At 48.3% G+C, this 125,536-nt stretch overlaps 4 protein-coding genes, 1 long non-coding RNA gene and 1 pseudogene across 5 annotated transcripts; 3 read left to right on the top strand and 3 right to left on the bottom strand.

Moving 5' to 3' along the window:
- Positions 1-6,397: 6,397 nt before the first annotated feature.
- Positions 6,398-56,452, bottom strand: LOC149328687 (transmembrane protease serine 11D-like). Its single transcript, XM_089559632.1, has 9 exons — positions 56,357-56,452; positions 45,480-45,513; positions 43,548-43,621; positions 42,871-42,965; positions 42,535-42,676; positions 39,470-39,584; positions 15,551-15,706; positions 9,750-9,889; positions 6,398-6,589 (listed from the first exon to the last, which is right to left on the bottom strand). Exons 1-9 carry the CDS (start codon positions 56,450-56,452, stop codon positions 6,398-6,400), a joined length of 1,044 nt encoding a protein of 347 aa, XP_089415758.1.
- LOC149328688 (uncharacterized) lies at positions 17,043-18,097 on the top strand. The gene is made up of 4 exons (XM_089561137.1): positions 17,043-17,303; positions 17,365-17,544; positions 17,705-17,927; positions 18,089-18,097. Exons 1-4 carry the CDS (start codon positions 17,110-17,112, stop codon positions 18,095-18,097), a joined length of 606 nt encoding a protein of 201 aa, XP_089417263.1. The 5' UTR covers positions 17,043-17,109.
- On the top strand, positions 17,933-19,859 carry LOC149328689 (uncharacterized). Its single transcript, XM_089559631.1, has one exon. It carries the CDS (start codon positions 18,249-18,251, stop codon positions 19,344-19,346), a length of 1,098 nt encoding a protein of 365 aa, XP_089415757.1. The 5' UTR covers positions 17,933-18,248; the 3' UTR covers positions 19,347-19,859.
- Positions 20,217-21,889, bottom strand: LOC149328690 (uncharacterized; annotated as a pseudogene).
- Positions 56,453-66,628: 10,176 nt separating the features above from the next.
- LOC149328691 (uncharacterized) lies at positions 66,629-78,157 on the top strand. The gene is made up of 2 exons (XR_016285750.1): positions 66,629-66,765; positions 77,933-78,157. It is a non-coding gene; the product is annotated as an uncharacterized LOC149328691 (long non-coding RNA).
- A 21,519-nt stretch (positions 78,158-99,676) lies between these two features.
- Positions 99,677-115,563, bottom strand: LOC149328692 (uncharacterized). The gene is made up of 3 exons (XM_089559069.1): positions 114,051-115,563; positions 99,842-99,900; positions 99,677-99,779 (listed from the first exon to the last, which is right to left on the bottom strand). The coding sequence occupies exons 1-3, from the start codon at positions 114,954-114,956 to the stop codon at positions 99,677-99,679; spliced, it is 1,068 nt and encodes a 355-aa protein (XP_089415195.1). The 5' UTR covers positions 114,957-115,563.
- Positions 115,564-125,536: the final 9,973 nt, after the last annotated feature.

The following is a 125,536-nucleotide window of genomic DNA, read 5'->3' on the forward strand; positions in this document are numbered from 1 at the left end:
CCTTTTTGGATCTACCGGATTGAATTATAGATTTTGGATAAGGATTGGCCATTATGAACTGTTTAGCCAGTTTAGCCAATGTATGGATTGAGATGTGACTAGTGTTGCATTGGCTGTGGATCTGTCTAGTCGGACGAACGCGACTGATGAGCCACGAAATGCTTTCGCACTAAAACTCAGTCAAAGAACACAATCGCACAGAGCAGCAAGCCACTACTACTGCAACTGCCGGGCGCAGTTGCGGCCATGTCCGGAACAGTAGCTAGTGAGCAACTCACTCATTCACTAATTAATGTTTTTTCGTCAATCTCCACATTAGTGTTGAATACAAATACATTATATTCGGCACATAAATACTTCATAAGGACGTCCCGTAGCACAAGACTGTCGGGGGATCTGACAGAACAAAGTGATGCAAAAAAGCACAAATCTTAAGCAGTGTATCACGTAAATAAAGAAAAATAAAACCTGCAAAAAACAAACAAGGGTAGCAATAAAACTGCAACGATCAAATATGTAGAGTCCGCCGAATGGTGGTGCCCAATAGCTAGAAGAATAAGAATCGCGAGGAGCACATATGGCAGGTTCCCTCAGATAATGAATGGCAGTTTACCAATATCCCTCAAGAGAAAAGTATACAACAGCTATATCTTACCGGTACTCACCTATGGGGCAGACACGTGGAGGCTAACGAAAAGGGTTCAGCTTATGTTGAGGACAACGGAGCGAACTATGGAAAGAAAAATGGCAGGTGTAACGTTAGGGAACTGGAAGCGCGCAGGGTGGGTGAGGGAACAAACGCGGGTTGATGATATCCTAGTGGAAATCAAGAGAAAGAAATTGGCTTGGGCGGGGCATGTAATGCGGAGGCAGGATAACAGCTGGTCCTTATGGGTAACGGAGTGGATTTCAAGAGAAGGCAAGCCTAGCAAGGGGCGGCAGAAAGCTAGATGTACTGATGAGATTAAGAAGTTTTCGGGGATATCGTGAGAGCAACTGACTAAGGACAGGGTTAATTCGTGAGATATGAGGGAGGCCTCAGCTCTGCAGTGGGCGTAGTCAACCTGATGATGATGATTAGAAAATTCCCTGTGCAGGGAGCAGGGCAGTGAGGATGGGAGGTATGGGACCAGCCACTGAAAATGAATAGTCGGTGAGGTGAAATACGGGTATTCCTTCGGATCCGGTTATGACAAGTTTTTGGATGATGCGACGAATCGAATTAGGCGACGAGTAAAAATCAGATAAGGTTGTGTGGTGCAAACATATTTTTTCCTGATTGTGTTTTTATGGTTTGGCGTTATATGGCGCTTTGTGTCTATCACTGCCGCAGCCTCTTTGCGGTCCCTGTTCAAAAGCAAGCGGCGTGGTTACCAGGCAGAAAAGATGAAAATCCAACCCAAGAGCGGCCAGAAGTCGGTCGGCGTGTACACCGGAAAATGGCGCTACTTCCGGTCGATGTCCTTTTTGGAGCCCGTCCTGAAGAAGCGGGGTCCCAGCAGGACGGCTGTCGAGGAGGTCCCGCAAAGGAAAATGGTAATCATTTGTGCATGTCTGCGCATCCATCGTTCCACACGCTTGGGTACGGCTGTCAACGCACCCATCTTTCCTTGAAAGCCAGTTTGCGCACTCCAGCGTGAACGATGGATGGATGGATGGATGCATGGATGGATGATAAGGATGGATGGATGATAATGGATGGAGGGATGGTAATGGATGGTAATGGATTAATGGATGGATAAGGCTGAACCCTTTAAATCGGCTGTGGCTCAAGCCACCTAGCCATGACTCGCAAAATTTAACTCCTGTCTTTGGTTTTAGCCGCCAATCAGATAACCTTGGCCTGGTAACATCTACCCGCTTAAAATCCATTGTTCGTTCAATGTCCTTAAATCCTGATGCTTTGAATAAATAAGCCCCGCTGCTTTCAGCTGCAAGGTGAAAAGTCCGTTTCTTTAACGTTAAGGTGCAAATTACCAGCGCAGAACTAATTTATACGCTCTTTTGGGTGTTTCTTTTCTTAACCCCTGGGCTGCTTATCGTATCGGCCTGCATTGCCAGTGGATACGATAGTGGGCCTTTGGGGCTTAACCGTCTGCAGTTAGGGATACGCCCTTGGCGTGAACTCGGCTGGTGGCGAAGGCACGCAAAGCGACGGGATACATAAAACAAGTTGACTCTATCATAAGAGAACGCAGATATGGCGTGTGACCGGAGAGTACCAACTAACGAGATTAGAATGAGTAACTGGCGTGGATAGCGGGGAACAGCGGGCCCAGGACAGGGCTACTGACACGTTGGACACGCCTCATATTTGAGTGCGATAGCTCTGAAACTCCGAATCCGACATTTCGCCGATGTTTGTCTGTCCCAAGACTCTTCCCGTGACCTTGAGGTTGCTCGGGAAGTGCAATCTCGGTCTCAAAAGGCTCACCAGTGGCAGCACCTGCCATTGCAGGGCAGTGGCGCGTCGCTTAACCGCGGCACCGCTGCGCCACGAGTGGTACGAAGACTTCCAGCAATATGTGAATGCAAAGTGGAGAACAAGTAATTCGGCATACATGGGCATTAACCATTTACTATTTCGCATCACACCGTTAAGGCCATGCCTATCTCCGAATTCGTCGATCGTTGTCTTGAGCCTGCGCGACCCTGAAAACAGGGCCTGGAACTGAAACTGAACTGCTAGCGCCCCTAATTCTCATTAGGCCTAACCACGCTAAATCATCGGGCATTTTTGTTTTTAAGGAGAGGTACCCCCGCTGAAGGTGATGATCAACTCTGCCTAACTTTCACTATCAGCTCCATACATAGAGCACCCACTTATTTGAGGGCCTTTCTGATCATATCGACGATATCGGCACGTCAGTCGCTTGCGTTCAGTGCTTTGACAACTGCACATGCTTTTTTTCTACGTTTCATTTGCACGACGTTATGCGTTTTTGTTATCTCTATTCCGCAGCCATCTCCGGAATCCTTCAATGAGGTCCCGCTGCCTAAAGATCGGCGCGAGGGGAACCTACAGTTACGAATGATCAGCACCAGCTCAATGGCAGGCGAAACTTGGTCTTCCCCTGATATGTGCCAGACCCCGCTTGACTTCAGCTTGAAACGTCCGAGAGAGCCCGATGCCGCCTCGGCGGAACCATTCGAGTTGGACACGCGAAGCGAGCCTGCCCCTAAAGCACTGGGAAGTGTCGTGGAAACTGCCGACTGCAACTATGCTGCGATGCACTTCGGGAAGACTGTGGCGGCGTTGCTTCGGCCACTCAGCCCCAGAAAACTAGTCAGGTGCCAGGCCGAGATACTTGGTGTGATTGAGCGACACCTTGAGGAGTGAGTGAATAAAGTTCTGTAACTCTCTTCATTTTGTAGCACCGAAACCGGAGTGCATGAAACACTTTTCTTCTACTTGCTTGCGTACGTAACATTTTCTGCCGAAACTACTGCAGCGAATCAATGATAACTTTAGTGTAAGTCATTCTACGATATATTTACGTCACCGGTCCGCCTACGCTACGCTAGAACGTGCGCACTACATAACGCGTGTGAGGGCACGGTCTTGATGGCAGGAATAGGCGGCTAATTTTTCTTAGCGCGTTTTTTTATTTGAAATGACGCATAAGACATCACTAAATATTAATGACCAAATGGAACTCGTCTTCGGTTGGTGATTTGTTCATTAATTTATTTTGCTTTCCTTTGTCGTGGTCTCGGCTCAGCAGTCAAATATAACAGTGATGTCATAACTAGGTACGGGATCTTTTGAGTTTACCCGCCATCTGCCCATACTTCTGCGTATCTTTTTTCATTCTTCGTCCAGACTGCAAAAGACTGGAATGATCTTCCCGTTGACGCCATGCACCATTCCAAGCCACAATACTTCAAGCCATCTATTGAAAAATTATTTTGTTCATGTAATAACCCTTAACGAAACCTAATACGTTTAGAATATACGGTGGGCTATTTATGTTATATATTAAACATATTTTATATTCGTGAATTCACTAAAAATATGTAGTAGATACGTTCCTGAAATTTCATGCTAGGTATTCGAAATGTATTCTTAGAATATGCCTAAAATACCTCACATAAAGCATACTTCGAGCACTTTTCAAATACGTGAAAAAATATGTATGCAGTTTTAGCACCTTGTCAGTGCATTAAAAGTGCACTTTCGTAAATATGAAATTAATACATCCGAAGTATACTTCAATTCCAACAAACGGGCAGTCCTTTAAACGCATTTGCAGCACACTTCTAGCTGTCGTTGAAGAGTCGAGAGCTCGAAATCGTGTTTCGGTAAATGGCATTTGCATGTTGTCAATGGATTTTAGATGTACATCCGTAAATACGCAATTAATGCGTATTTACGGCGCTCGTCCGGTGCTTCTTCTACTGCGGTCTTCGTCTTTGCGCTGTCTTTTTACCTTTCGGTATGTGCCACCAGCTCGCCCGTTTGACTGTTTTAAAATTAATCCGTGCAAAGATTGCTTCAATTCTAGCAAATTGGCTGTCCGCATTAGCATATTCGCAACAAACTTCAAGGTACAGGTGAACAATTTAATGCTCGAAATAGAGTTTCGGGAAACCGCATTTTGGAGTTGGCACTGTATGTAAAATGTACTTTCGTAAATACTCAGTCAATCCGTCTAAACTATAGTTAAATTCTAACAAATGGGCAGTCCGCGTAAACATATCTGCATTACACTTCAAGCTACCGTGGAACAATCTAGGCCTCGAAATGACATTTCAGGGAACAGTGAAAACTCTCCCTTTCCTGTCGTCCTTTCCTTTATGGTAACTTCTAGCAGGAAGGTAATCACCACTTATTTACACTAGGTGCGGAGAACGTGATCGCGTTATACCGACAATGGCGCATCGGGTAGTTACGGGCCCGAATATGCCAGCGATAAGGACCCGACTGGCAAGGCCGACCGGCTCCCTTAGACGCCCGTGTATCTGTTGGTTGAAAGTTCGACTCCTGACCTATGCCTAAAGCAAGTTTCAACTAGCAATTCGGTTACATGTTTCCCCTAGATTCCAAAGCAACCATAATGGCACTTCTGCGATAATTTGGGCGCCCACAGTCTTTGCGCAAAAAAACGCCTCACCGGGCAACATAGTGTGTCGCTCTCAGGGGATATATATAAGCCAAGGCAAGTATGACGCTTGCGAAGCACTTCTTGTGTGCTGCGTCGCTTTGGTCATGATTTGCTTTGTAGTTATGATTTGCAGTGTACACCTCATACACCTCTTGATTGATGATGATTACGCGTGTACAGTTTCTTCTGCAGTTGAAGAATTCTGTGAGGCCGTCCCCTTGACCTTTTTAAGCCCAAGTGAATATTTTTTAATGTATTAAATGTATATTTATGGTGTATTTATACTGTACTCTAATGCGTTTAATGTATATATTTAGTATATTTTTAATCTATTATAAATATGCAAAGCGGGAAAATTGTACTTTTCGCGTATTTTTAAGAACGTTCAAATTATTATTCGTAGTATACCTATAAAGCATACGTATCGGAGTTTAAGGCTAGGCACAAAAAAAAAACGCTAAATAAATATGCAATTTATACAATATGTTTGGAATGCATTTTTAGCACATCCATTTTTTCGCTAAGGGATGTTCTATCTCTATTTTTTTTGTTTTAGTCATGTAAGAACTTTACCCCTCCCCGTACTTGGGGCCTTTGAGGTGCATTTTAAATTAAAAAAATAAAATAAAGAAAAAAACGAAATATAAAAGCTGTGTCTTCACGGCATGCCGTTCCGACTTCTGCAGCAGACTAACACAAAAGCGGGTCAAAGTAAGACGATAACACAATGATAGTACTATTTGCGTGTCGCTCACTGACCTATCTCATAGATTTTTGTGAAGTGTAAACGACTGTTCGCCCCCTGAAACCGAAATTGTAACTGTATAAAACCGGAAATCAAATTATAGCCTATTTACTGGGCGGACTGGATTCCGAACAACAAGCACGCAACAAAAATTGGCTTTCTTCACACCTTTAACCATGTGACTACGCACTATTCGACGCATACACCTAAATACACTCTATACTCCTGCCTGTTCTTATCTCTACACTATCCGACACTACCATACTTGCCCGAATTGTCCTGGACTATGCCAGTTTTTATCATTGCCTTTTGTTGTGCCCCATTGCCATTCAGGCCCCTGATTTTCCATACCCTTGTCCCCCAACGTGGCGGGCTTGCCTAGCCTCGGGCCAGCTGACGGACCAGTTGGCTTTGGTGACTCTTGCCGAAGACATCCTCGTCGCTTCACGTTCCGTGGAAATAACGTTATATATCTCTCTCTCTCTCTCATATCACTGACACTAACATGAAGAACAGGAACTGGGGTGTTGATTTTTAATCTTGCTACTCAAGGCGTGGGAATGACTGCGTACTCGGCGAACCTGTTGAGCTTGTGGAACAGCCACGGCACGAAGGCTTCGATACGGACAAACACGCTGGGCACGTCGCTGCTCCCGCAAGAGTATCCGTACGAAGCCATGCCAAGCAGGTAAGTTAGGCCGTCTGTGCCCGTAACCATTGCTGGAGCAGCCGTGTCCCCCTGAAAAAAGAAGGCCGCATGTGAGCTAATAGATAATTCAGCGTCCCTTGTATTAGCCATCGAGTTAATCCCTTCAACTTTGAAACCTATGCAAAAAAGAAGCACCTGATCTTTGACGATATTGTTACGGGGCAGAAGGCGGTCGCAGCAGGTACAACCACTCAACAAGGCACACGTGTAACACTAGGAACAGGCCACCGCGATGGTTTCGGCCAGCAAGCACGCGCCAAGCACACAAAACTTCGTCCGCGTCGTTACCGTTCGCTGGGTTGATAGCTATATTATAGCGTTCATCTGATAACACTGCAATGAGATTGCGTAAGAAAACCCTGACAGACTCAGGATAATATACACCACATAAATAAAGAAAGAAAATTTTTCCATTGTCAGGAAAGGGTATTTGGTTTATGTGGTTTAACGTCCCAAAGCGACTCAGGCTATAAGGGACGCCGCAGTGAAGGGCTCCGGAAATTTCGACCACCCGGGGGTCTTTAAGCACTGACATCGCACAGCACGCGGGCCTCTGGAATTTCGCCTTCATGGAAATTCGACCGCCGCGGCCGGGATCGACCCGCGTCTTTCGGTCAGGAAAGAGAGTGGATTGCAGTTAGACTCAGCATGATTACTGTCAGGTCCACGTTTTAGCTACGTGCACAAATACGCTAACTGTACAAAAACTTCTTCTACGAGACGTACCAAAATACTTAAATCGTCGCTAATGTGTTGTGGAAGCACTTTTTTATTCCGTAAAATGAAGCAGGTTACGCTCTAAAGAAACGAAGCGGTGAATCACTGCAGGCGGCTCTAATTAAAGGCAGCGAGGAAAAAATCCACAGAAGCGTAGAAGAGCAAACACGGATGTCTAGCAAGCGTTCAGCCGTGGTTCGATTCTGCGGTGCCTGCGAACTACAGCTTTTTAGGATATCGGAAGGTGCTCATTGACGCTCGTAGTGCCTATATAGGTATACGCCGAGCTCGAAGCCAATGACGCCATTTTCAATCTTCCTTTAGCGCATACTCTGTCACGTTTGGCTGTGCCAGCACAACACAACAGAATCGTGGTTTTGGCGCAACAGAGTAGAGGGGGCCGAGATAGGATTGAGCAACTTCCTCCGAGAGCTGACATCAAGGCAGAATTTGCTGAACCTTCCTGAGCCCTGTAGTGTCCCTCAGTATTCAAGCCCGTGTATGATCATGATCAATTACAATGATCAATTAATCATTATGATCAATTCATGTCGACTCGTACCGAACTCATGAGCCCGAGAAGGCCAGCCGCTCCCATTTTAAGTCAAGGTTCCTTTGTTATCCCACTGAGGGGGTATTGTATAGCCACCACCGGGAGGAAGACGGGGCCAGCCGATCCGAACTTTAGTGCAGCCTGTTTTGATAGCCGATTGATGGGGGTACCTTATAGCCACGACCGCGAGGAAGAGGGGCCCAGCCGGTCCCAACTTGAGTTCAGCCTGTTTTGTTAGCCGACTGATGGGGGTATTGTATAGCCACGACCACGAGGAACAGGTGGCCAGCCGATCCCAACTTGAGCCCAGCCTGTTTTGTTAGCCGACTGATGGGGGTATTGTATAGCCACGACCGCGAGGAAGCCCTGCTGAAAAAAAGTTCTATGATGCAATAGCCTCATAAAGGCTTCATCATAGAATATCATACAATTTGTATGATATATCATACAAGTTCTGTGACATCTCTATGATGAGTGGGTGACATTTGTATGATAATTTTCTATGATTTGTATGATAAGTCTATGATATTTGTATGACAAACCGTATGAGTTAATTGCATCATACAACTTTTTTCAGCAGGGCTAGCTTGGGCCAGCCGATCCCAACTTGAGTCCAGCCTGTTTTGTTAGCCGACTGATGGGGGTATTGTATAGCCACGACCGCGAGGAAGAGGGGGCCAGCCGATCCCAACTTGAGCCCAGCCTGTTTTGTTAGCCGACTGATGGGGGTAATGTATAGCCACGACCGCGAGGAAGAGGGGGCCAGCCGATCCCAACTTGAGTCCATCTGTTTTGTTATCCTACTGATGGGGGTATTGTATAGCCACGACCGCGAGGAAGAGGGGCCCAGCCGATCCCAACTTGAGTCCATCCTGTTTTGTTATCCTAGTTATGGGGGTATTGTATAGCCACAACCGCGAGGAAGAGGGGCCCAGCCGATCCCAACTTGAGTGCAGCCTGTTTTGTTAGCCGACTGAGGGGGGTATTGTATAGCCACGACCGCGAGGAAGAGGGGGCCAGCCGATCCCAACTTGAGTCCATTCTGTTTTGTTATCCTACTGATGGGGGTATTGTATTGCGATGACCGCGATGAAGAGGGTGCCAGCCGATCCCAACTTGAGCCCAGCCTGTTTTGTTATCCCACTGATGGGGGTATTGTTTTTCCATGACAACGAGGAATGGGGGCCCAGCTCATCCCAACTTGAGTCCAGCCTGTTTTGTAATCAGACTGATGGGGGTATTGTATTGCCAGGAATGCGAGGAAGAAGGGGCCAGCCGATCCCAACTTGAGTGCAGCATGTTTTGTTATCCCACTGATGGGGGTATTGTACAGCCACGACCGCGAGGAAGAGGGGGCCAGCCGATGCCAACTTGAGCCCAGCTTGTTTTGTTATCCCACTTATGGGGGTATTGTTTTTCCATGACAAAGAGGAATGGGGGCCCAGCTCATCCCAACTTGAGTCCAGCCTGTTTTGTAATCAGACTGATGGGGATATTGTATTGCCAGGAACGCGAGAAAGAAGGGGCCAGCCGATCCCAACTTGAGTGCAGCATGTTTTGTTATCCCACTGATGGGGGTATTGTATAGCCACGGCCACGAGGAAGAGGGGGCCAGCCGATCCCAACTTTAGTCCAGCCTGTTTTGTTAACCATCTGAAGGGGGTATTGTATAGCTGTGATGTGCACACTTGACTGTCAAGGGATCCACATGTCGACGGTGCGATTAGAACCTACGGCTTCCGAATAGAGCTGGGTGCGTTGTCCACCACCCTGCGGGCATATGGACAGTCTGGCACGAAGGTAAAATTGGCTTCAGACATCGGTGTTTCACGACAGAGCGGGTAGTAGTGTTAACACACCAAAAATTACAGCAAAATGATAGACACCTTACCATGGCTCGTACAGCGTACACACCATTACCTCGCAAAGTGCTGTGGAGTCTTTCGCAGCGCAAAACATGATCAGGTCGTCGTATCCGTAGGCCTTGAACCTGCTGTAGCACTCTTCTCCGTCCAGTCCCCGCATGGTACCTCGATACAGGGACGTCTGCTCAGGATCAACTGTCAGCAGAAGAGAGTAATTTTCACATGAGCCTAGTTTGGCTGGCTTTACTATTGCAGATTAGAAATTTGCAAGCAAATCTTTATTGCAAGGCCGCCGCGGTGGCTCAGTGGTTACGGCGCACGGCTGCTGACCCGAAAGACGCGGGTTCCATCCCTGTTGCGGCGGCTGAATTTCGATGAAGGCTAAATTCTAGAGGCCCGTGTACTGTGCGCTGTCGATGCATGTGAATTTCGACCACGCAGGTGGTCGAAATTTCCGGAGGTCTTCACTACGACGTCCCTCATAGCCTTAGTCGCTTTGGGACGTTAAACCTATACCTTTATTGCAAGGAAAATCTACCCGCCAAGATGAAGAAATAGCCAGATTTTATATTTGCGTGTTTACAAAGACACCACGTGAGGAATCTTTCCTTCTACACAAAGCTCTCAGTTTTTCAAATCCGATCGCAAATTTTTCCGCTGTGAATGGACTTCATGAGGCAAAAAGTGGTTTTGGTATTGAGGTTTAGGTTTATAAGTGTTTAAAGTCCCAAAGCGACCCAGGCTATGAGGGATACCGTAGTGAAGAGCTCCGGAAATTCCGACCACCTGGGATTCTTTAGAGTGCACTGACATCGCACAGTACACGGGCTTCTAGAATTTTGTCGCCATCGAAATACGAATTCCGCGGCCGGGATCGAACCCGCGTCTTTCGAGTCAGCAGCCGAGCGTCATAAGCAATGAGCCACCGCGGTGGCTTTTTGATATTGAGTGGCAAGCAAGGAATGAGCCATCACTCTTTGGTTATCGACTTTATCAAGCCTCATAACACCCAGAGTATTTTTGAGGGAGATGCACAGATAAAAATTTCAAAGCGCGATGAATGATAAGCATAAGGTGCTGATAAGCATAAGATAAGGTGCTGAGAAGATCCAAATTGCAGAATGAGAAGAGAAAGGGGCGTAGTAAAAAAAAAAAAAATTGGCTAGAAATCATGAACTGTTATCTCCGCTCTTCCATCCTTTTAGAGGAATGGGGGCGTGGTTGAGATAGAGGTGGGAGGTCGACTTTCGTGTCATAGCAACACTGCCGATATGGGAGATAGCTGAGCTTTTATCTCAATGCTACATTCGAGTACTTTTTCCCATACTCTTTAGTGAAGCAGTGTCTAAGTCGTCTAACTTTTCCGCACAGTTTTATGGAAAAGTGACAAGGGCCAACCGAGGTGTGAGTGGTGTTGTTTTCATTAGAAATTTCTTCCCAGTGACCAATTTAATGTACTGCACAACCCTAGAACATTAGTGGCACATGACCGGATTATGAGCGGGGCTCAGTTAAATGAATGACGTAAAACCAATCTTGGTAGTTCACTCCAATTTTTTTCGCGATTTTCACATTTGCAGAAGTCATGTTCATAAATTCATTATTGTTATTATTATTTATTTCTGACGCAAAATTTCCGACACGGCATAAAACGTATTGTCAGTAAGGAACGTCATGAAACATTACAAAAAAGCATGCAGTCTGGTTATGTGTAAAGAGTCACAGGTGTGCGGGTAAAAGTTATATGTATTGATACATGATTGATTGCGCTTTAAGAGACGCAAACGTAAAAAGAAGATGCAGCGCGAACTATAGACGAGACACTGGTAATTGTTAACGCGTTTAGTTGGTCGAAGTTGTGATGGCTTCCTAAAGCTATGATTTCTAGCGCATTAATCACGAGCAGTAATGAATTTAGAAAGCCAGTACCAACTAGCGCAAACAAGCGAATATAACGTTTGAAAATATTCTTTCTAGTGGAAAGTTTTCATTGCCTCTTTTTGTCATCTCTACGTCCGTTAATACTCTAGCGATCATGAAGTGTTGCCTTCTCTCAATGTTTGCTGTATGCATGTATGAAACGTAACTGCGAAATAAGTTTCTTTTCTTATTGAAGGCTGAACGTGCGACCACTCACTTGTCTTTCGGATCAGTTCAGCCACGCAACTTTCATTCCTCTTTCTGCCGCATCAGACGATTCTGCAGCCGTTCACTGAAAGCGACTTAGCAAAAAGTAATCTGCTGACTTCGCTTTAATGATAAGGAAAAGAAAAAGCTTCGTCTACAATTTCACTGATTTTCTAGAATAAAACAACCTTTAGAGCAGTTTTAGTCTCTAGCTTCTCAACTGTTTTTCCAGACTTGTCTTGAATGCTACTTTCGAAACTCTTCTTAAAAGTTGTAAGCTGCTGTGCAGATGCGGTAACAGGCGTCTCTTCTCTCTAATTCTCATCGCTCTCCCCTGGTGATAGTTGGCAGTTTCTTGTGAAATGAATATATCGTAACCGATTCCTGCTCCTGAGCATCAGCTGAAGTGATTTAGTTAAAATGCAGTTATTGTGCTTGAAGAACGACATATTTGCGACCGTTTAAAGTGGAATGTAACTGTGGTATCACTGCCAGTATTTCCCATTTTTCTTTTTTCCAGGGGGACCACAAAAGTGATGCAATTTTCTGTCAGAGAGGGGTGCCATTTCATCAGACGCAGTACTGCATAAAGCACTCGTGCTCTATCTGTGAAGCCCAAAAAATGCGGATATCATGCATCGCTTTAACTTATAATAACTGCACGGGATATGTTTTGATCCAATGGCGATATTATGAATTCATCCGGAGATCGGGCACCGTGTTAGGTGGGCTAGGCTTGAACCACCACTTTTCACTTTTTGCATGATGCAGTGATGTATATTATTTCAAATTTTCAAAGAACCTATATGAAACCTGTGAGCAAATGCTTATTTAACAGTCTTCTATTCGGAGTTGGTAGATCACCGGACGCGAAATTCGGAGGTCGTGTGTTCAGATCACGCAGGTGAAATGTGGTTATTTTTTGTTCTGCTTTTATTAATCTCCCTTTGATAAAAACTGCGAAAAATAAAAAAACACACACTTCCCCTACGCTCCTTGGTTTTGAAAAATGTTGACTTCCGCTATTCATATCATAACGATCGCATATTTCCATTCCCTTGTCTACTGAATATTCTATTCGGAGTGTGAGTCAAAGGCCAAAACTAACAGTAATGTCTCTTCAACAGAATTACGTGCGACTAGCAGTGCAGTGTCGTCGATACCATTAGATTAATTTTTTTTAACTCACATCATATTCGTCCGAAACTCCTTCGAGGCCAGCAAATACAGCCGCTACAAAACATTTAGGACACTTAACTGCCATAGAGGCGGATATTGTAAGACACTGTTAACCAGAAATTTTCGCGACGTGCGCTCACGAAAGGAATTCTGTAGTGAAACCTTCTGAGCGTTAGTAAACCCACGTTTTAAAGACATTTTCCTCTGGCACATCGAACGTGAAAATGAGTACAGTTACAAACTGTAACGTTAGTGTGCGCTACTGATCCATTGTATCAAATAGTGCAATGGCTTTTTGTAGCCTAAAAGGCGAAGAAGAGGGAAACGCGAGGAGAGGAGGAACAGGTTTGCTACAGTTCACTTGGGAAAGGGTGACGTAGAAAAGAGAGCTAGGAGGAAAATGAAGTCAGCAATTAGCTTGCGGCAAAGTCATAACGTATCGTGCAGGCACGATGCCTTCAAAAAATTGATCAGCGTCCGGAAGGCCTTTGCCAACGATCGCCGTGTGCCCATTGTCCAAGAATCATCTTCGTCAGCAGGCATGAATCAGTACTTTCCAGCTTTCGGCACAGAGACTGCCTTTCGGCGCTATTAGCAGGGAATGCGGAGGAAATGCATGCTATGGCCTTGTTGCACCGGCAGATAGTGCATGCACATATGTCAGCCATACCGGTAACAAATAACAGTGATTCGTCATTGCAACATCAAGCCACAGAGGACGCAGAAAAGTTGCTTCACGGCGTGGTAGGGCCACGTAAAAGACGGAGCTGCAGGTCAGGGTCTAAGGACTATAGGCGTAGGTTCGAAAACTAGGCAAGCGCCATCTCCAGTGCCTGCGCTCGAAGCCTACCCAGTGGTGTGCTATTGAAATTTGCATCGACACACAATATCTGCCGGGGAGGGCAGTTCGCGTTGCGATTTCCTTTGATACCGCTGTGAAGTGGTAGACATTTTTAGACTATATCATGTCCTGTATTGATAACATGTAGCTTTCTGATTTTGGTGACCAGATATTTGTTAATGGGATCCAGGGGTAGAGCAGCTGGTGGGCAAGTCTTAGAGGGCCGATTTTAAGTCAGTGAAAATAGACCACATTTTGGGGCTTTCTTTACTGACAAACTCAATGGTGACACGATGAGTAGTAAGTTTTGTACCCGCAGATGAAGTGTGACAAGATGACTTCACTCTTAATGCCGTGATCCTTACGAGGATGACTACGTATCCCGAAGAATTAACGAGATTCAGTGGGTCGTCCGCGTAGACGCGTAGCTGGTGTCCGTGGTTTCATGCACATATTCAAGAGAGACCTGTTCTAATGCTATCGGCTATAAATCTGCCTTCTTTCTTATGCCTGGTACGGAATGAAGCACATGAAGTTGACGCAGGTTCCATAATGACGACACGGTCTAGAGGCGGGTGTACACTGGGATGATAGAATGGCGCAGTGGGTACGAGCATAGCATTTCCAGTGTTGGCGACACGATAAAACCGGTGAATAGTCTTAAATTGTAAACTTGTTAACAAAGTTTTAGTAATTGACTCTTAATGAGTAGAGTTAGACGCCTAGTTGCAATTAGAGATTTGTTGCCGGTCACTAGTAATAGCCATATCAGTTTTCAGAATTTTGAAAACGCGATACCCATGACGCTGTAGCGCGGCAGAATTTGACTGTTTTGACTAGTTATGTGCACTGTAAATGTTGTTTTGTCTGCATGCGTTTCGAAAGTCATGTATTTGGGCACGACGCAGCCACATGCTGTCAATTCACAGCGCAGAGGATAATCACGTTTTAGAAATTAAAAAAAAAAACTGATATGGCTATTACTACCGACCAGCTACAAATCTCTAATTGCAACCAGTTGTCTAGCTGTGATAGTAAGAAGCTTACTACTCACTTCAGACAATTCACCGGCTTTGAAATTTCCGTCAACACTGGTAATATTATGCCGCAAAAGCCGTATTTTTACCTGGGAAAACCTTTTTTTGAAAGTTATTTAAAGTCTTCCCTCGGACACCTGGTATACAGAGGCTATGCATGATGAATAAGTGGGCCCAAATGACACAGAGACACAGAATAAAGACTACAGGACCGACGCCGTTTTCACAACCGGTTTATTGGGAAGATATTTACTGGGAGAGCCTTCGCTCTCTCTATATAAAAGGAAAATAGGCTATCTACGCAGCTTCTGACTTTTTTCTTGTTTTTTAACCTAAACCTGTTAACTTGATGTTTTTGTTGCTGCCTTTGGTATCTATTCTTATTTAAGAGAACGTTTCCTCCCCAATAAACCATTAGTGAAAACGGCGCCTGTCCTGTGTTCTTCTTTCGGCGTCTTCGTAACACTTGCGCCCACTTAATTATCATGAAAAGCATCCAGCTAGCCTAACTCATTCTCCTTCGTTTTCCAGCACAGCGGTAGAGGAGTCGATGTGGAGGCTGGAATTCATACGTCAGTAATTCAGAGTGCAATCTGGGGACGATCGTATTGGCTGTCTTTTCTTTCTGGCGGGGTTGCATATCCAGCGTGCAAAGCCTAGAGGGATACTAACCCGGAACTTTCGACGACGGTGAGTCCGACTGAGGTGCCGACGCCGATACACCAGATGGGTTAGTGGATGTCTCGCCCAGTGCGGGCAAGGGCGACCTGCCCTCCGTCTTGTCTACAGCTTCCTCTCCCGATCTCCCAGTCAACTGATGCGGCGTGCCTACAAGACGTATGCACGTTGCTTTTCGGAATTGTTTCAACGGCTGCCACAGAATATTGTCTAATAATGCACTCCCTCCAGCACATGGACTACCGTACCGCGGTGCTCACTGATATCGACTAAACAGCTCCTATTTGCTGCTCACGGCGGGGTAGGGGTTCTGACTGAAGCCCTTCGATCGGGACTAGTCATAGCAAAATGGACAATGCGCCGACTCGAACCTTGAGTGTGACTAACATTCTTCCCCCATTTCCCCTCACAGCGGCCTTGTGCCTTCCTATAAAAACAAAGAACTTTAAATCAATCAATCAATCAATCAATCAATCAATCAATCAATCAATCAATCAATCAATCAATCAATCAATCAATCCTGAAAACAAGTGCCTGAATGGGGCCGAGTCAGGACCTTGCTTTTCCGAAGTCGGCGCCAAACTAAGTTTCTCTGAAAAAATGTATTTTTTGGGCCTCGCTCCTCTGAAATGTGTAACGTGCAGCACCTTCAGAAGCTTCTGAAGGGGGTGTGTGTTAAACAAAATAAAATTGCTAGAAACTATTTAGAAAAAAAGCGGTTTCGGCTGGCATTAGGAGTCTGATGCGGCATTTAGGCAGTGCAGTGATGCTGCAAATCTCGCTATTTGTGAAAGCTTTGCCCAGAGCTCATCAAAGCAAAGTCCATTGTAACAAAAAAAAAATGTCACCAAAGCAAAAAACGCATAAGAAGGTGTTGCAGCATATTTTGTTTGGTGTGCAACGTTCTCTGGCCTTTCGGTGTAGTTTTCGCAACTGGTGTCGTGAAAGAAATTTCTAAAAGTTTCTTTTGACTCTTTCTGCCTGCTATGTAAAACGTGGTTCGTATGAATTAAACCGTGTGTTTCACTTTCAGCTAATCACGCTACCTGCATCCTAGCATGGTCGCAGTTGCTGCTTTGTTTCGTGCTGTGTACTGTGACTGCGTGGAAAAAAAAGGAAGCTAAACAGTCATGATTCTTTCGTGATTGATGATTCATGATTGCACAATTTCATTATTCTCTCATGGTGTCGTGAATACATCATTTTGTTGCAGCATTTACTGAGAATGATACTTCCATTAAGTGCTCTCAGACGGCATAAAATATTACAATGCACTTTTATGACGGCGAGGATCGAACACCTGCTTTTACATGCATGAATGCATCCGTCGGGTGTGTTGAAATGGGCGCCTCAGTAAATAACGCGCAGCCCTCAGCGATGCATTGCATGTTTCTTGGCGCCTTTTCATATCCAAAGCAAAACATGGAAAGGAACTCGATTACGCCTCGCTATAGGCCTCGTGCGCTGCAGCTTTGACCGTACATGTGGCGCCACCTCTCGTTCGCGACGTGCGTTATGCGTAAGTCCAAGGTGCAGCCGCCGCAGTTGACACCATGGCGGCCAGCGGCAGCACGCAGTGTAAGCAATCTAAAAGCAGGAGTTCTATTTACTGTTGTGTGTACGGCTGCCACAACAGTTATAAGAACACCGCCGGAAAGTTGCCGAAGATTAAATTTTATAGGTTTCCCTGGAGGCCGTACGAAGAGGAAAGAAGGCAGCGCTGGGTTAGAGCGGTACGCCGTGCAAGGTAAGCATACACGCCTCGTCAGCGTTGTCAACGGCTTATTGTATTTAATTGTTTTCACTAGCCCGGACGGAGGTCCATGGCAACCGAACCGCTACTCGACCCGGATCTGCAGTGCACATTTTGTAGGGAACGAGAAAAGCACGATTGCCGGACACCCTGCATACGTCCCTACGCTGTTTCCGGCAAGCTATGGGAGATGCGACGGCGTCTGCAGCGGCACAAAGATTGGGAGATACGAGCGGTAAGCAGCGCTGTTCACGGGAGAGATTTTGCTGGTTCGTAAATACTGCCGGCGCGGCTTATAAGTGCTCTGGAGCAGATATTCCTGTGTGATATTTCTGTTATTGACATCCGGTTTAGAGCTACACATCAGAATTTAACCATGGGCATATCTTTTCAAGAGCTCAGCGCAGAGGCTTGGCTACCGAAGCGTCGACTCCCGGAAAGCTGCGAACCGCAGCCGAGGCTTTGTGCTCCCGGTCTGCAGTTTCTGGTGCGGACGCTGAAGCGCCGACATACGACGAGCCAGAGACCATGGCAGAAGTTTCACGCCCCAACGCTCCAGCTTCTTGTGCGGGCGGTGCACCAAGTTCGTCCGAAATCGTTACTGCCGTGTTATCTGTGGTATGTTGTTTTCTGCATAGTCTTTATCGATAACCTTTTTTTACACGCCGTTCGTTGTTCCAAGTTCTGCTTGCAATCGATGCTATTAGATATAGAGCACATGTTAGTAATTGAGTTGTTCCTCTGATAATTTTTAGTTTGTGCTATTTAATTCATTTTAGCATTGCTGAAAAGACAACTTACTGGGCTCTCTAGTCTGCAAATGAAGTAACTTTTAGGAGAGAAGCTGTCATCAGCAACACGCAACTTTTGCAACCAAAGAAAGCTAAAAAGAGGGCTGCTTGCACTATCTCTTCAAAATACAGGAGATGACTAAAACTAATGCAAACTTTTAACGTTTTCCAGGCTACGCAGACTGAAGGGAGTGTTCATCAAGGACAGTGTACCCTCTTTTTGTCTATGGCTTCTCAAGGCTGCGCATCGACTCAAGTCTGCCACAACGACACTGTAGATACCAGTGTTCAAGTCCAGGTGGCTACAAAGTCAACGTTCGCTGGTCCGGAAGATCGCAGCTGTGTTTTCTTGGGCTATGAGTCCATGTATCGCAAAGAGGAAGCATTCCGGGAACTGTGTGGCGTCAGCGCAAATGTATTTGCGCTCCTTTTATCTGTCATTTCTCCTATACCTGTCCGGCAAATCGACGTGCCCATAGCTCAAAAGCTGGCAATTTTTTTGATGAGACTGAAACTGGGAACTTCATTTGCCAGCATTGCAGTTCTTTTTGGTCTCCACCGTACAGCTGTAAGCAGAATATTCTACTTTGTTCTAAGCAATATGTTGGCTGTACTGCAGAATTTCATTCCAAACCCGTCACGCGCGACTGTTGATGCATTAATGCCTGCTTGCTTCATGCGCCACTACCCACGCTGCCGTTTTATTATAGACTGCACTGAGGTTAAGACAGAGGAACCACCAACACTGGAACAGAGACGTGCTCTATTTTCCCACTACAAGGGTGGTTACACCTTAAAGTTCTTGGTGGGAATTTTGCCAAATGGTTGCATTACATTTGTGTCGGATGCCTATGGGGGTCGAACGTCAGACACCCACATCACGCTGGAGTCAGGATTTCTAGACCGAATAGAGCCAGGAGATGTAGTACTTGCTGGCAAGGGATTTCCTGGAATTAGGGCACCAGCCGAAGGCAAAGAAGGAATTGTTGTCCTGCCCCCATTCTCGAAAGGGAATGTCCAGTTCACCTGTGAGGAACTGCAGGAAACCTATCATGTTGCACAGGTACGAATACACGTTGAAAGGGTGATCCAGCGTTTGAAGCTCTTTAATGTCTTGAACACAAGGGTCTCCGTGGACATGATACCTCATATGAGTTCAATAATGCGCATGTGCTGCATTCTGGTTAACCTTCAAAAGCCACTTATCAACACGAAAGGGCCTGAGGTTAACGAAAATGGTGACTGAAAGCCTGACTGCATCACATTTCTTTCATTGGTTTGGTTCGGTTTTACTGTGTTGACATCCCTTGTTACAGTTTTGGGTTGCACCTTTCTGTGTCTATTTAAAAAACTTGACAGTCCTTGCTCGTTGTCTTCGTGACAGTTTGAGTAATGCTTTCATATGCCTGTCCTTGCAAACTTATACTCATGACAGTTCATGGCTGTTTCAGGAAGGTCACAAGCAGAACCCGAAAAGCAATATTGAAACGTTGCTGATTTTTTTTTAAAGGAAACTTCAGTCATATTTTCAAGTGATGAATATGCCACTATCAATACCACTCCTAGTTGTGCTCACTTTTCTTCCTGCATATACAAGTTATGCCTGCTGTTAGTGCTGCCAGAAGAGTTCGAACATAATCACAAGATGTTTATGAACTTTTTCTTTTACAAGAGACGAATAAAAATATGGAGTGTTTTAAGAAACAATTGACTCGAGCATGTTTCTGCTTTAAAGTGATCAGTGTGCAGAGTGCCAGGACTCGTGATCACATTTTACTGAAATATGGAGGTTACACCTCTCCTAATAGTAAGCTGTGCCTGTAAACATGCAAAAGATAATAATACCTTGAGGGAAGGCTGCAAGCTTGACTCCAACTTGGGTTTTTCCCCCACAAAACACTGCAGCCACACTATGAGACTCCACTGTGGGTCTTAGTGCAGATATTGCAAAGCATACTATCATGTTCTCCAGTTGCACATGGAGAGACTAAATGTTACTCACACATCACTCATTCCACTTGCAGCCCTTTATTTTGACAATCCGTAGCCTGATATACGAGGCTGTAAGGAGACTAGATTAACCAGCACAGTTATTTGTCAGTGTCAGGTCTTTCAGTCAATGCGTGAGAACGCTCAAAAGATGCTTGAAATAAAAGACTTCTAGCTTCGGTATATACTCTGCTAGGAAGCTATCATCTCTCTTCACAGTGACTGTTATGCTGTGCTGTGGAGAGTAAACAAAAAAAAGGGCATGCTCTAGATTTAAAATGTACAGCATCACCATCACTTGCGTGTAGTAGGCATGCCCTTTTTTAAGCCTCAAATGCCCATTGTCATATTCAATATATGGGACAAAGCTGAGCTCATTCTCATAATCAATCAAACGATGGTTTTCTTTCAGCGAGAAAGGGCATTTGATTTCAACTAGGCATTTGTTTCCATTGGCTACATGGATTCCATCAGGGCTGCAACATAGCCACGGCTGCTCCGGGTGTATTATAAGCCCGACCTGTAAAAAAAAGTAAAATATATAGCCTAAAACAAGTTCAATGAAAAACACCTGTACATTACCTCATAGATTGGACTTCCAAGAGCAATTGACAATTCTCTTCTAGCTTCAGCTTCTGTCATTTTGCCTTGAATACAACAGAACCACGCAATATATTAGTATAAAAACTAACGCTTTGCTTTATAAAATCATTCCAGCATTAAAATTTAAACCGTACAAAATATAGTTTAACACAAACTGGGAAACGACACCATGCATGTACAATTTTCTTGTATGCAGTTCATGCTGGTTAGCACCCAGTGCAAATAATTCTACCGTATGAGGTGGCTGCTGTTGAGAAGAACCTTGGTCTTGCCAGAGATTCCGCCAGGTCTTCAAAGTTTGCTGTGCGGGTTTTAATTCTGTGCGCACTGCTACTTGTCCCACGAACCCGTCGTTCTTGATGCCACCTGTGGTGAAATGTGAATCGATCATTAATAAAAAAAACGAGAAAACTGGCCGGAAAAAAGTGGGGAAAACTCCGCTCGCAAACCTTGCCGATGCTGCCTGACCTCTCGTCATTAGAGCGATTTCAGTGATTTCGTCAGCATTTTTCCTGACTGACTTATCAAAAAAGGCTTTATCCTTTTCGGAAAGGGGCATTTCGCACCTTTTCAATCTCAGCGGCAACACATCAACGACTTCCATCGCAGTGAAAAGCTTCCTTTTACCGCCCAAGCTACCGCCCAAGCATTCTCTGATGAGCTCAGCTTCAACAGCTGTGCTTTCAAAAGGGAGCGCAACAGCGCACTTCTCTTCCTTTGAGCGCGCCTCTTTTTCCTGCAGGGCAGGCACAAGAGTGCAGTTCAGCTTCGAAAACTTCGCGAGTGCGCTAATTGGGTGCAAAGCCCCAAGAACTGGAACCGGCAGGGGACGACCTGCAGGAATAATGAAAATGAAAACATACTGTCTTACGAAAGCAAGTAGTCGCGCCAGAAGTAATCTTACTTGCGAATAGTTCCCGCACAGATTTTTTTGTGTCTAGCGTAGGGCGAGCGGTAGGCTTCCGCCAAGTACACGGCAGGTCTGTGCACGACACGTGCTTGTAGTTGTTGACAAACACAGCTAACGCGGCTCCGTGCTTACACCAGCCCCGGCGACCAGCCTTGCAGCTGCAGCTGGCATCCGTGATAAATCTGGGGTTTGCGGACAACTGAAGAAAAAACTTGCGTGTTAATAAAAATAACAGATATAAAAATTAAGCTTACCTGAAGCCGGACTTCGTACACCGCTGTCTTCATTTGCGCCGCACATTTCCCGATGACTTCGGATGGTGCCGCTGAGGCCACGATCTCTTCCCTCACAGCATATACGTGATTGCTGTCATAAAGGTGGCGACCACGAAACAAACTGGTTCTTTTGAAGTATGCGTCGATATTTTCAATTCTTTTAAATCCGCAGTACAAAACGCGCGCCTCGCCTTTCGCAGCCATCGTGTATCTGGCTGGGAGAGCTGGACTAGCTGGACTTACGCGTAACGCCTGCTGCGCCCGTTGGTGGCGCTCGTTGTACCGGACAGTGGCGCCACCATACCAGCGCACGAGGACTATAGTCATGTGATGCATTCATTCGTGTTCACTGGTGAAATTCAGAAATGGAGAGACGAGTATTCAGGTATCTTTATTACAGTGCCCTGTTGAACTCCAAATGCCCACATTTTATCTACACTTTCCAAAGAGAGCTGTTACTCCAGCACCACCCAACAATCAAAGCGTCATAGAACACCGCAACTAGCGTAATAGGCATGTGACGCCTCTGATTATAAGCGGCTACTGCGCCTCAGTGTCAGTGGGCTGAGCGACGACGCAAAGCGGAATCCACGTAATTATTTGCGAACTAAAAATCATGTCAGCGGCGGCCCTCAGTCGACTAGCGCCTCCATGAGGCACGCAAACAATGGGCTTCTTCGATTAACCGCGCTCGGGCAGCCCGCTGGCCATGGAGGAAAAAAAACTAAGGAGGGAGCGTGACGTCACGCGGCCAGCGTTCGCAAGCCGAGTTGTTTTGAAGTCGTTTTCTCCCTCAGTTTTTCGCTCTCCGAGGCAGTCCTTTATGTTTTGATTCAGGTATGTTTTAGTGCGCGCGTATGCGCGACCCGCGGCGCGGGCGTATACAGCAAGGAAGTTGATCTACAGTTAGTCTGCCGCGCTAATCGGCGCATGCGCGCGTTCAGCGGGGCTAGACTTTACCGTACGTTATCACGTGGTGTGATCACGGGGGGACACACTCTCTTTTTTTTGCTATATCTTTACTTGTTTAGACTAGGCTTCAAGGCTGTCGCCGGACGCTCCCTCCTTAGTTTTTTTTCCTCCATGCCGCTGGCGGCCCGCAAGTTCGCCTCTGACAGGAAAACACATCATGATCACGTGGGCTGGCGGCCACCGGAACCAGCCCACCGGCAATCACGGCGGCAAGCAAGTCGCGGATCACGGAGGGCAGATGCTCTCTCTAGCTTCGCGTTCTGCGTCTCACGCGCGAAAGGTAGGAATCGGCTGCTTGGTATCGAAAACAACGATTCGCAGTTATTGAGGGCTGCGTGCCGCAGTCTGCAGAACATGCAGCTGATCATGCTCGCACTCGTATACATCGGCAACGACAACGCGAGCGTGTGCCTTCGGTGCACTGTGTAGCTTCAAGCATAGGACGGAAAAACTGCCCGTGCGTTGTTTATCAAACGACAAGCCGTACTCTCGGATTATTGCGTGTTTGCTTACTACGCAGTAAGTATATATGACTGGTATGACCGCCGACGATCGACCCTGGTGGACTCTGCTGTGGTCGTTCTACGCTGGTAACCTGCTTCCTGTAAGCTGTAAGCAGAAAAGAATCGGGATACGTTCGTTCAACTGTAGTCTGTCGGCCGCCGGCTTTTGCTGCGGGCAAGGAACGCATAATCTCGGCAAAAGCGCATATCAGCTTGTTGAACGTCCACCCAGAACAAGCGGGTGCACTGTATAAATTTAGCTGGCGCGTCGTTTCTGTAATAATACAGCTTTACAGCAGAGAACTGGCACTGGAATGAAAGGCGCTACAATAAAGCCCTGCGTGTCGGCGCCTCACGTTCTGCGTGTGTTTGCATGACGATCAGCGCTAGAGCTCATTTTTATCTCTTTTTAAATGAGCCAAACGCGAGGAGGTGCATGCCTAGGGTAATCCTCAGATATTTTTAGCATATGTGGCAGAAGGCCCGAGCATGAAGCTGTACAACAGTTTTTTTTTTTTATTCGTGAAGTCTGCCTGTACAACAGTACAACAGTTGGCGACGACAGAATCAGCACTTCGTCGGCGCGACAATTATTGCCCGCAGAGATGTCTCGAGCAATGTGCTCGTGAGGGCTTTTAATAAAGGACATGTTTCAGTCAAGCGTTTTTCAAAGCATATCCACTTTAGCACTGCGCCAAACGCAACGAAGACCATACGCTCCCGTATCGCGCTCAACCAACACTTCGTGAAACACGTTCAGCACATGCATATATGCGCGCGTCTGAACGCGTACTCGGAACTGGAATCCGGTTGCTCTCGTGAAAGGCCTCGAACACCATCGCAATATCCGCCGGGCGCACGAAATTAACAGCCGAAATATTTTGTGAATCAGCTGGTATGCGATCGTAATATGAAGCGAGCAATTGTGCTTGCGAGGTGGTGAGACGATCGAAATATGATCGCGCATACGCACGCAAAACATATCAATAAACACCGAGAACTACCGCAAAAGGTGCCATTGCAGGCGACACAGTCGATATGCACCGTGGCCTAGTCGAAGCAAGCGCCTGCATCGCGCAAAACATCGCATGAAGAACCGCGGTCCTTCTAGTCCTTATCAAAATGGCCGCGCGAGCTTCTCGCTACCGTACACCTCTCTGTCGTCTGCTAGCTGCCCGAGCGCTGCCAGCACAAAATCGTCCTGGCGAGTCTGGCCGTCGGCTGGCAGCCCGAAACCGCCCAGCCAGAGAAAAACGAACGCGTTCCGGGCAGCCACCGGAAGTGGGCGGAGCAACCCGAGAAAATCGAGCGCGCTCGGGCAGCCCGCAAGCAACCCGCGGGCTGCCAGAGGCGGATAATCGAAGAAGCACAATGTCGACATGTGCTTGGGCCGAATAAGACTGCCACGCTACTTGTTCACCCAGTTATGTCGCCTTATACACGATGTATGGTGGTCGACGTACTGTCATAGGCAAAAGTAACAGGCACCTCTCTCGTGTTTCGACGGCTTGCCGCTCTCCATGAGGGCCGCCACCTGACGCAACCCTTCTAGTCTAGAGACCGGCGCACTAGGCCTGTCTCGACAGTAGGAAGGCTTCGTCACGTGGCGGCCCTCATGCAGAGTGGCAAGTCGTCGAAACACGGCGGAAGTGACCTTTTCTGCCCTTGACTGCACATGTTGAGGCTGGCACGACATTCTTGGAGGTCACCCAGAACGCCAACGAAGACCACACCATAAAGGTACACTTGTGTCGTCATTCCATCTAGTTGAATACGTCGTGTGTAAGGGGAAAATTGTCAACAAATCGCTTAAAAACGTCCGTGGCGTGCTTATGAGCACGCCATGGAGGGTGCATTTTAGCGATCATAAGCCACTGGTCGCCATCACTCCTTAAAACCCGAATTAATACATGCTCGTCTTTTACCTTCAATGGCGATTCCCTTAAGCAATTTCTCTTGTAGGAATGATCGTTCATGCTCCGTCGCAGCCGTTCTCAATACTTGATTCAGGAGATGATGGCTTCTAACCTCGCACATAGCGTCACATCACACTGTCCGCCACCCCAGACCCCAACGACACATTGCAGATGTTGATATCTTACACATGGTGTAAAGTGAATGTTAAATGTAATATCACCTTCGAGAAACTGGTATAGCATATCTTGCATATGAACATCAGCTCCTTTGCGTAAAGAAAAAGCTCACATACCGCAGCATTTTTGCTTATTGACCTTATAGATACGGACGATTTATATGACAGCGCGTTGTTCTTCACTGCAGCTAATTGATGGAAGTGTTGCAATGCTATTTTTCCGTTACGAATCCGCAGAAAATGCATTATCTAAAGTGAAGAAATTTAGCTTTTCACTTAACGTGCCAAAAAAAATTAAATTTACTTTTTGTTGCATGTTTTCCTGAAAGAAAAAAAAAAGTCGCTGCGACAAAAAATGAAAGGAAATGGTGGCAGCCGCTCATACGCGTATGTGCAGGTAGAAAAGCCTTCGGAGCACCTCGAACAAAACAGTTGTTAAAAAGTCTATTAAGTAATTGTGTGCTGTTCCACTTATTGAATGGACTGTGCGAAGACATTGTTTTAATCATAGTTTACCTTTTCCGAGACACATTATCACAAAGAGGCACATCTTGCTCAAGCCACTGAGAGCATGCGCTACCTAACTTGGTCACTCTAAACACAGAGCCCACCCAAAGCATCGCGCAATGTACAGAAATGCATTACCACACCTTTATGTTGTGCAGAGTACGTCAAGAACAACTATCTCCTCGCAGGTCAGTAATTCGTAATATCTCGAAGTAGATCATGTCACAAAAGCAGTAATGATTCACTCGTAAAGCTTGAGGACAATACCATGCAACTATGCAGCCCACCCGCAATCACTGGCTTGAAACTGAACAGCGTCATGTTGACCGGTAGTTTCCTGGAGAAGGAATGCAGTTCGGAATGGGAGCATGTCCAGAGCACACTTCGTTTCCCTCGGTGTAACTGTCGTCTGCACTGCCGCGTCTGAGTGAACCGCCTTCGATCCTTAGGCTCGGCACCGCACTGTTGCATCCGCCGCACCGACCGTGTTCTGCGCACACTCGTGACACGACGCGAATGGGTCCGCGCATGTCGACGAGCAGCGGTATCCTGCCGACGGTGAAGAAGGACAGGCGATGTCTTCGCGGCAGCGGTTGAATTCCATGCCGCGCGGGAAGTGTACACCAGGACGCGCTGGAGTGCACCTGAGCACGCTTCTTGCACTGGGGTAAGCAGGACATATTCTGTCCCATTGTCTTGATTTCCCTGCGAAGGCTTCACTCGCGAGACCTTGCACGTTTACAGCCTTCGTCTCCGATGAAGACCACGTCTCTTCCTTTGTAAAATTATTCAGGCAGTACTGAGAGGTATTCACTGTTTGGATGAGTTGCCTAGCGGAGTTATCTACAAAGATGTCTTGCACCTGTAGTAAGAAATCTGCGAAGCTAATATTCTTTCATTTCAGAGTGCGTTGCAGCAGTAAATCTTCGTCGGATCTTGCATGGTGTGAGGGACTACATTTGGCCTGTGCGGATAATAGAAGTATTTCGCTTGTTTCAAGGTTCCTTTAGGGGAAGCTACCAAAGTGCAAGCCAGATGTATGCTCGTCGACAGTGTTACCCAAGACGGCGGAGGGATTTGCATTATCAGAATGCACACCCAGCTTGTCATCGCTTGGAATCAGCATACATCAATAAACCTAATGAGCCCGCATTTCAACACCACTTGCTATGTCACGACACATCACAGTACGCTCGCAGTCTATGCCCCAGAAAAGCACAGTCACGAGTGCTCTCTCTCTCGCATTATTTTTCAAAATTTGTATTGCAAAATAATACGACTGTAGCGCGCTCAATCACACCTTTGATTTCACTTGCGTTCCACGGGAACAGGTCGCAAGCCAAATCACTGAAAGTACCTTCTGCACGTTGTTGATTTCTCAGAACCGTCAAGGGGCACTACATTGTTAGATTTCACAACACTCTGATGAAACGAAGTTGATGGGAACGCTGCACAGGATCCATTGTTCCACGCTGAAGCCTCACAACCTGTGGACGCCACTCTCGACAGCGGACAGCATTCAGCGGCATCAAAGTCAGCACAGTTTCAACGGAGAGCAAAAACCCACAGTCCTCTTGAAATTAAGCGACGTGCACAACGAAGGGTCATCCGGTGAATTGCTCATTCTCCATCTCCTGGTCATTAGCGGCGAGAGTTCCACTGCAGCACCATACTCGACAGAAAAGCATCTTCCAATGCGTCTACGCCTAGATGACTAGATCGTCGTAATTGCTCACCACTAAAAGGCGGCACGCACATTCATAAGCCCGTGGGCTCTCACAAACATACATTTCATCACACTCTTCGTTAACCGCAGCGCATCCCGACGGTTCTTTCAGGACATACGTGCGAGACCAGGAGCGATGTTGTTTTCCGCACCTCGCTGAACCTGCCTTCGCGTGCGAGCAACTTTCGGCACTGATGCAGTTCGGCTCACGCTACAACATTTCTGTTTACGTGCAGGACCTTCCACCCCCGCGAGACCACACACTGGCCAATCGATGCACTTTTTTCTCCATCTCCCACGCAGGCGTTTGTTGCCTTGGACACGGTGCGTCACAGTACGGTCACTCATTTCGGAAAAGGCGTGTGTGCAAACTTTTCCAATCAATTTGTGGCACTTGGGCGCGGTGTTGCTTTGCCGCTAGTCGCTTCTACGAGAGTGGCAAGACGTGTTTTCGCTATCGTGATCATGGGAAGATATAGGGCGCAGTCATATGTTATGCATGCCGCTTATTCTACCTCTCGGCTCCTTTGCGACTACCCGACGGGTTCGTCTCACGTCGTGGATGGAGCTGACGGCTTGCGTCTGTGCTTTTTACCTGCGAGGGTCTGCTCGAATCAGGCTTTTCGACCAGACCTTTGGCCGTTCATAGCAAGCGTATGCGACCTTAAAATGTGACACACCCTTTCTTGTGCACAGGCTTGCCGTCAGGCCACTTAGAGTGACAACAAAAACAGGCTGAAAGTGATTACTTTAGGGCTCCATTTCTTAAGGTAAACTCAAGAAGAACTCTAGTTTGGGCTAGTTGGTTAATGATTCAACAGGAAAATGGCGCAAAAGACGTGGACAAAAGAGACAAACACGACAGGACCAGCGCCAACTTACAACTGAATTTTATTTCGCACCAAACCCGCCTTTATGTAGGCCAACACGCCCTAACATCCGTGTAATCACGCACAGGCAGTAGAAAAGATCACAGTAAGATATCTAGCACATGAAGCGCAATAGCAACCACGTAACATACTATCATTTCTAAAAAAACCCCCCCACAAAAAACAACCAACAAAAGAATAGCAAACAACACTAAAACGGTCATGGCCAAGCAACTCTTCAACACCAAAAACGATACACACTCATGAGTGATACCAGATGACCAACAAGAAACGTGGAAAAAAAGGTGAAGAATGAAGCGTTAAGACCAAAGCAGTGTCAAAGGTAAAAAAAGGTTGAAATGGATGAAGAGTGCAAACCTTAAAAATTGGAAACCAAAAACCTGCAGCCACATGAATGATAACCGATGACCAACCAGAAAAAAGATGGACGCGAAGCTGAGACCAAAGTCGGCGTCAAAGGTATAAAAACGAGAAAAAAATTGGAAACGAACAACCAGCAGCCATATGAATGATAACCGATGACCAACAAGAAACATGAAAAAGGATGAATGCGGAGCTCAGACCAAGGTCAGCGTCAAAGGTGTAAAAAACGAGAACAAAAACCGCGCAAAAACCGCACATCGTCAAAAAAATCGTCAAAAATTGCAACCAATGCCAAAGGAAAGAGCGTGCACAACAAAACAAAACGAAGAGCCTACAGAAAACTTTCTAGAAAAGTGTACTCCTCGTTGCTAAGCGTAATGGATGGCTTGCTGATGCATCTGCTCCCTTCTTTCCTGATGTAAAAGGCTTCGACCACCTCTCTCTCAAATCTGTCCTTCCCACTCCTCAAAAAAATAGTTTTCTCGAACTCCGGACGGCAACCCCTGCAGGCTTTGCAATGATCCACTAGAAAGCTTCCTTCGTTATTCCGCAGATTCCGGCAGTGCTCGCTGGCTCGCTCATTAAAACATCGACCAGTTTGGCCAATGTAGCTGAGCCCGCAACTTAAGGGAATCTGGTAAACAACCCGCGTCCTGCACCGTGTGAACTTGTTTTGATGTTTCACAGTACAAGCCGGTTGTTTTTTCCCGTTAGTCATTGCGCAAAGCTTAGAAAGTTTGCAGGGGGCTGAGAATGCGACCTGAACATTATGTCTGCCTGCTACTTTTTTAAGGTTGTGTGAAACCTTGTGGATATACGGTATTACTGCCACACGGTTGCGTGAAACCGGATCTTTGCTTTTAGGACCTTGCTTCAGCTTCTGCAGTATGGCTTCACACACGGAAGTAACCATACAAGAGGGGTATCCTGCTACTTTTAACCGCTGAACTTGAGCACTGAAACTGGACGAGACCATATGGGGGCATGATTTGTTCAAAGACGCTTGCAAGGAGTTCGAAACAATTGCCCGCTTCACAAGCTTCGAATGAGCACTGTCAAAGGGGAGCAAACCTTTCTTTGAACGCGGATTGTACATCCAACACAAGCCATCTTTGCAAAACCGTACCCTAAGGTCCAGGAACTGGAGTTCGCCATTTGTCGGGACCTCCTTAGTAAAACTGAGGCCTTGGCTGTGTTCTGAAAACACGGACATAGTCCTTGCGACCGCAGCGTCTAGCTCATGCTCAGAAGTGTCTTTAAGGATAACTAAGAAATCGTCAACATACCTATGTACAGAGACTACGTGCGGATCAACAAGGTGGCATCTGATGTCAGCTCCTACAATGGAGAGAAAAATATCACAAAGGGCGGGAGCTACAGAGGAGCCAATGCAGATTCCTTTCTTCTGAACAAAGAATTTTCCATCAAACAAAACAGCAGTCGAACTTAGGTAAAATTCTAACAAAGAAATGAAATTGTCAACGCTTACTCCTGCTGCATTTTGAAAAGGGACTTCGCCGGTGGACTGGATGGTTTCCCTGACAGCCTTTAAAAGTCCTTGATGGGGAACGGAATAAAACAGCTCTTCAATGTCGATGGAAAACCCTGTGTAGTGCTTGGGGGGCAAAGACTCCAGGTGGTTTTGCACCTCGCACGAACTGCGCACAAGAAACGGGTCCTTGCCTACCAGGCGTCCAAGGTGGGTTTGAAGGTAGCTACTGACAAGACGTTGCCACGTCCCCCTTTCCGAAACGATGGTGCGTAGCGGTAAACCAGGCTTGTGGGTCTTCACGGTGAAGAAAACTTCCAGAGACCTTCCTTTTTCTTCCTGGGCCAGCTTTTTTATGCCCTCTAGGTGCATGTCTTCTAGGATCTGAAGAGCCTTAGTTTTTTGCTTCCGCACTTTGAACGGTACCTGCTTGAAGTTCTTATGTATTGCAGCTAAAGCCTTGTCACGAAATAAACCGGACGGCATAACTGCAAAGCCACCCTCCTTGTCAGCCTGCAGCACAATGAGGTCCTTGTCTTTGAGAATGCTTGATATCTTCTGTAGATGCAGTTTTTCTTTTGGAAGACTGCGATTAACGCTCGTCTTCAAGGAGGCAACACCGTCGCTTATGATCCTGTCTTTTTCTTGGTCCGCAGCATGGCTAGCCACCCGTCTAACGAGGCCTAAAAGTTCCTGACGCTGTGCAGAAGGTGCGAGGCTGAACTTTGGTCCTTTTTCTAAAACCCGCTCGACCTCTTCTGGCAGCTCTGCTCCTCCTAGCACCGTCAACGGGTGACGGTGCTAGGAGGAGCAGAGCTGCCAGAAGAGGTCGAGCGGGTTTTAGAAAAAGGACCAAAGTTCAGCCTCGCACCTTCTGCACAGCGTCAGGAACTTTTAGGCCTCGTTAGACGGGTGGCTAGCCATGCTGCGGACCAAGAAAAAGACAGGATCATAAGCGACGGTGTTGCCTCCTTGAAGACGAGCGTTAATCGCAGTCTTCCAAAAGAAAAACTGCATCTACAGAAGATATCAAGCATTCTCAAAGACAAGGACCTCATTGTGCTGCAGGCTGACAAGGAGGGTGGCTTTGCAGTTATGCCGTCCGGTTTATTTCGTGACAAGGCTTTAGCTGCAATACATAAGAACTTCAAGCAGGTACCGTTCAAAGTGCGGAAGCAAAAAACTAAGGCTCTTCAGATCCTAGAAGACATGCACCTAGAGGGCATAAAAAAGCTGGCCCAGGAAGAAAAAGGAAGGTCTCTGGAAGTTTTCTTCACCGTGAAGACCCACAAGCCTGGTTTACCGCTACGCACCATCGTTTCGGAAAGGGGGACGTGGCAACGTCTTGTCAGTAGCTACCTTCAAACCCACCTTGGACGCCTGGTAGGCAAGGACCCGTTTCTTGTGCGCAGTTAGTGCGAGGTGCAAAACCACCTGGAGTCTTTGCCCCCCAAGCACTACACAGGGTTTTCCATCGACATTGAAGAGCTGTTTTATTCCGTTCCCCATCAAGGACTTTTAAAGGCTGTCAGGGAAACCATCCAGTCCACCGGCGAAGTCCCTTTTCAAAATGCAGCAGGAGTAAGCGTTGACAATTTCATTTCTTTGTTAGAATTTTACCTAAGTTCGACTGCTGTTTTGTTTGATGGAAAATTCTTTGTTCAGAAGAAAGGAATCTGCATTGGCTCCTCTGTAGCTCCCGCCCTTTGTGATATTTTTCTCTCCATTGTAGGAGCTGACATCAGATGCCACCTTGTTGATCCGCACGTAGTCTCTGTACATAGGTATGTTGACGATTTCTTAGTTATCCTTAAAGACACTTCTGAGCATGAGCTAGACGCTGCGGTCGCAAGGACTATGTCCGTGTTTTCAGAACACAGCCAAGGCCTCAGTTTTACTAAGGAGGTCCCGACAAATGGCGAACTCCAGTTCTTGGACCTTAGGGTACGGTTTTGCAAAGATGGCTTGTGTTGGATGTACAATCCGCGTTCAAAGAAAGGTTTGCTCCCCTTTGACAGTGCTCATTCGAAGCTTGTGAAGCGGGCAATTGTTTCGAACTCCTTGCAAGCGTCTTTGAACAAATCATGCCCCCATATGGTCTCGTCCAGTTTCAGTGCTCAAGTTCAGCGGTTAAAAGTAGCAGGATACCCCTCTTGTATGGTTACTTCCGTGTGTGAAGCCATACTGCAGAAGCTGAAGCAAGGTCCTAAAAGCAAAGATCCGGTTTCACGCAACCGTGTGGCAGTAATACCGTATATCCACAAGGTTTCACACAACCTTAAAAAAGTAGCAGGCAGACATAATGTTCAGGTCGCATTCTCAGCCCCCTGCAAACTTTCTAAGCTTTGCGCAATGACTAACGGGAAAAAACAACCGGCTTGTACTGTGAAACATCAAAACAAGTTCACACGGTGCAGGACGCGGGTTGTTTACCAGATTCCCTTAAGTTGCGGGCTCAGCTACATTGGCCAAACTGGTCGATGTTTTAATGAGCGAGCCAGCGAGCACTGCCGGAATCTGCGGAATAACGAAGGAAGCTTTCTAGTGGATCATTGCAAAGCCTGCAGGGGTTGCCGTCCGGAGTTCGAGAAAACTATTTTTTTGAGGAGTGGGAAGGACAGATTTGAGAGAGAGGTGGTCGAAGCCTTTTACATCAGGAAAGAAGGGAGCAGACGCGTCAGCAAGCCATCCATTACGCTTAGCAACGAGGAGTACACTTTTCTAGAAAGTTTTCTGTAGGCTCTTCGTTTTGTTTTGTTGTGCACGCTCTTTCCTTTGGCATTGGTTGCAATTTTTGACGATTTTTTTGACGATGTGCGGTTTTTGTGCGGTTTTTGTTCTCGTTTTTTACACCTTTGACGCTGACCTTGGTCTGAGCTCCGCATTCATCCTTTTTCATGTTTCTTGTTGGTCATCGGTTATCATTCATATGGCTGCTGGTTGTTCGTTTCCAATTTTTTTCTCGTTTTTATACCTTTGACGCCGACTTTGGTCTCAGCTTCGCGTCCATCTTTTTTCTGGTTGGTCATCGGTTATCATTCATGTGGCTGCAGGTTTTTGGTTTCCAATTTTTAAGGTTTGCACTCTTCATCCATTTCAACCTTTTTTTACCTTTGACACTGCTTTGGTCTTAACGCTTCATTCTTCACCTTTTTTTCCACGTTTCTTGTTGGTCATCTGGTATCACTCATGAGTGTGTATCGTTTTTGGTGTTGAAGAGTTGCTTGGCCATGACCGTTTTAGTGTTGTTTGCTATTCTTTTGTTGGTTGTTTTTTGTGGGGGGGTTTTTTTAGAAATGATAGTATGTTACGTGGTTGCTATTGCGCTTCATGTGCTAGATATCTTACTGTGATCTTTTCTACTGCCTGTGCGTGATTACACGGATGTTAGGGCGTGTTGGCCTACATAAAGGCGGGTTTGGTGCGAAATAAAATTCAGTTGTAAGTTGGCGCTGGTCCTGTCGTGTTTGTCTCTTTTGTCCACGTCTTTTGCGCCATTTTCCTGTTGAGACTTAAGGTAAACGACTGCCAACCAAAGATATGGTTGAGCCTTACACAGAATATACGCCCTTGTTACATGCAAAGGTTTTACCAGAACTGTAGTCGAGTTAAGCACTGGTCGACTTAAATTATTGTGTATGAAGGAGAGATAAAATAAGGGATGCGAAATTTGTAGGACATGAAACTCATTATGGGGAGCTAAAAGGATGTAGAGGAATGTATAACAAACTTTGTGACAACTCCAGCCATGCTGAGCATGTTGATCAAGGCACCTACACTGGAAACACGAATATGCCTATAGGGGAGTACAAAAAGAGTAGGCTCTCCCTAGGGCGCTCCCTTCTGTAAAAGGGAAGGCGCGCTAGAGTAGAGCCAACTCCCTTTTAACTCTTTTCTATTCAGAGTGTAGTTGCACGTTACATCCCATTGTGAGCTTCAGGGAAATCGCAGCACGGAAAATTGCAGCACATTGCAACATCGATGAAGTGTTCAATGTCAGTATTGTCGCTTATGACAAACTGCTCCTGCAGTCGAATAATTATTAATTAGTAACGAAACCGAAAATACCCGAAATCGTGGTTTGTTTTCGAAAACTACGAATTACATTCCACAGTTCGGAAGAACTTTTACCTCTTTGGAGAAGACAATAATCAACTTTTTCGGTTAGGCTTAGTTGGTCCATTGCGGAAGTGTCCAGAAATGAAGTAACGCAAAATATGCAAGTACAGAAAAGGAGCCCACATAAAACAGAAAGGGCGCTGCCTACCAGCTCCCAAGGAGTTTGCGAATCAGCACGACATATACTACAACCAGTGTCTTTGCTTTCTAGCATGTCTTGACTAATAAAATTTAGCATATGTTCTTTTCTTGTTGGCCTAATTTGTTAGCACATGCTGTCGCACCCCCCCCCCCCCCCCCCTTATTTTTATTTTTCCTGTCCGACAGAAACTTATTACCTCCATTTCTTTCCCTTGCCTCAACTAGGTCTCGGTTGACCATGATGCTAGTGTTGCATATATCGTGCTGGTTCGCAGATCAGTAGATAGGTGGTAGTCAGAGCTATACTATCATGTGTGTATTTGTTTCTTGTCTTTGATTAACTGCGCTCTTTTCCGCTACACAGCAATAGACTCCGATAGCGTTCAAAGACCAGAGGCTCTGTTGCGAGGGCTGTAAAAGGACGTAGGGTGCAGATAATAGTTATGTCTGATAGGGCCCTCTCAAGCTAGTAGCAAGGTACCAGAACCTCCCCAAAGTGCCTCAGCAAGTTGGCAGCTGTTCTTGGATAGGCAGAAACCGTGTACTCGGTTATGCAAAAAGAAAAGAAGAAATGACATTCGGAGTGCAACACCCCCAACGGCTTGCGTCGGAATGTGCTCGAAAAACTTAGTTGGACTCCTCATTCATTCATCTCATGCAAAGACCAGTATGTCGACTGAGAAATCATTGGACAACAACGGCTAAGATGTTAGCTACCGGGATTCAAACAGCGCTCTCTTCCTTGACCCTGTAAGTTCGCGACTGCTTCTGAGGCAGGCATTGGCTGTCTTTTTTGCATCACACTGCTCGTGAACCTCCATAGTCTTCTATACTTCGGTTTGTGCGCTGACACCCTGCAGCGCCCAGATCCACCATTACTTTTCGGGAGATCTCTCTCCTGTATCAAACCGCTCACGGCCGATACCCACCCCTCTGTAAAGGCCTCAAGAAAGCGGAGGAGCGTTGGTTCTTCGCCTCTACATCAACACGGTACTGTGCCCGGCAGTGCTTAAATATTTCAATTCGGCCTTTTCGGACGAGTGTCCACACTGTGGGGAAGTGTTTGCGGACACGTATCACATGGTTTGAGCATGCCCTGCCAATCGTGCTCTCTTCCACCCGACCCGAGAGGACAGGGAGGCTGCCCTGCTCGGCTGCTGAGCTCTCCCGGACCAACGAGCCCTGGTGAGAAGAGTCCGGGCCGCCGCGGAGGCCACAGGGGTCCCGGACTAGGGATCCCTCCTAGTGATTGTGAGGGCCGGGCCGTTCAGGCACGGTCCATGCAATACGTTCCTTGTACATAGTACAAATAAATGTTTTTACACCAGCCAGATCCACCATTACGGAAGACACAATTAGCTGCAATGCAACCAAAGACATCCTCTGGCAACAAATTCCACTTTCATGACGTTGGGGCAAGGAAATATGTTTTAGGAGATACGTAAGCTCTTTTTCTTTTTTTTTTCTTGAGGAGGGGGGAGTGAAGGGGATAGAAAGAGGAGATGACAGCGTTTTGCATACGTGGTCTTTACGGGCGCGCAAGTAAGAGGTTGCAGCAAATTATAGATCGCATGCGACAGCTTTCAATGAACATGTTTCCGCTGTTCGCTAAGAGGCTCCGAGCGAAATTCCTTTTTATTGCTGTAGTTATCCTGAGAACTGTTTACACAGCCACATCAGTCAGAAGCACTTGCAGCGATTAACGTAAAGTACTAAGCGCCATGACATGGTAGAGAGAGGGTGCGGTAGATGGTCCTTGGCGATCACAACATGAACAAGGGAGGGGAAAACCTCAGGTTGCTAGAGCCAACGTTTCGACAAGGGGACTTGTCTTCGTCTGGGCGAAGACAAGTCCCCTTGTCGAAACGTTGGCTCTAGCAACCTGAGGTTTTCCCCTCCCTTGTTCATGTTGTAAGCGCCATGACGTTACTGACGTTACGTTACTGAAGTTAAGTTACGTTACGTTACTGAGTGGACGGGTCTCACGCTGGATGTACAAACTGTGATATTAGCCTAATGCAAGCTCTATAATCTCCGCTGTTAACGTGGTTACGATACTCAGAAAGAAACTATGAGAACTACTCGCCCTGCAAACAACATTGTAATTATTATCTGACCGTTAGCCCGTAATAGTAACCTGGGGCACTATTACATTTTTTCAGCACATAGATTTCGCTAGTAAAGATAATATCCGCACAAATACCTGTGCATAACCATTAACCTTGACCGCAAGTTTCTACGCGTTTTGCATGGTCCTGTAGCTCCATACCCAGCAATTCTGGAGCAAAGCATTTTTAAGCGGAAAACCTTTTATGTACGCAATTTTTTTCATATAATGGAATATTTCATTATAACAATCAATATATCTGCAGATCACCCGACCGCAATCTTGAATTTTTTTTTCCTATTCACGTTTTTGCTATCGTCAAAAGCTTTCCCCGTTAGTTTTCTATGGCAGTCTTAACTCTTCAAACCGATCGATGGAAACACTTTAAAGCGATTGGATTGGATTGGAACAAACTTTATTTGTGCCTGATTTTTCTACATACGAAAAGAATGTACCGTCACTCTCAACATTTGAATAACACTTTCTTACAATTCTCATATCTTCAAAATTTTTGTCTAAGTTGGACATTTGAAGATTCATCCCTATCGCTACATTCGACAAAACAGCGTCCCCATCTGTGGATATCCAAGCATTCGACTTATTTCACACATACTAGGTCAGCATAAGGGAGTAATTACTCATTGGCATCCACCCGAGCGCAGCCATACGGCCACAAAGGAAAGCTGTACAGCTTTCTCAGAAACCTCGTAGTTAAAGAAAAATTCGTCCTGGTCCGGGGTTCGAACCCGGGACCACCGCTACACCGGAGCAGTCGCTCTACCAATTGAGCTAACCAGGACGGCAAGCTTACAGTAGGGCGAGAGCGAATTGATCAATAACTCGAAGTGGGAACAGTGTTGGTCAAATGTTTAGGGGACCAACACTGTTCCCACTTCGAGTTATTGATCAATTCGCTCTCGCCCTACTATAAGCTTCGGGCCTGGAGAGTGTGCTTTTCGGTAACCCGTTAGGAAATTCGTCAGTGCGTTATTAAGCTATATTTTCAGTTACTTGATATTCACTGGACGAACGCGTTTCATGAAACAGTTCTGTGGAGTGGTTTCGCCATGAAAAGGTGAAGTGTTTGTGACAGCCGTGAAGTTTTAAGCTTCGACAATTGAATCAATTCCGAAGCCTCTACGTGAGTTATGCGCACCATTTAGTGAGCCTATTAATCATAATCATAGAATTCTGTGAAGATTGCAGCACGCTCCATCAGAAAAGTTTGATGTAGAGGGTTCGAGTTTGAGCGGTGTAATAGGATATCTATGAAGCTCCGAAGCTGCATCGCTCCACAGGGGTAAGGATGAGAAGTCTGATCCCCTTCCAGAGGTTCTGCAAGGCCCCTACATCTCGGCTCGACACCATATACCATGAGCTGATGCAGCGTAAGCGTACGTTTGATGGTTCAAGACTTAACTAGCAAATACCCCTCATCATATAGTAACAAAACCAATCCATAGCAGCCTAAAATAGAGGTCAATAACTACGCGGTAAAAATTAATAGGAACGCTCCACTACGATTTACCTCAAGATACAGAGTGTAACTCCGGCAGATTAACCACTGAAAAAACATTACTCGCAACACGTTCCGCTTACACTCGTGAATCGTTAATACGACCAGCGTTAATATGGACGACTCCATTTATGGAGAATTTCTGGGGGCAACCAAACATTTTCGACGTATTTACGCCTCGCTAATATGGAACATTACTGTCCGGACGAAGACAGGGAGAACACGAACCGTTCCCATTAGGGCCGATGTATTTTTGTTTCGTTTGTATGGCTAGTATGACAAAACCTCCACTGCCCAGCATTTTGAGCGCAGGATACTAGAAGAATGTATTGAAACAGTGCAAATGGCGGAATGGCGAACCTTTCTTTTGTGATTTCATGCTTCATAGTACATTGTGCCTTTAGCCTCAGCCCCTTCTTAGGCAAGTGTCTAAGCAACAAATAAAAAGAAAGAAAGAAAGAAAGAAGGAAAGAAAGAGAGAAAGAAAGAAAGAAAGAAAGAAGGAAAGAAAGAAAGAAAGAAAGAAAGAAAGAAAGAAAGAAAGAAAGAAAGGAAGAAAGAAAGAAAGAAAGAAAGAAAGAAAGAAAGAAAGAAAGAAAGAAAGAAAGAAAGAAAGAAAGAAAGAAAGAAAGAAAGAAAGAAAGAAAGAAAGAAAGAAAGTTGTCTAAGTGACGCGCCTCACAGTTTTGATATCGTAAGAACGACGTATGCAAACTCCCTCTGCGGCTTGTGCCACGAAGGAAACCGCATTCAGCAGCTGTCGGCCGACTTAGTGCTGACATATAGTAGCGTGCTGTTGGTGAGATGCGAACAGTCGTAGTAGCAGTTTGGTCATTTAGCCAAGAGGTGCCATATGTCATTGACCGTTAGGCGTGTTAAGTGGAACCACATTACTTCAAGCTCAATGGCGACCTCCCAAAAATATGTATCAGTTCAACTTCGCTGGCCACCAGTATGTACGGAAGGAGACCTTAATCACAGCATGTTTTTAGTTTTTTTTTCTTGGCGATTTGTTATTAGGGACCACTCACTTCATGGACACTTACACTCGGGAACCAAGGTGTCCATATTAACGAGGTACCACTGTATCTGTTTTTGATAACGAAACGCGCAAGTTCGGTTTGCACCTCTACACTTTGGTTTACTATGTTCAAGAATGTAGCTTACTGTCATTTAGGCGTCCCCAGCCGGCCACGGTGACTCTCACGTCTGTGACGTTCATGTGGTTGGTTGGTATGCAGATGGGCTTCGTGTAGCGAGTGAACACCAACGGTCTCTGTACCTGCACAGTGGCCAAACTTTTGTTAGGGCATTTACAGGGCGTGTGAATTTCCCCTGCTGTCTTTACGAACGCATTTGCATGCATCGTTGCACATCAACCACTTGACAATGGCCACTGAAATTGATAAATGAAAATGTCTCTCTTAACACCGCTCTTGCGAAGTTCAGTGCAAGAAAATGTGAAGGTATAACCAACAAACTACGCAACATCGACCCGGCACGCCTTGCATTCAACACTTTAATAGCATGCCAAAGTGCTCAACTCATCACATCATGCTGTCTTGCAAACTCTAGCCATCCTCGTTCAGTACCTCGTTTCAAGCCCTGTAAGCTGCGGTGCCTTGCCACAAGCTTTCAAAGGTAACTGCAAGCGTTCCCTGCCCCACCATGAATATAAGCACTACTAAAGAGTGGAGCTAGTTTATACTCACTGAACAGCTACGGCATGGTAACTCACGAAAAAGACAGCAGAGAAGAAGACTGACTTCTCACAGAAGACCCGCCTAGTTACCACGTCCAAGCTATTCAACAAGCAGCAAATAGTGCAACTCTTCTTTGCTGATCAGCAATACTGACTCTATTTACTCATAAAAGCGAACGCTCGGCGCACATTAACCTCGCGGAGTCCTGTTCAGCGCGCACAGACGGGAAGAAGCAAGCTCAAAAATCAAACGAATTTGTACTTACGTCTTTTAGGGTATTGATTTGTGCCCCACTGTGTCGTCAGTGAGCGATGGATGCTGATAGTTACCTGATCTCTGCTGCCTCGCCGGCCCCTTCACGGATTATGGGTGTGCTTTAGAGCCGCTAATCTCCCTTTAAAATTGAGGATTTGCTACGTGGCGCTCAAGGGCCTTAGGAATGATAGCTACATGCCATGCCATAAACTCCATCCACAGTTATAAGAAAATCCTCCCGCCAAGAAATCCCCACTTAAGATTAAAGATTTGCTACGTGGCGCTCAGGGGTCCCATGAATGATAGCTACATGCCATGCCATAAATGCATCCACAATTATGAGCAAATGCTCTCACCAAGATGACATATGCGAAATATCATAAAGCGGGCCAACCGAAGAAATAAGCGACAGAAAACTGCTCAGCACAGTGTCACTTCAAGTAGATAGGAGCACGTACAGTGGAGAAGCCACGAGTTCAACATTCCTTCAATCGTTGGCCGCATGACATTTCTATATTAAGCTTCTTGCTGCTACAAACACAACTATTCTGTTCGAAAAGGAATCGACTGCGCATTCAGGCAGTAAGAACTGACGGCATCTTTCAAGCGATTTAAAAAAAAAATAGTCGGCTTCACAGTATAGCAAAGCAGTGAAAAATGTTTTCGAGGTGTACAGTGACCAATAAACCTTTTCACTAAACTACTCACTGCGTAACGGTGCCAGTATAGAGCACATTGCGAATATCTCAATTGTGAGAAATTCTGAAATTATGCTGTTCTTCCGTGAGAACGCCGTCCCATTGACTTATTGAGCTGCGAGTACTGAACAAACTAAGCACTCATATATATATCCGGTGTTACTAAGTCCAACACTCAAAAACATCAACTGCAGGCAAGGTTCAGTTTATTCTAGAGCACGCATTTCTGAGCATTTAGACCATCTTTACAGCATTATTATCTCCTAAACCCGCTTTTTATTTAGGAAAAATTCTTAAAATGTGTTCATGGCATTTGCATCAATTTAGACGCGATGGACCTCATCAGTGACGTTGCTGTAAAACCCCTTAATGGCAAGTTCTAAGCGGTATTTACAGTGTCCGCTGTTCAGCTCTACTTGGTCGCGTTGGCTCAACAGCAGGGGCAGCTTCTTCGGCCAACATGATGGAAATTAAAGGCGCACTGAAGAGGAATCTGAACTCGTATTTTTACCCTTGGAACTCGATCTACACGTTCCGAGCGTTCTTGGAAACCTCGAATTATTTCCCTGTGCGGCCGATTTCCCTAATTTAAATCAGATTAACGTCTTTTTTTTTTAAATCCCCGCAAAAGTTGTCAGGAGTCGACCAACCTTTCACCTACTTCCGTGGCGGCTTGCTGCTCTGCCATCGGCGGAGTGATACGTAGCCATCGGCGAAAGCAAAGAGTCCACACGTATTTTTACTTCCATGGGCCTAATTTGCAGCTGTGTAGACTCTGACTACACCTATTTATTCACGGGAACCTAAAATAAACTAAAAAAACCGAAAGCAATGTCGCCACACGATTGCATGTAAAGCACTTCATGTGTTGGTCGACTCCTCCCACCGTATGCGGGGAATAAAAAAAAAAGCCGGGAGCCGGACGTTAATCCGATTTAATTTCAGAAATCGGCCGCACAGGGCAATAAATCGCAGTTTCTAAGAATGCTGGGAACGTGTAGATCGAGTTCCAGCGGTAAAAGACGAGTTCAGATTCCTGTTCAGTGAACCTTTAATGCACACGAGTAGCTTAGTCATGCCAAAACTTCTATCAATGTACTCTATCAGTTCCCGCGTTTCGTAACCAAAGAAGCTCTGAAGAACGCACAAGTGGTTAATTGTGCTCTACGCACCTTATTCTACAGCCTGAGGCCATAAAGGTATTTCATGTTAATGTACCATTATTAACCTAAACCGCTCAACTTAAGAACGCAGCGACGTTTCCCCGTCAAAGGACCCCCTTCCAGCTATGACGGCGGCTGTTTCTCGTGGCCCTGCTATCGTGTCAATGCAGGGAGCAGCGCCACAATGTAGAGAGGGGTCTGTCCCGGACCACAGAGGGAAGGGATTATCCCCTTTCATCTACCACTCCCTTTTTTGCCACACTAGCAGGGTCATGAGAATCAGCCTACGTCACTGGCTAGAAGGCGCTCCTTTAATGGAGAAAAGTCTCTGCGCATGAGTTGTATCCTACTATAGAAAGAATACCCCCCCCCCTTTCTCTAAACAACGAAAAGCCATTGCGGACTTTACATACTGTTATGATGGCGATGTCATTCCTCTGCGTCGTGCTGTTGTAGTCGGTGTGTATTCGCACTTTGTCTATGTACAGGAAGTCACCCTTCAGTCGCTCAGTGCTCAAATAGTATGCCTTGATCCAATCAGGGTATGTGCGGTTCCTGCACCAATGGTGGGATGTCCGTTGCAGTAGGTTCTCATACAGTATCCACCGTTTTACAGATGAGAAATAACATCCATGGCGCTCTTTAGAAGACTTTTCCAGGCTTCAAATTTTAACAGCTTCACTATTTCACAAGTCAGTCTCTTGGGAAAGCCGTTCTCATTTTGCAGCTCAAGATATGTTTATTCTTACCGGTAAACGCAGCTCGCCGCTGTAAGGAGGTGTACCTCTGTTAGTAGAGTGGCGGCGCAGTACGACATCGTGGTAAAGTTTATCGCCAAAAACACCTGGTCGGTAGAATGGGGCAAGAAAGACGAGCCATTTCAGCGACAGTCATGGCATGTCAGTGCTGCACTCACGCTGCATCGTGAGAGTGATATAAAATGCGTTCCCCGTGACGCTTGATACATACTCTTTCTTGATGAAAGAGCACCGCGTAAACTTGGCCGCGTAAAGCGGACTTTGAGATGCGCACGGTACAAATCCAAGATGATCACACGTCAGGGTTCACTACTTTAATGCGCCTGCAGAGTTTTGTCAGTGTAGAACGTACCCAAAGCTAGAAAATTTTATTTCAGTAAAAATATTCAACAAGGTTTCTTAAGACTAGCTTTAACGGCCAGTACCTGACAACTTCCCGAAGTGAACAAGGGTTGCAGGGGAGCTTAATCCTGCTAGGCAACGTTTCGACAAGACAACTTGTCTGCCTGGGCTAAGTCCTCTGGTCGAAACTTGGCCTGCAGATTGAGGCTCCGACTCGTTTTTCGCGCATGTTGAGGGCTGTCGAAATTCCTAACAACTTTTCGTGTTTTTTTTTCATTTCACATGTTTCTATCCAGTCACACGTATAGTCAGGCTCGTCCACTTACCATCCAAGGATTTTCATCTCTCTGTCCAAGCTTGCCGTTCAGTAGCCTCGCCATAGGAAGTGTTTGTCCGCATACTATGAGAAAAATACAGAAGTAGCCCAAATACGAGCTTGGTTACCATACAATACTTGTCTTGCTGCTACATAAGGCTACATATTCGCGTCCTTGGTGGTGAATGTTTGTCAGAGGAACATGTTTTATGCAGTTGAGTTGTGACAAACAACCCGCTTGTGTGCTTTTTTTTGTGGGCGCTCATTTGATTTAACAGGTTAATTGCGCATAGAGGGAAACGTCTAAGTAACAAACGAACAACAAATTGATGTTTAAGCTAGCTCTAAGACTTCTCAGATTATTGCTCAATTTATAGGCGGCAAACGATCGTGTCGCACAACCCATATACGCAAAACAACAGCATGAACTTCCGCTCTGAGCACTGACTTCGGTGCTCCATCCAGGCATTGCTCGTCCTGTACATCGGGGAGCCAAGGCGTCATTAACATTGTCTGCACTGAGTCGGTATTGACTGTATTTCAGTTTGCCCTTTGTAGTGCTTTAATTCCAGTAATACACAAAACAAAAAATACCTATTAGAATGCTGTCAATTAATTTTTTGTTGGTAATATTAAGAGGTAACTTTTGAGCACATCTACATCCTCATTTCTTTGTGAAGCAATATCTTGCTTTGAAATTAAAAGCTAGCCTCACAGTGCACTGACGATATCCGAGATTTCCTTTATAAATAAATTACACTAAAACATCTCATGAGGTGAGACATGAGCAGTTAAAGCCCTGTTCTTTATTAAAAGCATTTGATTGGCTGCAAGTGAAGGCAGCGCCTGATCAGGTGGCCCGGTGTGCAGCAGAATGGAAGAGCAAACTAGCTGCTGACATTCATTTTGAGTCGTCCAGGTTGCGCTCTGTCTGCTAATTTATTGTATTCTGTGCCCCTTTAGAGCTTTTTTTACCCTTCAAGAGTTTCCAGCGCTCTACATTTTCCGGACTTATTCATGTGCAAATTATACTTAGCGTTATAATTTCAGTCGAACGGTAGTTGGGATCTTTATGAATCAGTAGAGGCTTATATCGTAACCGTTGCACTTGAGCCTAATTCGCCTGCGAAACTATTATGTCATCTGGCTGGCCTAAAAACGAGCTGGTCTCATGATTTTAAAACGTGCCATGACACGGAATAAAGAAAGGGACTTTAAGGAGAGCGAGGACGAGGCTTACACCACCTGTAATCCCTTTATCACTAAAGTAAATCCTCTCGACTGAAACTCGAGTTAGGCATGATTATTCGTTTTTCACGCATTGTATAGAGAAAAAAAATGGCTGTGGCTTATCTAAGGTTAAACCTGGATAAGCGGAAAGCTCCCGCTGCTTTACAGCCAACTCGCAAGCTACCACTTCTGGATCGGTGTTTCTGCGCCTTCCGACTGTTGCTTCTTCTACTCCTTCCATGGCGAGTGTCTGAGCCTGTTTTTGGGCAAGCGCGCCTTATATACCCCTCCTTTCAAATGTGCACTGCGCACGGCTGCGGCGAAAGGTCAAACGGTGGCGAGGATGGCCGCCTCTTCAATGGCCGTCGCCGCCGCTCACGCGTTGTCGCAACGCCTTGCGAAAGAACCTTCTCCTCTTGGGACTTGGGACGGCAGCGGCGACAGCGCGGCAGCGCGGCAGCGGCGAAGGGTAAAAGGTGGCGAGGAGGAGAAGCGGCGACGCTCAGACGACGGAGTCAGCGCGCGGCGGCGACGACGGCTGCGGTAGCTGCGGCCACCTGCGCTCCGCATGACGTCGCTCGGTTTCGCGCATGCGCATCTGTGGCTAAAATTGATCACGGTGCACGCCAGAACCGGTGTTGACGAGCCTAGTGAAGCTTTTCGCTTCAAAAGAGACGCCAGCCATTCTTGACGGCAGAGGGAATTTACTTACTCTTGGGGTTTATGGTGCACGCGTCGCCGTGAACCTGTAAGCAGAGAGTAGGCGCATACGCTGTTAACCTCCCGAGTGCCACTGTCTACGTTCTTGTTTGCAGATATGAAGTGTTGTGCGTGAACCAGAGCGTTTAGGAAAGCTATTGTACGGAAGAGGTTTTAGGGCTACTCTACGGCACTGAAAGGGGCAGTCGTCATTCATACAGTCTAGGGCGCTCGGGAGGTGCACTTCCTTGCAAACAAATACAGATTTTGTGGCAGCCTCTAGGGTCCAGCTGCAACGCTTGCACAGAAGTAGCGCCAGATAGCCTCGTAAACAAAGAAGGCACGAAAACTTTGCCCTGTAATGAGGGGCTGCTCTCTAATTTCGGTTTTTGTTACCAAGTGCGCACTGCTCAAGCGCTCTAGACAAGGCTGCTCACCACTGTACGTGCAGTCGGCAACAATACGTTTAGGGATGCGGCTGCATGCGAAGAAAAAAGTGGAAGGGTTTTAACGTATTTAAACCGAGTAGACGTGCGAAAGCATGCGTTCAGCCTGGTTGGCTCATGGTTTTGCTTTGCTTGGTCGTCGGCACGTCTGGCGACGATATTAGTTCGATAGTAGTATTAGTTGATGAAGACGACGATGTGCAGTGCACAACGCGAGAGTGTGTTGCAGTTTAACACGAGGAGCAATCGGCGGCGGCGATAGCATAGCATTTATTCTACATAGTTAGGTACCGAAAGGATGTGTGTGTGTGTGCGTGTGTGTGTGTGCGCGTGTGCGTGTGTGTGTGTGTGCGTGCGTGCGTGCGTGTGTGTGTGCGTGCGTGTGTGTGTGCGTGCGTCCGTGCGTGTGTGTGTGCGTGCGTGTGTGTGTGTGTGTGTGTGTGTGTGTGTGCGTGCGTCCGTGCGTGTGTGTGCGTGCGTGCGTGTGTGTGTGCGTGTGTGTGTGCGCGCGTGTGTGTGTGTGCGTATGTGTGTGTGCGCGTGTGCGTGTGTGTGTGTGTGCGTGCGTGTGTGTGTGTGCGTGTGTGCGTGTGCGTGCGTGCGTGTGTGCGTGCGTCCGTGCGTGTGTGTATGTGCGTGTGTGTGTGTGTGCGTGCGTGTGTGTGTGCGTGTGTGTGTGTGCGTGCGTGCGTGTGCGTGCGTGTGTGTGTGTGTGCGTGTGCGTGCGTCCGTGCGTGCGTGTGTGTGTGTGCGTGCGTCCGTGCGTGCGTGTGTGTGTGTGTGTGTGTGTGTACACAAAAATGTTTACAGAGCACCAAGGTAGGCGCTACGTAGCACAAACTTAATAGAAAACATAGCAGAACTAAAAGGCTGGCAAGGATATAGGACAGGAAACCAATCGCTCTCGCGCACTGGCCAGCGAAGCTGATTTGTTCCCGCCACCGCGGTTTCGAATCCGAGTAGCAGCAATATTTGTATTATTTATTTATGGTTTGGGCAAGGCTACCCTCACAGTCAAGCTTGACACAAATTTCGGGGAGCCAGTTAGACCTCGTGATGTAGTGCTTTCGAACTAAAACTCAATTCTGTACAGCCAGTCAAACCAGTTCACAGAAAATTCTGGAAGCCTGTGGACGTGTGCATGGTGCGTCGGCTAAGAACGAATACCAGTATAACGAGTAGCCAGGCAACGTGCCCTAAAGGTTATTTTTTTTCTACGAAATTTTCGACCTGGCTTCGCATTTGAAGTTGCATTCCAAGCTGATGCGGGCAACATTAAGTCTCTCAGTATGAGATATGGAGCTCAGGTTTTTGAGGAGTTTCAGCGAGTCCCAAGAAGGTGTCATCAAATTCCAACCGCATTGGCTCAAAAGAAGAAATTATTGAGCCATGAGTGGTAAATTTTTTTCTGCACACTGCACCATGCCCACGATGTATAAAACCGGCCCACTTTGATAATTCATGCTTTGTTCTTTCATTCTTGTTTTTCCTATATTTGTATTATGTATGAAGTGAACCCTTGAGTAATTTTGTTATTTGCTCCCCTCCCCTATGTAATGCCGAGCCGGGCCCTTAGGGTGCTTAAATATATAAATAAATAAATTGTTTGTATCGTTACGAGGAACTCGAGCTTTTTGGCATAGAGAACGTGCGCTGCACAGGTGGCACTGAGGTTAGCAGACTGTACACCTGAAACTTTAAACGATGAGAGCTGCGTTCACAGAAATTTCACAGCATTCACAGCAAAAAGCAATTTGCACTGCGCAAACAGTGCTCATGAACGGTTAGACATCTTGCCCTTAGTCTGTCGACATGGCTCAATAATACTAAAGCGCATGAAAGTATGGTTTGCATTTGACATTGCAGAAGCAGGTTGCTAGCATAAAAAAAGAAGCTGTGTAAATGAAAAATGAGCTTTTTAATTATTACCACTAACTTGTTCATTCTAACTAAGGTACATGATCACTGATTTTACTCGCTGATTCAGCATTCGACACAAATGCACTGCCTACACCAGTCAAGCATAGGCGCCGTCATCTCTGTGAACACCATCTCGCTCTTAGTACTTTCAAGGCGAAAAAAAAGTTTGCCATTAAAGACATAATTTCGCTGCAGAAATTCGGGAAAGCATCTGAACACTCAACACCGTCATAAAATAGCACCATGTTATACCTAAATTTTGGTGTCGCTTTTCCGATAGTGTATTTGCAATAACGCTCATTACATATTGAATAAATTACTCCTGTTAATGTACGATATTGTCACGTTGTAGTGACGGCAGTCCAGCGGTCAGGAAGACAGCAACAAATACTTGCAAACGCAGCTCTTTATTTGGGCTTACTTGCGCCCTCAAAAGAACTGAATCACTCTGCGGCGGCGTAAGCAACAGGCGTGCTCGGCGGTCGTCGAACCATAGAGGTCGAACTACGAATGTCCGCCGCTCGCGGCATCGCTCACTTTAAAGCCGGCAAGGAAACTTCCAGATAACAGGTCAAGATCATCTACAGTAATCTGGAAAAACCTAGATGCAGCCTTTCATGGCTGCGATCAATCGAGATTAGTCTGGTCGCTTCTCGCGTCACGAACAAAAGTGATAACAGCCCTTTCCTGCAGCCTTGAGCGTGAACGAACAAACTAATGATACGTGGCATTACCCCCCTTCCAAAGAAGCATCGTCTCGATGCTTTAAAATGCAAATAAACACGGAGAATGCAAAATTCGAGTCCTTTAGCGTTCATAACATGGCTTCAGGCGTACGACATGTACGACTTCCGGGCGGGAGCGGCGTCGCTGAGATGCTGTCGTGCCGTCGGGGATGACTTCATAGTCGAGGTCACCGATGCGACGGAGAACCCTGTACGGGCCAAAGTAGCGTCGCAGCAACTTTTCACTCAATCCACGGCGGCGAACTGGCGTCCATATCCAAACACGATCACCTGTCTTGTAATGCGTGTCTCGTCGGCGCAAATTGTAGCGTCGGGCGTCGGTGTGCTGCTGGTCTTGAATGCGAAGCCGCGGAAGTCTTCGGGCTTCTTCGGCGCGATGAAGGTAGGCGGCGACGTCGAGGTTGTCTTCGTCAGAAACGTGCGGGAGCATTGCGTCGAGTGTTGTCGTGGACTTCCTGCCGTATACCAGCTGGAATGGTGTAAACCTGGTTGTCTCCTGGACGGTAGTATTATAAGTAGGGCCCGGAAATTTAGGCATTTGCCTAAACATGCCTATGAATGCCTAAACGGGGGATTTTTGCACTTGCCTGCCTTTTTGTCATTTTTTAGGAAATACTACATATTTAACCGCACTTTTTGCCTATAAATGCCTAAATGCGGCACTTCGGTCCTCGGTGCCGTTTTTCACTTTTGAGACATCTGTCTATGTATGGTGAGAGACGCGCGCCGATGCACGCACAAAAGGCGCGGGTCTCACCGAACATTTTTCTCGAATTGTAACGAGAACGTAGTGTAACGAAGTGTTCATCTCAAAGTGTAGCAAGAGGCGTGTTTAGAAAGAGACCTGAAATACATTAGTGGAAACTTCTCAACATTGACGGAAAGGATGAAGAAGTTGGAAAAGGCTGGACTCTCAATAGATGAATCGTTTAAGGTAGTGGCAGAAGTACCAGCAGCACTTCGGGGCCTGGAAGGAAAGGGCTCTGCTGCTGCTACGAAGATGCAGCAATTGATAGAAAAAATAAATGCCTAGAAACAATTTCCCAAATTAGAGACTTTCTACGCAGAGACGATACGGCCACATCACCTGAAGGTCTAAGCCTTTATCAACACTCATGTTTTAGGTTCGCGCCACTAAGTTCATGTAATGTCAAAATGATCTTTTAAAGTACAGAGTTATGCTTAGCGAAAACCGAAGCAGCTTCAAGTTCGAAAACCTGAGAATGCGCTTTATTGCTCGAGTTGAGGGCTGCGCATGCTCCGTGCTTGACTTACAAATCTTGTACTTATGAATAAAGAGTATTATTCAAAGCGCCCATGTTGTGCTTTAGAAAGCCTATTTCAATATTTTTTAGAGCCTAGATGCCTGGCTATTTCAGGGGTCTTTAGGGCCTAAATTTCCGGGCCCTAATTATAAGCGAAGATCACGTAGGGCAGAATGGAGTCCCACGTCTTGTGTTCGGCGTCGATGTACATGGAGAGCATGTCTGCGATGGTCTTGTTCAGACGCTCTGTGAGTCCGTTGGTTTGTGGATGATAGGCAGTGGTCCTCCGATGGCTTGTCTGGCTGTAGTTTAAAATGGCTTGCGTCAGCTCCGCTGTAAATGCCGTCCCTCTGTCTGTGATGAGCACTTCGGGGGCGCCGTGTCGCAGGAGAATTTGTTCGACAAAAAATTTTGCGACTTCTGTTGCGGTACCATTAGGCAACGCTTTTGCTTCGGCGTATCGGGTCATGTAGTCGGTGGCCACGATGATCCACTTGTTACCTGATGATGAAGTCGGAAAGGGGCCGAGGAGGTACATTCATATTTGCTGAAAGGGCTTAGTTGGAGGTGTTATGGGGTTCAGGAGTCCGGCTGGTCTAATCGGAGCCGTTTTGCGTCGCTGACACTCACGGCACGTTTTCACATAATGGGAAACGTCGGCAGCTAGCCGCGGCCTATAGTACTTCTCCTGGATGCGGTGCAACGTGCGAGCAATCCCGAGATGCCCCGCAGTCGGCTCATCATGACATGCCTGCATAATTTCTTGCCTAAGATTCTTGGGCACGACAAGAAGATGTGCTGTCCTGTTGGGCGTGAAGTTCTTCAGGAGGACATTATTGTGAAGGACGAAGGACGACAGTTGGCGCTTGAACCCTCGGGGAGGCGATGCGGTCTTGCCTTTCAAATAATCAACTAGGCTTTGCAACTCAGGATCCGAGCGCTGCTGCTGCGCGAAACTGCTGGCGCTTACCGGTCCTAGGAAAGCGTCGTCGTCTTCCTCTTCCGGTGCTTCGTCTACGGGGGCTCGAGATAGGCAGTCTGCATCGGAATGTTTGCGGCCAGATTTGTAGACTATAGTTATGTCGAATCCTTGAAGACGCAGGCTCCAACGAGCAAGGTGGCCGGAGGGATCTTTCAAATTGGCCAGCCAGCACAGAGCATGGTGATCGCTCACAACCTTGAATGGTCGTCCGTATAGATAGGGGCGAAATTTGGACGTGGCCCAAATAATGGCGAGACATTCTTTTTCTGTCGTCGAATAGTTGGCTTCGGCTCTCGACAGTGAACGGCTAGCGTACGCGATAACTTTCTCCTGTCTGCCATTTTTCTGAACGAGGACCGCTCCTAAGCCCACACTGCTTGCATCGGTATGAACTTCGGTTTCGGCGTTTTCATCAAAGTGCCCGAGCACAGGAGGGGACTGTAAGGGGCGCTTCAGCTCGTTGAAAGCTTCCTCTTGCGGCCTTTCCCATTTAAAAGGCACGTCAGCCTTGGTAAGTTGGGTCAAAGTTTCAGCGATCCGCGAAAGGTTCTTGACGAATCGCCGGTAATAAGCGCACAATCCAAGGAATCTGCGTATAGCTTGCTTGTCATTAGGCTGTGGAAACTCTGCGATCGCAGCCGTCTTCTGGGGGTCTGGGCGAACTCCATCCTTGCTTACGACGTGACCAAGGAACAGCAGCTCCTCGTAGGCGAAGTGGCACTTCTCTGGTTTCAGTGTCAGGCCTGAAGACTTGATCGTTTCCAGCACTATCCGAAGCCTTCTGAGTTGATCTTCAAAGATTGAGGAGAAGACAACAACGTCATCTAAGTAGACGAGGCAAATCTGCCACTTCAAGCCTGCGAGCACCGTATCCATTACTCGCTGGAACGTCGCTGGGGCAGAGCAGAGGCCGAATGCATCACCTTGAACTCGAAGAGTCCGTCTGGCGTGATGAACGCAGTCTTCTCGCGATCTCATTCGTCGACTTCAATTTGCCAGTAGCCGCTCTTCAGGTCCATCGATGAGAAGTGCTTAGCGTTGCATAGCCGATCCAGTGGGTCGTCGATGCGGAGGAGGGGGTAGACATCCTTCTTCGTAATGCTGTTCAGGCGGCGGTAATCGACGCAGAAGCGAAGGGTGCCGTCTTTCTTTTTCACTAGGACAACTGGTGCTGCCCAGGGGCTCCTTGACGGCTGGATGACGTCGTCACGTAGCATTTCCTCTACTTTCTCGCGGATAGCTTTGCGTTCTATCGGCGATACGCGGTAGGGGCTCTGCCGCAGTGGTCGGGCGTGCTCGTCTGTGACAATGCGGTGCTTGGCAAGCCGGGTTCGTCGCAAATTCAATGCTGATGAGAAGCAATCGCTGTACCTTTGAAAAAGACTGCGTATTTGGTCTTGTCTGCTCCGGGGTAATGCTGGGTTGATGTCGAACGTGGGTTGATGGCCTTGGTCTGATGGTTCTGCGGGTTGGTCGGGTAGGGCAAATACGTCTCTGATGTCTGCCAGCTCGTCGAGGAAAGCGATAGTCGTACCTTTGTTTAGATGCCGGTATTCTTCGGTGAAGTTGGTTAGCAACACCTGGGCTTGGCCATTTCGGATTTGGGCGACTCCCCTTGCGACGCCCAGTCCTCGATCAAAGAGTAACTGGGTGTTCCCTTCGACGACGCCTTCGGCAGTGTCAATGTCTCCAGTGCCTATGGAGGCGACGACACTTTATCGGGGCGGCACGCTCAATGCTTCGTCGAGGACGTTTAAGGCAATGTGATGAGTCGCTGTTGTCGCGGCATATATGGCTTTGTCCGTGGAAAGCTTGACCGACTTGGATCGAAGGTCGATGATCACCCGATCTTCATTCAGGAAGTCGATTCCCAAAATCACGTCTCTCGAGCATTTCTGTAGTACTAGGAAGGTTGTAGCATAGGTTCGCCCATTTACTGTAACTCTCGCGGTGCAGCGTCCTGACGGCGTAATAAGGTTACTACCTGCGGTGCGGATCAGCGGGACATCCCAAGTTGTCACTTTCCTGAGTCGGACAGCGAGTGGCCCGCTCATGACTGAGTAGTCAGCTCCCGTGTCGACCAAGGCAGTAACCGCGTGACCGTCGACCGTAACTTCAAGGTCACTTGTTCGCGTTCTCGTATTGTACGTTGTCTTCGGTGTCCGATCTCGGCTTCGTCGGGCAGTGAGACTGCGGTGGGCGTATTCCGACGTTATTTCTCTGAGCGGTGGTATAAGGTTCAAGTCTGGCCGCGTCGTCGTCGTCGTCGTCGTCGTCGGTGTTGTCGTCGTAGTTGAGGCATGGTCTTGAGTACTCGTCGATGGAGGATCTTTGTCATTGCGCTTAGAAGCAACCTCACCTCCAGAGGCTGCTTTATTCAGTTTAACCTTCGGGGGCTGGGGGAGCGTCCACGCACGGCGTAACTTCGGTTATGAGACACAAAGCGTGGTGACGATGGCGACGGGGAACGTGATAGGCGGCTCGGCGATGAGCATTCTTCCCGACGCAAAAACTCTTCGATTTCGGCTGGTCGCTGGCGGGGTCGGGGTCGTGGGGTGTCGTAAGAGAACGCTCGGATGCCCAGTCTTCTGTATGGGCAGTGCCGGAGGACGTGACCGGCCTCGCCACAGTGGAAGCATAGTGGGCGGCGCTGGTCTGGAGTTCTCCACTCGTCGCATTTCCTCGGCTGTGTGCGATGCTCGTAGGACGGGCGGGTTGGGGCGAGAGGGCGGCGGTCCAACGCAGCTGGCTGAGGGCGTAGGGGCTTGGGTCCCGTCGTCGAGGTGCAGGACGGCGCACAGCTGCGGCGTAAGTTATGGCTGTGGGCTGCAGAGGCTGCGTGGTTGTCGGCGTCACTCCCAAGGACTGTTGAACCTCATCCCGGATGACGTCTGTGAGCGATGAAAGCTGCGGACGCGTTCCGGTTGGCAGCAATCGTCGGAGCTCTTCTCGCACAATTTCACGTATAACCTCCCGCAGGTTATCGATATTAGCGGTGTCCATGCAGCTTGTTGACAAAAAGCGCTGCTGGCGGTCGTACTGGCGGCCTCTGGCATCAAGAGTTTTTTCCATGGTGGATGCCTCTTAGACGAAATCCGCAACGGTTTTGGGTGGGTTCCGTACGAGGCCCGCAAATATTTGCTCTTTGACTCCTCGCATAAGAAGCTTTACTTTTTCTTCTTCTTTCATATCTGCGTCGGCACGCCGGAAGAGACGCTTCATCTCCTCAGTGTACATCGCAACGGTCTCGTTTGGATGTTGTATGCAAGACTGTAGCAGCTGCTGGGCTCTCTCCTTTCGCACGACGTTCGTGAAGATCTTCAGAAGCTGCTCCTTGAAGGTTTCCCAGTGCGTGAGGCTAGCTTCCTCATTCTCAAACCAGATTCTTGCAGGTCCCTCCAAGGCGAAGAAGACGTACCTAAGTTTCGTAGCATCATCCCAGTTGTTGAAGATAGCCACACGGTCGAACTGTTCCAGCCATTCTTCGGGGTCGGCGCCAGGCGAAGCGTCGAATGTTGGTGGTACCCGGGGCTGGTGAAGAATGATTGGAGTCGTCGTCTGGGGCAAGCTCATGGTGGACGTTGCTACTGGCTTTCGCTTCCGGGTAGGGTCCGGCAGAATCCCGAACTCAGGTGCGTCTCCTAGCAGACGTCGGCTTGTGCGGTGGACTGGACTCAGGTCCTGCGGTAAGTGACTCAAAGGGCTGCGTCACGACTTGTAGGGGGGTGTCCGGAACATGAAAGGCTACCCAGCACCTCCACCAGATGTCACGTTGTAGTGACGGCAGTCCAGCGGTCAGGAAGACAGCAACAAATACTTGCAAACGCAGCTCTTTATTTGGGCTGACTTCCGCCCTCAAAAGAACTGAATCACTCGGCGGCGGCGTAAGCAACAGGCGTGCTCGGCGGTCGTCGAACTACGAATGTCCGCCGCTCGCGGCATCGCTGGCATTGCTCAATTTAAAGCCGGTAAGGAAACTTCCAGATAACAGGTCAAGATCATCTACAGTAATCTGGAAAAACCTAGATGCAGCCTTTCATGGCTGCGATCAATCGAGATTAGTCTAGTCGCTTCTCGCGTCACGAAAAAAAGTGATAACTACCCTTTCCTGCAGCCTTGAGCGTGAACGAACAAACACTACAATGACACGTGGCAATATTAATGACGTTTAGGATGGTTAGGTTGTCTGCTAAACGTTGACAGAACAAAGAGAAGGCGATTTCATTTCGAATCTCCTCTCGTGTTATAAAGGAGTAACTACTCACTGACATCCACCTGAGCGCAGCCAAACGGCTACAAAGGAAACCTATACAGCTTTCTCATATCCTGCATATTGTGTATTTACGATGTTTGCATTGGGAGCCAACGACGCTGTTGCAGGTGACGCATTTCTCACGGCGCCGTTGGATCAGCAATACGGGATACCCTGTGCTAGGCAGGTTTATTTATTAATTTATTCAGTTATTGATATCTACAATGGCGCTGCTGGGTTAATACATGAGGGGTGGCTCCTTACAGAATGTCGATGATTTTTCAATAAACGCTTTGAAGCGAGTTGCATAGTGAGGTGAACTGCGTCGGCAGGAAGGCGATTCCGGTCCTTGGCTGTCAGGGGAATGAAAGCGTTAAGATGCGCAGTAATCTTGAGAAAAAACAGCGCAGGAACAGGGACGCAAGAAAAGAAAACGACGGGACAGGCGCTGTTTTTTTCTCAAGATGTACCAACTAGCTCAACTCGCCGTTTAACTGAATGCGCAGTAATGCATGCGGATGGTGGGGACTTTGTCGTGATTAATGCAATCGGAAACGCGGTGAGCCAGTTGCTGCTTCCGAATTTGGGCGTCCAATGTTAAAAGGCATCTATCTGCTTGGAAGTAAACACTGCAATGATGTTGAGCTGCACGCGTATGAGGAACGAGTTTATAAGCAAAAGTCATGTACGAGATAGGAGTTCATGCCACTCATTTTTATGCTTATTTCGTTTCGTTCCGTTAACAAGCGATATTTACCGAATAAAGCTTGAAACTGGTTTGTTGAGAACTTTTTCGTTTACCACATAGCCTTAGTGATGATGGAGGTAAAGCTTTATCACGGGTCGCCTGTGATTTAAATATTGGGCTGAAAGCGGAAAAAAACGCAAGCAATCACACCAAATAGTGCTTGAAACATTCTTTCCTTTTAGCCTTCAGTAATCCCGGCAAAGATCAGACAATAATGTAAAAATGCTATAAAAAACTGCAGGGACATGTCAGAATTTACAAAGTGGTGCAGGTAAAAAGTGCGCAAGGAATATTGTTTTCTTTTTCTAAATAAGGGATTCATCAGTCAATGCATGAACCATTATACTGTCTTTCATGTGTTTCAAACATAGCTGCAGATTTCTTTTCAAATCGCAGTGAATAAAATCGTAATTTTTTAAGAACCAGCAAAAAAAAATGTCTTTCGGTGATTCTTTAGTCGACACTGAGTTGTTAGCATAATAATTTTTGCACAGCCGTTCCGCGAACATTTGTCTAGAAACGAGAACTTACCCCCTTTACGGTAAGGCCCGCTAGAAGAAAGACCAAAAGCAAAAGTGTCGTCGAAAGCGCCTGGAACCCGGAGTTCCCTCTGCAGACGGGTCTCATATCGTTGCAAACGTACAGACTCTACGGATATAGAAACACAATCACTCCACCCTACGATTTGTCCCTAGATCATACCAGGCTGCGCTTCGTCGATTAGGTCTCACAAATTTTTCCACATATTTGCTGGCCTGGACAGCTTTTGTCTAGCTCCTCGCCAGACGTGCACAATAAAAGCTTGGAAGCGGCGTATAAGTTCGGCATGCCTGCGGCTAACAGAAATCGGAATACGACGTGGACGCGCATGCGTGCTTTATATGTTGGGTTTGTATGGAAAAATGTTCATTTGTAAGTCACGTCTACAGCTGCGATCAAACTAATAAAGCTCCTAAAAACTCTGTTCTTGGGCAATGGACAATTAAAGCACGGGACGTGGCTAACATAAATTGCAGGGAATCAGCAAGCAAGCCGAGCGTTTAATTTTACGCGCGTGGTATAAAGGACATATGTGCTGGTTATTTATCAGAGGTTACAAAATATTTTTTGTTGTTTTCTTGATATCACATACGTGTGTGTACAGTTCTTTTACAACGTTCAATGCACTCCGCCACGCAGTTCTTTCCGATGTTTCTTCAAGCAGGACATCTCGTGTTGTTTCTCCTCTTTTACACGCCTCCGTGTTAAATTCAACTCGACTTTGCGACTACATGGTCTCCTGCGTTGGTCTGGCAGAGACAGCGTGAAAATTAATAGACTGTTTTGGCTAGAGCAAATCGGCGTGGCTGGCAGTGAGCCCCTTTGAAATATTTCTAGCATCGCATGCAGAAGTGCGCAATAAAATGTCGCCAAAAATCCAATAACTGCATTAAAAATTCTGGTATCGCATTTTCTCCCAAAGTAACCCTAGGGAGCAGCAGGCTCCAAGGGCCCATGTTCTGCAAGACATTAGCAAAAGGCTAAAGTGAGACGATCGGTGCCTGCATTTCCAGAAGACGATGTCCCCAGGTTCTGTCACGTTTGATCTCGCGTACGTCGAGCTATTAATGCAGAATGGTCGAGATTCGATCAAGATGAGTCATGGCTGTCTACCTTTTGCGTCAGCAGCTGGAAGAGTTGCAGCGGAAAAGCAAAATTATCGATAGAAAGGGAATACAAATATCACAAACATTTGAGGCACATTCTTGCAGTGTATGTTACTGCACGCCACTACGAACCAGAGGATACCGGGGTTCATCGCTTCAAACTTTTCCTTCTCCACCTGCTTGTCACTCACAGTCTGTTCTGATAACCATGTCGGGGCGAAGTGGAACAGGGTCTCTGTGGGCGCCGCATGGCCGTGGAGACACAGTCAGTGGGAGACAGGTGGTGGAAGACCCCCGAAATGTTGGTTGAGAGCGCGAAGGGCCGGTGTTCCTCATCAGGACGAGTGAATCGTCGCTCCGTACCTGCTGTTATCGAGCCAGCGCCGCGATGACGACCACCTCCTCCAAAGCCGGCACTTCGATTCCGCATGTGGTGGCTGTCAACGGGACATTTATTTTTGCTCTTTATTTATACTGTTGTAAACTTCACCCCATGGATATGTGCTTTGTCTAATCGTCTACAAAGCACATATCCATGGGGTGAAGTTTACAACAGTATAAATAAAGAGCAAAAATAAATGTCCCGTTGACAGCCACCACATGCGGATATGTGCTTTGTCTAATCGTCTACATGCCGCCGCGGTGGCTCAGTGGTTATGGTGCTCGGCTGCTGACCCAAAAGATGCGGGTTTGATCCCGGCCGCGGCGGCTAGAATTTCTTTGGGGGAGAAATTCTAGAGGCCCGTGTACTGCGCGATGTCAGTGCACGTTAAAGAACCCCAGGTGGGAGAAATTTCCGGAGCCCTCCACTACGGCGTCTCTCATAGCCTGAGTCGCTTTGGGACCTTAAACCCCATAAACCAAACTAATCGTCTACATGGTAAAGAGATAGACTTAAGGCTCGTCGTCATCGTCGGCGGCGTCGGCATTGTGAGCAAAAAATCCCCGGAGAAGCATCCTGCTGCGCCACTGCCGCGATCAGACGCGGGAGGCTATTGCAGGCAGGTTCGTGTAACAAAAACCAGACAGGATGAACAAAACACAGAAGCGTAATTTTAATTAAATAAAAGAATTAAAGACAAATACAGACGAAAGGGAAAACAATAAAAGAATTGAACCCCAACTATCGAACAGCACTAAAAAATAATAGCAAAGCGTTCACAAAATCAGTAACCGTTCCCGGCGAGACGGAGCTGTTGCTGCGGCCGGGAAAGACGAGGCCTTTAATAAAAATTTAGAGCCCAGACGGAGGAGTTACTGCTAAGCCGTAGTGGTCCTCATGTAGGTTCTGCGGGAGCCGGAGGTGTGGGTGACAAGCATTCTTCAGAGCCGGGCCTTCAGGCTCAGCTCGTCCAACGGGCTCACTGAGTCGCCGAGGCGCATAACCTCTTGGCTATCCGGCGAGGTTGACCTGCAGCGTTAAGAGCGGTTCCGCCCCTCCCACTCAATAAAGTTTGTCTGTCTGTCCCATGTAAAAAAGATTTGGAACGCTGCCGATAAAGACCTAGTCACATAGTCACACAGTCACACAGCACGGTCGAATGTAGAGTCGGAGGATGGCAAGCGCCTCGGCACAGCGACGTAGGACCCTGGCGGCAGGCGGAGGGGAACTCGAAAGCAGGGCACTACTGGACGGCCGCAAAGACGCGGGAGGTCGCGCACCAACGGTCACAGGAGGTCGGCGGGAAGTGGTGGCGTTGAACGGCCCAGGTACACCATCAGGGGTGGAGGCACAGGACGCAGGAGGTCTTGCGTAGGCGATTCAAGGGAGATCTACGGCTTCTCGGACACGCCGTCCGACAGCTGCCACCTCCACGCTTGATGACACGACCTCTGCTGGCCTGCTTACCTCCACAGATCGTATTGCCAGCACGCCAGCTCTCCTCTCCTCGTGCCATTCCGCACTTCCTTGTCTTCTCTTGCCGGCGACGCGACTCGGCCAGCAGGCGGGATGCTCGGACGTCGACGCCCCACGCACTTCATATTAAATCCGAAATCCCTGGCATCAAACACACATTGCCTGCGGATGGTTTCACTGTCTGGTGCAACTCGAGGAGTGACGGCGAGATTGAGGAGCGTCTTCAAGCAGCAGCGGACACAGTGGACCGGTACGCGAGGAAGAGAGGCCTCCAGTGTGCACCGGAAAAAATCCGAACAACTCATCCTGACGAACCCGAGGACACCCCTAGTGCAGAATATCACGGTGTATATAGAGGACCACCCAGTACAGAAACCCACGGAGATCAAGATCCTAGGGCAGTATATCCCGCAGGGGCGACAGAACACAGGCACTATAAAGAAGCTTACAATATCCACCGAGCATATCCTCCGGATGATACATCGTATCCGAAATCAGCACCATGGCATCAAGGAAAGGGACACCACCCGCTTAGTGCAAGCTTTCGTGACCTCTCAGATAATGTACAGGACAGCATTCCTTAACCTCTCCAGGTCAGAAATTGAAAAGTTGGAGACACTGCTCAGGAAAGCCTACAAGGCGGCACTGGGGCTACCAAACTCCACGCCAAAGACAACGCTCATGGCTCGAGGAGTACATAATACCCTCAAAGTGATGTGGGAAGCACAATGGCTCTCACAACTCAATCGGCTCGCACTCACAATACCCGGCAGAGAACTGCTTGAGAAGATCCATGTTAATCTGTCCTATACAATAGACGAAAGGGAACAGGTTCCACGCGATGTGAGGAGACGCATCAACGTGTACCCACCCAATTCCGTGGAATATGCATCCCACATATAAAATGGAAAGGAGAAAAGCAAGAGGAGAAGCCCTGCAGAAAGAATGGGATGAGCAACCTAACACCCTTTACGAGGACGCAGCAGGACCGAAGAATGGAGTGATGACAATTGTGGTCTCAACGCCTTCAGGATTGATGGTGAACTGCGCCTCGATGAAAACATTCAACCCCACTCACGCAGAGGAGGCAGCTATTGCATTAGCTGTAGCATCTAACCCCAATGTTGTTGGGCTCACTCATTCTCAGAACGCCTGTCGCAACTTCAATAAGGGATTAATTCACAGGTCAGGGTTGTCATTGCTGATTAAGCATCTACCCAGCCAAGCCTCAGTCAGCTGGTTTCCCGGTCACCTGGAACTACCAGGAAGAAACGAAGCCGCTCACAGGCATGCCCGAGCTCTTCTATACCGGACGTCTCCCCCTGATGAACATGAAGGGTGCTGCGACCTAAAAGCTTTAGCAGTGTATGCTGATAACCTCGCGCCATACAGAACAGCCAGGGAGGAGTACCCAACACCACATAAATCCCTCAATAATTTAGAAGAGAACACCCTTGGGAGACTACAAACCATCACATGCCCAACGCCAGCTAAGTTACACAAGTGGTACCCTACATTATACCCTCCGCAGGGCCCACACTGCGGAGAGTTTACCCCATTCCCATAGTTGACCCCAATCCATACCCCTCAGAGGAGCAGTGGGAGGCTATTCTACTCAGCGATGGAACTGACCGTCAGCACTGGCTGGTGGGGAGGGCCAGCGCAGCAGCAATAACCAGTGGACTACCGGACTAGGCGGCCCACCCACATGTTTTTAGAATATTCCACAAATAAAGATGTGTTCAATCAATCAATCAATCAACCAATCAATCATATTACAGCCACCTAAGTCACGTGACCTTGCGACGTCATCACAACCTGCCCACTGAATTGTGAGCAAAGTGACCAACGTGGCAGGTGAAAGTGAAATTAATGATCGGTCGCGAGAGGTAGCTAAGAAAGAGCAATATGTTCTCACATGACTCACCGGCGGCAACGCTTGCCATCGCTGGACAGTGGTGCATCGCTTAACCGCTGCCCCACTTCACCAGAGGTAGCATACAACAACTGAGCTTAACTAGTAAGACGTCTCCCAGGGATCTATGAATGCAAAGTCGAGGATGACCAATTCCTCATATATGGGTATTAACCCATTAACTATATCCCGCCATACACTAATGATGGATCTGAAGTGTAGCCTCCAATTTTTATGCGCCCTCTTGTACTTCTCCTTTTACTTTCAATTTTAACTATGTGTGTTTATTTTGCTTCGCTATGTACATTACCTGGTTTTTTTTTTGTTTAGTCGCTGTAAAGAGTGAAGTGTATTTTGCTCACCTTCCCCGAGTTTACTTGGCCGTAGCACAAGCATCAGCACACGTGCTCCCATCACTGGCTAACCAGCATTCAGAAATTCAGCGTTGTCTTTTAGAACAACAGGGAAACGCGCATTTGCTTACGGCACCTGTTAGCCGATCAGTTTGTAACAACAAAGCACCTTGAGAAACCAGTTTTACTCTACGTGGCATCTTGCGTCATTTTCACCGAGACATTCCTGCAGTGTGCAGTGCAGTATCGGACGCAAGTGAAACATAGCCAGCGCAAGTAAAAGCACAGGACAGTAATCTTTTGGAATTCAGGCACTACAAAAGCGTTCTAAGTTAGTCGCCGAGATCGAGCATCATATTTTAAAGGTGTTTATGATTCCTGCGTCTGAAGCCACTTCTTTTTCTGCGCTAATCATTTATACGACGTTGCGAACTGTCGTCTTGCAACGCCACACAAATGTTGCGGGCAGTAAAAATGATGTCCAGCATCTGATTTCTCCAGTGTGCACAGGCCATCATCACCCCCTAGGGTCCGAATTCTGAAAAGTCTGAATTCTTTGTCACTGGAACCAAGGGTGCAATCGCCAATAATTGGTCAAATACTGAGTGCACGCGTGCCTATAGACGACGGAAAGCAGGCTGGAAGAAACTTCTCATAAATCAAAGCCCAAAAAATTGGTTGGATTAATCCTTGGAGTAGCAAAGACTGCCGCTCGCGCAGACTGAAGGTCTCTTTCACGCGTTTGCGATGCCGGGTTCCTGTGCTAAATTTCTACCTTCACAGATCTGGTTTGGCGGTTTCTCCGCTGTGCCCATTTTGTGCCGAACCTGAGACAGTGGGTCTCTACCTGCGGTGATGCCGCCGCTTCTCTTCTTTGAGCAGGCGAAATAAAAGATTGGTAAATTGGTTTATCTAGAAAGGAAATGGCGCAGTATCTGTCTCACAAATCTCGGCGAACACCTGAACCGCACCTTAAGGAAGGGAGTTACTGCAGTTTACAGTCCCTCCCATCCTCATATCAACTCCCGCGCTACATATAGCGCGGATACTTCTCCCCCCTTGCCTTGGAGCTTCCACTCGTACCTACTTTCGATATTGTTCACATTTACACCGACTCTCTCGCCGCCCTTAAGCAGCTTAAGGCTGTCCGGCGCACATTCCAAGTTACACAATCCATTCACCAACTTTGCACAAAATACCCCTGTCCTGTGCGTATACATTGGATTCGCGGGCATGCCCAGGATCCGCATAATATTCATATGGATTCAATGACAGACCTTGACACATCCGATATCCCGCCACCTTCCCCTCTTCCCTCAGATCCGTACCTGTCTCATGTTTCCGAGAAACAGTCTTTGCGTCAGCGAACACGCGCTCTAATTCCTCGGTGTTCGTACCCTCTCCCCCGGAGTCTCACTCGGGAGGAGGAGGTATCTGTGCACCGGATTCGGGCAGGAGCGGCTCTGACTCCTTCTGTGCGTGATCGGTGGCGTGACAAACGTTACGAAGTGACAGACAAGTGTCCCCATTGTGGTGCTGCGCCCGACCAGTGTGATTAAAAACACTTGCTGTGGACTTGCCCGGCTACAGCTTCCGTGAGACGACGTTTCCTAAGAAAGGTTGGCCTGCGATGGGACGTTGGAGACGACTATCGCAAGTGGACTCAAGATAATCGCTTTATCGCGAACTTTTGCCGCTTTTTAAGCGAGGCTTGTTTGCACTCCTTTTTATAACTTTCTTTCCTTTTTCATTATGCCTAATGGCAAACAGCTCGAATAAAAAAAAAAAGAAGGGAGGAGGGTAGGAGTGAAAGAAGAGAGAGAGAAAGAGGTGCCGTAGTGGAGGTCTCCGGAATAATTTCGACCACTTGGGGATCTTTAACGTGCACTGACATCGCACAGCACACGGGCGCCTCTTGCGTCTCGCCTCCATCGAAACGTGGCAGCCGCGGGTTCGAACCCGGGTACTCCGGCTCGGTAGGCGAGCGCCTCGCGGCCATCGCGACGGGCGCCTATTAGAAATTCCGTTTCACCAGCTGGGTCTGCTTGTGTCCACTGCGGTTGTTCTTTCCTTTGACGCTTCTTCGCTTGGACGAAGAACAGGAGTGCGCGCTGTGCTGTTCAAAATTTTCTTCTAGAAACACAGCGACTACGAAGATAATTTTATTTTAATTGTTTATATTTTTTTATTTTTCTGATTGTAATTTTTTATTTCATTTTTTTCTCCTTCAGTCAGTGAAAAATTGAACCATTACATGCGTTGCATTCGAATTTGCACATAAAGCCATTGTCCCGTCTTCGATCTCCCATCTAACAGGTCCCCTGTCGTTGCGTCGTCCAATCTGTCGGTCAGATCTCAGTGATTTTTATGGCCTTTGGGAAACCTGTGGGAAATAGCCACAAATTTCCAATGCATGGAGTGGTGGCTGACCCGGTGGCCAGATCAAGGCATTGAGCTTTCCAAGGAGCGACAATCTCCTGTATTCTTCCTGCTCTTTGCGTACGCTTTGCTGGTGAGCATTCTCAGACTCACTAATTTTCATTTCTTGGAGCACTTCTGTAAATGGGCACTCAATTCCCTTAAAATGCCCAAGGACATAAAATAGTGAGAACTGTTTGGGTTCTTTTCTGCCGACGAAAGGACTGGTGTTCTCTAAAGGCAGGAAGGTGATGATAACCACACATCATAACAATAGTGGACAATTTAATAAAATTCACGTGCACTCTCTCACGAGCACATCCCTTAAGAAGGAATAATTTCCTGGGCAGTCCGGGCGAAAACTGCATTAGTAGTGCTGTTAGAAAGACGCCTACCCACGACTGGTTGACACATTTTAAATTTTCATTTATACAAACGATTGGGCAAGCACGCTTACTGCAACAAAAATCCCATGCGCAATACATGAGTGGTGACAAGGCAAAAAAAAGTATTCCATCAACAGACAAGCGGTGCAAAAAAAAGTTCGTCAGAGTGCTTTCGTGTACGTTAGTGCCAAGGTGACAAACGCATGAGTTAATTGTCGGTTTGGTTTATTGGGATTTAACGTCCCAAAGCGACTCAGGCTATGATGGATGCCGTAATGAAGGGCTCCGCAAAGTGTTGCAGTCGGTAGTGGGTTCCATGATTAGTGATAACAAGCAAGAACGTCGTACATCAACGGAGCTCACTGATAGATGCTTTGTCGTTGAGCACAGGCTTAGCCGCCGGCTTTCCCCACGCTTGCGCAACGCTTGTGCAAGAGTGCAAGAGACATGCTCGTGCTCATTAATGAAGCATGCTACAGCCTCACAGTGCTTGCAGTCGCCAAGGCTGCCGTACCGACAACGGCAACTGCCTACCTCTAACCTCCGTGGCCCCGCGACAAGCTGCGAGTGACAAACTAAAATTTGTGGCTTGATGTGAAATTGCGCATCGAAATCGCGAGGAAAATGTGCCATTGTTAGCAAGCAAGAACACCCGATTAACAACAACAACAACCCGATTAACCTCTTTCAAACTTCGTTCTCTCCTTCAGTGTTTTGGGCAACAAGCATGCGCGTGGGCAAGAATAAGCAAAAAGCTTTGTTTACATAAGTGAAGTTAGAAGTCGTGTACATGCCTATTCCGTTGCGAGAAACACTTCGCGGTTATGTCCTCCCGGTCGACCTCTTTCACGTTGTAGACGCGACCATTTTCGAGCACGCGGCGTCCTTTCGCGAGTATCGGTGGCCGGAAATAGAAGTAGCTGTCAAGGTCCTTGTCACGGGTTCGGAGATTACGCGACGTCATCACCGAGTCCTGACAATGAGGGGGTGGCCGTTTGATGCCCGGCGTAGCCGTTAAGCAAACGCAGCGAATGAGACAGAGGCGTGTTACGAGGTAACAACAACAAAACAACGTTTATAGTTTCGATTGAGGAATGTGGCAGCTTACACAGACGCGTAATGTACATTCTACAAAACAATTGCGGAAAACGCACTGAATTAAGTTTTACATTGAATATGTCTACACAGTTCAGAACACAAGTGAGAGTCCAATTAGCTACAGTCGATAAATTTTTGGAAGGGGAACGAACATACAGTTAAACGGGGAGCGCGGCGGCAGTCCATCCACAAACACGCAGTCAGTGCGGCCCCCGAAGGCGACGGTCCTTCTAGAGCAGCTTGTGGTTTCGAGGATGCGGTGCGGCGGCTCCGAGTCCCGGGAGTTCGCGGCGGCAGCGTCTCCACCGACGAGCGGGCTGAAATTCGTTCCCATACGGCCCCCTTTTAAGGTCCACGGGCGCTAGCGGGCGAGGCACTCGCGGCGCGCATAGAGTCGGTGTCGGAAAAGCAAACACACAAAAGCACACAAAGTAGTTCACACACAAAAAGCAGCAGCACGTAGGCGCCTACACTTTGACACTGCATGGCCGCCATCTTGGAGGAGGAAAAATTAACGCACAACTAAAAAGAAGCCCTAGGCTTCGACTCTGGAATCGGTGAGCTTGGAAGAGCAAAAAGTAAAACACAACCAAAAAGGGAGTCACGTACGCACGCAACTTCTTTCCTGCTAATGGTCAGCTCAAGACTTCGGCAGTATCGGGGGTGACCTTGAACCGGGAAAAAGTAAGAGATACACAAAACAAGCAGCAAGTACGCCTCCGCTTGCTCTTGCAGCGTGCAAGTATTCGTGCTCTTCCCGAAAGACATACAGGCTACACGGCCACACTATGTTAAAGAAACGCGGACGGGTCAGTTTCACGCAAACCAAAGTAATTTACAGGCTGCCGCCACTTCTGTGACAGTCTTCGATGGCCTTAAAGTCGAAAAACGTAACGACCGACATGGCTCCCGCCGTACGACTCGAGAGAACCTGGCTGCGTCGGCCGTCTCAAATTACTTGGCGCCGGCGTTGGTGGCGCTGTACGCAGCGCTCCAGTGGCGCCGCCTGGCCATTGCAGGTTGTCTGTGCCCTATTACTACTTTTCGTGCACCTCTCTGTAAACGCTCCTCTTTCCAGCAGTTCACTGCCATCCCCGGCGAGCCGCGCTGTCATCCCACAACGGTCATCCCAGACGGGCGCCATTTTGTTCGGCACAGCTACGCGAGTGGCAGAGCTGCAACCCGCCTCCACTCTTCGATCTCGGGCAACGGACATGGAGTCTCGATTGAGAGACATGCTTCCGCATCTCACCTTCATTTTCGTGGGTAAGTCAAAGCGCCTCGGGCCGCTCTTATTCAGATGCTGATGATTAGAAACGCATGCTAACGCCACTCTACGGCGACACCAAGGAGGATATATAAAACTTGCTGGAGTGGAAGCCGCCTATACTCAAGGGTGAAGCCGCGCCGAACTGGCGGCGGCCATCTTACCAGAGGCAAAAAGGAGCGTAGCGCGCAGCCGCGCCTGGCCGCGCTTCTGCTTTTTCGCGCTGCTTATGAAGTTGCGGTCATTCAGAAAGCAGTGAAAACGAGTGGTTCTAGTTGTAAGCGCTTATTTCCCATCAAGGAGCACCAAACAGCCGTGATGAAGGCAGTTTAACTGCAGAAGTATTAAGGAGAAAGGCATAGCGCAGCCTGCAGATCCAAAAGCAGCGGATCGCAGCCGTGCTTCTAGTTTTTCGCGCTACTCATGAAGTTGCTAGCATTTAGAAATCAACGCAAACGAGTGGTTCTAGTTGTAAACGTCCATTTTTCGTCAACCAGCGGCAAACTGGCATGCGGAAGGCAGTTTGCCAGCTCATATATTAAGTAGAAAAACTTAGCGCTGCGTCGCTCGTGCTTTTCCGCGCCGCGGATGAAGTTGCTTGCATTTGCGGAGCAACGAATACGAGTAATTCCAGTTATAAACGTTTCGTTTCCATCAACTAGCAGCCAACTGGCATGTAAAAGCCAGTTTAAGTGCACAAATTTTATGGAGAAAAGCGTGGTGCAGCCGCGCTCGAAGCCTTTTCGCTTTGCTGGTGCAGCTGCTCGCATTTCGAAAGGAATCCACATGCACGGTTCTAGTTTTGGACTTTTATTTTCAATCAACCAGCAGCCAACAGATGTGCAGAGGACAGCTCTACTGCGCAGATATTAAGGAAAAATCTTACACGCGGTCAAAAACATCATGACAAATACCCTACTGGTGATTGAAAATAATCACCCTCGACAAAAGTGGGTCTCACTTTGTTTTTGATCAGTTCACGGTTTCGTTTTTTTGTCATGTGATGTATTTTCACTTTCACATATTCTTCAGCGATCTTTTTTGCACAAACTACAAATATGGTTGTCAAGTGGGTCAAGGTCAAGGATGTGGTCCTCGAGTTTCTGAAACCACTTTTTATCTGTGGAGGTTCCCAGGACTTCAAGGATGAGGTGTTTCAGTCTTAGCGTCACCATTTTAATTGTATCGTATTCTGCCTGTAGCCGTCGAAGCCCCTTTCAACTGCTTCACAAAGACTAACAACGTGTTGCGCCAGACCGAAATAAGTCCACCTCGGCTCTTTTGCCTAATTAAAGGTGGCAGCTCACCCGAATGCAGGGCTGCGATGCACTGTTCACATGGTATCGTTGAACAAACTTTCCGTTTTTTCAGTTTCTATGTGCTGGTCATGCACACCAAAAATCCAACAAACCCAGTTTTCTTCAGTCCCTGTATAACTGGACGTCCTGCCGGATCTCTTAGCCCATGTATGTTGGTACGGGCCTCGGAAAAGAATAACTTCCAGCAGCCTTCATTCTCCTTCCGAAGAGGTGTCTTGTATGATCATGCAAATGGATTTTGAGAGTTCATGATGTCGAACAAGTGATCAAAAAGCCTAATGAACTTAGACATTGCACTGGCACCCTTCAACTGTGGCAGTTTGAGCACTTGTTCGCAGAAGTCCAAGGCGTCAGCAACTCAAGCACTCGGGGCTTGTACTGCATACCGTACTTTCATTTTTTTGTTTTTCCCATTGGACGTGCACATTTGTGAGCTTGTTTCCAAGCCGCAACCCTTCGCCACGTTGTAATGCCTCCAATGCCAATATATAAGCCCACTTCACGTGATTTCCTTCCATCTCAATAAGGTGGCTTACAGTTGCCAACGAGTTCCGCACGAGCTTTATCATGTGACAAGCACCTAAGACAAACTGAATGTTTTTGGTGGAATCAGCAGGTGGAATCTGCAAAACAACTCCGGAAAACAGCGGCGCGAGCCGGCGCCAAGCGCGATTTTTGCCTCTGGTAAGATGGCGGCAGGTGGCTTTGGTCGGAGCGCGCCCTCTCCACTCCATCAAATTCTATATATCCTCCTTGGGCGACACCAATGTCTCGATTTCTATTAAGGCGGGAGCCTTTAATGCCTCATCGTTGCAAGCAGGAGCCGTCGACAGAAATGTCACGCGTTTGAATTGGTCGAAATGGTCGTGACGTCACAGTGCGCGAATTTCAAACAGGGCCAATTGTACACCGTATTCAATAGACGCGCCTTTGTTCGCTGCAAACCATCGAGCCGGCATGGCGGAGTGGTCAGCGTGATCGTCTCGCTCTCCGGAGACCCAGGTTCGAATCCCCAACTCGACCAATTTCCTGCCCGGTTTTATTTATTTATCTGGTCCTACTAGAAAGGTTAATTGACTAATTAACTAAACTGAGTCCCACTTACTTCGAGCATCACTATACAATTACTTTAATTGGTCGCATCGTTACCAGCCAAAGTACAATTGGCCCCGTTTGAAATTCGCGCTCAGTGATGTCACAACCATTTCGACCATTCTGAAACGCGGACACATTTGCTAACACCTCTTGGTCTTAAGAGAAGTTTATTTGACCCTCGAGCAAAAAAGGGACATCCGTCCCTCTACAAAAACAAAGATACATTACGGCGACCGATGTCTCCTGGTGCTCACACACTCACTGGGAACGCGTCACCTCTTGGTCACGACAGCATGAGGTATTAAAGGCTTTCCCCTTAAAAATACCGAAGACACGTTGGAAATTAGACCTAAAGAGTGCTTGGCGAAAGAACCCCAGGTGGTCGAAATTTCCGGAGCCCTTCACTACGGCGTGCCTCATAGCCTGAGTTGCTTCGGGACGTTAAACCCCAATAAACTTAACCAGCCAAACCTTGTGGTCAACCGAGTGCCACTTGCCCGAACCGCTTGGCGCATGGCGGGCTTCCCGTATGAGCGCTTTTTATTGTCTTTGGCGCCGCCGCGGTGGCTCAGTGGCTATGGTGCTCGGCTGCTGGCCCGAAAGACGCGGGTTCGATCCCGGTCGCGGCGGCTGAATTTCTTTGGAGGAGAAATTCGAGGCCCGTGTACTGTGCGATGTCAGTGCACGTTAAAGAACCCCAGGAGGTCGAAATTTCCGGAGCCCTCCACTGCGGCGTCTCTCATAGCCTTAGTCGCTTTGGGACGTTAAACCCCATAAACCATAAACCAACCTATTGTCTTTGGCGACTGCGGTCGCTTTTTTTTATTGTAGCGTTTGAAAGCGCAGCCCTTTTGCGCTCGTTTCGCGGCGTCGCCGTCGCCCGTTCGGCATTCACTGTGCTCATTGGCGTTAGCGTTTTACACTCCGATCATTTTAAGGAAAGAAGTGGAAAAACTAGCTCCCTGGGTCAGTGGACGCCTGAATCGCGCTGTTGTGTTGTTGATGCGGCCGTATGAGCTGCTGCCTAGCAACCGTCGTGGTGGACACCCGAACCGCACCATACAATAGGGGAGGAAGTGGGAGTGAAAGAAGAAAGACCAAGAGGGGCCGTAGTGTAGGATATTCAAGGAAAGGAAATTACGCAATAATTCGAGGAAAGGACATTACGCAATAACTGTCTCGCATATCTCGGTGAACACCCGTGATCGGTTTGGACAGGAAGGGAAGAAGTGGGAGTGAAAGAAGAAACAGAAACAGAACCCAGGACCCAAAAGGGACATCGGTCCCTCTACAAAAACAAACAAACATTGCGGCGACTGATGTCGCCCGGTGCACACACACACACGCAGGGAACTTAAAGAGTCCAAAACCACGAGATGTCCAAGAAAGTTCAGGGGTCCATACGCGCGGGGGAAGCACGCCGGATGGAAATACCGCGCACAAATACCCGCGCACAAATATAACGCGCGAACAACGCACACACACCTCGCGCACAAACTCCGGGCGCGAACATAGCGCGCACAAACATAACGCGCGAACAACGCACACAAACCTCGCGCACAAACTTCGGGCACGAACATAACGAGCGAACATCGTGTACGAAACACGCGTACCACACTGGCGCGCCACACTTGATATGGTAGGAGCCGCACCGACACACGGCCCCTGCCCGCGACGATGAAGCGGGTGGACCAGCGCTGAAGGAACTGGTGCTCCTCCAGCGACACGAGGTCCACGCACGCCTGGGCGAACATGCGCGCACGTACCCGCTGTAACATAGGGTACATGGCTCTCTGTGGTCGTCCCTGCAGAGCCGCCACACCTCTCTGGCGCCACAGCACGAATGCCCCGACGCAAACAAGCATGCGCACGAAAGGGTCGCGAAACCTGGAGTTGGGGCCCAGGGTCGCTACAAACATTCTAGACATGAGAACCCAAAATGTCCTGTCGACAGAACACTCAAATAGTGCGTGCGGCAAGGTTTCAACAAGGCCACACTGCGGACATCGGTCGGAGGGGGCCACGCCCCAAGCCGCCAGGCGATCTGCCGTAGGCAGGGCCCGCCAGCCCCGCAGCCAGCCAAAGTCTCGCACGTCTGCGGGAAGGGATGACGACGTCAGGTCCCGCCATCTCACCTCTCTGCTTAGCGCCAATTTCTCCTGTGGGGCTTCTTTTACGGCCAGGAGCTCGCATACCCGAGAGGCGGGAGTTGAAAAACGCTCCACCTCTGGCAGCGCTGCGGTGAGGGACCTGAGCGTCTGGCAGACTCGCTGGAAAAACCGAGGCTGCTGGAAGGCTGTCGGGCCGACACTCTGCTCGGGAAAGAAAGGAAATTACGGAGGAGGTTGCGCCGCTGCGCGGAGGAGAGGCCGCAGTTGGCACGATTCCAGCGAACGGATGGACGGACACCGCAAGCATGGACGGACAACGCGAGCGTGAGCCATTAAAGGCTTTCGCCTTAATAAAGACCCAATAGACGATATGCGAAATTGCTTGGCGGTCTGGCAACACCGCGCCCACAACTTCCGGTTTCCATCTTGGCTCGGTCGAGCGCGTCGAGCTGGTGCATCGTTTGCTATGCCTACTTTCTTCTTGCGAGTGGAATTTCAACAGGCAAGCTTCAGCTGCTGCGTTTTTTTCACAGCTGATATTTGACGAAATGTAGGTGCTTTCAATAGGCGGCAGCTTACTCCTACCGCGTCCTCAGATTCGCTTGAAGTCTGGCGCTGATGATCGCAATAATCGGCACTCGAAAGTGGGTTCGAAAGTCGAACCGTGACCGTGTGCTGTTGTCGTTTTAATGCTCGCATTAAAGCGCCAGTTCAAGCATAACGCATTATCATGGCTATTTTATTCCCAGGTGGACGCGAATTCATCTGGTAGAGTAGCGAGCGGTTATTTTGCGCTCAGTGCGCACGTGTGTTGACAAACCCGTGACAGTGCGAACTGTCGTTCGCGCCGACGCCAGGAGCTTCGTGCATTGAAGTATAATCACACAAGACCCTCGACCAGCTGCGTAATTCGATTCCTCTTCTGTAATGTGCAATGCGCATCCGTGGTTTTCAACGTCACCGTTTCAGAGCCCGGCGTCGGTTGATTTTCGCCACAATTCGTTGAAACCGCGTCCTGCTTAAGACGCAGTCAGTCAGTCGACATTAACAAGAGGAAAGTAGGCATGCACATATAATTCAAAATATTGTTAGCAAAGACGCAGCTTTTTTTTTTTTTCAGATAAGCACTGAGCCACCGCGGCGGCTTGCTTAGAGAAAGATGCTACAGCTGTAGGTGCATATGCACGGACCCGATACGCTGGTCAATCTGTGTGTGCAGGGGCGAAATTAGCATGTTCGGTTGCTTCCGAAACTTAATTAGCTTACTCCCAAACTTGGACAAATGGCTTTGTTGCGGAGCAAGCTGTTGGAGCTTGCCACAACGATGATAAAATCTGATGACCTGAAGCGTTTTCAGAACATTGTTGCACGTGCTTGATAGCTTCGAAATGCGTCCCTCCTTCGCAATAAAGTAGCTATACTATTCGCTTCTTTTTTAGAGCGCAGCTCTTTGGCGTCCGTTCCTGGGTTTCGCGTCGTCGTCGGCCTCGTAACCAGCTCCGCCCCCAATGTCACGCTTTTCAATTGGTCGAAATGCTCGTGACGTCACAGTGCGCGAATTTCAAATGGGGCCAATTGTACTTTGGCTAGTAACCATGCAACCAATCAAAGGGATCGTATAGTGATGCTGCAACTAAGTTGGACTGAGTTTAGTTAATTGCTTAATTAATCAATTAGCCTAATTAATATAGAGGAGAATGAAGAGCTCAGAAGAAAAGAAAAAGAAAGACGCGTACAGCGTCCGCGGAAGGAGACGCTGCTGAAAAAAACAGATAAGTACGAAGCCGCGTTCCCTCCACCACCACGCACTTCCCCACTCAGTAAGACGTTGCTCGTTTCATATACGTTGTGTCGAACATCCTAGACCGTTCCAACAATTGACAGGTTAATGACAGAACACGATGGATAGAAATACAATAATATAAATATGAAATAGCCTAATTAACCTTTCTAGTTAGACCGCATAAATCAATAAAACCGAGAACGAAATTGGTCGAGTTGGGGAATCGAACCAGGGTCTCCGGAGTGCGATACGAGCACGCTAGCCACTCCGTAATGCCAGCTGAATGGTTTGGAATGAACAAAGGCGCGTCTAGCTAATACGGCGTCTTCGTTCACTCCCATCTTCCCCCTTTCCCTTACGGCGAGGTGCAGGTGTCCACCCAGATATGCGAGAGAGATACACTTCCTTTCCTCAAAAAATAAATTTACCGTCCAGCAAGGCGTACAGCCGAATTGGCGATGGCGTTCTGTGGACTCCCTGGCAGCGTTGCAAGACGCTGTCGCGTTCCATTCTTACAGGCGAAGCTTAACATGTTAACCACACATCAGTAACACACGCAGACAGCCAATGGACGCGTCATTCGCTGGCAGCACTTGATTCATCATTCACAACCACATTCTTAACGTACGCTCCCTTGCCGCACATGCCAAGGACGTACACCACGATCACATTCTGCGCCATTCCTCTGTACTTTGCTTTGCTGAAACCTGGATGGATCCCGAAGAGCCTCTCGAAATCATAGGTTTCCTATACTGCTGTGGTGCTCGCAGAGACCACAACAGAGCGGCGGGAGTCGCTATCTACTTGCGCACAGGTCTCTCTGCAATACCAGTCGAAATGTTTGGCACGTCACATGAAGTTGGCGAACTGTGCGCCGCAAAGTTGCCCAACGGCTTGCTGGTAGTAGCTGCCTACTTCGCCCCTACCGCACTCACGAAAGACGTCGTGCACTTCCTGCAACTCGCATTAACCGTCCATCGATCCACACCGATGTTAGTAGTGGGGGACTTTAATGTTGACATAAAGACAAACAGCAATTTCCTAACACTTATGCGGGAGAACATCCCGTTCATCTCGCTCGTAACGCGTCCCACGGCTGTGACAACCTCGCGAGGCACTTGTATAGATCTCGTCTTTGAGAATTAAGCATTGGTGTACCAAGTCGAACATATATCAGTCTATTTCTCCGACCACAAAGCTTCCTTCATGACTGTCAAGAACTGTTAGTGGAGTCTTTGTTAAAGGAATACGTGTGAAAAATAAAAAAAAAATTCTGTGATAGCGCATACATGTGTTGCTCGATTTTTTTGCCTCAATCTATCGAAAAGGTGAAACAGCTTATTTGCTGCGCTCAAATTTCGCATTAGGAAGTAACGTAATCGTCGGTAATTTTTTTTTAGACTTTCGTCGCCGCAGATATCGAAGGTATAGGAATCCTCAAGAAATAAAGCATTCTCACCTCAGTTTTTATACGTAGGGTGTATTGCTTCACAAAGACTCCTTAAGGCATATAACATATCCGTATGGTCCAGAGAGATTGCTCGCCCTTCTAAAACTAATTGGACACGGGAAAAACTTAACTGAACACGTAGCAAACTAAGCAGTAATCGGCATATGGTTCTTCGAGTGAACTTAATTCGCCACGGCACGAGCGATTGGCCACCCGCTCAAAAAAATTACCTTCTGTATTACGTTGTTCAAGTATGCATCTATATATATTCACGCCCGACCGGAGAGTTGATAAATGCACGAAATCGGCTTCTAATTTTGATCAGAGGCAACAAAGGCTGTGGTCCCTATCTTAATTTAAACGCAAATCACCTCGAAAGCTTTGTCAAAAATCAGCGCATAAAGCGAAAGCTGCACACTGATCCGCGTGCTGACACATGATACCTCGCATGGCGTTTTGTGTTACTAAAACGTTGGGACGGAGTAAAAAAATAGAAAAGCGAAAAGCTTGAACGCACCTAGTTCTGGCACGCATCGTAGTGTCTCTTCACAGTGGAGAGGGTAGCGCAACACTGCATTGGCATTTTACTTTTCAAACGAAGCGCAGCCGTTTTAACCCAACACTGGGCAGCAGCTTCGTTTTCTCTACCGAGCCAACATGGAGGACTGAGTTCTCGGAGCGCCGGGAGATGGCGCTGCGCATTTCGCATATCGTCTATTTCTAACCTTCACCGAGTCCACAGCCCCTACCTCGCAACAGTATGGTTTAAATATTCTGCGCGCAGCCTTGCGGTACATTCCTGACAGTGACGTTAAATCAAGCCAGAGCAGTTCCAAGTTGGGTTTCAGTATGCACTACTGATACAGCTGGCGTTCCTCGAGCACATTTAATTCTTTAATCCGTTGTTGTGCGCTGCATGAGTCCGTTGGATCTTGCTAAACTTTGTCTTCAACTTTAAACTGAATCGGTTTGGGGGGAGTTCTGACACAAAATTTTTCCCGACGGCCCCGGCAATTTCACGTGCCTGTAAGGAATACATTGGAAGGACACTTAAGCTTCGCCTTCAACAGTGGTGCGCGATAGCGTCTTGCAGCGCTGCCAGGGAGTCCGCCGATAGCAATCACCCGTTGGGCGCAACGCCTGGCGCATTCGACAGATCGAAAATTATTTCTTTGAGGAAAGGCAATGACGCAGTAACAGTCTCGCTTGTCTTGGTGGACACCCGAGTCGCGCATCATACGCAGCCCCAAATTATACGCCGACGGTTCGAATCACTGCCTTAAGCGAGGCCCTAACTTAATACAGTAAGTTTATGCTGCACGAAACGCTGAATCATAGGACACCATACGGAACATTGTGCGGCATACGGTTGGCATACGACTTTGCCCGACGCATGGTGCCAACTACAACTACGACGCCGGCGGCTTTTCGACCCAACGAGCTGTATACTCTGCCTCGTAAAAATTTCGGAGTGGAATAACATCAGTGAGACAGAGAAAGGAATTTTTAATGAGGAAAAGGTGGAGAGGTCGGCGGCTGGTGACATAGCCCTGGCCTGCTACTCCACAGAGGGGAAAGGGAAGGGGAGGAAAAGGAAAGTGCGAATGAAGGTTGATGATGGCATAAAACAATGAGTTTCACGTGTGATGTTCACACACACACACACACACACACACACACACACACGCACACACACACACACACACACACACACACACACACACACACACACACACACACACACACACACACACACACACACACCATTGGCTGGCACTCGCATCCCGGTTAGTAGACGCACATAAAACTGGTGTCTGCAACACAAACACCGACACATGTCATTAACCATGAAGGTAGTGCACAGGCGGTCACAGACGAGTATCCAGGCCTGTTTCACACAAAAAGTTGAGCACGGCCTTTATCACACGCCACCAATCAGAACGTCTCGCCCTGGCGCCCAGAATAGTTTCCTCGGGGAGAGGGCGAGAGTCCAGTTGTTTCACGGTCGCCTCCAATGGTCTTCTTTCAGCAGTATAGTTCGGGCACTCGCAAAGAAGGTGTCCAGTAGTCTCTGGAGTGTGGCACTTTACGCAATTTGGGTTACTTTCGATGCCGATCTTGTGAAGATAGTGTTTGGTGTAGGCAACGCCAAGCCGTAACCGCTGGAGTAAAGTCCCATGACGTCGCACCACCATAGATGGCAAATGTAATCGTGAGCCAGCCTCAAGCTTAGAGACGCGGTCCTGTTGATGACTCGAATCATGCCAGTGCGACTGCATTGCGGCTTGCATTAAATGCGTCAACAAGGCTCCTATGTCTGATCTGGAAAAGGCTATCTCAATGAAAGCACCATCACTATGTGCCAGCCGAGCCTCGGCATCAGCACGCTCGTTTCCCGCTTTGCCTCAATGGCTCGGTATCCACTAAAACTTTATGATATGGCCGCGGTGGAAAGCTTCGGCTAACAAAAGCAAAATCTGTTCAACCAGCTGCTCGCATGCCCTTGGTTTTACATGAGTTTGTACGACCTGCAGTGCCGATCTTGAGTCGCAGAATATAGCCCTTTGGTGCGCTGGCTGGTGACCAATATAACGGACGGCTTCTCGTATGGTTGCCAATTCGGTTGCCGTAGAGGACGTTTTGTGCATGAGCCTGAAACGGTGACATGAGGCATTTCCTGGCACTGTCACCGCTGCAGCTGAAGAGAAGGTCGTCACGGATCCGTCCACGAAAACATGCTGGGCGTCAGTATACATAGATGGAATGTATGACAGCGCCAGCTGTTTCCGACCGACTGTTGGGATGTGCGTCTTCTTTGTTATCCCTGGGATTGTTGTCCGTATAGATGGTTTTCGTACTGCCCAAAGTGGCACCTCCGCAATCTGGTGTGGCGCTTAGTTCGAAGGCACCGCATTGCGCTGCATCCAGAGGGCTCTGGAAAAGGCTGCATCTGGACGCACAGCACTAATGTTGGTCAGGGGGTGATGACGATGCCTGGTCAGATGCCGCAAATGCACACGAAGCGGCTCCTGTTGGAAATAAATCCGTGCTGGGCAGGCGAGGGCCTTATAAAATATGCCACATGTAAAAGTTTTACATGGCAAACCCAAGCATACTCTTAAAGCACGAGCCATCAGTGCTCACGGTAAGACGATAAGGAGGTCCTCTAGTTGCGCGTTTCTTCGTCGCCAAGTATTCTCAGATACTCTGGAGCCAAACGTCATACCCGGCAGTGTAATTTCGTTGATCTTACTGGAGGATTTTCATTCTCAAGGGATATTTTTAATCGTTGCAGAACATCCAGACTCTGATAGTGAGCGTATTTTGCGTAATTGTTTCTGTTGGTCGATTCAGTATATATACTGAACAGCGCCTAATAAAACAATTCCGCTTTCTGTTCTCTTTTAGGATGGGGTCCCCCCCGCCCCTACAGTCCTCAGATGAACAGCTTGTGGACGTTTATGCTGACACGAGTATACGGACGCCCGGACGCCTTCCCCATCGGTCACGAACTGTACCAAGACTTTGTGCTTGCTGTGTTGCGTGGTCAAGCTAACAGTCCTTATCGCGGGGGCTAACTTCGACTGCCTGACTTGCCACAAGCCTAAATAAACTTGTCCCTTTCGATCAGTATGAACGCTTTGCTTCCTGTGGTAAATCTTGAACTCTTCTTCTGCGTCAATAGAAGTTGGCCATGCTTTACTCAAGCTGCTAGGTTAACAGGGAAAAAAAAAGAAAGACCACAACTTTAACAAATGAAAGGACGGAAATCATTAAAATTATCACCGCCATGCTCATCGGCACATCCAAGCTCAGAACAGGAAAAGGGCATTCCCTAAGACATACAATTCACCATGACTTCCGCCAGCGATGGTCGCCCTATCCGGAAATACTTCGGACTCAGAAATGGATGAAGCCCGTAGTTTCAGCCTGTTGCTCTACATTTTAGAGGAGGGCAGGGGGCGGTGGACGAAATGGGTGGCGACGACAATATACCAGTACTAATTCGCGTAATCATTGTCGGCAGTCAACACCAAAGTTGAGTCAGAAGGGGAAGACCTAGATAAGCTGGCATGCGTACACGGGCATGATGCGACGCTCTTAAGGCCGTTGTACGATCGTTTTTTGGGGGGATCCGCCAGCGAGTGGACCGCTCGCTTTCATCCTCCGCTCGGGCGTGGGACGGAATGGTGTTGTACGATCACTTCGCTGCTGGCGGACGAGACGGATGGTTCGAACGTTCCGATTGGCGCTCCCGGCAGTGCCGCCCAGCCAAATCGCCTGCAGCGGTATACAGGCATGTGTTTGTAGTGAAACACGCAGATATCTTGCGGTAGAAATTACCCATATTAAATGCGGCGTATTCAAGACAACATCCGTTGCATCAACGTTTCTTTTGCGGCGGGATTTTCGTCGAAGGTAGGCTCGTGGTCGGCTGGAATTCGGGCTGGGACGGCAGGAATCTCGGTTCAGACGACCCTGACGGCCGCGAAACAATTGGCGACAAAACTTTGCAAGATCGAAGGCGAGTCTGCTCATCTGAAGCGATGCCGTCGGAAACGATACGTATTTGGATCATTTCTACCCATGAGACTGAAAAACGCGTCACATCGCGTCCCCGTTCGATGATACGTTCTCACAACGGCCCGTGATTCCTGCTCCAAAATAAAAGAATGCTGCCTGCGCTGAAAGCTATGCTGCCCCGACGACTTCACAACGACGAGGCGATTCTTATTGCTAATTCTCGATCGGGCCAGGCTGCAGCATAGGCTGCTAACAAACGTCCGTAATGACAATTGGTATAATCACATTTTTCTAAATAGTTAAGATTACATACTTAAAAATTTTTATTTAGTTATTCAGAATAGCACACTGCAGTGTTCTTGCATTGCTGACAGAGAAAAAATAATAATTGGACTTCCAGCCGTTACCAAGAATTTTGCACAGTCACTGTAATATGTAAATGGAGTTCTCATTGGGTCCCTATACTGTTATTGCAAAAGGCATGCTTACCTATTCAATATATAAGGTGTGTGTTTGTGTGTGTGTGTGTGTGTGTGTGTGTGTGTGTGTGTGTGTGTGTGTGTGTGTGTGTGTGTGTGTGTGTGTGTGTGTGTGTGTGTGTGTGTGTGTGTGTGTGTGTGTGTGTGTGTGTGCGCGCGTGTGGTGTGTGCGCGTGTGTGTGTGTGAATTGTGCATGCATTTAACATTCACAATTTAGCACGACACTGCTGTCAAACACGAATGCTAATGGACATGAGAAATTATGTTTCCAGTTAACTGGAACAGGTAAAATCAGTTGTAATTAAAGCAGTTCTGCATTTCACAGAAAAGTAAAAATGCAACAATAGCGATTTATTTTTGTTATGTTTTTCAGGCCATTATTAAAACCAAAATAAAAAGAGCACTATGTGGCTACAAAGGGGCTTAGACGTGCATCACAGGGCAAAAAGTGCATGGCTTTGTTCTGCACAGTGACAGCGGGCCATCAAGGTGTGGTTTAGCATTCCTTCCTGAGCTCATATTGCAGTTGCACAAGCCAGAATGCAGTGTTGAAAACAAGCATGGGAAGTTCTGCTGAAGGTCACGTCATTGTTGCCATGTACAAAACAAGCTGGCATATACTCTGTGCAACTCCAAAGCATTATCAAATGTTGCTGTGAATACAAACCAAAGTGGGTGCCTTTGTATTGCATAAAAGCCTGTACATGCCATTCTCATTAATATAAATATAATGAGATGTCGGAGCCAGTAAACTAGATTACAGGTAGAGTAAACGCAAGAACCAATTTGGAGGGTTTACATGGCCACGGCTCCCGGCTTAGGCTGAGAAGAATACTTGTATAGTAAGGGAAACAGGGTGCGATGGCCATATTATCTGGTTATCTCGAGCAAACGCTAACATCTCAAGCAGAATTTGGGAAATTGAATTTCTAGTAAGGAGCTATGATGTCGTGCAATAAAATGAAATTACAAATAAGCCGTTTAAGTATGTGACAGGTATATATGCATATGTTCTCTCATACAGGCTTAAAGCAATGTGTGAAGTTATTTTCACTGATCAGTAAAATGTAAAATGGCTGAATGTAACCATGACCAGTTCCCAAGGTAGCAAGCAAAAGTGAGCACTGCTAACAGTTAACTGATGTTCATACCACTCAGCATATGCTGAATTTTAGAGTGCTATTTGCTCCTGACTATCAACATGTTCAGTAAAATATACCTATATCACTGCCAGTCTGCTTTCAAAGAAAGAAATTAACTGAGGCATTGACAGGAAACAGAAATTTGGAAAAGCCCAATCCGAAGTTAGGCGGAAGAATGCCCAAGGAAAACAGAAAAGCAGTGATGGCTTTTGCCATTTCTGGCATCTCTATACTGCAACTTAAGGCTGACGGCTTTTGTGTTGTTGGGACTGGGAGTCCGAGCCAGGAAACGGTCGAGGCGACGGTGAATCAAATGACTTTTATGTACAGTATGTACAAGGGCTTTTACATAATACAAGGGTCAAGAGCACCACGGGCTAGCACGAAGAAGAAGGGCGGCCCCGGCGACGAGCGTAGCTCCGGCGTGATGACTCTTCTGCTGCCCGTCTGCTGCTCGGGTTCAGCGCGGCTCCGTTTTTAAAGCCGCCAGAGTCCGTTGCGGCAGCCAGCCGTTCAAATCCTCCAATCAGCTCACGGCACCGGCCACAGTTCAAATTAGACGAATGCTCCAGAGGCGGCCGGCCGTTGAAGGCTGGCCGGCGAAGCGCCCCAGGTGTACGAGCCGACGGAAAGGAAGGGGAGGAGGAAGGGTCAGCGCCGGGCCGGGCGCCGACGAGGCGGGATGATTCGCGCTGCAAGCCGCGACATGTCCGAGAGAGTCTGGGCCCGCTTTGCGCGACGGCGGGCGCGCAGCGCTGGTTTAGAGAAGCCAGCCAGCGAAATGTGGGCGCCAGCACAACAGCACCACCGCCGCCAGACAATGCGCCACGAAGACGAGCTACTTCCGCGTGGCTCGGAGGCGGGGCGCGCTCGTACGCCAGGCTCCTCCAACTTCTCGTCCGGTGTTCAGCCGCAGGTAGCTCCAGGTTCCTTTCCGAGAACGGGTCCCGCTCGTCAGGACAGGATCACTGCTCCGCCGCCTTGTCGCCCAGGTGACTGGACCAGCTTCGCTCGGTCCTTCCGAAGAGCTTGCTTCTCAGCATCGGTCGTTGATCATTCTGCATGTTGCCAAGAACCGACCGACAACAGGCAACACCCAACACGAGCAAGTGCCCTCTGTCACCCGTCAAAACACCAGACTTAAAGGTCACAAAACTCCGCTAGCAATAGTTCTGTCCCCTTTTTGCTCCTTCTCCGACAAGAGACACATGTGGGATAGAAGAACTCTAAAGTAATAACTCAAACAAAGTGTCAAACACATGTCACACACGGAATAAAAGGAATGCAAAGTAAATTTGCTCTCTTCAAATCACTCGTCCAGGAAAACAGTCAGCTGAGGCCACAAATGAGGATATCGATTTTTCCTCGATCTGCGAGCGAACTTAACAGCTGTTCGCGAAGAGGTAAAATGTAAGTCACGAGGAGGTGAAGGCAGCCTTGCTTAGAACACACGACTTAGTTCGTCTACCCCAGCGTTTAACTTGGTTAAACGGCACCCGCTACCGCGGAAGCTAATAGACAGTTTTAGTATAGCGTACGCAAAACCTTTGCGTACGCAATAAAATAGCGCATGTAAAATGCGCATGCGCAGAACGCTAAAAGAAGCTTAGCGTTTAGCGTACGCACGCAATTTTCTGGAAATAGCGTAGCGTCTTTGCGGGGCTTGCGGAGACAACATGGCGGCGCCCTGTATGCCCGCTTCGGTTCTAAAATACCTCGTCATTGAGTTATTCGGCGTTCAACTGGCAATAAATGGTGGTATTCGCTTCCGCTTTCTGTCGTTTCACTGGGACGCAATGCTATGTGCGATAACTTGCCGGTACTTTTGAGATAGCAGTCTGTTTTCAAGCCCGTAAGCCTAACGACAGGTTGTGTACACTGTCGTCATGGCAACGGCCATTTTTAGCACTTGGATCAAAACGACCTCAATTTTTTTTTTCGACGTGTGGTGGCGCTCGGTACTTACCCAAACGGGGCTGAACTTGGATGTTGTATGTCTACTCAGCGGCTACTGCGGAACGGTCCGCAAACGCTCACCTAAAAGTGTTGTTCGCGCTTTGAATTTAGCGTACGCAAACATCTTGCGTGTTGCGTACGCAAAAAACGCAAACGCTATACTAAAACTGTCTAATGACTCTGCCTCTTTCGCTGTAGCTGCGCTTTTCTCTCTCTCTCTACTACCGTGGAAGCTAATGTCTCTGCCTCTTTCGCGGTAGATGCGCTTTTCTTTCTCTCAGTACTTGTCTTTCCAGTTTCTACGGGCGGTACAGTACGAGAATGATTGGTTTTCTCTTACTAGCGACTTGTCCCTTTCTTTGCGCTTCGCGCGCCAGTCGCGACGTTCCATAGCGAGTGCGCAACGCTTCCGATGGGACCGTTTTCTCTTTCTCTTTGTGCGTGGTGGCAAGTGAGACCCAGAAATTTTCAATTTCTCGCGCACCCTTTTGCCTGTCCGCTCGATGTGTGGTTCGCCTCTACCCAGCCTTTCGATTTTATGCCTACTGGAGAGCGTTATCCTCGTACGCGGCTTTCCATCGCGATAACTGTACTTGGCCGAGCGCTTAGAGGGTTTCTTCTTGCCAATTTTCTTGCTCCTGTCACTGCGGTCTCGTACAGTCTTTCGCCTATTGAGCCGCACACGCGTTTTATCTGCGCGCGCGAGCCGCTTTCTGTGGGATCGCGGTTTCTTCCCTGACTGAAGCGGAAAACGAGAGTCTTCATGAGAGTACGCGCTTTTGCGTGTCTTGCTCTCTTTGTGCTGGCGGCTAAATTCTCTCTTGTCCCGCTCCTTAATTTTTCGCCTCCCTGGGTGCGCTCTCTTGAATCGAGGTTTGCTGCCTTGGTGCACTTTTACGCGCGAATGTTTGTACGATTTCTTTTTGCAGTTTATTCTACTGCCCAGACCTATGGGCCTCGACACACTTACGCGCTTCGCTTTGCGCGATAGTGATGTGTCGCACGTTTGTTTAGCTCCGATTCTAACGCTAGCTTCAGGGCTGACAACGTGACTGACTTTGCTGGAGTCATTTTGCCGGCGACGTTGGCGCTTCCGATGGTGGCAAACCGTTTCCGCGCGCTTGCCCTATCTCTCTTTTCGGCGGCGCCCGTCTTTCTTATGCCTGCCTTTCATCTTTCGGCGGCACCACTCTTTCTTTTGCGTGCCTTTCATCTTTCGGTGGCAATACACTTTCCTGAACTAGCGGCTTCTTTCTTTCCGGTCGCAGCTTTCTGTCTTGTGCTATACATTCATTTTTCGGTAGCAATTCCCTTTCGCTAGTTGGTTCTTCGAGAGCACATGCTGCTTCCGTAGCCTTGGTTTCTGCTCTATGACAATTACGCTCTGATTGTCAGCCGATTCACATGTGCTACCTAGATCAGGCCTGTCTTTGGCGCCTTCACTAAGTTCCTCAAAGCTGCGCTCTTCCTGCTCAGCGTCTCTGAGTGCGCAGTCGTCCTCATCTTTCTCGGACGGGCTGACGTCTACCGCCCCTATGTCGTCTGGAACTTTCTCTTCTCCACTGTCGTCCAGCACCTTAGTTTCTTCAGGCGCAGACGAACCAGTGTTTTCTACTGACATTACTGCTGACACACAGCTCTCGTCGTGCTCCTGACGCGTTTCAGCCAATTTCGGATGAGGGTCGGCTCTGCACTCAGTCGCGGTGTTCCCACTACTGCAGCTGCTTTCTGGAATGTCGTAAAGCTCAGAGCAGTGCGAAAGCACGGGACTCGTTTCGCATTCCTCGCCACAGACACTAACGCACAACTCAGCGTCCGCAAACTCTACATGCGCCTGCTTCCGTTGATCGTAAGTGTCGGGTTTCTGCATCTCTGCCGAACGCGCTGCACAACACGGTGTGCCGTCCTCATCTACTTCGCTTGCGTCGGCGCAAGCGTTTTCATTAATGTCCAGGTGGACGTCCTCTCTGCCCTGTTCGGCAGCTTCTTCTGCTTCTGACACGCTAGGAGATCCGCTTTCCGGTAACTCCGCCACAATTTCAATGGGTGAGACCTCTGTAAGTGCATCGTCCGATGCTGTGACTACCTTATCCGATGGTATAGAGGTTTTCTCGGTTGGCGAATGCGGGGAAGTTCCCTCTGTTACAGCAGCAGTTACATCTGCCACGTACGGACTACCTTCCTCTGTGCCGTACTGGCAGGGCTGCTCTTCAGCGACGCACTCTACCTCTGTGCCACGATCTTCCGACCCTTCAGCATTTTCGAGCCACTCTAAAATGTCGGCTTTAAACTGGTAGGGAAAATCGTAAAACGATGGGGTGCTATTCTCTCGCAGGTACCTTTGGCGAAGGTCCAGCGGTGGCACGTTATATCTCGCCAGTAAGAAGCTTTCCAGCTCATCGTAGTCCGCCAAGCCGTCGTCCAACAGGCGCTTTACAACGTCATAAGCTTCGCTGGAAAGCAGGGCTACCAACTTCTGTGCCCAACCATTCCGCTCAACGCGCTTTCTCTCGCAGACGCGCTCGAAATCCGCCAAATATTTCGCCATATCTTCGGCGATCACGAAGCGCTGCGGCCTGTCTATCAGCTGCTGACCGTTGGTCTCATGCAGCGCGGACAATGTTCTATATCTCTCATAACCGATCTCATGCGCTTCAAGCTCCAGGTCCATCAGTTTCTAAGGGCGAGCACGCCATTTTATCTGAAGCTGCCTCTGTTTTTCTGCCTCTTCGCGCTCAAGCTGCTTTTGTTTTTCTGCCTCTTCGCGCTCATGGCGTCTTTTGGCCTCCTCGTGCTCACGGCCTCATTGGCTTCCTCAACCGTTACTTCCTCTGCCCGCATGATCTCAAGAATCGCATGCTTTCGTTTTGCGGGGCCCAAATCAATGCCCAACTCTTCACAAATTTCGATGAGTTCCTTGACTTTGAAGTTCTCCATCGCGCACAATAGCCTCTTGTAGTTTGCCCTTTTCTTAGAATTCCCTTGCCGTTCACTACTATAGCGCTACTAGCATGACACGCGCAAGTAATTCTTTCCAGAACGCCTCGTTTACTCCCTCTGCACCAGCTTTCGTTTCAAAGCGCTCCGACATTGCTCGAAACAGCAAAGCTCCCTACAGTGCTACACACACAGCCCTACTATAGACTACAATCACGTGTGCTAGAGCAGTCTGGCGAATGGAGGGGAAAACATCAGGCAATCACCGCGCCGAAGTAGCTGTCGCCGGTCGATCCCGCAGCTGCCGTCCACTGTAGGGACTTTGGGGCATCCCACCGCTGCCACCACTGGGACTGGGGCATCCCACCGCTGCCACCACTGTTGGGACTGGGAGTCCGAGCCAGTAAACGGTCGAGGCGACGGTGAGTCAAATGACTTTTGTGTACAGTATGTACAAGGGCTTTTACATGATACAAGGGCCAAGAGCACCACGGGCTAGCACAAAGAAGAAGCGCGGCCCCGGCGGCGAGCGTAGCTCCGGCGTCATGGCTCTTCTGCAGCCCGTCTTCTCTCGAGTTCAGCGCGGCTCCGTTTTTATATCCGCCCGTGTCCGTTGCGGCAGCCAGCAGTTCAAATCCTCCAATCAGGTCACGGCACTGGCTACCGTTCAAATTGGACGAATGGCCGAGAGGCGGCCGGCCGTTGAAGCGTCGTAGGAGTTCGCACCGGCGGTGAGGAGGGAAGGAGGAAAGGTCCGCACCAGGCGCCGACGAGACGGGATGAATCACGCTGCAAGCCGCTACATGTCCGAGATAGTCTGGGCCTGCTTCGAGCGACGGCGGGCACGCAGCGCTGGTTTCCAGAGAGGGCAGCCAGCGAAATGTGGGCGCCGGCACTAAAGCAGATAAAACTCGGTAATTTTTGTTCGCCCTTTTCCAGTGACATTGGTCCCAATGGTGCTGGCGTGCGCGCAGCGACATGCACAAGCATTTTCAAGTTGTACATGCTCACTCCAACACAGGTTTCGTTTTTGCATCATCTTTGACAACTTGCAAATGCTTGTGCATCATATGAGAGAGCAAGACGAAAGGGTAGGGTACAAGGAAAAGAAGGATGTGAAAACGGATGACGGGGAAGGAAGGGATGAAAGTGGAGGAAGAAAGTCTGGTTGGTTGGCACAGAGCAGCGTGTGACTGGCACGGCTTGCCGACAACACTTGCGCTGGTGCACGCTGCCGATGAGAAGAAGCGAATATCTTCCTGGAATAGTACTTTTAAAATTTAAGGTATTTATCTCAGTTATAGCACTAGGCCATTTGCGCAGCCGCGGATGCAGAGGGGCGGTCAATGAACAAGCCAACAGTCGAGTGAACTACGAAAGAATGAGGGAACCTCTAAGCAAGAGTCACTTCTTTGTCGTCAGAGGACTGGTTCCCAACCGTGTAACAGGTGCAAGAAACGCGCGAAATCGGGCCACTTAGCGCAGTCATTTTGTGGTGTGTATACAAATTAAATAGAGGACTTTTCCAGCCTGCGCCGTGGTCCACTGTATACATATACACCGTGTCCGCGAGCGACTTTGACTAATGAGGCTTCGGTCGGGCACTGGGAGCGGGGGCTGCTATGATATCAGAGAAATTATTGTTTCTTGCCGTCTCTGATTAAAAAATAAATATGTACGAAAAGTTTTTTTTTTATTTTCTGCCTCGCAGACACTCTTCAAGCATCGGCTTCCACACCTCGTTAAGTGTTGTCAAAGGCGTCTTTTGGACACTTCATTTTTAAAGAGAACGAAGCCGTTTGTTCAATCCAATCACCCCACGTGGGTATGTGCCATTACAAAGAGAAGGAAGAAGAAGAAGAATCCGAGATCGTCCCCGGCGAGCCAGGCTGACATCCCGGAAGGGCGCCATTTTTCTCCATTTTGTTCTGCACCGCTACGCCTGCGTCCGAAGTGCAGGTGGTCTCGGCTCTTTGAGATAAGCGGAGTTAATGCGCTCATTCCTTGAACAGACATGGATGGCACACCATACAACGGCATCCTTCTTCAATTGATCGCCAGTGGCCTAGGTAAGTCAACGGGCAGAGGCCACTCATTCATATGCTGATGGTGAGAAATGCATGCTCACCTACAACGACACCAATGCCTCCATTTTTTATTCCCAGGTCTGTTTTGCCGAATACAATTTTAATTTCTGCTTGATTGACACAACTTGTTTTTCGCACTTGTGGTTTACAACACTGCTCTTGCCACGTTGTTTCTTCATTTGGGCACGTAACATAACGAGGATTATATATTTACTAATGTCATTAATCATCAGTTCGGTCTCAGGCGTCTCATAGTAGAATATATTTCATTAATTTCATTAATCATACGTTCGGTGTCAGGCGTCTCATAGTGGAATATGTTGCGAAATGCCATGTTACTCTGGACCAATAGTTTATCTAGAATTAAATAATGCGCAGTGGTTTTTGCATATGATAGAAATGTGCGCGTAGGTTTTGATACATTTCTCCTAGTTCTTGTTCAACCCAGCCAGCCCATGTAAACGGTTACCGGTTTCTAGTCACCAGTACTACGTCATGCTGGTATTCCTTCAGCACATTTAATATGCAAGCCCCGTGAACCCTCATGCAGCTGATGTCAATCTTCTTTGCTGAGCTATTTTTCATTTCCTTTCATTCATTTTCCCCTTAAATGCCCAGAGGCATTACATAAGCGGGGAGCAAAATTAAGGTTTTTGTCACCACAAGAGAACTTGTAAAAAGCAAGGAATAATTGGATAAAGGAAAAACTAAAAAAAATAACAGTATTCAACAGTTAAATGAGAGATGATCACTCCGTTAGACTGTCTTGACCTTTTATCTAACTCGTATGTCAATTACAGCCCAATAGAAAACAGGCTTTATTTCCTCTTTTATACTTACAATGTCTGTGCAAGTTACGCTGCTGTCGGGCAAAATGATTCTCCCACTGCATACATCATCCGCCTGTTTTGGTCTGCAAAATTTCCTACAAATGCAAATGATGGATGAGCACATAAATACCATCAGCAGGTCGATCATATCCTGCAGCACATTTGTTCCCCCAGGTTCCTTTTTCATACAAATGTGGAGGGCGATTTTAACGGCAGTTTCATTTTCTTGATTCTACTGGAGTTTGTTCATGAGCAAAGAGCAGTTTTAAGCCCTCAAACCTAATCCAACTATTGTACGGATCTTTTTCGCGTACTTGTTGCTTTTGATACCTTCAGCTTCGCGCCCTCTAGAAAAAATTCCGCTTTGTGCCCTTTTTAGGTTGGGATCCTCAAGAACTCATGAGACCAGAGATGCAGGGAGTCTGGATTGCTGTGTTCCGGTCTGCACCCGCACGCGGAGGTGCCTACTCCCTCATCGTTCATCAACTCCGGAAGCACCTTGAGCGTGCTGCTTTCCGCGGTCTAGCCAAAAGACCTCCCTTTCGCGGTGGTTGACGTTGACTATGTGACTCTCCGCAAGCCGCAATAAACTTCTCCCGAGGTAAATCGTCAGTTCAGTCCGTCAGTACCTATTAAAAAGAGCCATGGCTACCTCTGGTCAGCGGGTTTTCTCTCTTACACAAAGAGTGAATAACTCTGTAACATGCGGCCATGAAAACTATTCAGATGAGGCGAGCTTGCTACTTTGGACCACAAAATCTGAGACTGCTCACAGGATCCGCCTCCGGTTGATCTAGCTACATTTCCCTCTCATGAATATCCGGAAGCTGTTCTCGCCAGTTCGGACCCCGGCGTTCAGTCCAGGGCTACGCTGAGAGCGCGAGAGGTGGCCGACAGACTGTACAACTGCCGGTCACCTGGAGCGGCTGATTGACCCAGTGCACCCGCCATTTGATTTGCTGACAAAAAAAAAAACAGATCACTGCGGCTACCTGGATTGCAGCGATGCGAAGGCATTGACGCCTCCTCTGCACTCGCCCCCATTCTTCCCTTTGATTGTGACGTGACGTCGGAATGTTACTTCCTCAACACCCTCGAAACTCACTGGTAACTTTTTTGTCAGACACTTACTACATTGCACACACTATTAACAATTATAGATCACTTATCGGTCATTTATTAGACCGTTACTAGACCGTTAGCGCAGTCACGGATGCAGAGGGGCGGTCAATGAACAAGCCGACAGTCGAGTGAAATACTAAAGAATGAGCGAACCGCAAGCAAGAGTCATTTCTTTGTCGTCAAAGGACTGGTTCTCAACCATGTAACAGGTGCAAGAAACGCGCGAAATCGGGCCACTCAGCGCAGCCATTTTGTGGTGTCTAAACAAATTAAATAGAGGACTTTTCCAACCTGCGCCGTTGCCCACTGTGTCCACACCTACAACGTGCCCGCGAGCGACTTTGACCAATGAGGCTTGGGTCGGGCACTGGGAGCGCGGGTCGCTATGGCACCTGAGAAATTATTTTTTCTTGTCATCTCTGATCAAAAAACAAATCTGTAGCAAAACGTTTTTTCTAATATTTTTCGCCTCGTGGACGCTCTTTCAGCATCAGCTTCCACAGCTGATTAAGTATTGACAAAGGCGTGCCCTTTGGACATTTCCATTTTGAAGAGAACGAAATCGTTTCTTCAGTCCGCGAGGTCGGCCACTGCGAGCCAGGCTGCCATACCGGACGGCCGCCATTTTCCTCTATTTTTTTCTGCACAGCTTCGCCTGCGTCCGAAGTGGAGCGCGCCTCCGCTCTTCAAGACAAGCGGAGTTAATGCCCTGATTCCCGTTGCAGACATGGATGCCACACAATTCAACTGCATCCTTCCGCATTTGATCGCCAATGCCTTCTGTAAGTCAACGGGTAGAGGCCACTCATTCGCATGCTGGCGTTCGAAATTGCTGACGATTACTGCCCTCATTCCAGCAACAGACACGGACACAGCATTGCACTGCTTGCTTCACCTTTATGAAGCTATTCGCTTAGGTAAGTAATGGAGCCTGAGACCAGTCATTCACATGCTGATGGACATGCCGACGATTAATTCACTCATTCCGGTAACCTGTATCGATATACCATTCAACGGAATCCGTCCGCATTTGAGCGTCATTCCCTTGGGTAAGTGAAGGGGCCTGAGGCCACTGATTCACCTGCTGATGGTCAGAAACGCGTGCTCACGCCTGTCTGCGACGACGTCAATGCCTCAATTTTTAATGCCGGTGTGTGTTTTCACCTAATACACTTTTCAGTCCTGCTTGATTGACACAGCTTCTGTTAGTCGCACGTGTGATTGACAACGCTGCTCTTGCAAAGTTCTGCGTCTTCAATTCGGCGCGTAACATGACGAGGATTGTATATTTACAAATTTCCTTAGTGCTACGGTCGGTCTCAGGCGTCTTAGAATAGACTATATTGCGAAATGTAATTTTACTATGAACCAATTGTTTATCTAAGATAATATAATGGCAGTGGTTATTGCGTGTGGTAGAAATGTGCGTCTAGGTTTTGATACATTTCTCCTAGTTCTTGTTCAACCTAGCCAGCGCATGTAAACGGTTACCGGGTTCTAGTCACCAGTACTAGGTCAAGCTGTTATTCCTTGAGCACATTCATTCTGCAAGACCAGTGAGCCACCAGCTCACGTCAGTGCTCTTTGCTCGGCTATTTTTCATTTAATTTCAGTCAATTTCCACTTAAAAGCCCGATAGAATTGCAGGGGGGGGGGGCGAAAATTAAGATTTTTGTGACAAGCACAGCACATCGAAAAAGGGACAGAATAAGTGGATAAGGGACAAAACTAAAAAACAATAAAAATGTGGAACAGATGATTTTGTGACTATGAACATTTCGTAAGACTCTGTCTTAACCTTTCATCTAACACATATGCAAAGTACAGCCCTAAAGAAAACGTGCTTTATTTGCTTTTTTCTGTTTAAAATGCTGGCGCACTTTGCGTTGGTCTCATGCAAAGTATTTGTCGCAATGGAAAAATCATCCGCCTGTTTTCGACTGTAAAATTTCCTACAAATGAAAACGAATGGTGAGCCCATAAATACAACCAGCTGGTCGATCATCGCCTGCAGCAGATTTCTTCACCTCATATTCCTTTCGGATAGAGTGGATTAAGGCGTTTTTAGGGCAGTTTCAATTTCTTGATTCTACTGGAGTTTCAAGAGATGACAAGAGATCTCTTGGACCTATTCAGGCGGTTATATAGGCATGTTTTTTTTTTTTTGGCGTTTATTGTTGCTTTTCATAGCTTCATGCACCGTCGCGCCCTCTATAACAAATTCCGCTTTGTGTCCTGTTTTAGGCTTGCATTTGCAAGAACTCCTGAGACCAGAGATGCGGGGATTCTGGATCGCTCTGTTCCAGGCTGCGCGCGTACGCGGAGGCACCTTCTCCCTCGTCGTTCATGAACTGCTGAAGCAGCTTGAGCGTGCTGCCTTCCGCCGTCTAGCCAACACTCCTCCCTTTCGCGGGGGTTGACGTTGACTTCGTGAGTCTCCGCACGCGGCAATAAAAGTTGACTCCGTGGCGAATCGTCAGTTCGATCCTTCTGTACCTGTGAAAACCAGCCATGAATAGTTGTGGTCAGTGGGTTTTCTCTTTTACACAAAAAGTGAATAACTCTATAACATGAGGCCATGAAAACCCTTCAGATGAGGCGAGCCTGCCACGTTCGGCCACATAACCTGAGTCTGCTCAGTGGATCCGCCTGCGGTTGATGTAGCTACATTTCCCTCTCCTCAACAATGGGAAGCTGTTCTCGCCAGTTCGGACCCCGGTGTTGAGTCCAGGGCGACGACGAGGGCGCGTGAGGTCGCCGACTGACTATACAACTGCCGGTCACCTCGAGCAGCTGATTGACCCAGTGCGCCCGCCATGTGATTTGCCGGTAAACAAACGTTATTAGAGACCACTGCGGCTACCCGCTTTGGAGAAATGCGAATGCATTGACTCCTCCTCGGCTCTCGTCGCCCCTCTGTGCCGTCATTGTGGTGTGAAGTCGGAATTTTACTTCCTCAACACCCTCAAAACTTACTGGTGACGTTTTTGTCAGACATGTACTACATCGCACACACAATTAACATTTATCGATCACTCATCAATCATTTATCGATTCTTTTTTTAGGATATATTCATTTTTATCACATAACTTACCTTAATTCACAATTAATTCAACTTACTGAAAATTAATTAATTTACATAACCTTTAATTCAGTCCGATGACCATTAATATGCATATTAAAAACAGTAAGCCACTATATTTCATAATTAATACATGAATAATTAATTCACTTTAATTCGTAGAAATGCACTTTAATTCACTCTTCGCGTTTCTATAATTATTAATTATTGATGTGATTTCGATTAACTCCACGTTTCTCGTTTCATCTCTGTATTCATTCCGGACATTCAAATTTGACGCTGCGCGTTGGCTCCGCCCACACTTCCGGTCACGTGGTACTTGAGTTGGTACTACACTTCCGGCGTTTCAAATTTGGCTCTCCGTTTGCACACTTTTGGCTCTAATTAACTACTCATCCGATCGTCACCAAATTTTTTCCTCCGCATGCTCACATGATCCTCTTTTGATTATAGCCATTCTTTTGCCAATATTTCTTTCTTGTTCCCCACATTCGCTGCGCACTTTTTCTCTGGGTTTTTCTCGATTAGAGCCAAACCGCGCTTCAAATTTCTGCTCCCGTTTCACTTCTATCTACTTGTTTTCCTCTCGAGCAATTTCTCTGACCTCTTGTTCGGTTATAAAACCAAAGCTGTTTGCGTTCACCCAGTTTTTGCGCCCCCCCCCCCCCCCCCCCCCCCCCCCAGGTAGAGCTAAATCTCGAACAAAAGATCAAGCGCAAAAAAGAAGAGGAACTTCCGGAAGTTAAATTATACCCAGAGCAATACATACAGTAGGCGGCAAAAGAAGGCTATTCAAACTTCGTACTAAAACACGTGGACCCGACATTCACGGGCAGGTGCGAATTCTGCGGACAGTATGGTGACCTACACCACATGGTGTGAGCCTGCCAGTACAATACAAATATAGCACCTGTAAGTCAGCCAACTAGAGAGGGCTGGAAGGCGGCCCTGTTCAGCTCGGGCCTGAAGGCCCAGCGGGCCCTGGTCCAGAGAGCACGGGCAGCGGCGGTGGTTAATGGGGTCCCGGAAGAGGGACTGCCACCCATGTCAACGACCATCCCCACCTCCCTTTCTCAATTCAGTGCAGTGTTGCAATAAATGTTTTCTCCTCCTCTCTCTCTCGTCACCAAATTAATCTAGACAGCTGTTGCTCTTACAAGACGAAAGCCGTTCCCATAAATATCTAAAACACTGCGTCTACCGTCAGCTGCGGCCACCTCATCCTTAAATAATGGAAATGCCACAGAAGTAGCTGGAGCTTATTGTTTTGAGCATGCATTCAGCGCCCGAGAGAGGGTAATGGGTCACAGAGGGAAAGAAGTGGGGATTAAAATAGACTGCGACTACTCATTCATATAATCATTGCCGGCAATTCAGACCGAATTTGCGCACCATAACCAGGAAGCTCCGGATTAGTTTTCATGCGTTTTGGTTCTTCATACGAGCTGTTCAAATAGATTTGTGCCCCCGGGCTCACAGCGCATGTGTACTTTTATGCACTGGCCATAATACATGAAGTCTTTACCAGTGGTGGTGCTGGAGGCAACTACATTTAAGTGAAATTTAGTTATGTAATCCTATTTTGCAGCCATTGTCACGATCGGTTTTCGATCACTGCCAGTGCTTTCGGCGCGCATCACGATCATATGTCGAGACGTATTCGGATACAGATATAATTTCTTTCTTAAGTTTGAAGCAGTTCCGTAGAACTAACATTTTCTCCTCAAGATCATAACACCTTAGTATAACCGGACGGTCTTAGTTTTCGCGCTTTTTGCCGATTCGGTGGATGCGCTCCCCCGCCTTGACATTCACACCAGGCACCTCTCAAAATATTTAATTCACAGATTATGGTTCTAAACTTGCATTCTCTTTGTCGTCACTTTCGAAATGCATGCACTTTTCATCAGTGGTTTTGGTGGCTCGCTTATTACGTTTAGACAGAATTTTCTCCTTTTGTTATGCTTTTTTAATCACCTCACTACTATGTTTAGGTGTGTGACCACATTAAGAAATGTACTATGTCAATTAAGGCATAAAATGTTTGCATAGCGCACACCACTACCTCCTACTGGGCACCGCAGGCACCGCTGTCCACCAGTGTCCGCAAGCTAATTGGCCCTGAGAGAGAGAAAGAAACAACAATATTGCGACAGAATGCCGGAATTTAGGACAGGTGGGCTTGGTGTCGCCCCCATGTGGGGGAGACTTCCTGGATCCAAGAAACGACCGCCAGCTGGAAGTTCTTGTCGCCTTCTCAGAAGCTGGTTCTATCCCTCCTCGGAATAACCTGGCAATGAGCCTCGTGGTGGAGGATTTCCCACGCAACCCTAGAGGACGTGCGCCTGGGTGGCGATTTCTCCCTGGTTGTGATTTTGGCAGACGGGGTCGTAACCCCCGTCTGTGAGGAGTGAAGGTCTAGAATGGCGAAGTATTGAGTGTGTCTGCAAGCAACGGTGCAAGGCGACTTGCGCTCGATTTAAATTGGTAATTTCGGTAAATGCCTGGGGAGCCTCTGCAAGAGCATCTCGGACCGTGGGGCCGGCCGCCGGGTTGATTAGCCCTCGGGTTAGTCGGTCGACCCCTTCGTTTCCAGAGTTTCCCGCGTGGGCGGGTACCCAGGCCAGATTCATCTTATGGTCGGGAGTGCAGCCGCGAAGGATGCGTGCAGCGGGGTGGCAGATAACACCTGCCGAGTAATTTTTGATCGCTCTTTTCGAGTCACATTGGTCCCAACGTTGCTGGCGTGCGCGCAGCACCATGCACAAGCATTTGCAAGTTGTGAATGGGGATGAAAATATGAAACCTGCGTGTGAGTGAGCTTGATGTTGGAACGTGTATTAAAACGAGATATCGTTAAAGGCGCCTTTTACGGTATCTCGTTTCAATATACGATCCAACATGAAGCTCACTCGCACGCGGGTTTGATTTTTGCGCCATCTTTCACACCTTGCAAATGCTTGTGCATGTTATGGGGGAGCAAGAGGAGAGGGTAGGGTATCAGGGAAAGAAGCATGTGGAACCGGATGACGGGGGAGGAAGGGGTGAAAGAGGAGGAAGGAAGTCTGGCTGGCACAGCGCGGCGTGTGACTGGCACGGCTTGTCGATAACACTTGCGCTGCTGCATGCTGGCGATGAGGACAAGCAAATATCTGCCTGGAATAGTACATTTAAAATTAAAGTTATTTGGCTCAGGGATAGCACCAGACTATTAGCGCAGTCACAAATGCAGTGGGGTGGTCAATGAACAAGCCAACAGTCGAGTGAACTACGAAAGAATGAGCGAACCGCGTTTCGATGGAGGAGAAACGCAAGAGGCGCCCGTGTGCTGTGAAATGCCAGTGGATGTTAAAGATCCCCAGGTGGTCGAAATTATCCGAAGACCTCCACTAGGGCACCTCTTTCTCTCTCTCTTATTTACTCCTACCTTCCTTCCTTCCCATGCGGCGCGGTTCAGGTGTCCGCCGAGATATGTCAGACAGATACTGCTCCATTTCCTTTTCCCCCCAAAAAAACCAATTTACCAATTTACCACCACTCATTCGGCGCGATGCCTTGTCCTTTGAACGCAACGCTTTTTGAGGAAAGGAAATTCTCTGTCATCTAGGTGGACACCCCGACCGCACCGTACAAGAAGGGAGGAAGTGGGATGGAAAGAAGAAAGAGAAAGAGGGACTGTAATGAAGAAACTGAAAATTGCATTTGAGGGAACGAAACTACGCAGTAACTATCTCGCATATCTAGGTGGACACCCGTCAATACGCGGACACATCTGCCGACACGGCTGCCGACACGGCTTTGACACGGCTGCTGACGACAGTCTGAGGCATTAAAGGCTTTCGCCTTAATACAGGACTTTTCCAGCCTGCGTTGTGGTCCACCTACAGCGTGCCCGCGAGCGACTTTTACCCCTGCGGCTTTGTTCGGGAACTGGGAGCGCGGTCTGCTATGGCACCAGAGAAATTATTGTTTCTTGCCATCTCTGATCAAAAAACAAACCTGTACGAAAAGTCTTTGCTGATATTTTTCGCCTCGCAGACACTCTTCGAGCATCGGCTTCGAGAGCTGATTAAGTGTTGACAAAGGCGCCTCTTTGGACATATCCTTTTTGAAGAGAACGAAGTCGTTTCCTCCATCCTGAGGACATCATCATCATCATCATCATCCGGGAGTTTAGGCACGGCGAGCCAGGCTGTCCTACCGCAAGGGCGCCATTTTTCTTCATTTTGTTCTGCACCGCTACGCATGCGTCCAAAATGTAGGGAGCCTCCGCTCTTCGAGGCAAGCGGAGTTAATGCCCTCCTTCCGCGAACAGACATGGATGACACACCACTCAATGGCATCCTTACTCATTTGATCGCCAATTCCCTGGGTAAGTGAACGGGCTGCGGCCACTAATTCACATGCTGACGATCGGAAATGATGACGATTAATGCCCTCATTCCGGTAAGAGACATGGATATACCATTCAAGTTCTTCCTTCAGCTTTGAGAGGCTATTGGCCTCACCAAGTTACGAGGGTAATCCCAAAAGTAAGGTCTCCAAAGAGCTGGACCCGCAGGGAAATTATTTGCGTGGCTGCTTGCCAGGCTACTGTGTTCATTGTTCCCAGTCTTCTAAAGAAGCCATGACTCAGCACAAAAGAGATAGTCAGTCCTGGAACGGCAGCCATTTTAAATGGCGCTCCCGTTTGCCGCTACCGGCAGGTACGAAATTCGCACAGTTATTCCATTTTTGAACGCAGAAGGCGTTCAACAAATCGAAATTCATCGCCAGTTGACGGAAGTGTCCGGAGGGTCGCGCATGGATGTCAAAAACGTCCGTAAGGAGTGTAGGGAGTTCGCAGCTGATGCGGCAATGATGCGGCAAGATCGAAGGATCACACTCGACGAACTCTGAATTTTGGTCCCTGGCGTTTCTAGAAGCACTATTCATGGGATTTTGACAGCAAAGTTGAAATATCGGGAGTTGTGCTCAAGAAGGGTTCCGCGGATATTCACAGACGACCATCAACGGAAACACCTTGACTCCTCCCGCGAATTTCTTCGGCGTTATGGAGATGAAAAGGCGACCTTTTTGGATTCCGTTTTCACGGGTGACGAAACCTGAACATTCCACTTCACACCTGAGACCGAACAAGAATCACGTGAGTGGCGGTACTTCTCTTCGCCCAAGCCGCGAAAATTCAACCGAGAACAGTCTGCCGGCAATGTCATGGCAACTGTGTTTTGTGATTGAAAAGGGGTATTGTTGGTAGACTTCTTGGCTCCTGGCACCACAGTAAACGTGGACAGATATTGTAAGGCCCTTAAGAAGCTCAGACGGGCGATTCGAAATCGCAGAAGGGGAATGCTGAGCAAGAGCGTGAGTCTTCTCCACGAATAATCCTCGCTCCCACGTTGCCTGGCAAACCGTCGCTCTCCTGCAACGGTTTGGATGGGACGTCATCAGCCACCCACCCTACAGTCCGGAGTTGGCATCAAGTGACTACCACTGGTTTCGAAAGTTAAAAGAACATCTCGCTGGAAGGCGCTTCACCAATGGTGACGAAGTGAAAGATGCGGTCAAGCGCTTCCTTAGCGGCATGGCGGCGAGCTGGTATGATATGGGCATACAAAAACTGCCCCAGCGTCTACAAAAATGCAGACTGCAAAGGCGATTATGCACGAAAATAGAAGAGTGGTCTGCCTTTTAAGTGATTTGTAAATTACTTAAACTAAATATTTCTTTTGATATATAAAAGAACTGGAGACCTTACTTTTGGGACGACCCTCGTATGTGGCCTGAGGCCACTTATTCACAGGCTGGTGGTCAGAAATGCATGCTACCGCCTCTCTACGACGACGTCAATGCCTCCGGTTTTAATAAGGCTGTGTGTTTTCACCTGATACACTTTTCATTCCTGCATAATTGACATAGCTTCTGTTTAATGCACGTGAGCTTTACAACGCAGCTCTAGCCAAGTTCTCCCTCTTCAATTCGGCGCGTAACATGACGAGGATTGTATATTTACTATTTTCATTAGTGATACGATCGGTCTTAGGCGCCTCATAGTAGAATATGTAGCGAAGTGTCATTTTACTCTGAACCAATAGTTTATCTAGAATAATTTAATTCGAAGCGGTTATTGCATATGGTAGAAATGTGCGCCTAGGTTTTGATACATTTCTCCTAGTTTTTGTTCAATCTAGCCAGCGCATGTAAACGGTTGCCGGTTTCTAGTCACCAGTAAAGGTCATGCTGCTATTCTTTGAGCACATTTAATATGCAAGCGCAGTGAACCTGCAGCTGATGTCGAGCTTATCTGCTGAAGTCTTTTTCATTTTTCATTCATCCAGTTTCCCCTGAAAGTCCCAAAGGCTTACATAAGGTGGGAGCAAAATTACAATTTTTGTGCCAGCAAGAGGACATCAAAGAACGTAAACAATAATAGGATAAAAAAAGAAAGCTAAGAAAAATATACATATGGAACAGTAAATTATCTTGTGACCGATGCTCATTCCTTTAGACTCTGTCTTGACCTTTAATCTTACACATATGCGATTTACGGCCCAAAAGAAAACAGATTTTATTTGCTCTTTTCGGTTTACAATGTTTGTGCATTTTGCGTAGCTCCCGTGCAAAATACTTCTCGCAATGGAAACATAATTGGCGTGTTTTGGGCTGTAAAGTTTCGGACAAAAGAAAATGAATGATGAGCACATAAATACAACCAGCTGGTCGAACATATCCTCCTGCACAGTTGTTCTCCGCATGTTTCTTTTGGATACAGTGGAGCAGGGCGTTTTTACTTGCAGTTTCATTTTCTTGATTCTACTGGAGATTCTTCATGAGCAAAGAGCACTTTTAAGCCTTTATACCTACTCAAACTGTTGTAGGGATGTTTTTTTTTCGCGTACTTGTTGCTTTTGGTTGCTTCAGCTTCGCGCCCTCTGAAACAAATTCCGCTTTGTGTCCTGTTTTAGGCTGGGATCAATAAGAACTCAAGAGATCAGAGATGCAGGGAGTCCGGATCGCTCTGCTCCAGGCTGTAGGCGGACTCGAAGGCCTCCTTCTCCACCTCCTTCATCAACTGCGGGAGCAGCTTGAGCGTGCTGCGTTCCCCGGTCAAGCTAACAGTCCTCCTTTTCGCGGGGGTTGACGCTGACAGGCTGACTCTCCGCGCGCCGCAATAAACTTGTCCCGTGGTAAATCTTCAGTTCCATCCTTCTGAACCTACAAAGACCAGGCATGGTTATCTCTGGTCAGTGTGTTTTCTCTGTACACAAAACGTGAACAACTGTATGGCTGAAGCCCTTTGCTTCAGCCTGTTGCCCTACACTTTAGGGGAGGGCAGGAGGACGGGGGACGAAATGGGTGGCTATAAAAAGATGCGAATACTAATTCTCGTAATCGTTGTCCGCAGTCAACGCCAAAATCGAGTAAGAAGTGGAAGACCTATATTAGCTAGCATGTGTCCATACACATGATACGACGCGCTTTGTAGACATGTTCACCAGGGCTCACGGCACCTGCGTACTTTTCTACACTAGCCGTAATACATGCACTTTTTATCAGTCTTGGTCTGGTGCTGATTACCGTTGGACGGAATTTCCTTATCACACAATTTTTTCGTCCCCTCATTGCTATGCTTAGTTGCGAGACCTCATTAAGTGCTATGCCAAGGTATAGTAGAGGCATTTAGAACAGCGCGTGGCGCTATCGTTTAGTTAGTAAAGCACGGCACCAGTGTGTCAGAGCTGATTACTTCCGACGCTGATGGCCTGCGCGAAGATGCCCGGCATGTGGCGCCATCTGCGGGCGGCAAGAAGATCTGCATGCGCATGGGCAGTGACGGCATGTCCTTAAACAGATCTCCTCCTTGTTTATCCTCACCAGCCGCTTTCCTCCTTTACATCGCTTCAGAAGCTTTCCTTACTTCCTCCTTCGTTACCGACAGAATGTTCAAGTTCTGCACTGCTTCCCTCATTGCCGTCATATTATTTCAGCTACTCCTCGAAATTAAAACCAGCCAAAAGGCGCAACATGTGAACAAAAAGAAAATAAATAGATGCAGAGAGTATGAGGCGTGCAAGTTCTCATAACCCTCCTCGCGCAGTGGTGCAGCGGTAAAGCGATGCGCCACTGACCTGCGATAGCACGTGCTCCCAGCGGTGGGCTTTGTGTATCCCAAGTTGCTCGTCCCAAGCGAGCTATCGTTAATTTATAGTGCTTACTATCCGGTTGGTGCTTTGATGACGCCGCAGGATAACGTCACCTAAGTGGCCAACTTGCCTCCTAAGTTGCTGTCTGCGGACCACCTGCCCGATATATACTCATGGTATACTCATATTTTACGCTCACAACACACACAACGTCGTCGCCAGATTTTCAGGATAACGGGGCCTTTAACGCAATCTGGTTTTAATATACGTTCCATCATGAAGCCCACTCAAGCACAGGTTTCAATTTTTGCATCACCTTTCACAACTTGCAAATGTTTGTGCATATTATAGGGGAGCAAGAGGAGAGGGTGGGGTATCTGGGAAAGAAGTATGTGGAAACGGATGACGGGGGAGGAACGGGTGAAAGAGGAGGAAGGAAGTCTGGCTGGCACAGAGCAGGGCATGACTGGCACGGCTTGTCGATAACACTTGCGCTGGTGCATCCTGCCAATCAGAACCAGCAAACATCTGCCTAAAGTGGTACTTCTTAAAAACCCAGGTATTTCGCTCAGGGATAGCACTAGACCGTTAGCGCAGTCACGGATCTAAAAAGGGGCGGTCAATGAACAAGCCAACAGTCGAGTAAACTACGAAAGAATGAGGGAACCCCAAACAAGAGTCACCTCTTTGTCGTCAAAGGACTGGTTCTTAACCGTGTAACAGCTGCAAGAAACGCGCCAAATCGTTCCACTTAGCACAGTCATTTTGTAGTGTATAAACAAATTAAATAGAGGACTTTTGCAACCTGCGCCGTGGTCCACTGTGTCCACACCTACACCGTGCCCGCGAGCGACTTTGCCCTATGCGGCTTGGGTCGGGCACTGGGAGCGCGGGCTACTATGGCACCTGAGAAATTATTGTTTCTTGTCATCTCTGATCAAAAAACAAATCTGTAGCAAAAGGTTTTTCTAATATTTTTCGCCCGTAGAGGTTCTTTCACCATCAGCTTCCACAGCTGATTAAGAATTGACAATGGAGTCCCTTTGGACATTTCCTTTACGAAGACAAAGAGGTGAAGAAGAAGAAGAAGAATCCGAGAGCCCTGCCACAGCGAACCAGGCTGCCATACCGGACGGGCGCCATTTTTCTCCATTTTTTTCAGCACAGCTTCGCCTGCGTCCGAAGCGAAGCGCGTGCCCAGTATTCGAGACAAGCGTAGTTAACGCCCTCAATCCGCTAATAGACATGGATTATACACCATTGAACGGCAACCTTCCTCATTTGATCGCCAACGCTTTTTGTAAGTCAACGGGCCGCGGCCACTCATTCGCATGCTGACGGTCGAAAATGTTGACGTTTACTGCCCTCATTCCAGCAACAGACATGGATACAGCATTGAACTCCATCCTTCAAATTTATGACGGTATTGGTCTAGGTAAGTCATGAGCCCTGACACCAGTCATTCACAAGCTCATAGTCGGACATGCCGACGGTTAATGCACTCATTCCGGTAACCGACATGGATATACCAGCAAGGAGAGCAATGGCATTTGAGCGTCATTGCCTGGGGTAAGTAAAGGGGCCTGAGGCCACTGATTCACCTGCTGATGGTCAGAAATGCATGCTCACGCCTCTACGACGGCGTCAATGCCTCGATTTTTAATGCCGCTGTGTGTTTTCACCTGATACACTTTTCATTCCTGCATGATTTACACAGCTTCTGTTTATCGCACGTGTGGTTTACAACGCTGCCCTTGCCATGTTCTGCTTCTTCATTTGGGCGCGTCACATAATGAGGATTATATATTTAGTAATTTCAGTTGTCATATGTTCGGTCTCAGGCGTCTCATAGTTGAATCTATTAGGAAATATCATTTTACTGTGAACCAATATTTTATCTATAATAATATAATGTGGAATGGTTATTGGATATAGTAGAAATGTTCGCGTACGTTTGTATACATTTGTGTTAGTTCTTGTTACACCTAGCCAGTGCATGTAAACGGTTACCGGTTTCTAGTCACGCGTACTAGGTCATGCTCTTATTCCTTGAGCACATTTATTATGCAACCCCAGTGAACTTGCACCGGATGCCTATCGTCTTTGGTGAGCTATTTTTCATACAATTATTTTTTCGCCTTAAAGGCCCCGATGGCATTATATAACGGGGGAGCAAAATTAAATATCTGTGTCAACAAGCGCACATCAAAAAACGCAAAGAACAATTGAATAAAGGAAAAGAACTAAGTAAAATAACAATACGGAACAGGAAATGATCTTGTGACTGATGCTGATTCCTTTAGACTCTCTCTTGAGCTTTAATCTTACACATATGTCAATTACAGCCAAACGAAAGCTGACTTTATTTGTTCTTTTCTGTTTACAATGTTTGGGCACTTTGTATTGCTCTCGTGAAATACTTTTCTCGCAACGAAAAAATCACCGGCCTCTTTTGGACGGTGACATTTCCTACAGAATAAAATTAATGATGACCTCACAATAGAACCAGCTGGTCGATCATAGCCTGCGCACTTCTTCACTGCACATTACTTTTGGATACAGTGTAGCAGGGCGTTTTTAATGGCAGTTTCGTTTTCTTGATTCTACTTTTGTTTCTTCATGAGCAAAGAGCATTTTTAAGCCCTCAAACATATTCAGGCTGTTATGTAAAGATGTTTTTTCGCGTACCTGTTGTTATTGACAGCTTCGGCTTCGTGCGGTGTAAAACAAATTCTGCTTTGGGCTTTGTTTTAGGTTGGGACGCGCAAGAACTCTAGAGACCAGAGTTGCGGGGAGTCTGGATCGTCCTGCTTCAGGCTGCACACGTACGCGGAGGCAGCTTCTCCCTCGTCGTTCATGGACTGCTGACGCACCTTGAGCGTGCTGCGTTCCGCCGTCTAGCCAACACTCCTCCCTTTCGCGGGGGTTGACGTTTGCTATGTGACTCTCCGCACGCGGCAATAAAACTTGTCCCGTGGTAAATCGTCAGTTCGATCCTTCTGTAGCTGTGAAAACCAGCCGTGAATAGTTGTGGTCCAAGAGTTTTCTCTTTTACACAAAAAGTGAATAGCTCTGTAACATGGGGAAATGAAAACCCTTCAGATGAGGCGAGCCTGCCACGTTCGGCCACATAATCTGAGACTGCTGACAGGATCCGCCTCCGGTTGATCTGGCTACATTTGCCTCTCCTGAACACCGGGAAGCGGTTCTCGCCAGATCGGACCTCGGCTTGAGTCCTGGGCGACGCCGAAAGCGCGAGAGGTCGCTGACAGAGTGTACAACTGCCGGTCACCTGGAGGGGCTGATGGACCCAGTGCACCCGCCATTTGATTTGCCGGTAAAGAAACGTTATTAGAGATCACTGCGGCTACCCGCATTGGAGGGATGCGAAGGCACTGACTCCTCCTCGGCTCTCGTCGCCCCTCTGTGCCTCGATTGTGGCGTGACGTCAGAAAGTTACTTCCTCAACACCCTCAAAACTCGCTGGCAACCTTTAATGCGAAGCATACTAGCCGCACAACCGAGCTCTTCCTTGCTGCGCCGCGCGCAGCCGCGTAGCTACCACTTTACCTACATCGGCACACCACGTGATATGACATCACAACAGCTGTGAAAGCTGGGGATCAACTCGTGCGCTCGCTTGCGGACGCGCAGCCTCCGCCGGCAATATGCTGCGCATCCTAGGCTTAACCATAAGCTAAGCCAGGCCATTTTTTTGTCAGGCACATACTAAATCGCAAACACAATTAACACTTATCGATCACTTATCAATCCCTTGTTGATCCCTTATTGAGCACACAATTATTTTAAACAGATAACTCACCTTATTTCTCAATTAATCCAACTTATTAAAATGAATTAATTTTGAAAACATTTAATTCACTCCGATGACCATAAATTCCCATAATAATAACAGTAAGCCACAATAATTGATAAATGAAATAATGAATAATTCAAATTAATTCACAACAATACACTTTAATTAATCTTGACGTTTTTATAATTACTACTTATTGAATGGATTTCGATTGACTCCACATTTCTCGTTTCATCTCAGTATTCATTCCGGACATTCAAATTTGGCGCTGCGCTTTGGCTCCGCCCACACTTCCGGTCACGCGGTACTTCACACTTCCGGCGCTTCAAATTTGGCTCCACTTTTGCCTCCAATTAACTACTCATCGGATCGTCATCAAATTTTTTGCGCCGCATGCTCACATCATCCTCTTTCGCAGTAGCGGAGTGATTGACATCATTTGACATTTGACCATCATCCTCTTTCGATTATACCCATTCTTTTGACAATATTTCTTTCTAGTTCCCCGGAATTGCTGCGCACTTTTTCTTTAGGTTTTGCTCGATTAGAGCTAACCGCGCTTTAAATTTGTGCGCCAGTCTCGCTTCTATCTTCTTGTTTTCCTCTCGAGCAATTTCTCTGTCCCCTTGTTGGGTTAGAAAACCAAAGTGGTTGGCGTTCGCCCTGTTTTTGCGCTCCCCCCAGATAGAGCTAAATCTCGAACAAGAGATCGAGCGGGAAATAGAGGACAAACATGCGGAAATTAAAGTAAACCTAGAGCAATACATACAGTAGGCGGTAAAAAAAGGCTATTCAAGCTTCGTACTAAAACACATGGACCGGACTTTCACGTGCAGGTGCAAATTCTGCCGACAGTATGCTGACCTATACCACATAGTGTGGGCCTGCCAATACAATGCAGATATAGCCGTTATCAGTCAGCGAACTAGGGAGGGCTGGGAGGCGGCCCTGTCCAGCTCGGACCTGGAGGCCCAGCGGGCCCTGGTCCAGAGAGCGCGGGCAGCGGCGGCGGCCAATGGCGTCCCGGAATAGGGACTGCCACCCTTGTCACCGACCATACTGCTCCTGCCTTTCCGAATACAGTACAGTGTCGCAATAAATGTTTTATGATCCTCTCTCTCTCTCGCCACAAAATTAATCTAGACAGCTGTGGTTCCTCCAAGACGAAGGCCTTTCCCATAAAAAGACTATGTCTTCCTTCAGCTGCGACCATCTCACCCTGAAATATTAGAAATGACACAGAAGTAGTTCTAGCTTATTGTTTTGAGCCCACTCTCCGGCATACAACGCCGGAGAGTGGGCAAGTGGGTCAGAGAGGGAAAATGGTGGGGATGAAAACAGTCAATGACTACTCATTAATATAATCATTGCCAGCAGTGAAGACCCAAATGACTGAAGGGCATTTGAAATGGCGAGAACCTCGAGGGACAGTGCATCCGGAGGGTGTAGATACGGCCCGCTGGTGTGAGTTTCAGGAGCGGGGAGGTGGGGATGGTACAGGACGTAGCCGCAGGAACCTCGAGGAGCCACGAAGGAGGCATCCGTGTAGGCTACACCCTGGGTATCAAAGAGAGGGGAATGGTGCTGCGCGGCCGCATGACGACGGCCGGCGTGCGGGACGGGGGACATGTTAGTCGGAAGGGGGAGGATACGAAGTTTGGGAGCCGAGGTTGGAATAGAAGAGGCAAAAGGGGCGACGGGAATGGGCGAGATACCCGCTTGAGTCAGTAACCACTGACCCTGACGGGTAAGGAAAAGGCGGGCAAGCTGCGAGTCACGATGGAGAGAGAGAAGATAACGGAGATGATGAAAGAGGCCTACGGAAAAGATTTTAGTGGTAGAGGTAGTGATAGGGAGGTTAAGAGCTGCCTTGTAGAGGCCCACAAGGGCAGTCTCGAGAGTGTTAAGTTGAGTCTGATTGAAGGAAATGTAGGGTGCAAAGTACAAGACCTTGTTGAGGGCCAGCGCGTGGGCAACTCGGCACGCGTGAGCATTGTGGAGACCTGAGCGCCGAGTGACCACGCGCCGCAGTACGTGAGTTACGGAGTGGCAGGTGGTGACAGCGTGGTGGAGGGCTTGCGCGTTCTTGGCAGCATGCAAAGGAAAGCCAAGAACTTTGCACTGCGTGACGACAGGAATGGGAGAGCCAGAAAGGTGGAGAGAGACGAAGTGGTTGTGTGAGCGCTGGTAGGAGGAATGGTTGAGAAGGAGAAGCTCGGATTTCTCAGGAGCAGGAGAGAGGCCAGCGGTGGTGAGAAAGGAGTCGATGATATCTAGGCCACGTTGCAGGGTGTCCTGTACGTGACCGGGAGAGCCAGATGAACACCAGAGAGTGATGTCATCGGCGTAAAATATATGATGCAGGTCGGGAATTTCAGCTAGCTGGGAGGCGAGAGGGGCCATAGTAGATATGTTTAGGTGTGTGACCACGTTAAGAAATGTACTGTCAATTAAGGCATAAAGTTTTTTCCATAGAACACACCGCTACCTCCTACTGGGCACCGCAGGCACCGCTGGCCACCAGTGTCCGCACGCTAATTGGCCCTGAGAGAGAGAAAGAAACAACTTTATTGCGACAGAATGCCGGAATTTAGAACAGGTGGGCTTGGTGTCGCCCCCATACAGGGGAGACTTCCTGGATCCAAGAAACGACCGCCAGCTGGAAGTTCTTGTCGCCTTCTCAGAAGCTGGTTTTATCCCTCCTCGGAATAACCTGGCAATAGGCCTCGTGGAGGCGAATTTCCCGCGCAACCCGAGAGGATGCATGGATGGAAAAAAAACTTTATTGTTGATAAATTGGTGTTCTTGACCCTTGCGGGTCACTGGGCGCCGTGGTCGATCCTTGGTGCAGGATGCCGCACTTGACTGCTGCCATCGTGGCTGGGCGCACAAAGAATCGTTGCGCTTCCTCGTCCTCGCTGGCCAGCAAGTGCTCCCACTGCATCGCACTCGGGTTGTATATTCTTGGCTCTAAGTCCGCGTTAGGGCAGGTCCATGTGACACGTTCTAGTGTAGGTTTACCCTGACACCACGGACATTCGTCTGCATGTTGTGTAGGGAAAATCTTGTGTAGTTTGTGCAGGTGTGGGTAGGTACCGGTTTGTAGTCTGCGCCAGTCTACCGCCTCCTCTTTGGTGAGCCTTTTGTGTGGGGCTGGGTAGCGTTGTGCGCCTCGATGACGATTTCTCCCTGGTTGCGATTTTTGCAGACGGGGTCGTACTCCCCCTCTGTGAGGAGTGAAAGTCTAGAATGGCGAAGGATTGAGTGTGTCTGCAAGCAACGGTGCAAGGCGGCTTGCGCTCGATTTAAGTTAGTAATTTCGGGAAATGTCTAGGGAGCCTCTGCAAGCGCATCTCGAAACGTGAGGCTGGCCTCCGAGTTGGTTAGTCCTCGGGCTAGTCGGTTGACCACTTCGTTTCCAGAGTTTCCCGCGTGGGCGGGTACCCAGGCCAGATTCATCTTATGGTCGGGTGTGCAGCCGCGAAGGATTCGTGCAGCGGGGTGGCAGATAAAACTCGGTACTTTTTGATCGCCCTTTTCGAGTCACATTGGTCCCAACGCTGTGGCGTGCGCGCAGCGACTTGCAGAAGCATTTGCAAGTTGTACAAGCTCACTCCAACACACGTTTCGTTTTTGCATCATCTTTCACAACTTGCAAATGCTTGTGCATCATATGAGAGAGCAAGACGAAAGGGTAGGGTATCAGGGAAAGACGGATGTGGAAATGAATGACGGGGGTGGAAGGGGTGAAAGGGAAGGAAGGAAGTCTTGTTGGCACAGCGCGGGGTGTGATTGGCCCGGCTTGTCGATAACACTTGCGCTGGTGCATGCTGCCGATGAGAAGAAGCAAGTACCTGCCTGGAATAATACTTTTAAAAATAAAACTATTTAGCTCAGCGACAGCACTAGACTGTTAACGCAGTCACGAATGCAAAGGGGGGCGACCAATGAACAAGCCAACAGTCGAGTGAACTACGAAAGAATGAGGGAGCCGCAAACAACAGTCACTTCTTTGTCGTCAAAGCACTGGTTCTTAACCGTTTAACAGGTGCAAGAAACGCGCGAAATCGGGCAACTTAGCGCAGTCATTTTGTGGTGTCTAAACAAATTAAAAAAATTCATGGGCACTTTGACTGTCTAAAGTGTGTAAAGGCGAAAGCATTTTCCGCACCACTTTGACTGCCTCTGTGTGGCACTGGTGACGTCACCACTGTATGACGTTACACATAATTGATGACGAAGTAATGACAAATTACTAATTAGTGACTAATTACTGATTAATGACTAAAACTAATTAAATGCTAATTAATGACGCTTAAACTTCGCCTTTAGGAATGGTGGTGGTGAAAACATTTATTAAGAAAGGACAGAAGGTATGCTTGGATCAGCCCGTAAGGGACCGATCCTTACAAACACTAGGTGGATGTCCCTAGTATGGGACCCCAGTGGCGGTAGCCGCCGGCCGGGCGCGCCCGACTAAGGCTTGTTGGGCCTGTAAGTCGTGGCAGCCGAGCAAGGTCGCCTCCCAGTCCTCAAAGGTTGGGTTGGGGATGGGGGGAATGGCCGGGTTGGAGGGGCAGGCCCACACCATGTGATAGGTGTCAGAAGACACCGCACTACAGTGCGGGCAGCTGCCGTTACATGAGGAGTCAAAATGCTTTAGTGCTGCCGGGCACAATAATGTATTAGTGAGAAGGCGGAGAAGGAGCCGCTCATCCGCCTTCTTGAGGCCTTTACATGGGCTTGGGTAAAGGCGATGACTGTTTTGATAGTAGGCTGTAATTTCTTTGAATGTATACACCGGATTAAAATCGGGTTCCTGATCGGGTGGGGAGGAGAAAACAGCCCGGTGAGAGAGCGCGCGGGCGGCTGCGTCTGCTGCCTCGTTTCCTGCCAACCCCTGGGGTGGTATTCTCCCGGTGTCGCATTTTGCGACATGTCGCATTCGCTCTTCGCTGATTGGCTCGAGACGTGGTGACGGCGGCGTGACGACACGGACCCGCCTTCCTGCTACGTCATCGTGACGTCGCCCCAATTTACTACTCTTAGTCGAACAACGGAATGCGCTGAAGCGATTCGCGCGGGCGACGGGCTACCGTTAGCGTAGGAACGCAATCGGCAGTTGCGGCTTTTGCGCCCTTGGCGTGAAAACATGGCGACGTCCTTTCAAGCGAGAGCCGCCCGCTTCAGCCAATTCAGCAGTCCTTGCGATTCCGGTCGGCATGTTTACCGGCAACTACTGGTGTTGTTACTTTTCGCTATGACTTACCTTGCTTCGACGATAAAGTTTAAGCTGCAATTCAGCCTAGTTATTAAGATACGCTCTCGATTCTGGAGCGCGCGAGCCTAATGGGACCTCCAGCTACACTGCTACCGTCTGCAGCTGCCCGAAACGCAGCCGAAACCTACCACAACCGTCCGGAACGAAAGAAAAATAGATTTGGAGCTTTTTCGCGGTGTTTTATAAACTTAAATGAAGTAAAGCGAGTTTATATAAAATTTGCAAATGTTTTTTTGAACATTAGACGTCATGTGATGGCAAATATTCTTGCTATAAAAGATACGAAACTACTGCTGCTAGTGGATCAGCAGTGGTAAATTGTCGCTTCTCGGAGTGAATGAATGCACCGCAGACGAAAGTGCCGGCGGCTTTTTCCGTTTCTTAGAGCATCTGTAAGCACTTTTTTAGGCCCCGCCCATATGCGACATGTCGCAAAAGGCGACACCGGCAGAATACCACCCCTGATGAGCAGGGGCCCATATAAGGTAACGGTGTGCGGGGTCCGTATCCCGTATACAATTTTGGTATATTCGATAGGCTAGGAAGGTAGTGCAGCCTTGTTCGACGTTCCGACAGGCCCCTCGCGAGTCGGTGATTATGTATTTTGAATCGGAATGTGAGGCCGCGAGAGCAATCGCGACCTCTTCTGCTTGTGTTGCACTTCTGGCTCTGAAGGTGAGGCCGTTAACTATGTTGCTGTTGTGAACTACCGCGACCGTGTACCATCCCCCGTGGTGAGGACCGGAGGCGTCCACGCAGTATACACCTGTTTTGCTGCCATAATGTCGGGCTAGCGCTTCCGCTCGTGCCAGGCGCCGACCATTATGGTCTTCGTGTGACATGTTTGCTGGAAGAGGCCGCACGTGGAGGGCACGTCTCCAAAGTTCTGGGATGCGAAACCTGTCTTCCATTGGAGCGGTGTGTTGGATATGGGGTCGAGCAAGAAGGCGGCGACCCGACTCCGTTAGCGACAAGCGCGTGTACTGGTTTGTAAGGTGCGCCTCCCGGAGCTCCCGGAAAGTATTCAACACCCCAAGAGCCATAAGCCGGCTGTTTGAAGTGTGACGGGGAGGTCAAGGGCACGCTTAATAATTTTGCGAAGGATGACCTCAAGCGTATCCTCCTCTTGTTTCCGTAGGTGGAGATAAGGAGTCGAATAGAGAATTCGACTGGTTACAAAGGCGTTTGCCAGCCGCAAGACATCCTTACTTGGTAACCCCCCACGTTTGTTGGAAACCCGGCGGACCATGCGGCCCACCTGGTCCCCCACCTTTCGGAGTTGGGCCAATGTAGTGTCTGGCCGTCTGTGTTTGTGGATGTAGAGTCCTAGTACCCGTATCTCGTCACTTTAGCGTATGGGACCACACTCAAGAGAAAGAGAGATTTTAGTTGCGCACTTCTGTGAAGGGCGGAGGTGCACAAATTCCGATTTTTGAGGGGAACATTGAAGACCGCAGCGGCGGGCGTAGCGGTCTACTATCGTCGCCGCTGTTTGCAGGCTGGTTTCAATGTCTCCTGTGCTGCCCTGCGTGGCCCATATGGTTATGTCATCGGCGTACAGGGCGTGCTGCACGCCGGCGACACCATCCAGCTGTGCCGGCAGGTGCATCATAGCCAGATTGAAGAGCAGCGGGGAAAGTACCGCCCCTTGGGGGGTTCCCCGCGTGCCGAGTAGGTAAGGACCATGCTCTCTATCTTGGATGCGGATGTAGGATTCACGATACATTAAAAATTGGCATATGTATCTGAATGTGTTGAGGCCACAGTCGGTCTGACTTAGGTCACTGAGTATGATCTCGTGTGTTCCATTGTCAAATGCCCCTTTGAGATCCAAGGCGAGTACCACCCGGTCATTATGGGGGCATTCGAGTGGGTCAAGGACTTCCCGATTAAGTTGCAGGATGACATCCTGTGCGGATCTGTGTGGACGGAATCCGAACATGGTGCTCGCAAAGACATGTTTTTGTTCAAGATATCCAGATAACCGATCCCGCACCATCGTCTCGATGAGTTAGCCCACACAAGAGGTGAGAGAGATGGGGCGGAGTTATCTGTGTCAACTGGTTTGCCTGTTTTAGGGATGAAAGCGACCAGAGCCGTTTTCCAGTCAATTGGCAGGGGGGTGTCCCCGCGCCAAATTGCATTGATGCAGGCGAGGAGGGACTGGTATGCGAAGTCGGGCAGGTTCGTCAAAAGCTTGACGGTGACCTTATCCCTTCCTGGCGCAGTGCCCCGTTTCATTTTGGCGAGGGCCGCCCGCAGATCATGGAGGTGGAAAGGTTGATCCAGCTCCGTGTTCTCCTTGCCTGCATAAGAGTGCGCAGATCCACGGGGGTCTTGGGCTGTACACAAATACTGGTCCCGAAGTTTGTGTGCCAGTTGAGTTATGTTGCCCGGGAAAGCATGCATGGCTCGCTGCAAATGTTTTTGTGTTTCTGTTCGTGTTTGGGTTGGGTCGATTAGGGCTCGAAAGAGACGCCACGTGTTGCGGCTGGACATTTGTCGCGCTGCCGTGTTACATCTATCCACCCAGTTGGAGCCGGCGAGTTGGGCCGCGTACTCTGCCGCTTTCTGGGTAAGCTCGGCAATTCGAGCTTTAAGTTTTCTGCTATGTTTCTGGCGCCGCCAACGGCGGACGAGGCTGCGACGGGCTTCCCAGATGTGTAGAAGGTGGTTATCCACGTCCGTGACCGCCTCTGAGAGCTCGATCTGAGTTTCATGCGAGCAAAGGTGTGTCAGCAGCTGTTGGGACCATGCCGGGTATCCTTGCCCCGAAATCGGTGTATTATCAAGTGTGTGAAAATTTTGCCTGAATTTCGTCCAATCTGGGATACGGGCTTGTGTTCTGGGACGCTTGAGGGGTCGTGTGCGTAGTGTAGTGTTAAGGATGCAGTGGTCGCTACCGAGGGTCTCCTCGGTGTTGAGCCAGTCTGCGGTCGTATGTGGCGAGTGAAGGTTAAGTCCGGACACGTATCCCGTGTCACAGAATTCCCTATCCGTGTTGGGTGGACGGGGTCCGTGTGGAGGGTGAGGCCCAACGTGGACGCAAGTTCCGCCAGCTTACGTCCGCGCGACTCCTCCTTGCGATACCCCCACAGCTGACTGGGAGCGTTAAAGTCGCCCACAATCAGCAGGGGATCGCGACCCGCAACTCAGCGCGCGGCTAAAGAGGTCCTAAAAAGTCACTCGCTTAAGTTTGGGAGAGCAGTACACGTTGAGTATATGCAACGGCGGGCCCTTGCGGCGGAGTGGTAGGATAGTCACCATTACATAAGAATACTCGAGCTGGAGATCGAGATCTACTAAGTTGGCTGTGTAGGCATTGTGAACGAGAAGACAAGACGCGGGATCCTGTTGAAACGTCGTGTAATTTGAAAGTGTGGCGCCCAGGCCTGGCTCCTGGAGGGCAACCACGGCTGGTAGGGAATCGAAGGTTTCAAGGTAGAGGAGGAAATTGGCCCGCTTAGTGCGGTCTGTAAAGCCTCTACAGTTCCATTGTGTTATGGGTTGATATGGCCGAATTGGAGATGGCGGAACTCCTTTGATTAAGGTGTCTCGCCATGATTTAAAATTCTTGGGGGGGGGGGGGGGGGGAGGAGGAGGGATTGGCTGCCCCAGAGCCAGCTACTTGCGCCATCAAGGGGGTGATGATGGAAGGAGCGGGGCAGCTGTCCTCATTGTCCGAATCAATAATCAGACGGTTGAATTTTGAAGGACGGGATACGTCCCTAATGGGCCCCGTCCGACGGAGGAGGCGGGGGTTGTCCAAGATGTGTTTTGATACCACCGCGGGGACGGCAGATTTGACCTTGGTCAAGATTTGGTCCATGGCGGTCTCGATCTTATATCGCAATTTAGAGGTTAAGCGCTCCTCCATCGCAGAGATGGCTGTCACGAGGGCAGGCGAGATCTCCGCGTCGCTCTCCATTGCGTCCGAGTTCTGCGGGCTGGGAGCGGCGGACGCCAATTTTGATTCTAAATTTTGAATTTTGGTGAGCAAAAGCTCATTCTGTGCCCGGAGCACGTCTATCTGTTTTTTGTATTCCGCATCTAGTGCGGAGGCGGTAACTGGCGGGGAGGGGGGATGGGAGGAGGAGGAGGCGATCTCAGCCCAGCTGCTCACCTGTTTGCCGTGTTGAGGCGCTGGTGCCCGGGCGCCGGTAGTGCCATTTGTCTTGAGGGCCGGGAAGTGGCCAGTGTCCCTGCCGCTGGGCGGTGGAGGCGGCGTCTTCTTCCCGGGCGCTGACTTAGACGACGATTGCAAAGCCGACGACACTTTGTTGTTGGTGCCGAGAGCACCACGCGGCGTTCCGGCACTGGCACCTGAATTTAGGTGACTTGGCGGCTTGCAAGGTCGCTGGTTTCCTCGGAGCTCTGTGCGTTTGGCCTTGGGACCGGGCACCTTGGGCTGCCGGAATTTTTCCGTGCAGTCTCGGGAGTTGGTAGCGTGGGCTTGCCCACAGACTGCACAGGATGGAGTGCATTGATGAGGTGTCTTGACCCCGTCGACGGTTTTCACCATTTGGCCACAGAGGCCGCACTTTTCGTCCAGGCAGGGGCATGTGTCCGCACGGTGGCCCACAGTGCCGCACAGCACGCAGGCCGGGATGTTTTTTTTGTATGGCCGCACAAGGGTCACCTCTGAATTATAGTGAACATATCGCGGCACCACTTTGCCCACAAAGGTGAGCGCCGCGACGTCTGATTTTCCAAGCTTGCGGATATCGGCAAGCTCTCCAGCACGCCATTGGATCTTGTTTTGGAGCGACTCACTGGTCTCGTGCTTGGCCACGGTGATGACGCCGCGGCACACGTCGCCAGTCAGTTTCAGCTGCCCGTACATGGAGAGAGAGCCCTTCGATGTTGTCAGTTCAAATTCCCGCAGAAGCTTGTCCGCGACGTGCGGCTCTCGGGTGCCTGCGACGATAAGGTTTTGCTCCCATGTGGGGAGCAGGCTGAGGGATGCTGCGGCCTTGGCGCCCAGGTAGGCCGCGAACGCTGCTCCCAGCGCCGCCATGTTGATACACATCCCTGAGAGCGACGGCCACCCGGGGCTTCAGGATGATGACTATGTCTTCGGGATGAAGCCGCGGAAGCGGCTTTGGTTTCCAGGAGGGCCCGGTCTTAGATTGGGGCCGGCCATGAAGCGCTGCAGCGCGCGTAGCAGCGTTCTGCCGTGTTGACCGTCCTGCCACATCGGCGTCTGTTTTAGCGTTCCGCTTAAGGGAGCGGCGTTCGACGAGCTTGAAAAGCTTCATGTTTTCGATCGGCGCAGAATCCGGGTTGTCAGGCGTTGGAGTTGCCGGAACCTCGGACCAGGCCATGGTGTCCCGGTCGTAGCCACGTTGTACAGCATTTTCTGAAGCCGTCTTGCTGCGGGTGGGCGACTCACTCACGGCCGGGCGCCGGCGTAGGCGTCAGGCCTAGCACCGTTGCCACGATACGCGTGAGGATCGGCCCTAAAAGGTCTAAATGTAAGCTCACCTGGGTGCGAGTGGTATGCCCAGGTGGCTGTCAGGTTCCCAAAGACAGACGCAGCGGTATTGAAGGGGTTCCGGGCGAAATTTCGTAGCTCCAGCCAAAAGTTGGCTACGTTTTGTAGCGCTGCCAGGCAGTCCACGGAACGCCACCACCCGTTCGGCGCGATGCCTTGCCCTTTGAACGCGACGCTTTTTGAGGAAAGGAAATTACGCACTAATTGTCTGTGATCTCGGTGGACACCCGAACCGCACCGTACAGGAAGGGAGGAACGCCACCACCCGACCCACCGCGGTGGCTCAGTGGTAAGGCGCTCGTCTACCCAGAGTACCCGGGTTCGAACCCGACCGCGGCGGCCGCGTTTCGATGGAGGAGAAACGCAAGAGGCGCCCGTGTGCTGTGAGATGTCAGTGCATGTTAAAGATCCCCAGGTGGTCGAAATTATTCCGGAGACCTCCACTACGGCACCTCTTTCTCTCTCTCTTCTTTACTCCTACCTTCCTTCCTTCCCATGCGGCGCGGTTAAGGTGTCCGCCGAGATATGTGAGACAGATACTGCGCCATTTCCTTTCCTAAAAAACCAATTTACCACCACCCGTTGGGCGCCATGCCTTGCCCTTTGAACGCAACGCTTTTTGAGGAAAGGAAATTCTCTGTCATCTTGGTGGACACCCGAACCGCACCGTACAGGAAGGGAGGAAGTGGGAGAGAAAGAAGAAATAGAAAGAGAGGCTGTAATGAAGAAACTGAAAATTGCATTTCAGGAAACGAAACTACGCAGTAACTGTCTCGCATATCTAGGTGGACACCCATCGAAACGCGGAGATATCTGTCGACACGGCTGCTAACGACAGTATGAGGCATTAAAGGCTTTCGCCTTAATAGAGGACTTTTCCAGCCTGCGCCGTGGTCCACCTACACCGTGCCAGCGAGCGACTTTGACCTCTGCGGCTTTGTTCGGGCACTGGGAGCGCAGGCTGCTATGGCACCAGAGAAATCGTTTCTTGCCATTTCTGATCACAAAATTGGCTGAAGGCTCAGCTTGGTTAAGCCTGGCTGATTGCGAAAGCAATAACAGCTGGCTGCGCTTGGTTCGGCATTAAGGGCGTCCATGAAACTACCCTCGTTTAAACTTGACTCTGAACTTGTAGATGCACCCGCAGCAAGCCGGCGTGTTCGCCATTCTGCAGCATACGCACGTTGCTTCGCCAACCGTTGTTCCCTTTCTTCGTCTGTTTCTTCGGCACGGCGCCGTCGCTTGGCCGCGGCACACCGTTCCAGCCTCGCCTTGTACGCATCGTCCGACATAGCACAGCACTGCGAGGAGCACAGCCGCAGCCCCGTTTTATCCCAGTCTAGCGAGCGCCCTCACTCGGCAGCTGCGCCGGAGCGAAGGATGCGCCTCCATCGATGAGACGAGTTGGGCCCCCAGCTCTCCTCTTGTCGTGACGTCACGAGGTCACGTTCTAGCGTGCCGCACCTGCGCCGGAGTGAAGGATGCGATGAGACGAGTTGGGCCCCCAGCTCTCCTCTTGTCGTGACGTCACGCGGTCACGTGGTAGTGCGCCGCACCTGCGCCGGAGTGAAGAATGAGCCTCCATCGATGAGACGAGTTGGGCCCCCAGCTCTCCTCTTGTCGTGACGTCACGAGGTCACGTGCTAGCGTGCCGCACCTGCGCCGGAGTGAAGGATGCGATGAGACGAGTTGGGCCCCCAGCTCTCCTCTTGTCGTGACGTCACGCGGTCACGTGGTAGCGCGCCACACCTGCGCCGGAGTGAAGGATGAGCCTCCATCGATGAGACGAGTTGGGCCCCCAGCTCTCCTCTTGTCGTGACGTCACGAGGTCACGTGGTAGCGCGCTGCACCTGCGCCGGAGCGAAGGATGAGCCTCCATCGATGAGACGAGTTGGGCCCCCAGCTCTCCTCTTGTCGTGACGTCACGCGGTAACGTGGTAGCGCGCCGCAGCTCCGCCGGAGCGAACGATGAACCTCCATCGATGGCGGTGGGTCGTCCGTATCCATGGATTACTCCAAGGAGGCACTGGCATCTTTTCATGATATCACAACTCATTACAAATTGGAAAGACACAAATTTCCACCACCTCACAAAACGTTGGATAAAGCACAAGAGACCACCTGGAGCAGACTCCCAACGAGGTCCTTTCTTACCCCCTATCTATTATCAAAAATGTACCCGGATGACTATATGGTGGTAGTGGTTTATTTAAAAAATAAAATAAAAAGTGAAGCAAAAGAGTGTTGCCGGCCACGGCAATTGCTATCTAATATCTTAAGCACCCGAGCTGCAGCCGGCGGAAATGAAAGGGAAAGGGAGAGGATAGTGAGGAGAAGTATAGAGGGGAGCGACAGCAAGAAAGGACAGGGGAGAGCCTTGTACACTATTTACAAAATACAAAAGTAATCAAGTTTGCGCCGCTCGCGCTCTAATGTCCAAGCATTGTCCGAAAATAAGTGCGCGCGAGCGGCCACTGCGCACAATCACTTACACAAGAAGTAAACTCTATGTACATATCCACGCGCACGTAGCGTCCTGTCTATGGCAATGTAAAGAAGAATCTCCACCGGAGGATCTAGTACGAACTCCTTCTGTTGAGCGATGGGAGGCCGTGCTGGTCAGCTCGGACCCGGGCATTCAAGCCTTGGCCACCGAGTGGGCGCTCAGGTCGCCGCCAGCCATGGTTTGGTGGCCGTCTAGCGCGGACCGCCTGCATCTGCATTTCTGACAGAATAAATGTTTTCCAATCCAATCCAATCCATCGATGGCAGAAAAGTGCGAACCTGTACGAAAAGTCTTTTCTAATATTTTTCGCCTCGGAGACACTCTTCGAGCATCGGCTTCCACGGTTGATTAAGTGTTGACAAAGGCGCCTCTTAGGACATATCCTTTTTGAAGAGAACGAAGTCTTTTCTTCCATCCGGGAGTTGAGGCACGGCGAGCCACACTGGCATATCGGAAGGGCGCCATTTTTCTCCATTTTCTTCTGCACCACTACGCATGCGTCCGAAGTGCAGGGAGCCGCCGCCCTTCGAGACAAGCGGAGTTAATGCCCTCCTTCCGCGAACAGACATGGATGACACACCACTCAACGGCATCCTTCCTGATTTGATCGCCAATGCCCTGGGTAAGACAACGGACAGCCGCCACTCGTTCGCATGCTGAAGGTCGGAAATGCTGACGATTAATGCCCTCATTCCGGTAAGAGACATGGATATACCATTCAAGTGCACCCTTCAGCTTTGGGCCGCTATTGGCCGAGCTAGGTCAAGGGGCCTGAGGCCACTGATTCACATGCTGATGGCGAGAAATGCATTCTCACGCCTCTCTACGACGACGTCAATGACTTGATTTTTAATGCCGCTGTGTGTTTTCACCTGATACACTTTTCATTCCTGCATGATTGGCACAGCTTCTGTTTATCGCACGTGTGGTTTACAACGCTGCTCTAGCCAAGTTCTGCTTCTTCATTTCGGCGCGTAACATAACGAGGATTATATATTTACTAATTTCATTAGTCGTACGGTCCTTCTCAGGTGTCTTATAGTAAAATATGTAGCGAAATGTAATTTTATTCTGAAACAATAGTTTATCAAGGAGAATATAATGCGGATTGGTTGTTGCATATGGTAGAAATGTGCGCGTAGGTTTTGATACATTTCTCCTAGTTCTTGTTAAACTTAGCCAGCGCATGTAAACGGTTGCCGGTTTCTAGTCACCAGTACTAGGTCATCCTGGTATTCTTTGAGCACATTTAATATGCAAGCAGAGTGAACGCGCAGTTGATATCGATCTTCTCTGCTGAACTATTTTTCATTTTTCATTTCATTCATTTTCCCCTGAAAGGCCCGAAGGCGTTACATAGGGGGGAGCAAAATTAAAATTTTTGTGACATCAAAAAGACATCAAAGAACGCAAAGAATATTTGGATAAAGAAAAAAAGCTTAAGAAAATAACAAAACGGAACAGTAAATTATCTTGTGACTGACGCTCATTCCTTCAGACTCTTTCTTGACGTTTAATCTTACACATACGCCAATTCCAGCTCAAAAGCAGACAGACTTTATTTTCTCTTTTAGGTTTACAATGTTTGTGCACATTGCATTGCCCTCGTGCAAAATATTTCTCCCAATGGAAATATCATTCGCCTGTTTTGGGCTGTAAAGTTTCCGCCAAAAGAAAATGAATGATGAGCCCACAAATACAACCAGCTGGCCGATCATAGCCTGCTGCGCATTTCTTCACCGCATATTCCTTTCGCATAGACTTGAGCAGGTAGTTTTCACCGGCAGTTTCATTTCTTGATACCACTGGAGTTTCTTCATGAGCAAAGAGCATTTTTAAGCCCTCAAACTATTCAGGAGGTTATACAGGGATGTTTTTTCGCGTACTTGTTGCTTTTGATAACTTCAGCTTTGCGCCCAATGAAACAAATTCCGCTTTGTGTCCTGTTTTAGGCTCGGATCCACCAGAACTCATGAGTCCAGAGATGCAGGGAGTCTGGATCGCTCTACTCCAGGCTACAGGCGTACGCGGAGGCGTCTTCCTCTTCGTTCATCAACTGCTGAAGCACATTGAGCGTGCTGCGTTCCGCCGTCTAGTAAACACTCCTCCCTTTCGCGGGGGTTAACGTTCACTGTGTGACTCTCCGCACACCGCAATAAACTTCTCCCGTGGTAAATCGTCAATTCGATCCTTCTGCACCTACAAAAACCATCCACGGTTATCTCTGGTTGGCGGGTTTCCTCTTTTACATAAGAAATGAGTAACGCTATACCATGAGGCCATGAAAACCATTCGCCGAGTAACGCTATAGCATGAGGCCATGAAAACCATTCAAATGAGGCGAGCCTTCCACTTTGGACCCCATAATCTTGGACAGCTCGCAGGATCCGCCTCCGGTTGATGTAGCTACATTTCCCTCTCCTGAACAATAGGAAGCTCTTCTCGCCAGTTCAGACATCGGCGTTCAATACAGGGCGACGCCGAGAGCGCAGGAGGTCACCGACAGACTGAAACTGCCGGCCAACTGGAGCGGCCGATTGATCCAGTGCACCTGCCATTCGAATTGCTGGCAAATAAAGTCCTTTCTCTTGCCACCAAATTAATCTACACTGGTGCGGTTCCTACAAGACGAAGGACTTTCCCATAAATATCTAAAAGACTGCTTCCACCGTTAGCTGCGGCCACCTCACCCTGAAATATTGGAAATGACAAATAGCTGAAGCTTATCGTTTCAGTATGAACTCAACACCGGTGGGTGGCACAGCGGTTGAGAGGGCTCAGTGGGTGGAGATGAAAATATATACCACTGGTACTCATTCACATAATCTTTGTCGGCACTCAAGACCCAAATTGCTTGCCAAGACCAGGAAGCCCCGGATTATTTTTCATGCGTTCCTGGACTTCATACGACCGACTCAAATAGATTTGTGCCCTCAGGCTCACAGCGCATGCGCACTTTAGTGGTGGCCGTAGTAATTACGTTTATTTAGCATTTATTAGTTCAATCCTGCTTTCCACATTTAGACAAGCGCTACGTCGAGTCGTGTAAGATATTTTAGCTAAGCGTATACTGCGTTTGCTTGCTGAGTACCGCACGCCGCCGGTGTGCGCATGCTGATTGATCCCGACGCTGCAGGGGTGCGCGCAACTAGCCGTCGTGTAGCGCCATCTGGCGTCCTCAAGGCAGTCTGTGCATTGGCAGTGTCGGCACGTCCTTCAACAGATCTGCCGCTTAATTACCCCCACCAGCCGATTTCCTCGATTGCTTAGCTTATGAGTAAGCCTTTCTTCACTTCCATCTTCGTTACCAGCAGAATGTTTAAATTTTGTGCTTGCAGCAGTGCCCGCCGCGGTGGCTCAGTGGTTATGGCGCTCGTCTGCTGGCCCGAAAGACGCGGGTTCGATCCCGGCCGCGGGGGCAGAATTTCGATGCAGGCGAAATTCTAGAGGCCCGTGTGCTGTGCGATGTCACTGCACGTTAAAGAACCCCAGGTGGTCGAAATTTCCGGAGCCCTTCACTACGGCGTCCCTCATAGCCTGAGCTGCTTTGGGACGTTAAACCCCAATAAACCAATAAACCTACTGCTTGCAGCACTTTGTTACGTTTGAAAGCGTTGCAGATAATTCGGTAGGGCTGAAGAGGATGACGAAGGAGTGACGGAAAAAGAGCTCGAAATAAGGAGGGTTTGTAGTTTAGCACCACGATTCGCTTACGATAAATAACAGAGGACTTCACGTGAGGGGAGGTAATGGACACATTCGTAATGTGGGTCTTAGCGTTCACTAGATGGCAGTGCCAGTGCTATTTCCCCCTCCCCCACCTCAAATCCAGCTCTTTCCCACTCCCCGCTCCTCAACCTACCCGCTTACTTGTTCGGGCCCATTTGTCAATCATCGTTTGTTGCCAGCGCTAAGATGGCGGTTGTGTCTGGATCCGCTTTTTACTTATAGCTCCTTCCACCTGTGTTCGTTTCTAGCCATCAGCAAGAACCTTTGAAAAGCACGCGCCCTGTGAAGTAAATCTAGTAGCTTTAAACAAAACCCTTTCAGAGCGCGAGCCTTCCATTCTTCAAGTAGATTGGGTACGCCACACAAAACCGCACGATGCCTTCAAAGTTGTTGCCACGCATACTCTTTGTTTTTCGGTACCCTCCCGGCATTCGCATCACGCATGCCAAATGCGTCCAAAGCTGCAGCGTTCCTGAACACTAGCGCAAGAAATTGTTAGACCATATTAAACCGACTCCAGCGGACACAAAATTTTAGACAGTAAACTTCAGGTGCACTGAACAGGAATCTGAACTCATCTTTTTGCCGCGGGAACTCGATCTACATGTTCCGAGCATTCTTAGAAACCTCGAATTAGTGCCGTGTGCGGCCGATTTCCCTCATTTAAATCCGATTAAACGTCCCGGCTCCCGCCTTTCTTTTTTTTTTTAATTCTCCGCTGACGGTTGGAGGAGTGAACCAACACATGGAGTGCGACCACGGCGAAAGTGCGGCCATGCTGAAGAGGCGAAGCGGCTGGCGTAGTGTAACTTTCGCTACAAAAGTTTTATCCCCTGGATTAAGATCAGAAATAAATTTCGGCTTCGGATCTCGTTCAGTTCGGGGCCAACTTGCATGCACGATTCTTTGTGCTGCTGAATGTCTTCCTCCTGGACGACAGGCCCTTGTTAGGTGTTTTTAACAACTTTAGCCTGTACATACTCGGTGTTTTGTGTTGAATAAACCGAAATAAACAATTGTTATATAGGGCCTCAATATGGGTAAATAAAGAAACGTAGAAAGTATGACCAAAAAGGCCGCCGCCCTCTGGAAGTCGTTGAAGTAACGAGCGTTAAAGTTCCACCTGTATAATAATAATAATAATAATAATAATAATAATAATAATAATAATAATAATAATAATAATAATAATAATAATAATAATAATAATAATAATGATAATAATAATAAAGGCTGGCGTAGTGTAACTTTCGCTACAAAAGTTTTATCCCCTGGATTAAGATCAGAAATAAATTTCGGCTTCGGATCTCGTTCAGTTCGGGGCCAACTTGCATGCACGATTCTTTGTGCTGCTGAATGTCTTCCTCCTGGACGACCTGGCGGCCTTTTTGGTCATACTTTCTACGTTTCTTTATTTACCCATATTGAGGCCCTATATAACAATTGTTTATTTCGGTTTATTCAACACAAAACACCGAGTATGTACAGGCTAAAGTTGTTAAAAACACCTAACAAGGGCCTGTCGTCCAGGAGGAAGACATTCAGCAGCACAAAGAATCGTGCATGCAAGTTGGCCCCGAACTGAACGAGATCCGAAGCCGAAATTTATTTCTGATCTTAATCCAGGGGATAAAACTTGTAGCGAAAGTTACACTACGCCAGCCGCTTCGCCTCTTCAGCATGGCCGCACTTTCGCCGTGGTCGCACACCATGTGTTGGTTCACTCCTCCAACCGTCAGCGGAGAATTAAAAAAAAAAGAAAGGCGGGAGCCGGGACGTTTAATCGGATTTAAATGAGGGAAATCGGCCGCACACGGCACTAATTCGAGGTTTCTAAGAATGCTCGGAACATGTAGATCGAGTTCCCGCGGCAAAAAGATGAGTTCAGATTCCTGTTCAGTGCATCTGAAGTTTACTGTCTAAGATTTTGTGTCCGCTGGAGTCGGTTTAATATGGTCTAACAATTTCTTGCGCTAGTGTTCAGGAACGCTGCAGCTTTGGACGCATTTGGCATGCGTGATGCGAACGCCAAATTAATCCACCATATTGGACCGTGACGTCATCATTGGCACGCGGCGGGTGGTAGTTTCTATACTCTTTTTCATACATAGCCGGTAACGCTGCCAAAGCTAGCGCGCCTGTTCGCGTAGGCTAAGTCCGCAAGCAAAAAGTAGTCCGCGATACAACCAAAGCGAACACAAACATATTTCGTAGCGACAAATCTTAAGTGCCGTGATTGGCACCTCCTGGACTTCGTTTTACCTCTTGCCACATTTTTGTCCTGCGACTTGTCGATATTTCGAGAACCAAAAAGTACACGTGGCGGTATGATACGTGGTTGGTAGGGCGAATCGCTTCTTCTTAATCCGCGCCCAAAAAGTATTTCACACTCCGTGAAAATTATGGCCAGAGAGCCCGAGCACTGAGCGCCTGACAGCTTCGACCGTGATTTTCAATGCTTACATCGTTTTATACCGTTCTTTGTATTCGTACAAACAATGACCGAAGTTTCGAGAAGAACGAATGATATGTGGCGGAGTAATATAGTTTCGCGGACGCACTACTTCAGCAACCTCCGCAGCGTTGCCTGCTATGTATGAAACGGAGTATACAATGCTATTGTAGATGGCGCTACAAGTCTCAATGCGAGACTTGCTGTTTTCGAGTTGCTGTCACAGATGGCGCTGGGATCTCAGGGTGGTTAGAGTTCCTGTATATGCTCCCGCAGGGAGCAGAGTTGCGCGAAGGTCCGCCATCATGTTCTAAGCTGTGCGGGAAAGCCACTTCTCGTACGTACAGGGGCTGCGTAGCTCGCTGTGTAGGGCGCTTGGGCTTTTTTTTTTTTTTTCTCCTTTAAATAGATTGACTTGATGGCAAGTTTCTAAACGTAACGCTGAAAACTAATCTGTGATTTGCCCAGGGTGTGCATACAGCACGAAAAAAAAAATCGCCAAAGGTTAACAGCAAATCGTAATCATGACAAACTGACGAAAAAAGACTGGAAACGGCCTGCGAGTTCTTTTTTCTTTCTGGAACTAGTAATTTCAGAAGAACAAGCCGTTCCGTTCCAGATGAGACAGCGTCTGTCCCATCCTGTCTTCCTGCGTGCACGTCTTAAGAACAAAAAGAGTATAGCGATGAATTACTTTTTTTTCACAACTAGCACAGCCGTGTGTTCTGTATACTAGTTATGCGCGGAAAATACGAAAACGCATCTCTCTAGAACCACATTAAAATAATTGTGCAACTTGTTGTAGGCAAGCAGACTAAAGCAACGGGAATGCATTGAACGAGGCGAGTCTGACATGACGAAAAAATTAACACTCAATTGCTTGCCCAACACATTTCACAAAATGTACCCCGTTGCTAAATGCAGTGATAGTTCGGATCTTTAAAGGACCTTGAAAGTACTCTTACACGTAGATCTTATTTAACTTTCCTCATTTTTTATCGAAAAGCACTATCGTTTCACCTTAGTTATTAAATTGCAATAGTTGTTGATTACTGTGGTAGGTTTTCGTGCCTGCTTCATCCTTATTGCTCGGAAAAACTAATTTAATGTTCCGCTTTGCATTTTTGTACTCCTTCTTCGTAGATTCGGCTTAGTTCGCAGTATCAAAACATTTCGCGACTCCTGGATTTTTTTAAAGCCGGGGTTATAGGCTGATTTGCTGTCTTCTAGCTGAAATTATTCGCGGCATCAATATTTGCGACACTTGTTTACATGCCATTTTTGCCTATCCTATCGTCAGATCTCTCACTTAATCCTTTTTTAGATGGTTTTTAAGGGCATTTTTACTAAGAACAATACTTTATAGCGTAGGCAGACAAATGGTTTAGGGGGGTTTAACTGCCCAAAGCGACTCAGGCTATGACAGGG

The sequence above is a fragment of the Amblyomma mixtum genome, chromosome 9, assembly GCF_055824585.1.
Source record: "Amblyomma mixtum isolate Tamu chromosome 9, ASM5582458v1, whole genome shotgun sequence".
Classification (NCBI taxonomy): domain Eukaryota; kingdom Metazoa; phylum Arthropoda; class Arachnida; order Ixodida; family Ixodidae; genus Amblyomma; species Amblyomma mixtum.

Excerpts from the sequence above, each read along its gene's own strand:
- LOC149328692 (XM_089559069.1), bottom strand. The coding sequence starts at position 114,956 with ATGTGTATCAACATGGCGGCGCTGGGAGCAGCGTTCGCGGCCTACCTG. Across the intron at positions 99,901-114,050 it reads CGCCTCAACACGGCAAACAG|GTTCAGAAGGATGGAACTGA; the intron begins GTGAGCAGCTGG and ends TGGTCTTTGTAG. Across the intron at positions 99,780-99,841 it reads TTTATTGCGGCGCGCGGAGA|CACGCTCAAGCTGCTCCCGC; the intron begins GTCAGCCTGTCA and ends CGGGGAACGCAG.
- LOC149328687 (XM_089559632.1), bottom strand. The coding sequence starts at position 56,452 with ATGAGACCCGTCTGCAGAGGGAACTCCGGGTTCCAGGCGCTTTCGACG. Across the intron at positions 42,966-43,547 it reads GAGATGAAAATCCTTGGATG|GTGTTTTTGGCGATAAACTT; the intron begins GTAAGTGGACGA and ends TCTACCGACCAG. Across the intron at positions 39,585-42,534 it reads ATGACATCGCCATCATAACA|GTACAGAGACCGTTGGTGTT; the intron begins GTATGTAAAGTC and ends GCCACTGTGCAG.
- LOC149328688 (XM_089561137.1), top strand. The coding sequence starts at position 17,110 with ATGGCGGCCAGCGGCAGCACGCAGTGTAAGCAATCTAAAAGCAGGAGT. Across the intron at positions 17,304-17,364 it reads AGAGCGGTACGCCGTGCAAG|CCCGGACGGAGGTCCATGGC; the intron begins GTAAGCATACAC and ends TGTTTTCACTAG. Across the intron at positions 17,545-17,704 it reads AAGATTGGGAGATACGAGCG|AGCTCAGCGCAGAGGCTTGG; the intron begins GTAAGCAGCGCT and ends TATCTTTTCAAG.
- LOC149328689 (XM_089559631.1), top strand. The coding sequence starts at position 18,249 with ATGCAAACTTTTAACGTTTTCCAGGCTACGCAGACTGAAGGGAGTGTT.